The sequence below is a fragment of the Chaetodon trifascialis genome, chromosome 16 (genome assembly GCF_039877785.1).
Source record: "Chaetodon trifascialis isolate fChaTrf1 chromosome 16, fChaTrf1.hap1, whole genome shotgun sequence".
In the NCBI taxonomy this organism is placed as follows: domain Eukaryota; kingdom Metazoa; phylum Chordata; class Actinopteri; order Chaetodontiformes; family Chaetodontidae; genus Chaetodon; species Chaetodon trifascialis.
This window is the reverse complement of record NC_092071.1, coordinates 9,002,516-9,146,694: the sequence shown is the minus strand read 5'-3', so window position 1 is coordinate 9,146,694 and position 144,179 is coordinate 9,002,516. Positions and strand designations below refer to the sequence as shown.

At 41.2% G+C, this 144,179-nt stretch overlaps 1 protein-coding gene across 1 annotated transcript; it reads right to left on the bottom strand.

Annotated features, from left to right (window-relative positions):
* Window positions 1–57,191: 57,191 nt before the first annotated feature.
* On the bottom strand, window positions 57,192–133,310 carry kctd16b (potassium channel tetramerization domain containing 16b). The gene is made up of 2 exons (XM_070982507.1): window positions 131,432–133,310; window positions 57,192–62,778 (listed from the first exon to the last, which is right to left on the bottom strand). Exons 1-2 carry the CDS (start codon window positions 132,267–132,269, stop codon window positions 62,318–62,320), a joined length of 1,299 nt encoding a protein of 432 aa, XP_070838608.1. The 5' UTR covers window positions 132,270–133,310; the 3' UTR covers window positions 57,192–62,317.
* Between the last annotated feature and the right edge of the window lie 10,869 nt (window positions 133,311–144,179).

Sequence of the window (144,179 nt, the reverse complement as noted above, 5' to 3'; positions counted from 1 at the left end):
TGATCCTCCTTGTAATAAGTCCCACCATTGTTTACCCGATTAGGGAGAGCACTCAGTGATTGAAAGTGTCTCCCTTTAATATCAAAGGCTCCATTATATAAGAGGGGATGGGTTCGATTTAATTGATAATATGATTCACAGTAAGACAGGTGTTAAATTATTTAGCTTCCTTGACTTGGTGAGTTTTAACTTTTAACTTTTAATTGTGTTATATATCATTCAGACCTGGCTGACGCTTAGACCTACGTCTTTGGAAACCAAAGGACATCTGCTGGAATTAATTATTAACAATCTTAAGAAGGCTTAATATTGTATAGCAATGATGCTGACCATCAACAACACTTTAATGGCACGACGGTAGAAGGTTATGAAGGCTGTTTTGTACGCCTGTATGAATAATGGTAGCCAAGCAGATGAATGATCCCTGAATGAATAAAGCAGCTGATGTCAGTCAGCTAATGCTAGCGCTCCTTTCTCTGTCCAAACGGAACCAAACTTTGAAAAGTGCATCTCACTTGAAACTAAATAAATTAATATGGTTTGCTCTCACAATCATTAAATTTTAGTTGATGGTTGTCATACAAATAATCGTGATTAATGTCTGTTATATGCCACTATTAAGCAAAAAATTATCGCATATGAGCTGAACTAAAAGAACGGCAGGAAGGTTAAACAGAAGCTCAAGAATAAAGTTTGCCTCAATCTTTCTGTTCGTTGCAGCAATTCTAATATTAACCAGGTTTCCATCCATAGTACAAATCTTATTCCTCAGTCGATGAAGTTTGCCCAGTTGTAGAATTGTACATGTTCAGATTTCCATTTTGCACTTCAAGGACTTCTTGCAAGTGCACTCACTTCAGGTCCAGGTGTGCTTTCAGGTTTAGGAAAAGAAGAGGTCAGAGGCAAAGGAAAGACTAAAGCTAGTGTATATTTATAGCTGTAAAGTAAAAAAAAAATACCAAACTTGTATTTGAGGTCAGTGGTGAACAGAAGCCTGCACAGCCAGCCTGTGCAGTCTGACGACAACTTAGGTTAAATGTGGCCTCCTGTTTTGGTCACAAACCACCAACAACCATTTTATTTATTTATTTATTTACTTTTCTGGCATGCTAAATGAGACAGTGCTACTGATTAAACCATACTCACACAAGCGGTATTTAAAACTGAACAGAACTCTACAAATGTTGACTGTTCAAGGTCAAACTGTGTGCGTGATGAGTTCACCTCACTGTGATGCCACACGGTATCCAAGAAGAAGTTCTCATCAGCTTTCAGTGATGCATAATGAACAAGTGGAAAAGAAGCTGATCTGAAATTAGACGGGGGTTCAGCCTGGTGAAATGGCAAATCTGTTAGATGAGGAGTGAGGAGCAGAGCTATGCTCCAAGTCAAAGAGCGATCAAAGTCTAACTTTCATCTGGAACATTACTGCACTTTGAGCGATGGCTCGTCGGGCTCACACCACTATGGATGAGGGGAAGGAGTGGAGGAAAGTGAGGGAAGGGAAAAAGAACTGAAATATGCAGCAGATGGATGTGATGCAGTCAGAGAGCGAGGGACACATTAGCTCATGAAACACAGGATGAACAGAATTTCATGCTCTTATGCAGCAAATGTCACGGTATTAGAGCTATGTATTTCCCTAAATGTCTTAAAATAATATCAAGATTGCCAGAAAAAGATCATATTCTCTCATTCAATTAGACCATCTTCATTCTTTCATGAGAAAAATTGAAAACTACAGACAGGAGGTCACATTGCCCCCTTCTTTCAAATATTTATAGTCTGTATAATTCGAAAAAGTTGAACATTATTGTCATTATTATGTGTTTACTGCATTTTAAAGTATGTGGTAAACACACCACTACTGATACAAGGAGAAAAAGGTAAAATTTAAACCATTATTATTTGAGTTGTAGCAAAAAGGACCGACGAGTTGAACTGGCTTTTCATTTAAGAGGTCTGATAATTATTACGTCTAGCTGTCTGAATTGCTGGCGATGCTGCCTTGTCCTGTGTGTTTTCTGTGTGTGCATGTGGTGTCAGCGTGGGATATGCTGGCACGTGCCAGTAAATGATTAGCTTCGATGTAGACGGTTCATTAAAGAACACCTAATGTGAAAGTCTCAGTTGCCCATTCCTCAGCGAGGGGTAATTTGCAGGAGATGAGTCTACCATTCTCCATGTCAACAGGAAGCTAATTGTTGTTTGTTTGCTTAGTTTTTTTTTTCTTTTTTTACAGATGTGAATACTCCCCTCCAGCAGGGCATTGGCGACAATAGTGAGATGTGAAAAAAGATACACGAGAGAGAGAGAGAGAGAGAGAGAGAGAGAGAGAGAGAGAGGATGAGCAAGATTGTGAGATTGTCATTATTGCCTACACTAATGAGAAATTAATTACACCACAGCTGGCTGCACAGACTGTATTACTGGAGGATGAACGTAGGGGGCAGCATGCAGCATCAGTAAGGCTTGGAGGCTTTTGGGGATTTGGGGCAGACAAGATGGACCAAATTCAGTAAGAATGGCAAAGAATCAACAGCTAATAGCAAAATAGATTGCAGTTTGAGATATTATAAAGCCTTTTAGTAGACAGCATGAAATCAAACACAAGCCTTGGGAAACAGGGATATGTAAAGTAAAGAGATCTGAATTGAGAGAACCTCAAGATCACAACATTTTTGTGCTGGCAAGCTCCAGCAGTGTAACAGTGCCTCTTCGTCCTTACAGCTGGGCTAAAGCGCAGTAATGCATATAGATGTGCATGTCTGACATTTAGCATGTGTGCACATTCTGGGATTGCAAATATGTCTGCATAGCTAATACAAACTGCCAATACTTCTGCAGACTGGAACGTCATTACCCAGGCACATTCGGCTGGCAGCCTGACATTTCGGATTTTCTACATCTTCCATTCCTTGTGAATCTGATATGAAATAAATGTACGTGCGCTTTGTTTCTAGACAGATAGGTAATGAGGATAGTGAAGGCTTACAATCCGAGCATTTTTATGTTCATATGTAGATTTTATGGATGATGGACTGCTGTGTCTCTGCTATCTTTACATCAAAGATCACAATGGAAATAACTCTTAGTGTCATCCTTCTCTGTAGCTGTGTGATGTGTTGTCCTCCTCCTCACAGCATCAACTAAACCAAACCCAACTGAAAGACTTTTTCTCCCATCTATTGCCAGTGCTCTTGTCAACATGCAGTGTGAGCTGGCAGCAGTGCAGCTCTCCAGCCAGAAACACCGTCCTCACTGCCCTGATTTGGCTTCAGACCCAGCAGCACACACATGATTCCCTTAAGCAAGACGCTGCGTGCTCCCTGTAAGCTGCCGTAGATAAGAGCATCAGACGGCTGACTGAAATGCATCTGCATGTTTCTGTTTGCAGTCATCTGCGTGTGCAATTATGTGCATGCAGAGGGTCAGTCAGTTATGAAGGGCCCCGGTAGACTTGATATTCAATTACATGATGGAGTATTTGTGAGGCGAGACCGATGGTGCTGTAAAACCGCTGCATGCTCTGAAGGTACGCGCCATGGTTAATTTAGCTTTCATAATGAGATGGCCGAGAGGAGGAGGAGAGCGTGGGGGCAGTGCAATATAGAGGATAAAGCAGAGTAATGTTGCAGATGTGACTTAAACACGTGGGCAATGCAGTAAGACAGTAAGCCACCTATAAAGCATGCAAAATATCTTAAGTAAACATGTTTGGATTAGAATGTTTGAGGAGGCAATAATGGAATTGCTAAGAATGAGAAACTGAGACAAACTCTATGCAGAGGAGAGAGGAGGAGAGGAAAGGTGAGCGTGGGGTCAGTTTTGATAGATGAGAAGAAAAGGCTACTTACGTCCTTCTGTTGGAGGAGGGAGGAACAGATCAGTCCCTGTGGACTATTCCGCTATTTGTAAAATATACACACATACATGCACACACACACTAACAAAACCTCTGAAGTAGCACTATTGATTCCAATAAAGCATTCATACTCACTCCAGTAATTAGGCATACAGTATGTGGTCATTGGTTTCTGAAGCAGAGAGCAGCTCGTTGCATTGCATCTTTACATCTTAACTCACTGTTTAACAGGAGGCTGAATATTTTTGGATAACTGATCTATTTGAAGTAATATTTTAATGCTATATTTCTGGCAAAATTTAAATATATCACGGACAGTCTGTACTTTACCTTGCAGCTATGGTTAGACTAAATACTCATAATACTAGAACAGGCCAGAAGCAGGGAGGATAGGCCAGTAGACTTTCTGCAGGAGCTGCAAACCTCCTCTGAATGTCAGAGAAGATTTGGAGAGCAGCCACGTTTTCACTGCCAAAATGAGGACTGTCCTTTCTGTGTGAGACGGAGAAACAAAGCCTTGTTGTTCCCGATGGCACTCATCAATCTGAATATAACAGTGACTTGTTTCATACGGGTAATCCTTCCCTGCTGTGACACTTTGTACACCGCTGCTGGCTTCAGGGCAGCAGCCTAGCTTCCTTATCTGCATAACAACAATGGCCCAATTACCTGAGTATCTGAAACACACACACACTAAACACACACACTAAATAATAGTGCACATATACACACAAGTGTATTACAAAGTCACACACATAAATGGCCACACATTTACTGTACTTATTCACAGACGCCGCAACATTTTACATTATTGCAGCCTTTGTAGTTTTACAGTGCTTCTATTTCCAGACACCTTTGACAACAAGGCTTTATGCTTTTTCTTTGTTACCCAAAGCAACCAAGTTTTTAACCCAGGAGTTTTTGTGCCTAAATGGAACCAAATCTTGACCCTTGTGGACTCGGTTGTAATGAAAAAAGTGTGTTTATGCCTGCTGTGTCTGGGCCGTAATGTGGTGGGAAAAAAACTAATAGAAACACTTCTCAATATACTACAGTTCAGTTCAGAAGCACCACAAACTGCAGCCTCAAAAAGGACCACACAGTTGCAAAATATTTCTCTACAAACAACAAAAAGTGAACATTATAACTTTCACGAAGGGGAGATTTATTGCAGGACTGTTGTATTAGACTGCATCAGTCATAGCTCGGTGTTTGTAGCTTTGGGAGGCAACGACAACTTCTATCGTCCAAAAAACACTTCTGTGTGCTGCTTTTGAAGGCAGTGACAAATGACGCGTTGTGTTATTTAATTTGGAGGAACTGGTAACCCTACCATGGCTACCATAAGGCAAGAAATTCAACTTTATCCATGCAAAGCCTCTTCCTTTTGTCTACCATGAAAGAGGAAATGTGGAGTGTTTTTGTATAACATAGTTGTGCCTCTTTTTTCAAATTCTCCAGTGGGAAATAGAACTGGAGGTTATGCAGTTGGACAACTAATAAGTGCTGCTGTTCCCATTTGGTTGTCTTCAGAGAGTAAATGTTTTTGTGATCAAAGAGAGATTTGGGTAACGCATATTAATCTCCCAAAACAACACGATGCAGATATCAAACAGAGTCTCTCTCTCTTGCGGGCCTTGCATCGGGCTACCGTATGAGAGCTTTTGGATTGACAGAATGTTGGCTGGCCCCTCAGACACGGTTATCTCATGGCTGACTGAGCCAGGTGTGTGTAATCAATGAGTCTAATTAGGAGGTTGTTTACCAAACTGCTGATATGCGCTGGCCTTTTCACATTGTTTTTCTGGGGCAGGGCAGACCCATATGGGGATACAGACTGCATAATCTCACCTCTGAAAAGAAGCATGCAGCCACAGCATCACACACTCAGTCAGTGTTGATCTCTTTGAAAAGTGTAGCCATGGTTCTCCGTTAAGGGGAGACACAAACCTAAAATTCCTAACGTTTCATCTGGCTGGTTCTGCAGAGAGGAGAGCCTGAATATATCTGTCCTGAGGTGATGAATATGACCACAAACTTCAAACACACACTCACACAGCACATTTTCCAAAATGATCTCATTTTGAAAAACGCACTCATTCTGAACAACGCACAACTCCACCTGGCACTCGCTTTAGAGTGCATGCACGCTCACAGAAAGTGATAGTAAGGAAGGCAGCGCTTGAAATAGTCTTGACCGGTGGGTTAAAAGAATGAATTGCATTAAAACCTTGCTAAAATTCCATCGTGTGTCCCAAGGTGTTTAAAGAGCTGATTTGAGAGAACGGCTTGTGTGTGTACCCGCTGTGAAAAACCAATATATAACATCCATAAAGAACTATTATTAACTGTCACATTTGTGCTGTCCCGGTGGACAGCAGTTCCGCCTCACATCAAGAGGGTCCTGGGTTCAGTCATGACCCAGCTCTCTGGGGTTTGCGTGGGCTTGCTCCACTTTATTCATGCATTGTGCGTTCAAAATCACACCCCTGGGTCCAGGTTTAGCTGAGTGTAATTATATGTTGATGTCAGTGCCCTCAGTATTCAGGTCTAAAATATGACTGAGGTTGCAAGGTTCAATGAAGGAAGCAGTGACTGACAGTGAGAAAGGAGACGCAGGAAAAAAACAACAGAGACAGAGCCAGAAATCAATGAGAAAGAATCAGAACAGATCCTGACTGCAACCACTTACCGTGGATTTATTTAACAAGGGAGAGAGAGAAGACAGAAAAAAAGGAAGAGCGAAGGAGAGGAACGCCAATTCCCCTGGGTGTGAACAAAAGCCGACAATCGTTTTCATCATGGTGGAAGCCGGAGGTAACGCAAAGTCAGGGGAGCAGCGAGGACTTTCTGTGCAAACATGTGCACCTTGTGCATGTGCGTGTGTGTCCACAGAAGAACGTTATGGTTGACCAGGCAGACATTGTGTGGGCTGACATGGCGGGCAGTCAGGGAGCCAGAGCTGGAGAACACATTTAGTCTCAGAAGGCTGCTTCTGTCTCAACCTGCTGCTCAACCACTCTGAAGATACTAGCCTTTCTTTCTTTCTTTCTTTCTTTCTTTCTTTCTTTCTTTCTTTCTTTCTTTCTTTCTTTCTTTCCCTTTTGCTTCCTTTCTTTCTGTGGCTATAGATCACACTCTCCGTACTCTGTCTTTCAACTTTCAGTCCATATCACTCTGCATACAACTGCAGTCACATTCAGCTCTTCAACGGTGGCAGTATGGTGCCAACTTAAACAAACCTATAGTATGCCACCCTTTGCATCGCTCTCAGATGGCCCAAAAAGTTCTATGAGACCAAGAATTACAGGATGATGCGAGTAATACATGAAACTAAGTGAAGTTTATCCACAGAACTTCCTTTTTCTGTCACGTTCTGTGATTAACAACATCGCCAGGCTTAAGGTAGAGTCGATATGAAAGTAACACATTATGAAAGCGACACAGTGATTATCTCTGAGCCCACACGAGTCTGCCGTGTCTGTGGCAGGACATGCAGCAAGGAAGGCTTACCAGAACCATGAAAAATGTTGTGGATATGTTGTGCTTTCACTACGCTTTACCCAAAAAGCTTTTTTGAGCCACAGCGAGTAAATTCATTCAAGCAAGTTTATTGTCTCAGGTATCTTAGTGACGATCACTTCACAGATTATTTAGTGCTTTGACAGAGAAGTTAACCTGAAGTCCATGCCATGCGTTCGCCAGTTTTTCAGTGTAGAAACTAGTCAGGTTACAGCACTTATTAAAACATTTATATCTCACATTGCAGCAACATAATAAGACAAAAGTCAGAGTGAGAAGCTTTCCTCATATAGCCTCTGCATTTGAAGAGAACAACAAACCAAACTCCATTCTAAAATTGTGATGTTTAATGACTGCTAGTGTATCTGCAGAGATGAAGAGTAGACAAGAATAACTTGGTATATAACTACATAATCCATGGAGCAACAGTTTATTTTCAGAAAACTTTAACTTGATTTTTAAATGTAAAGTATGTAGCTCATTTACATTTCTGTTGCCGTCACTATGTGTGAATTATGTTACTGAAAAGAGTTGAGGGGATAAAAGAAAAACCAATTCAAAGTTAAGATACATATGCAATAAATTATTTGTGTGTGGTGAGACATTCAGCTCATCCTTGCCTTCGGTACAGTTTCTGCACTGGTCCCAAGTGGCATGTACTGAGGGCGTTTGCCTCAGTGCCTCATGTATCAATGCGCTTTTATCTGTAAATCAGTCAAAATGAAAAAAGGTAAAGGTCTTCATGTAGCTATATGGATTGTGCTTAACTTTGGCAGAATGCTGAAGAAGTCCTTTATCGCTCCTGTTCACTGTATCATCACATCCACAGTACTATGAATTTTGAGCGTCACCCAAAGCAGACTCTTTGTATGTCTGCATGTGTCTTGGACAATCACCCAACACTGTGTTTTTAGTTTAATTTGTGTTTTTATATTTTGACCTTAACATTCAGGGCAATAAAGCGCATACAGTATAATTTGACAGGGAGAGACACAGAGACCATTTGAATGTTGAGCACCATATTTGCAGCTGAGCAAACAGAATGAGAAGCAATTGAAGAATCACTTAATTAGTATTAGTAGCAGAAGAAGTGGTCACAGAGGGGGAGAGAGATCCGCCAGTATGTTTTGGGGCTCCAGCTGAGTGTCTGTCTGTGTGTCTAATTAAAACTGCTGAATCACATTTGGGGACTTCAGTTTAATTCTAAATGCAGGAAATTCTGCTGTGGCTCAAAACGTATCATTTGTGTCACCTAGATTCTTTTTGCCGACATATTTGTATAGCCCATATTTTCAGTGTCACAGCACACTGCATATGTCCACTGTGGGAGTTTACAGTCATACAGGTAGGAAATGGTATACATGATGGGCGACGCACAAAGGGTCACCCAAATCGCAATCACATGACTTTCAAACTTTCCCATTGCACGATATTTTATAATACTCATGCAGATATTTTTGGATGTTGACTGGGATCACGTGCAATAATGTAGAGGATGCAAAAGAAGATAATAATAGTCGTGTTTGTTATACACTAATCAGTAAATTTAGACACACATGCACAGTATGCATCTCAGTATTTATGTCAGTATGTGAAATTAATATAGGTTAATGTACATTTTAATGCATGTGGCACCCACATGACTTATTTCTGTCTCTGCGAATATATTGTAGTTTTTCATGTTGGGAGAGGAAATGAACCAGCGTAGTCCAGCCTCTCCCTGTGGGTGTACTGTAGTGTTGCACCGTATGTCTTGCTGATGGGGGACCCTGGAACTTGCTGGTCCGTTTCCATGCTCTTTGGCTGTGGGAAGTAAATGCTAATGAACAGCACGGCACTAGCAAGTGCTCCTCCTCCCTCTGCAAATATGATGCGATGTTGTTTTCTGCCAGAAGAGTGGATAATGGAATTTCTCTTCCTCCCTGATCTCTTTCTGTTTTCCCGGTCACTCACTCTCTCTCTCTCTCTCTCTCTCTCTCTCTCTCTCTCTCTCTCTCTCTCTCTCTCTCTCTCTCTCTCTCTCCTCCTCCTCCTCCTCCTCCTCCTGCTTCCTGTTCCCCCTCCCTCTCTTCTTTATTTCTGTTTGTGTGCATACTGTTTTGAGGATGTTTATTGGCTATCAAGCCAAATTCATACATATTTCCTGCTTCATAACAGGCCCCGCGGACAATTCATTTGAGAATATAAATATAGGAGAATATGAAAATAAGAGATGCGGCGGAGGGAGAATAGGGTCTGTCTGTCACAGGAGGATGTTGAATTCCTTTGTTTATTGCATTGAGAGAAAATTAGTTATTTCCACCATGATTGATAGTGGGTTACAGTTTGGTTTATATATATACATATATATACACACACACACACACACACATACACATACCATGCCATGTCATGCTTTTGTTTGTTTGTTTGTTTGTTTGAGTGTTTGGAAAAAGCAAAGGATTTTATTCTGGAAAATTTGCTCTTGTTGTATGGCAACTTTACCTGATTGAGTGTCATGTTGAATCTAGCCTGACCAACAGGTGCTTTATTGTAGCCTTATAACGTCTGGAACTTCATTCCACTGAATGCAGACTAAAAGTAATAATATGCCATAGCTGGTGGTTTAAAGCCTGTTATCTATTGTATGCATATGTATGAATGAGAAATATATCTTTTGGTGGGCAACAACAGTATTAATCATTCTCTACTGACTGCAGAAACGCTTTCACTGCAATGACACATCACACATAGATTAAGTCTCCAATGCAAGAGTACAAGCAATCATTCTGCCAATCAATTAAAGTAACACTGCACCATCAATATATGAAGAATAGATTAAAGAACTTGGAATTCTGCTCTGCAGGACCTCAGTGAGGAGGAAAGTGGAAAAGCCATCAGGTAATTAGTCCATTTGAAGAGAATGATAATGAATGGGATTGTCATGTCGGCAGCTCATTTGAGTCCAGTAATGGATCATATGATTAGAATAGAAGAAGAAACACTGTCTTTTCTTTCCACTGCAATTAATCTTTTGGTTCAACAGACTATCCAGAAAGACCGTAAGCCTTGTGGACTGGAACTCAGATCTTACTTGTCAGACACGTACAAAGAGGCCTGTGGAAATACATTTATAGTAATAAACGTAATGGATTACACAGAGAGCCGCTAATCAGAAAAAATCTTCTCAGCCTGTAATTCATGAAATGAGTAATCTAGAGTCCAAAATACGTTTCTGAGAGTTCATGCTGTCTCATGTATGTTTAAGTCCTTTTTTCACTGAACTAGAAATTATATGAGGGACTTATATGATGAAGAAATTTATCCCAGCAGCTTCAGTTTCACATCTATGTCTAGTCTATGTCACACTCACATTTATGGACACATTCCAAACCTAAAGATTATATGATTGAATCATAACACAATATAGCACAAACCACCAAGATATTAGAATTCTGCCTTTTAAAAAAGAAAATGGTCGTGACCAAAATGCTGCCATGCTGTCATGTATCTGCTCCATCTCCCCGCTTTGTTGACCTCTTGCAGAAACTCTTGAACCACTCAGATTAAAATGTGGAAAAAAAAAACAAGGTAACCTTGAAAAAAAGCCAAATTACAGATACAAATCAATGCACCTTGGGCTAATATCAGATGGTTTCTTTTATGCTGAATGTAGTAGGTCAGTTGCAGAGGGATTTTTGCTGCACAGATTCCAAATGAGAGATTACAATGGGATTAAGAACACAACCCCTGCAGTCATCACAAATCGCATAAGGTCCACAGGTAATACCTTTCAAGTGCTTATACGGATACAAACACAAAATTAGCTACTACAGTACAGTAATGCAGAAACAGTTTTAGGACACTGTAGTCAAGAGTCAGAGCGTAGAGTGTAGAGCACCATGCATAACTTTAGATCTCAAGTCATTAGGGGAAGACTGCAGAGTTGCAGCAGCATGCAGACTGCAGACTGCTGCAGAAGGCTATAAGTGCTGACTGGAGAATGGTAAACAAGAGGAAGGGCACAGGAGAAGGCAGGCAGATGACTGCAGAGTGTAGGATGGACACTGAAAGATTAAGTTAGGCTACCAAAAGGCTGAAGAAACTGACATGTGGATTACACAGGCTGGGAGTCAGAATCAGAAAGTCTTTATTAAACAACATAAATTGTAGGAAAATCTTAACTTTGGGCTGCAAACACACATGGTTAGGCAATCAGAGAAGAGCGGCTGCAGAGGATGTCTTAAATACTCAGGAGCAATGAAGAGCATCTGGAGAGTAATCAGGGAGATGCGGAGCAGCTGAGGCTGAGGCAACTGCATGTAGATTGCAGAATTATTATGCGACGCAGAGGGCCGAGCCACGGCACAATTGTGATTATATCATACTCGATGAAAGTCCTCCACATTGACATTTCATTAGTTTCTTTTTCACCATGCAACTTCTTAACTCAGGAAAAGACTTGTTTGTTCTTCTTCCAACTCAGATGGTTCTCTCAATATGTACTGTACATCATCTGGATGAGCCGTCCATGTTGGAACGCCGCCTAGCCTGAGGCAGAGTCAAAGCAGATGCTGAAGCAGCAGATGATGAACATATTTAAATCTGCTGATAATGAAAAATAAAAAACAGCGCTCGGTTTTACTGAGTGGATCTCATGCACAGCACATCCAGCTTTGCTGTTTGTGTTACTGCTTTCTGCACTTGTTGCTATTTATTGCTACAACCTTCCTCTGTGGCCACTGGTCTCACATTGGTAGCCAGAGTACACTGCAGCGAAGCACCCTAAACATTGGCAAGATACAATTTCAGGAAAGCAAGGATTGAAACATTATAATAGCCATGATTTAAGATGAAGATGCATATCTACATGCACATATGCATCCTCATACACACACAGCCACACTGCACACTACAGTGTGTTTTGCAACACATGGTTGATATGGGAAAAGAGAGTATGAGACAGGTGGCCTATCTACTGTTTGAAGCTTGAAAAATGGGTCGAATTTAAGAGATTTGTGTTCACAGCATATCACACCCTTCCACAGAAAACCCTGATCCGTCATATACACAATTGCCAGACACTTCCACACACACACGCACAGTCTAACATGCCCACACAGATACGCACACATACTTTCGCACATGCATACACTCGCTTGCACATACACTGACACTGACACTGCAGCATCAGCTAGCACAGATGTACATGGTAAGCGAGGGAAAAGCACTTGTCTTTTTGCTGCTATAATGACAGCACAAGCGGTGAAAACAAACGGTTGGACTGAGCTTTGCATACATATAGAGATCATTTACATATCTAACATGTATATTTATACAGTGAAATGAAAGAGAGAGAAAGAGCACCTCCCAAACACATCCCGTCTTCTCCCTGTTTTTGATGCATTCCCTGTTTTTCATCCTGCTGCTCACAAAGGCATTTCCCAAGCCGCTATTATAGATGCATCTTTCTTTCTTTCTTTCTTTGTTTCAGAGCTGCACTCACATGATTTAAGAATTACAGCGGTGATGCTTCAGAATAAGAGAGCAAACAGAGCTGTTATCTGTGGAAGGAGAAAGGCATCCATCACACTGAGGCCAGAATAAAGGGCAGCAATGGGAGTAATTATCTGTGATAAAAGACAATGATGTGTGACTTCACAGGCGAAAACACGATGAGCTCAATGACTTCCTCATCAACTGCCTACAACTTAAATAAGTAGTGAACAAAGTTTCAAGAGAAGGTTTGGAAAGCGAAGCTGACTTTGCTTCATGTTAGCTATCTTTGAAAAAGTGCTTCAAAGATATTAATGATCATAATTGCAACGTCTTTTCACAGTAGTTCAAAAGTCCTCCTGGTTTGGACGTTAAAACTTGAATTTTATCTAAGTAAACTAAGATACAGTATCTCTGCTGAAGCGTGAAGTCTAGCTTCATTGCACACATACATATCGTCCATCACCTCTATAATTTTCACACCTTTTAACCAGAAAATACATTCAGGATATTGAGTTCTTTTTTAAGAAATCATCATTTGATCTTCTTTCAAACAATATCTACAGATAAAAGTGATGTAATTGAACCAAAAGCAATGAAAATTTTAACATTTATTTAACAAAAAACAAACAAAGATGCCAGTTTCTGCTTAGATGTTTCCTGTACTGTCCACCAGTCTGTGACATTGGCCGGGAGAAAGTTTTCTCCACTCCTCCATGCAGAAATCTTTCAGCTGTGTGATGTTTGAGGGCTTTCTTGCATGCACAGCCTGCTTCAAATCACCTCACAGCGTCTCAATAGGATTAAGAGCTGGGCTTTGACATGGGTCATTCCAAAACTTCCTTTTGAGCCATTCCTTCGTGGATTTACTGGAGTGTTTTGGGTCATTGTCACTGGTCATTGGGTCCACATCCGCTTCAGCTTCAGGTTTTAGACAGATGGTCTCACATTTTCCTCAAGCGCCCTCTGATACAATGAAGAATTCATAGTGGATTTTGCGATGGTGAGCTGGCCAGGCCCTGCTGCAGCGAAGTAGCCCCAAACCATGACATTTCCACCCCCATGCTTCACAGTTGGGATGAGGTCCTTGTGCTCAAACGCTGTCTTTAGTTTAGCCAAAGTTGTCGTCTGTTACTGTGCCCAAAAAATTCCGCTTTGTATTCATCAATCCTGAGCACATTGCTCCACAAGGCCTGGTCTATGTGTTCTCTGGCAAGCTTTAGTGTGGACCTGATCAGTTTTTGTTTTTGTTTTTATGACAGTGAGGATTTCCTCTTTGCTCACATCCCATGAAAGTCAAACTGGTGCAGTCTCTTTCTGATGGTAGGAATAAAGTAAATCAAGGAATAAAGTAGTTTTTCCTAAAATGAAAATTAAATTTCTTTTAATTAGAATTCAGAAATCATTTTCAGTTAATTTAAATTGACGAGTGTAAATACAGACTGCATGACCTTGTGGCAGTCTAATGTCTCATTGTTAAAAATACTCCCTGCCCACACTGGTTTAACCTCCTCATTCAGAAATACATTGAACTAAGAGAGCAAAACATCATAGAAATGCTCCTTCCATGCAACTTAAACTCAAAATGCTGAAAACATAAGCTACTATACTGTTTGTTGTTTTCCTGACCACCATGTTGCTGCAGTTTTTTTTTTTTTTTTTAACCTCTAAGTTTAATCAAGTGCAGCAAAACTACTTAAACAGCTGCACTGGGGGTTTCCAAGGAGCAGGTAAATATATAGGCTTGTTATTCTTCGACATGCAGCTGTGCTTTTTTCGATCGGATCAATCATGCATGTTGCAAAGAGAGAGCAGGCAGAAAATCTGGCCGAGGGGGAGAAGGGCAGAGGAGAGAGACAGATGGATAAACACTGAAGAGAGAAAACAGCAGGGGAAAAGGAATGCAGGAGGTGTGTGTGTATGTGTATTACTCATGTCATGGGGGACGTAAATGTCTTTACACAAGCATCGTGGGAACAAATGGCGAGTCCCCGTAACGTAATTGTTCAATTATAAGGCGAAGACTTGGGTTAAGGTGAGGATACTTGAAACTCCCTCCGACGAATGGGCAGTAGAAATGGGGAGTCAAAGACAACGCATGACACGCGTCATCAGCAGCTCTCCATTCCTATATTGACCCAGTAAGAAATATAAACTGAATTATATCTTACACTACCTTGAATTCTTGTCTTCAAGGCTCTCCTTCCCAGAGGTTCAGGAAATGCAGTCACCACCACCAGAGTTTAGCTCTAAAAGCAAATGCTATAAACTCACCATTAATAGATTTTTGCAGTCAGTTGGTTTTGGATTGGGGCTATAGGTGACTCCCATAGGCTTATCCATCAGGCTCGGGGTAGCATAGAAGAGAATTACCTTATGATGGTGATGATAAAAACTTGTTTATTGGTGCAGTCTCTACTGGTGGTTATTTGGATAAACAATGTGATGGTTCGGATTAGTTAAAACTGAGAAATTGGCCTAAATGGCTTGAAAATATATGCCACACTCCAAGACAGAGGTCACACTGTGGCATGATTCATGAAGATCAGGAAACCTGATCTTCTCTCCAGCCATTACTTCACCCATTGGACAGTTGGTTGCCTGTGTCATGTTCTCACTGGGGGGTTCCTGTGCTCTTCTTCCATTTAGAAGAGAATATTAAAGAAGAAGGGATTATGCTGGAGTCATTTAGAGGTCACTCAGAATATGAAGGTCGTACAGAAAATGTGAAGATCTGTGTTTTCTTCTAATCTTGGGTAGATCTTGCTTGATACATACAGTTTGTTGTTTTTTCCCAGTCATCACATGCAAGGAAGCAAGGGGACATATTTTGGACTGAGCGTCCTCCTTTAGGGAATGTTATGGTTAGCGTAAGTCTCCAGGAAATGAACATTAGTCAATGTAATGTCATCTGAATCGATGGAAACATAACTGTCTAGTCTGTCTGTGTGTGAGGGCTGTGTGCGTGTGTTCATGTGTGTGGCAGAAGTATCCCATGCAATTAGGTCATTCTGAATAATTGGCTGCCAGAAGCTCTCATTAAAACCATCTCAAGTTTGAGGCCTTTGATCAGCCTACGGACCAAGCGTAAATAGTTCAGTGAGCACATAGAAGGCAGAGTGAACTGAAGTTCACAGGAGACATCACTTCTACTTTGGGGTCCTGAGCTGCATCATTATTGACTAAACGCTTGGCTTTTTGGTCAGGTTTCCGTCGAAGAGTTCAGGAAGGAGGAGATAAGAGCAGCATTGTCAGCGCTGTCACCAGCTCTATCATGTTTATTAGCAGACCTTTTTATCCTTTTCTTAAACAAAGGAGTTCAGAGAGAATTTAAGTGGCGCATTGTGACATTTACTTCATTAAAATAAACCTCTTTGGCAGCCCTCAAACTGATAGAGAGCTACTTTCACACAGTATGCGTTGCGTGTCAAACCCTCACATCGACTGCAGTGGGTTTGTGAAGTATATGTGTCTTTTACAGCTTTTTATTATACTGAGCTACTGAAAGCAAACAGAACAGGCTTTACATTCATTGGAATGATGGCAATGTTTGCTTGATTAGGGGGAAAATTAACATACATGCTGCAAAATTAGTAATAAAGTATTTAATTGGTGATGGACACATACAAGTCAATACAAGCCACCTGTTGGCTCTCAGTGGCTCTATCTGCATCTCCATGAAGAAGCTCTTCAGTGATGGACTTTGGCTCATACAGGAAACCCACACTTTGACTCAGACAACATGTCATAAAACCCAGAGTGATCCATTGGCTCTCAAAATACAGTTGTCAACTGCAATAGCAGACTGCTTTAGCGATGCCCTCAGGCAGAGAGAGAAAAACAAAGTTGATCTCTGCCACTGACTCCCTGTAGTCTTCTCCACCCACTGACATCCGAAACCATACAGAGAACATTGACAAATATTGTCAAGCACGACAAATACACTGACATAAGTTTGGAAATAACCCATTACATTTGTTAAGTGTACTGTTGCCTTTTCTGCAATTAAAAAGAAAAGCTTGAAGGAAAACACCTGTAACCTTTTTCTCAAGAGGTCAAATTTGATTATTTGAAACGACTAATTAATAATGGGATGACTAATTAATCTTGGAATACAGATTAATGCCAACGTTGAACGTGTTATTGTAAATCCATTTCACATTTACGTGGCTTCTCAAAGTGAGAGCACAAGAATAATGGTTACCCAGTTAGCTTGCATCCTTCATATAGCTTCACTGTTGATAAACATCATCATGAGAGAGATTTGCATCCCTAATTGATTTAATATGCTTGGAAATTAGTCTCATTTACTTAGCAAAAAATGCACTCTCATCACCAATACTGTCTGTTACTGTATTTTGACATATCTCTCGCTGAGTGGAGGCGTACGGAGTTGGTAGGAGGATTCTGTTATTATATTAATAGACAAAGACTGCTGAGAAGCTTAATTAACTCACACTAAAATGAAGCGTGACTGATCGACTTTTTTACCACCTTGACCCACTCTGTCCATAAATTATTGTGTCTTCTTCTGGTCACTTAAAATTCTTGAAGTTGAATTTGCAAAACATAAAAACCTGGAGGACAAATACAAGCTTGATTTTACCACACAACAGGATCACAAACCGTTCAGGGATGCACTTCACATGGAGGAATATACTGTACATGCACACAACCTACAGCCAATACTATAGTTTTCTTAACATATTTATGGCTTATATTTATGTACCTTGTGTAATTCCTGTCTACCCCCACACTGGGCTGTTGGGTTTGCCATCAAAACCCTGGCAGTAGCCTAATTTTCAAAGAAGCTCACAGCTATTAGTTCCCTGCAAGTTCTCCTTGGGGAATCAATTCTTTGAAGACTGAACTACTAAATGAAAACTATATCTTCCACTCCTCTCGTCTGCTCTCTCACTATCTCTCCTCAGTGATATGTGCATATATTTTATGCCTTAGATTTATTGTTTTCTCACTATTTTTCATTGCTCTGACTTCATTTTCCCATTTTTTTCCCCATTGATTTAATTTAATTCAATACTTATTAAAACCATTCAATACTTGTTATTCCCTCTGTAACTCCCCCTGGTCCTGAACAGTGAAAGGTGTATGTAATCAAACATGCACACACATGTATACACAGTGCTGCAGACGATTGAAAAGACACTGCAGTGAACAGAATTACATTGTTTTTTGTTTGTTTTTTAAATAATGGAAGTTAAGATAATGTATGATTTTTCTTTGATTTATTCACATTTCTTTAATAATAACTTCATTACTAAACATTGCTTTTCTCAACTCCGAGCATAATGCACACACCAAACTGTACTGTTGACTCTCCCTTCTGTAAAAAATCATGTTGATCCAGAGAAGATATGCAGAAACACCAATTCCTATTACAATGTGGAAAATGAGCAATAAAGTGTCTGAAGCAGGCTGAAGCAGTTAACTGAGAATAGCATGAACATGGTTAGAGCCAACACCAGTGGAATATCGTGACGGGTGCTGTCCAGCTAATGCAGAACGCCATGATTTCTAACATGCTGTACAGATGGTAAAAGGCTGCCTTGCTAACACCTGCTGTGCATCATGAGTACATTTAACAGTCAGCGCCACACCTCCTCTGTAACTGTAAGGCTATCAAGGTTTAGGGAAATGCAAATGTTTGAATATTTTTCAGCCCACAATTCCAGGCACACTGTAGATTTTTTGGTTCTTTTTGATGAAGCCAAAATTAAAAAAATAAATTCCTCTTTTTGCAGTTGGCATATTTACATACAGTAATGGTTACTGCTACTTATCTGCTCAAAGACTGTGGGTGAAACGCTTGAGTGGAGTCTTCAAGCTGTGTATACTAAAAGAATCTTGTCTCTGGCAGGTAATATTACGTCCAACCACTCTCATATTTTATTTCAAGAACATCAGCTTTTGCCATCAAATATTAGACTGATAGTCCCGCAGGCTCCTCTGAATAGACTGTGGAACTCTTTTGTTCCTCAATATGTGAAGCTGTTAAATCAGAGTTTGGTTTCTAAGTAAGCCTCAGTGTTCCTGTGTGGTCAAAGCACTAAATTTTAAAGAGAGTGATAAAGACCCTCTCCAGTGAAAATCAAAATTTTAACATTGTTAACATGCCCACTTGATGTGAAATAAACAGTCAATACTGTTCTGTTTTTGGTTGCACAGGTGCAAAAGGAGAAATGGTGAGCCGTCATGTGTTACCATAGGACCTGAAACTTGGGAACGTTGGGAATGCAATATCAGAAGTAAGTACATAGTATAATATATAGTGGGAGGGGGCATATTCTTTTACGTCAAACTCTTCTTAAAACAGCGTTTAGCAGTGGACATAAATCAGGGAACACAGTCCCAAAAACAAAATGGCACCATTTGAAAACCAATTAAATGATATTGACTGGATTGATGTTTTACAAAACCAATGATCCAGACAACATTTCGATTGGAAAACAAACAGAACTGATTGAGAAATATACACCAAGTGAGCAGCAGAGGGGTTAGATCCGTACATACTACATGAAGGCAAAGATGGAGAGTCACTGTACATCTAACCCAATTTAAGGAATAAAGGAAAAAAACATGAATATGTAGTTTTGATGAAGAGAGATGAGTTTTTCAGGGTTTAATCAGTGCCTGGAGAGGAACTTTAAACTGATGCACTGCAGCCACTTATTCATAATGTCTGACATAACATATGATGCAGTGTTTGTTTTACTGTTTGGTAAAATGTTGTGTTTTGTTATTAATGTGAAACCTTGCTGATGATAAAGTGAAATCAAATCAAATTTAATGTGTTCGGCAAACATACTATGGTCATCAAATCTTAGCATGATAGAAGATTTTTATTCTGTAATATCAAATTCTTAGTGAACAGGCATTTATTTTGTATCTTCATCAATCAACATCCATGTTGGCTCGAGTGAGGCGTGACCCACTGGTGTTTTAGTTGGGAGCCAGCTGATTGGACCAAAATAATGACTAAAGAAATCTACAAAACTTTAAGTAAACATCAATAATGTGGGTAACACTGCAATATGCTCCTTGTAAAAACTGTGAACTGTGAAGGAATGAGCATTTCAGAGAGATACTATATTAATGATTCAGAAGGTAATATTAGTTCATGAGCATCTGTGAATTGGAGTAACAGCAACTTTCTGCATGCAACGCATTTTTGTTCTGTCCTTCACGCCGCTGCAAACCCTTTCAGCAGCAGAGCATTTTGCCTGCCATATTTTGTGAACTTGCTGATTTGGTCAATTTTACTTGATATTTGTGTTTCCACCATAGGTAAGCAGTCTTCATAGCTGAATGGTTTGCCTCTTTTATTACCATTTATTGTTGATGTATGATCAGGTGTTTGCACAGTGTGTTTTATTTTGAAAATTTACCAGATTCACTGCAACATTCTGGTGTTGGACTTCCTGTCTCCCTCGATCTGCTCTGTGCAGACTGACGGGTCGTCTAGAAAAGAATAAACTTGGTGCATATTCTCCAGGAAGCAGAGCAGAGGTATGCTTCTGAGGTGGAGACACTATGCGCTGGTGGAATTGCACGCATTGACTAGAATGGTAGCAATTAGCTCTGTTGTGCACTTTGCCTGTGGAACGTTATGCACACGGTGGAAGTCAGCGATTGCTCTTGTGTGATGCCTCAATTAAAGTGATAGTAGTTACTAAGTAGTTCCCCATTCCTTTATGCTTATCTGACCATTACTTACCCTTTAAAGTAAAGCTCAGTGATGACTCATTAAGAAAGTGGTTGCTATTCTGATTCACAGTCTGTTCTCTCATAACTCAAATCATTATCTAGTCCTCAAATCAATGTCATTTCAGGAAGTACTCATTAAAGAGTAGTTCCTCAATCGTGCCTTACTAACCACTCATATGTTGTGTACCGTGTTGTGTTATCATAATGTGAATGAAAAAGCACACATCAGGAAGCAGATGTTTTCAAAGCTCTGTTTCTTTGTGAGCACTTACCTTTGAGTTTCTGTGTGGCCCTGAAGGCTGCTATTCATCCTCAGGGCCACAGCGTCTCTCCAGTGGTAAAACAACTTTGTTATACTTTTCGCTGCCTCTTGATTCGTCTTCGCTGTTTAGATGAAAGGTGGCCATCTGTTGTTTTGTGTCCCTGCGAGCCCTCTTCTGTCTCTCTAGGGGACACAGAACAGGCAAAAAAAACAAACCTGAACACGACAATTACGGGTCTCAAATGACACTGTCCAGCCATCATCAACTCCCCTTTGTGCTGGGAGCTTCTTCTTCTTCTTTTGAGTCTTCAATCTGGCTGTCAGCATTGAAAATTAAAGTTAAAGTTAAAGGACTGAACCAAACACCATTTAGACTTACACAGGTCGGGCACTCAGTGTGCCGCTGTGCCCTGTTGACACCCAACAATTTGAGACGCTCTGGAGTGTTCCTCTCTGAAAGCTCACTAAAATTATTAGCTTCTAAACTTCAAAAGATGGGCATGATCTCCGGCGTTGCACTGTGCTAACCCTGCAAGCATTCACCGACCACCAAACCTCCTAAAGGGAGATATTTAGTGAAATCAGGTGGTGTAACATTTGGTTTGAATTCAACCTGAGGTAATTATGGACTCCGAGAGCGCCAAGTCAACAGAGAGAGAGCATTCCTCCTCTGTCATCTTGGGAGAAAGGGAACAGACGCATGACAAAGCATCGTCACATTGAGATGAGCTCTGTGCTCAAGATCGTGCCATTAATTAAGCTGCACAGGTGTTTCTTCCACCTGTTTTTTTTTATTTTGGGCAGGCAGAGGAATATGACCATACTGTCCAACCTCTAGGCCATTAATTTAGAGTTCTCCCTCAATAACCTCCTAATTACTGTTTATTGATAGTGAGTAAGGAGGTGGACTTAAATGAATTATGATCTTACTAACCTAACCCTTAATAACCCCCACCCCCTAACTCCCAGAATAAGGCAATAATAAGCACTTTGTAGTAACTAACAAAGAGCCAATATGCTACTAATATAAATGCTAATAAACAACTAGTTGATGGTGAATATGTGGACCTTAATATGAACTGTTGTTGCTGTTGTGTGAGAGGCGGATTTGATTGTAAAAAAAAAAAAAATGTGCTAAATTAAATTAGAACTACACTCTGGTTTCTTAAATGGACTTGACAGCTTTCCTGAAAAACTCCAAGTGCAGCCTACATAGCGACACTGGATGTCAAATTGAGGATTTCAGTGTTACTTAAAAATGAGGCAACCATATTTGTATTCAGTTCAGACACTTATTTATTATTTACTGTCAAGTTAGATACATCAGAATTTTAGCAGGAAGAGTCACCCTCTGAATAACCACTCAGACGTCAGCTGTCAAATTTGTGCTTTAGACAAGCAAGATTGCTAAACTTACCCAACCCAACAGTAATATCCCCACAGACTCTTGAGACTTTGTAACAACATTCAGCCTCTAACAAGAAGCAGAAGGATCAATCTGTTTATTGTCATGCATGCAATATAAATAAAGCGTTCTACACTCATGGCTTCCCTTTTGGGGATACATCCAACAGGAATCGATAGTTCCCTCTGAGAAACACAGTACTATGCAACAGTTTGTCTCAGAGTGTACAGAAAGAGCCTTTCTACACTGACACACATCCCACTTCGCCGGCACAAAGATCGACAAGGTTCCTCCCACGGCGGCTCTCAAATCACACTCGTAAAGGCCGAGGTTAATAAGGTGTGGGTGCACCGCAGTGACTGGCTGGACTGCTGCTGCTGCTGTCTCCATTTACCAACATTTGTCCCTTTTTCTACCCAAAAACATATTCGCATTCAGCGAGTTCCTGGAGTAACTGAACCACAGACGGGGACATTATATTGGACTGTTTTATTTGATGCCCCCTCCTTTTGATGCTGCATGCCCGCCACCATCTTGTTTTTCCCTCATCCTGTCTATCATGTCCTCACATAGTCCTCTTTCTCTGCAAGTTATCCATTATCAAAGCACCCACCTCACTCTGTGTTTATCCCCCCACAACCTCACACTCCATCCTACGCACTGGTGTGTATGTGTCAGTTGTCTCGTGTATCCAGCTCTTTCACAAGAATATTTGTAGTCCTGTTGCCATGGTGGCTTGGCTTGTTTAATTAATTTGTTAAATTTGTCACAAACAGATTTCTGATATTTTTCAATTAAACATTTTCTTAAAAACTTTTGCAGTAAATGTTCCTGCTTCTGAACTAGTCTTGCTATTTTCTTAGTTGTATTAATTGTTAAGGTCAATTAGGAGCGGGTATGTTAAATTTGAGGATAATTTGAGGTAAGCCATGTGGCGCCTTTAGAAAGGAGAACAGCTTTTGTGCAAATCCTGGCACAGCTCGTTCATCTTCACCCGTGAGAATAACTCGGCTGAGGCAGTCAAGTGTTCTTTTGCAGATAATCGGCCTTTTCAGATTTAAGCTCTCTCCAATAAGCAAAGAATTTTGTGTCCACAGCAGTGCCTGAACTACTGTGCCTCTTTCACCTGCTGATGAACCAGTCGCTTGCTTCAGAGCCAGCTGCCGTTGGCAAGTCAGAAGAATTAATCTTTTTTTTTTAAATCAGTCTTGAGGAATGATGTGCTGAAGTGTCAAGAATGGTCAATGTATAAGCACTCAGCTGTGGTTTCCTCATATGTAGCTATACATTTATATTTTACCTGCTGAAAAGCCATCCTCAAGAGGATACGGCCAGGGAATCCATAAACTGAGTTTAGTGATAGTTTGATTTATGTCTTAGGTAATATGAAATACAGTTACAAGAAATCTGATATGGTAAGAATGGACTTAGTCTAATCCATTTTGCAGACCATTTTGGTCCAGCCATGTCTGTCACTTTCAACAGTTCATCCTCTACAGAAGAATAAACAGCATACAGTCAAAAAAAAAGTGTGTTTTAGTATTCAGTATGATGCAAAGACCTATTTGATTGCAATCCTTGGCATTTGATCATGAGTTAAGAATGTATTTCTTCAGCTATCCCTCCATCTAACCATTAATCTGCCCATCCTTTCTTTCAATGGCTTCTCTGAGTGCAGAGTGATGGCAGCAAACTACACAAACTAACCCAGTCACATCCTTCAAACACAGTCTAGATTAATATGTACCAAACTCCTCCAGCAGGTCTTCCCCAGGTCTCCTCCCTGTTGTATGTGCCCAGAATGCCTCCACACGGAGGAGTTCGGGAGGCATCCTGATCAGATGTCTCTGAAACTCTGAGTTGCTCACCCTGCCAAGCCCAGACACCCTGCCAAGGAAACATTTTGATTGCTTGCATTTGCAATTCTTTTATTCCCCAAAGTACATAGGACCATAAATGAGGGTTGGAATGTAGAGGGGTTTTTTCAAGTCAACAAAGAGGTTCACCTTCTGGCTCAGTTCCCTCTTCACTGCTATAGTTATGTACAATAACTGTGGATGTTTTACCAATTTGCTTGCTGACAGGCAACAAGGGACAACCAACACTTTCTCCAAATAAGGACAGGGAATATCTCTAGTTTCAATGTCGCCTCACAATTTGAGGCGATGAACCTCAACCCAACCACTTTACACTCATCTTATCTGTGCACCAATCGGACTATGGCATCAGCAATAAGAGCAAGTGACAAAATACTAAGGCCACATTACAGCCCTTGTCTGAACCTTGATAGTCTACATGAAAATCACCAACAAATGCCAAGCATGTGGACTCAGCTTTTACCTCTACCTTAGAGATCATAAACTGCAAGATGCATCTCCATACAGAGCAGAGCAGTCAGGATCAGGAGATTCTCAAAGTCTGATTCGTCACCCTTTATGATATCAGACTGGGGCAAAGCCTTCACTTCCTCTGTCATCTGATGGTTTTGAGAGCTGAAAACCTTTTTCCATGGCCTCTCCAGAATCTTGCACACACAGGTTTTTGCTACCTGTCTGCTCTTTGCTACCTCTTTGCTCTCAACATGATGGTTTTCTCTACAGGTTTCTCCATGGGCTGCTCTCATGAAAGGCACCGATAACCTTCTGGGCACAGCTCAGAGCAGCTGTTTCACTGAAAGGGGATAAGTGGTAAGTGTTCCAGTTACATGCTTAGTTTTATTTTAGGATGCATAAGTTTCCCTAATTGGGTCATTAAGCTGTGCATAGCTACATGATATAGTTTCAGTATGATTTCTTAGCATTCTCTATCCATAACATCTTGACAATGAGTTTGTAATTAGCAGTCTTGTTTATTTTACTGGTTTTACAACCTGCCATATTGAAATATTCTCTAATCAAACAAAGCTGGAGATATGGTGGAAGTAGATCAAAGTTACTGCAAGTGAAAATTAGGAGGCTAAACTCTAAAGTAACCACAACATAATCAGCCATCTGACTCTGTCCTCAAGCCAGCAGGTGTTCCTCTCAAACAGGATCAATTTAAACCCTCCACCAGCATGACCCTTATCAGATTGGGTCTGCAGGGTGGATATCTCCCCCTTAGCAGTCCTTAATGCAGACTGATACCTGAATGACCATTACTAAGACATCAATCTCTATTCAATTGCCTCCTGGGGAGTATAGCTTGGTAATAAGTTAGGGAAATGACCGCTTTTGCCAGCTTATGGTAATTCGCTATGTATGCAAGCTGTCAAATACATGGGCTGGAGGCTTTGATCAAAGCTTATGAAGGGTTTGATGGGGTTTAGTAAAGATAAAGGGAGGAGAAGGGTAAGAGAAGCGGAGAAAGAGGAGGTGAGTTTGTTGAGTCATACATTCTAGAAACATGTGAAAACTGTTAAAGGCTGCTGTGTCTTTAATGGAGGAATGTTTCACTTTGTAGATTTTCTTTTGATTCCACCCACCTGTTTTCCTACAAATTAAAGGCCGATGTCTGAAATCTCACAGCGCATACACTTTGTTGTGTTCAGTTGGACTTTCTTGTTGTACACACACAACAAGAACACACAGACCATCTCGGTTTTGCTTGCAGTCGAATTTTTTTGACACCATGAAAACACACTTTGATCTTATATACCATGTTGTGACCAGAGGGCCACGATTGCTGGAACTGTTCTCTAATCATAGTTCACCATGTGAGCGCACAAAAAAGGAAGTTATAGATGAGGCAAAAAATGTGATCAGCAATTTTAAATATACCAGACTTACATAATTAGTAGTTTGCAAAGACCATGGATCCCCAGGGGTTCTTAGAGCATGGATAAAAGAAGCCAGTTTGAAAGGATGGTCTTCCATGGGTGTCACTCCACCCACAATAGGAAGTGTTAAATGACAAAACCAGCATTTATTTCATGTTTAAGTCCATTTACTGCAAGTCATACATACTTTGCATTACTGAATGCATCAAAGTGCAAATCCACAGAACAACAAACAAACAAACCCTCATGTTGCTCATTGTGATTTATTATCTAAGGAAACCACATTTCTCTTCAAGTTGATTCAAACTGTATTGAAATTAATAAAAAAACAGTGACTATCTGAAATACACAATGGTACAGTTTGCCTAAACGTTTACTAAAACTTGCAAAACCTTGAAGGTGTTTTAAGAAAAAAAGGATTATATTGAGTGACCACGAGCCGGCATGCACAACATCACAGGACCCTAAAGCTGAAGTATGTCTATGGGATTTTATTTATTCATTATATTATCTATACAGACGCAGTTTTGGTGGCTATAAGACTTAAATTGTTCTTCAGTTTGTTTAGATTTTTCTTTTTTTTGTAGTTATTTGCCTGGTAAAATTGTTCACTTTGTCAGTGCTTAAACCCTGACTAACACATTAATATGTGGGCTGTTGTGACCACTTTTAGAATGCATCATCATTTAGCACAATTTCAAATGTGTTGCCCTGTACTTTCCCCTAAAGAAATGCTGTTCTCGCTGTGAGGACACAATATCGTTGGTGTTAGTTGAGTTAACAGGAAAAACCGCTGGCTATCTCCTCCAAGTTTTGGACCAAACCACTGAAAAATTTCTAAATATAATCTGTCTACAGGCAATACAGCACAATTATCAGTCTGCGAAAATGGACCTGTCTGATCTCCATCATGACTCAGTCTTTCTTTTTTTAGTGATCGCATGGAGCAGTCCGTTCTCAGTCATGAAATGAGACAAACCCTCCCACTATCGCTTCTATCACAAACTGAATGAAAACCTGTAAACATATAAATAAGTCCTTTTTCACAAATACAGTACAGTACAAAGAATACACATAATGTTTAACCTCATCTACTTCACTGATTTTATAATAAGTTATATTATTATAGTTATATAAAAAAAAAAAAAAGCTGACAGGAAAGAAGAAAAGAGCCAGCTGCCTGAGTATGAACCTGTGTGGCTGCCTGTAAACAGCTCATTCTCTCTCTTTTTTCATTTCTAGATGGAACAGATGCTGTTTTACAACCTCACTGCTTATCTTCAAACACTTAAACCAGGCTTTTGCCTGTCTGTTTTTGAAGGAAATGAATTACTGATGCACCTAGAATACCGTCTCGGGTAGTCTGCATTTAAATGTGAAAGACTTCCATATTACTCAAATTGTATACAGCTGGGATATCACACATACAGTATTTGCCAACTTCTGGAGAGGGAATTGAGTCCGAGAGTACCTTATCTCTCTCCAGACATTAAGTCAGCACTCAGGCATTATACTTGTATGGAGCAATACTCAACTACCCGGCATGGCTGCATACTTACACAAATGAGACACGGGGAAATGAGACAGAGAAACAAAATGAAAGCAAGTCTTCTCTGTGATTAACTTTGGCATTTGGACTCCGGACATGAGCACATAGTCCTTAAAGAGGGCACTAGATGGAAATCTGCACAAGAAGCAGTCAGAAAATAAAGTAGAGAAAAATGTGGCTGTGGAAAGGAATCAACACAGGAGATATAAACCAAAGTGAGAAGGTCATGACCTGCACTCCAGTGGTCAAGTTAATGGCCAAAAAGAGCTGCAAGACAAACGCACCTTCAGCAAAAAGGTCAAATAAACAGCACTTGGGCATCATACATCTCCAAATGGCAATTAGGAGTCAGAGCACGAGAAGTCTTACCACCCACAACAACAATGCACGAATGCATTAACACTAAAAGTAAAATCTGTAACACGTTATATTAAGGTACACGTGTTCCCCCATTAAACAGTTTGCATATTAGCATACATAGTAGTAGCATATTTGCTTTTTATTCGTTCATCATTATAAAGCAATTATAAATGCCTTATTCTGGGGGTAAGGGTTAGGATTATGTTGTTAAGATCACAATTCATGTACAACAACTTTCTTACTCTCAGTACTGTAAACAGTAATTACAGGGATATTGAGTGAAAACTCTTACTTAGTGGTTTTGTAGTTGTAGAATATGGTCAAGAAGAACAAGGCATTATAAAGTGCATTAAAGTCAATATGCTACTAATATATGCTAATAAGTAACTAGTTTTTGGGTAATATGTGTACCTTAATATAAAGTGTAACCGTAAACTCTTCCATTTTTCTTCTAGATGTTGCCTCTTTCTTCCTTTGGCATTTTCATTGGAAGAGGAACCAATTATGGCGCTGAGGCCTGAATCTATCACATTATGAGGTCTATAATATCAGTGCGATGTCAGCGCCCAGAGGAGAATGAATCGGACACTATTAAATATTGTATTTGTTCTGCTAGTTCATGTAATCTCAGGATAAAATGTAATAACGAATAATTCAATCTCCATTTATTCTGTCCATGAAATTCCATTCTCCAGAAGAACTGAATGAACGCGCTGTCACATCCGTATAAGAAAATTAAAGACTATGTAAGGCATTGAGTTATTATGGTATCCACTGAGTCCTTATCAAGGTGGCACTTATTCTGAAATGGAGTAATCTTGTGTAAAAATAATTCATGAACTTCCCAGTCCCAACATGACTTATACTGACAAATGAGCAATTAATTTGGCTTATATGGGAACATTGAGAGAAAAGAAAACAGCTACAGTTCAGTGTATGAGTCGTATGTGCAAATGACATTGTTGATGATGGCATGATTAGTTCTAATTAGCACATGTTAGCATGCTAATGCGCTAAACTAAGAACTAAGAACACATCAGTATGTCACTGTGAAAGTGTTAGCATTACCTAAGGGCTGCCTCACGCACCCACCAGCATATATGTCGACTTAATGTGGTTTCCAAACTGCTGCAAGTTATTTTTGTCACATTTTTATTGTCTGCTTGCTTTGTGTTTGCTGAAGCCGAAGAGATTGAGCTTTGCTTGATGAATGCTAACAGTGCTTCTGGACTGATGTAAACTGCTTTACAGTGCAGGCCGCAACACAATGCAGCTCACATATAGCACAAAGCTGATGGTCTGCATTTTGAGCTTGTTCTTAGTGTACAGTTTGGACCTTTAACCCTGATGGGAATACAAACAGGCCAACAGACAGACACAGACCTCTACCCGTGGCAGTAGAGGTCTGAACCAAAGACAGAATGGCTAATGATCATTCTCCCTCAAGTACATCAGTCGTGACGCCCTTGAGCAGGGCACTAATGAGGGATATCAGGAAGGTTTTCTAATGCCCTAACCAACAGTCATCTCTCCGGTGGTGTCTCATGTTGTCGGCTCAGTGTGTACTTCATGAGCAGCTGAGATTTCTACCTTTAAAACAAAATTCTCCAGCCTGGTCTTTTATGTTTGGGGCAATAGATTCCCTACCGACTCCGATTTGAAGCCCTTCTTCTTAACTTTAACTTTTAAAACAGAAATGCATCCAGCTAAACTGCAAAACTGCTCACACAACAACGACTCAAACAACACCTACTGCGAACTGTGATGGCACTGTGAGTGCTGGCTTTGTTCAACACAAGGCGAAACAAACCTGGACATTTTTAGTATTCTGTTCATCTGTGCCTCTCTCCCAAGGGTGTGAGTATTGACTTTGGCAGATCACTTTCTCTGGAAGAGAAATTATGGGTTTATTTGAAGAGATACAAATACACAGCGAATACAAACTTTTCCTCCTCAACAGAGTGTAATATTGTAATTGATATTTCAGAGCAGTGATGGAAGTATTCAGATCCCTTTCTTAAAGGAACAGTTATGTAAGGAAAGGCCACCTGTTGAAGGCTGCTCCAAACAAATAGAGGATAGTATAACATATCACCAGAATAACCTCTAGCTTCTGCTCACTATGCTCTTTGTTGTAGCAACTGGCTGTAGCTACTAGCTGCTGCTGCTAGTTAGCAACAGCTATGCTAACTGGAGTCCAACTGAGAGCTCATGGCAGACCAGGACCAGGACACCAGAACCTTGAATCAGTTTATTCAACAGAACTATTTGGTTAGGTGTAGGAAAATATCGTGGTTTGGGTTAAAATGGTGATATTAGATTGTGCCTCTCTCATCTATTTCCGAAGTGTACTTAAAACTCGAGAGGTAGAAGTATTCACTGCACAGTTAAATGTTCCTTGTCAGTGTTTTACTATTATATATGACACTGTTGGATTAATATTACTGCTGCATTCATGTGTATGTAGCATTTTACTGCTGTAGATGTTTAAGGTTGAGCTCATTTTAACTACTTTATTTACTGTTGGGTAGTTTGATCTAGTGGGCGGCACAGTGTGACAGCAGGTAGTGGACATGCCTCACAGCAAGAAGGTCGCCGGTTCGATCCCCTGGTCGGACAGGGCCTTTCTGTGTCTTCCTGTGCATGTGTGGGTTCTCTCCGGACCCTCCGGGTTCCTCCCACAGACCAAAAAACATGATCATTAGGTTAATTGGTGACTCTAAGTTGACCTTAGGTATGAGTGTGAGCGTTGCCCTGCAATCGACTGGCGACCAGTTCAGGGTGTACCCTGCCCCTCACCCGTTGACAGCTGGGATAGGCTCCAGCCCCCCAGCAACCCCGAAAAGGGATAGTCGGTATAGAAAATGGATGGATGGATAGTTTGATCTACAGCAATGCATCATTCTCTATAATATCATCATTCTTGTATGATCCTCTGTGAGAACCACATATCACGAAAAAGTCTACTTTTCATGAGCTCAGAAAAAGAGTTCTGTTTTCAGCTTTGTGACAATACATTTTCCAGCTAATACAAGAAGTAGGCACATTTTCACAAAAGTAACAACCTTTAACCCTTTCTTTTCTTTCAGCAACATTCACATTCAAGATCTTTTGGAGATACATGGTTTTCACTGGACAGGAAAAATTGTAAAGTGAAAAGTTGTGGGGATCTGCAGTCTGCCTCCTTTATCCCCTCTGTGCTCCAGTGTTTCCCCTTCCTGGTGTCTCCTGTCTGTCTCTCCCCTATCTGTCTAGTCTGTGTCCCTGCAGGGCATGGCCAGCAGTTTGTGACCCGCCTCCTGATCTCACCTGCACGCAATCACCAATCAAGACCCACCTGCTCACTCTGTATATAAGCACCTGGATTACTACCAGTATTTGTTGTATCGCCTGCCTTGCTGTGTGGCAACGACTTACCTGAAGTTCATATTCAGCACCCAGTCAGTTTTTGCCTTGTCTGCTTTCTGTATACCTAATTATTCTCCCTGTTGTCTTTTGTTTCTGTCCTGCCAGTTAGCTGCTCAGTCAGTTTCCTCTCACACAGCTTTGTATAAGGACATTGGTTTTGCTTGAACTCTGTCATTACCTCTTTTATTCATTAAAATACCTAAACTCTTTTCCCACCTCTTGCCTCATTTGTCTGAGCCGGGCACTTTGGGTCTTGTAAATTCAGTCAATACATTACAAAAGTAACTTGTCAGACAAATGCAGTTGAATAAAAAGTACGATATTTCCCTCTATCTAATGAGTAGAGGCATAAAGTTGCATAAAATGGAAATACTCAAAGTACAAGTACTTCAAAGTACTTAAGAAATGTATGTTCCATTCTGCCCATGTCGCCGAGTAATAGAGGGTGTGAGAGACAGTGAGTGCAGTGGGAAGATGAGGTAAAGCCAGAGAGAGAGAGAGAGGGTGAGTGAAAATGGCCCAAAAAATAAAATTATCTAATATTTCATGTTAGAAGCCTATTAAGATTCAGACTGATCAAACTGTGATCCTTAGGGTTTGAAGTTTCAAAAATAATGCAGGGAGAAAGGATGAGAAAATAGATGTGATCAGTATCTACACAAGAGACAAACTGCTTATTCATGCTGGGATGGCCACATATCTCCTCAGCAATCCGGTGTGACTTTGAAAAATCTTTGCACTGTTTTTTCAGGCCAAACCAAGAGGACATTACAATCCAGGTCACACCGCTATTGCACTTTCACTCTGTTTCCAAAGTGTTTTCTAGCTCTGAGTCCCAGCTAACCTGCCTAATCAAAAGAGACATGAAAGTGTTGCCCCTTTTGAACCAGAGTCATTAGCAGCAGCAACCCCAGGGACTCCGTGCCATTGCAAACAGTGCCCTGTCTAATCGCGAGGATAACAGCTAACCATAATGCACGCAGGTCTTTCAGATGTGTGAAGTTTTACATTCAAGTTTTGGCACATAGGTTCGGTGTTCTCCCCTTGTCTGCTGCCGCTGGTTTCCAGGTGGTCATGTTATCTGAGAAGAATCAGTTTTTATTTGTCCCGTCCTTTTAAAACAGCTGATTCTACTGAAGTGGGTTTATTGAAGAGTGTCTGTGTGAAAACTCCACTGTACATGTTTGGCTAAGATCTCAGCCTCATGCTCAACATGCTGATGCTCTTTCAGTGGAAAATGCTGCCTGCGCCCTCACCCTGCTGTCTACACTGATAAGACTGTAGTAACCCCAACAGCCTGCTAGAAGTATTAACATATGACTCACAAGAGGGCATCACAAGGTATGTTTCACACACAAGTAAGGCAATTTTGTGACAGAATAAAAATGAAATGTCAGAAATGTAAAGAAAGACCAGAGACCTGAGAGACCTGAGGACCAAACCAGCTGTCATGATCATGCAGATTTCATCTCGCCAACATTTATCCAGATTCTTCCACACCCAAGATTGTTGTTCCAACCCCTCGTCCCCCATCTGGACCGACCACAGATTCTTCTCGGATAGATCCTAAAAAAAAAAAAAAAAACCTTCAACCTTTCCTTTTAACTCGAACACTTCAGCGCTGCCTGTTTTGAGCCTGAACCAATTCTCACATGTCACTCATCCTCTGCACCTTATCCACTGGGTGCTCACATCGGTTTCACACTTGTACAAGCATGTGAGGCTACAAAAGGATTTATGTCATCTCCACTTTACAGTTCTTTGCCCTCGTTTACCTGGTTATAGATTCGTAAATTGCATCTCATCTGCTCTACAATCTGATCCATGCATCTCTGTACTCTCTTCTCTTGGTCACTAAAACTGACTGTTCTGTATTATGCACGGCTGCTTTCAGAAATGTAACCGTGCTGTAAATGTGAAGAGAGAAAACAGATCCACCTGCAGAAACTGCAACATTTGTGGAAAATTCAACAAAAAACGCAGTACACAAAGAGATCATGGCAATGAAAAACCTGTACGATGTACTTCAGACTTTTTCAGTCACGTCTTTGTCAACAATTCTTCCTGGAACATAAAATACGTAGTTTTTGATCTGTCACCACTTTTAGCAGTGAGACATGATTTGTCACTGCCTACAAAAATTATTACAGGTTAAACTTACAAAAGCAAAGGGATCCCATCTGCTATGGTAAAGGTTTGGTTTCTAGGTACAAAAATAGTTTAGATTTAGGATTAGACCATTGTGATTTGGGTTAAAAGCAGTCTGTATTAAGGTTAGGGGACCTTTGTCTGTAGCGAGACAAATTACTTGGCTATGGTTGTGGCTTAAAGAAACCAATAGATTCCTCTCTGCTGACTTTGTGGCTCCTTTTTTTTCGTTTTCCCTTTATGCCTTCATAGTCTACCGAGAGACAAGAACCATTGGAACAGAGAGCAGTATGACATGCAACAAAGGTCACTTGATTCAGAGTTGAAAATGCACCTTAATCCTTCGGCTTAACAACGTCGCACTGCTTCCTTCTTGGCTCCCAATACTCAGGAGTCATTATTCCTCCAGTCACTAGATGCTTCACGTTAACATAACACCTGACACTTGCATAATCAAAAGATTTGTTGTTGTAATCTGTCAGTGCTTCCCAAGACGAACCATGTGGCCCTTCTAAAAATTAAACTTGGAGGAAGAGCTGAAGTAGTTTTGGCAACTAATGTAGAAAGTTAAGAGATAATTTTCTTCATAGTTAAAAGAAAAAACCTTAAAGAACTGCATTCAACTTTTAACCAGCAGTAGAGGTCACGGGTCACCTGTGAGGAAAATGCTTTTGATTTGTCTGTTAATTACATATTTCTCTATAAAGTGGCAATCTATGAGGTCCTTTATGGTAAGTAGTCATCATGATGGTGTTCCTGCCTTTCATTTCTGCAGAACTTTCATTTCACTCCAGAATAAATCCGTACAGACGGTTGTTTTAGCGTGACTTCTGTCCAATTAGTAACAAGGGGTTTGCCATTATTCCTCTCGCCATCCCCTATTATTGGTCTTTCAGATGGAAATCATTTCCTGACAGTGTGATGACACACCATTTTCAGCAGGTCAGCTGAGTTCCTGTAATTATGTAAATCACCATGGTTTCTTGGATTCAGAGTTCAAGCTGGTCAAGAGGTTGGAGAGAGGGATCATGGGTACTGCTGCAGTTCAAGGTACTGTCAATGTCGGACTTTCTGAGAATGCACATCAGCGTGTGTGTGTGTGTGTGTGTGTGTGTGTGTGTGTGTGTGTGTTAATATGAAAATCATATACTCATTTATGTGCCTGTAAGTGATGCAGTCTTGTCAAGTGCTGTGGAGCATAAACTTGCACAGTAATTGTCAAATTAATAAAGATCATTCATTACGGAGCGTGACACCTACTTTTCACAGTTTATACAACACCCATTTTCACTCTTACAACAAGGAGGTATTTATTTCTGCATCAGTGTCTTCAAGGACATTTTTGATTAAGAGACACTGCTGAGAACATTCAGGTCTTGTACAAACGTAGCCAAATTATTCTAGCTGAGAGACAGCTAACTTTTTTTTTCTTTTCCCAAGAAACTTACCCTGGAGATTGAACAATAGGGTAGAAGTATGTCGCAAACTCATAGTAAGAACACTTATTTCTGCAGAGGGAGACGAGTAGACATAAAGCTGCTATCTGTATCTGTTTATGTCACAGAAATATCTGTATTCAGATTTAAATATGAAGTGAGTGGAACTTGCAATGAACGTTGTTGGAAAATGTTTTTCTGTGTTAAAATGTTTTCTAATGCAGCTCACGTATATAATTTCAAACAGAGGACACAGAACAGGTCTCAACGGTGGAAAAATACAGCTTTTGCAGTGAGCCATATTGCACGATTTTTCTTTAAAAACTAGAAGTTGTGTATAACGGGAGGAGGTTAAAATAATTGAGAAAGCTATTGACAAAAATCTGAAAGCTGGCCATTTTCCATGCACTTTTATGAAGGTGTCAGGTTTCAGTATTGGATTGTGAGGTGAAAATAACACCCGTGAAACATCGGTCAAGCTTTATCTTGACCTGCACTGCAAAACAAATCTGGTGAAAAGCTTCTGAGAGGAAAACTTAAAAGTCTTTTTTTTTTAGCCTATGGCCTCTTTGTTTACAGACTGGTATTTGCTTTGGCTAACAACAGCTCACCTGGACTGCTTCTCTTTCCAGAGTGCATCATCTGCTCGTATCCAAATACTGAATTCATTTTGCATCCCTACGTTATACACAAAGAACGTAGATGGAAATAACCTTGGGAAGAAAGAACTCAAAGAAGCTCCCCAACCTTCCTGTTTTAAAACGGTCCAGGGAAAAACAGGAAGTGAACCCAAAATGCAGACCAAACAAAAGGCAGGGCGGATGCAGTTCAAATAATTTATTGGAAAATAAGGCAACCAAGGACTTACGGACAGGTGAGGCCGGTGAGAGTCAAAACCACAGCAAGATGTCTGTGAAGCAAACAAAAATCCAATGAAAAAGGAGTCCAACTATCAAAAGAAACAAAAGCAAGGTCCCAGGGAAACAACAAGGCACAGATCCAACAAGCAGGTAATCCAGGAAATACTGTACATACAAACATGAACGCCACATACAAGGGATGAGCCGACAAAGACACAGGAGAACACCTGGACTTAAATAGACGTGGAAGAAGAATGTCTAAGAATTTATGAGACTTCATTACATGTAGATATTATCATTGTCTCTTTTCAATGCTTCATTTTCAGCAACAAACAGGTACGTTTGCATAAAGCGTTCTGTTGTGGCGTCTACACTAAAAGCCTGTGAGCTGTCAGCGACCTTGACATCTCTGGCTCTGGCTTTCACACTGAAGCTGATAGGACTGTTGAAACCTCCCTCTATTTGTTTCCCAGCTTTGAATCTAAGCTTCTACCCTCAGCTAACTGACATTTGGACTTTCTCTCTCTGTCTGTGTTTTCCTCACGCTGTATTGCCATGATGGGAGCCTCCATCATCCCACACCATCAGGAAGGTAACTGAATATAATGAAAACAAGACTCCTGTGAGGACATCCTAAAAGTCGCATCCCTTTTCTCGAACATTGGCCATTCTAAAATAAATAGTTTAAACTTCACCAGCATTGATGGATTATCTGAGTGTGTCTAAAAAAAAGTGGATTTCAGCTTTCTAGTTTAAGCCAGCCTCATTAAAGAGTAGAATACAAATATCACAGTGGTTTGGGTCTTGCTCCCCTTTGGACCAACGTGTAATAATGCTGAAAGTTTCTCTGATGGAAAGTCCCCGTCTAAAGAAGATGAGGGATTCATATTCAACATATTGGACTTTGATGAGTAATGTCTATCAAATAAGTTCAGCATCCCGGTTCCCCAGACACAAGACAATATGTAGTGATTCAGAGTCAAAGTCAAAATTTAATGACCACATAAATGAAAAAATATTCAGGAAATCTCTGTTCATTATGCACCAATGAGTAACAACAAGATGACTAAATAGTTGGCTCTGTTTGGGCAGACAACTTAAGTTAAAGCACAGTTGCCGTCTCAAAGCACGGGTTGTTTTCCTTTTGTGCCAGTCATTTATCTGCAAGTGCAAGTACAAATTCTCACCGCCTCCATGCATCTTTCTCATTGGATGATTTTTCTTCCTGCTCGGTGCATGTCTGGTGCCGGCGCAAATGCCAACCTCCAGTGCGACAAATGTCAGCAAGCCTGTAAAGCTGATGGAAGATGGGCGGAAAACACACAACCAATCTGAAAAGACACCTGGGGAAACATCATCCTGCCGTGTCTGCCGAGGTAAATATCAATTTCCTATGATGACTGATTTGATAACATGTATGTATGCTAATTCCCTTTTAGGACTAAATTTAGTGATCAGTTTGCCTTGCTGAAGAAAATGCTCCTCTGCCTTAACAACACAATTTACAGACTTTTATAGCTGCTGATTTTGAGTTCTAGTGAGTAAAAAATGAGATTAAACATTATAATAAAGTGACCTTTCCTATAATTCGTCACATGGCACAGTGGCAGAGGGGCCCCTTTTGTGCAACCAATCACGCAGAGGCCATAAATGACTGTTGTAGATATATGCAGAAAATGAATACAAGCTGTGAAGGACATATGATTGTATTGGACCTTTTCCAACCCACTTTAGGCATTCATGTTTATATGATATGAAAGAATTACGGCGTGTCAGTAACACATTATCAGCCTAGATGACTAGACACACTGTCTGTGTGCTTACATTCATTCAGCAAAATCTATGACAGAATCATGAAACTTTCTGAGAAAAGCACAACCAAAACATTGATATAAAATAGACTAAAATTAAATGAAAATTTTACTGGCTAAAAGTAAAATGAAATGTGAAACACAGGGAACGACAAACAGGAGCACATTCTGTACGGTGTAAAGACAGGAGAGGCTTGTTGTATACAGTGCAAAGGAGCATCTTAAGCCACATTTGCAGCAGAACCATATAACTTCACAAATAAAAGGTTTCATCCAAAAATATACAATCTGAATGTACAAAAAGGCATCAGGGGATTTTTGACCTGAAACAAGAAACGACGAGTGCTTGCTCATGAGGGAATTGTTGGGTTTCTGTAGATAAAAGAGCTCGGCCTGTACCAGCTCTCACATGGACTCGTCTCAATTTGTCCACGATACACATGCACGCACACACATTCACAATCACAAATGCACAGCACTGTAGCATTGACCCACATGAACTCTTTGAGCTGTATTATACTCTTTATTCTAGGTTATGGATCAATGACCAATCCAGCCGTGTTCAAAATGACATTAAATTGCTGGCTTCTCCTCCTCACAGCGCAGCTCAGCCGTGTTGTTCTCATCTGAATCCTGGAAAGAGGAAATGACGGCTCTTTTTGTCTCTTTTTCCTTCTCGCATGCATGCTGTTCTGCAAATTTCTATGGGCATCATTTTTTCTGTATTTTATTCTCCTTCACAATATCAAGAAAATCATAATTATTTCTACATGCATGCACATGTATATATGTGAGAAAACCCGTGCACATGGTAATTTTCTTCCCACCTATCAACATCAGGGAGAGTAAAGCGAGGTCTTCCAACTGCTTTTGATTTCAGATATTTGAGGTGGTTTCCTGCAAAAGGGAAAAGAATATATTTGGAAAAGAAGAATTCAGCCAAGAAAGGCATGAAAATTAAAGAGAAGAAGGTAAATGAGGGAAGAGGGATGGTGAAAATAAGAAAAAAACAGAAAGAAACGGGGCGGTAAGATCTAGGGAAGGAGAACAAGTGACAGAAAGAGAGGAGCTATGATGGATGGAAGGAGTCAGATAGAGAGGGCGGGAGGTGTCCAATTGAATGTTCGTATGGATTTCTCTGTGTTAACAGAATACCTTGTCATGTCTTGCCTGTCTGAGGGCTAAAATCTATCAGATCTATAATCCATCATCAGCTGCAGGAATGGCAATCAATACTGCTGCAGCTGGTGGCTGTGGCCTCATTAATGCAGTTTGTGCGTTTGTGGGGTAAATCAAGTGATTCTGAGTGACCGAAAAGTCCACAGTGATTCTAAAAAATGATGCAGAAAAAAGGTCTTTTTGCGCTCCGTGGTTGAATGTGTGCACCTGCAAATGCTTTCATCCAGATGACATGAAAATGCAAAGCTGCTTTTCCAGTGTTTAACATCGTGGAATGAGTCACCACATCAACTCAGTCAGTAGCAGAGTGAGACGTTCACTGTAAATAAAGCAAAACAGAGCTCCTGTGTGATATTTTCCTCTCAAGTGAGTCCACAGAGTTTCTTCCTTTTTTTTTATTATTTCAGTTTCTTTCATACCTTCTCAGGAGCTGTATGCTTAGTAGGTGCACCTCCCACCTACTGCTTTCAATGCAGTGGGTCTGCCTTAAATCCTTTGTGAAGATCAATTTGTGTTGACACTGAGTCTACTGCAGTTGTTGAGGTTGCACATTGTGATGCCATTAATTGGACTTATTATGCTGAAAGGCGTCATTTTTGTGGAGACTTGCAGATCCAGTGTTCCCTATGCAGGTATGTGAGAGGGGATTCTCGCTCACTGCTCACTCAAGACCTTATTGAATAAGTGCAATGGTCCCGACAGGCCGCTGTCCTCTAAAGTTACAAAAATAACCAGAAAGTTGAATCAACACCTCACTGACATGATGTCAACAAAAACTGAACAATATTAGCTTTTCGGGAGTTATTGCTGGGCTGGTGTATTGCATCCCAGGGTCCCAAGGAATTACATTAATATTGGATGATTCCACACCTCATGATTTATGTCCACTGCCAGCAGAGGACGAGGAAGTGGTGTGCCCTTCATATAGCAGGGGGTGTGAAGATCAGGGTGGTGGATGGGCGTGTATCCTGTCAGACCTGAAATTACTGCTTTTTTATAAATCATACCCACAATATTTCCCCAACCTTAACCATATTTTATTCACAGTATTTCTCCTACCATACCTTAGACCCCGTACAGATATTGTAGCAAGCAAGTAAAAACGTCATTGCATGCAATGCAAATGTTCTTGCCTATTGATAGGGAAGAATAACCTGTCAGAGCACTGTACAGTAGAAGCAGGACACACACTTGGGTTTCAATGAGTTACATAATAAATCATGCATTTACATCCATTTAAGCAGTGTTATGAATGCCAATCACCTGCATTAACATTCTGTTTGATCAGAGAATGTCATCAGTTCCAAAACAGCTGAGATTTCTTCTTCCAAACGCCACCTGGGCTCCGCTGCGAGCCAAGGTGTGAGAGGCAGAGATGTCTGTGTCCAGAGTGGTATAACTAGCCTTGCAAGCTTCTAAAAGCGGCTAATTAGAGCTAAGATGAATGCCCATTGGGGAATGAGCCAAGGTTAGGCCCCATCTGGCCCTGTTTCACACAGATAACAACTGCAATAGGCCTTCAGTCTCAACCAAAGATAGCTTTGACCTATGCATATGTCCCTTGGATCAAGCCTTTTTTCAATCACACACAACAAAATTGCTTTATTTGGTGATGTATTGATTGCATGTGCAAATGCTATGCAGTGGGCTCTGTTACAAGGTCACTTAAGGTCAGCGAGGCGCTTAGGGTAATTGGTTTGCCGCCCGTAGTTATGCTCGGAGGAACGCAGCAACATACATTAAAGCAGTTCCAAGAAGTTTATGAAAGAAAGGTTGAATGCTTTTTTATTTGTTTGTTTGATGATGTTTTAACATCCTCCATACTCCTCATCTAAGACCTGATGAAGAGACTTAGAGTAACCACATACATAGACGGCTGTGTAATGCTAGAAAGACGACTGTAACACAATGCATTCCAACACTCTGTTCCTCGCGTTTAACAAAAAGCCTCCATTGTGAGCATTACAAAGATTTGAAAGAAGTCACCTTTTATCTGAAAATTACAGTCATGTTCTAGAAATTCTTGTCATGCCAGGAGGAGTACAACAAGCCAGGTTGGCCATTTGACTGGCAGCTGGAATAAAGGAGCCCATGAAATCACAGAGACAGCGTCCAGGTGACCGTGACAATTACACAATCTGTAAAACAAGAACAGCGGAGGTTTTTATGGTGGGTGTCTGGACAGGGAGGCTGAAAACACATTTGTGTTTCTGCCAGCTGAGACTTGAGTTCTCACACAGCCAGATGGCTGGTGCTGGTGCTGTCTTGATTTGTCTATCCGGGGCAGCTAAAATAGATAATTACACACCTTGGTGCCAGAAACTGGCTGCTACACATCAGTTGAAGTGGGTGAGTGTGACTGCTTCACATCAGTTCAAAACTAAATGAGATTTCTAGCTGAATGTGGTTAGCAACACTTAGTAAGTTAACATTTTATGTGTTGCCTGTTGCCTAATATCTCTAACTGTGATTGCATTTATTATAATCAAAATGAAATAAGGCAGTGCAAGATTGATATGAGTTTCAAATTCTTGCTAACATTTAACGTGACTAATATTTCAAGGTTAAAATCCACAATGCCCCAACAGCCAAACATACAAACTCCCCCTTTGTTATTTCTCAATATGCAAACCTACCTAAAATACCTTCAATAGAAGCATAGGGGAAAACATTTACAATGCATTGCCTCGGGCTGAAGAAAAAAGGATTGAGCTGTCAGACAGCGCATTACACCACTGCAGGAATAATCTTCAAATGAAAAACGTGTCTATTAGAGGAAAACACTGCACTACACCACAACTGCAGCATTGTTTATGCCGAGGCACTGCAAAGCGAAATCAGGCTGCAGGTCAGATGGGTGTTTCTCCACGTCTCCCTCGGTGGGAAACAATAGAGCCTAATAAATGGCCGTCTGGCTGTGCGCACCATCTTTGTTATGACTCCATGCGTCCCAGGCTCTTTTTAAGAGCGGAGCCTGTCGTGTGAAAATGAGCAGCAGGTCAGAAGGTGTGTGGTGTACTTTCCCAGTGGGTGACAATGCAGAGCTTAATAAATGACTTTTTAACCAGTGGAGAAATCTTATGAAAAGAAGAAAGAGTGAGGAACAAAGCCCAAGAGTTCTCCACACTGATGTGCAAAGGTCAGGAGGTCTGTGACTAACTTTCCTACTGTGGATAGCTAATAGATAAGCAGCCGCTGAGAAAATGAAGAGGTATAGCACAGAGGAAAGAGTATCATAGGCCTGCTGTATTTCTGTGTTTCGTTATAAGCTAGTGCACCTGAAGCTGAACGCTGGAGTAGTGAACTGAAACAAAGATGCTATAAAAATATATATACTTTATCATTCAAAATTCATCAAGAATGAGCAAAGTGTTGCTTTTAAATCTGTTCCCAACTTGCAGAAAACAGATTTCAAAACAAACCAACAGGCTTCACAGTCTTTTTTTTATTGCCAAATCTCTACAATGGTAGCACAGGGACCGCTACACCAAGACAAGCCAAAAAAAAGGAAACGCATCAGTCTTCGACTCAGCAGCACAAGAGGTTAAAGTTTAGTTTCCAATCGGCTGCTCCATCTCTGTTATGAGTGCATCTCAGAGGTGAAGTCACCAGAAGGGGACAAAAGGCTTCCAGATAGCCCCCATCCACACATCTGTCTTGCCAGGTGTGGCTCATAATGCCTCTTAATTCCTGCCTCAGAGGAAATAACACAGATACATGATAAGACCTTCGAGTTAAAACGCTTCTTACATCTCAATTGGCTCAGATCTATGAGTACAGATGCGCTTCTTACCCATTTCAGATGTGGGGAAAACACTGTGAACATGCATTTAATTCATGCCAGAGTCAGTGAATGCAAAGATGAGATATTACAGTGTAATATGTGTTGCATTTATTAATGTTTTTATACCTAGTTGCTGTTTTAACTTACCATTGAATATTTGTGCTTTATTTGATTCTCTGTTTTGATATGTTGTTGCTTGTCTTTATTATTATTATTATTATTATTATTATTATTATTATTATTAGCATTATTAGCATTATTAGCATTATTAGCATTATTAGCATTATTGCTGCTACTACTGCATATGCATGACCACAGGCTGTGGAGGTAGAGGTTGTATTTTGATTAAAAATCTTCAGAAGACATAAACTAATAATTGCAGCCTTGTGCAGCATCTGAATTGGATTTCTGTATGAACACTCGCTGTGAGCACAGCTATAAGTTGCAGAATTTATTAGATAATATAAAACATTTCACCAGTCATCCATCGCTCCCCTACACCACAGCGCTACATATGTTTGTAAGTAAATACAAAAAACGGGACACCTTTTTCAACATTATTTAAACACTGTTTATATTTTTTACGTAATTAATTAATTGTATTTAAAGCAGTAAAAATGTGCTGTGTATAAAACAATCCTAATTCAGCTCTGACAAAATATCTTTTTTCAGAGAAAATGAATTGATTAATGAACAAGATGTACAGAAAATGAATCAACTGTTTTGATAATTAATTAATCCCTTCAGTCACTTGTCCAGCAGTCACGGCAAACATTATTGATCTAAAATGTGAAGACTGGCTGTATTTCTTTTTCTGCTTTGAATCATTGTAGACTGAAAATCTTTGGGTTTTGGACTGCTGGTCCGACAACAGAACCAATCTGAGGACATCGCCTTCTGAGAAGTTATGATCGTCAGCTTTCTTGTTCCATTTTTCTATCACTATTTTCTGGCATTTCATAGAATAAAATAAAATAAATGATTATTCTAAAAAAAACAAAACAAAACAAGAAATAATGGAAATAATCATGAGCTGCAGCCCTTAATTGTGGCATATAATATGTCATTTTCTGGCTATCTATAACAATGCTCTATTTTGTGACATTTTTATTTATTCATTTTTTATACATACAGAAAAATATGTGAATATTTTGTACATATTGGCTCTTGATAGATGGTTATCCAGTTGTTCTCATTACAGCTGACAGGAGTCCACAGACTGCTATCATTTGATGTTATCTCCCTCAAGGTAAAATTTGTTTTGTGCGCGAATGAAGTGCAAACCATGCTGTAGACCTGCTCCCCTCTTCCCAAACTTATTGGTGACATTTCTAATTCATGTACCTCGCTGCAGTCTCCCTGAGGACATCTCACTTTCTCTCTTTTATTGATATTTATGGTGTGATGCTGTCTGGGTGCGGGGACTGTGACAGCTCACTCTCCAAAGCAGCACTTGGATTGTTTGCTGCTGTGTGCAAAGCAATAATGTATTTGTCACCCACTGCCAAATGCCATACACTCCACTGTTCATCTTTTTGTGTTCCATTTTCTGTACAACAAAGCAAAAATATGTCCTACTTTCCCATGGCAGGTAAGGGAATATATGGGGATCTGAAACCAGAAATCTTTGGTAAAACTGCAAGCCATTATTACAGAAACAATTGGCTCTGTGTTTTCATTCATGAATGTCCAAGCTGTGCATTGAAAATGGTCTGCAGTGATGTCGCAAAAAAGTAAGACAAATCAAACAAATGTCACATGAGAGGCCAGACGAATATTAAAGCTTCAATATTACATGAGCTGAAAACAGTGTACTTTCTGCCCACAAGTCCTCATGTGCAGGCAATGTTATTTATGCTTAGATTTCACCATGAAAAATCCAATTTTAAGGATCGTTCTGGTTTATTGCAACTTCTTATTTTTATAGTTTTGGCTGTCATTCTGATTAGCAATACTGTGATAATGATGCTGACTTAATTAGTGAGATTTAGGAACAAGGCAAGAAACACATGCAGTGAGACAATCAGACAGTTTTTAATCCCTACCTCAGGTTATTTGGAAGAGAAATGAAGGCAGACAGTGAAAATATTACCCAAAGTATTCTTTTGTAAACCAAGGATGTATAAAGAAAACTGGATAAGTTATAAGTTATCATAGGGCACATGCACATGTTCATGCTGCCCATACTGCATATAAGTATACTCATATCTGCCCTTTACTGTTTATTCTATATACAAAGAATATGTGTATGTGCATTACTCCACACTTTGCTGCTACTTTTTTTTTTTAGTTAAACTGCAGTTTGTCCATTTAGTATGCATTGGCAACATGGTTCAGGCAATAGTTTATTGTTTCAGTTCTCAACTTTTCAATTCTTATTGGCCCCAGAAGCTCAAATCATGATAATACTGAGAGTCTCTCAGAGAGTCAGTCTCAGAAAAACAAAAACAAAAAACAAAACAAAACAATACTTTTGGGCCAAATCTGACTGATGCTACCACACTAAAATCACCTCACAGCCCAGCGCTGGTCCTGAGGGATTCTTTCAAATATCCATCACTAGTAACAGACTGACTGTCTGGTTCAGCTTACCATACTTAATGTACTAGTGTGCCAACAGTTTTCCCTTTTGATTTTAGCTGCAAATATAGTAATTTGGCTGTTGGCAAATAAACAAATAATTTCCTTTGTGAGGGTAGAAATCACTTTACGAACTGAAATCATACAGGTCTTTCCCAAATTTTAAATAGGTTTTGGGCAAATAGGACTGGTGAGAGGGCTCCAGCATTTACTGCAATACAATCACTTTAAGAGTATGTGTGCACTGCCTTTCACAGCCTTTGCCACAATTCAGCTGGTTGGAAGCTCTATCTGAAATAAATCTATGAAATCTTGGATAGATTAAGTAGAAAGCTATTTATAGAGGGCCGTGTGAGAGGGGGCTATTCTCTGTGTGGCATGGTGCATTAGTCTCTAACAATAGTTGAAAGGAGTAGATTTGCTGGAGCAGAAAGATTGGAACTTCCTCTGTGATGGCTTGAAATGGAGTCGGAGCCGTGACAATGACGCAGCGGCCCAGGCATTCAGTTGGAGATCATAGGGTTGGGCCTTGTTAGAATATTTCTCCTGTAAAAATGAAGCCCTGTCAACAGAAATGCCTGTCCCATCCGTTCCTGTCTCTTTAGGGTACAGACCTAATCAGTGAATACATTAAATGTGATTGGCTGCATTTTGTGCAGATGCATCTAACCTCTAGTACATCTCATTCCTGTAATGACTGAGCCAATTTAATTGGATGGATGAAAGCGAGAGCTCTTCCACAGTATCCTAATAGCTGGAGTTATTACGTCTGATTTGTCACCCAGTGGCAGCAAGAAAGCATCACACGTTGGAGGAGCCTGGGGTTCCTTTGCTGAAATAAAAAGCTTCCTTTTTTACCCTGCCAGCTTCCTCGGTGTAATCATCGAATGGAATGAATGTAATTGGTGAATCTGAAGGCTGAACTGTGGCGGTCCAGTTTATCTATTTTCAAATCAAAACAGTGTGGTTTTTTTTTAAGTCAAGGTTCAGTTGTCACAAATGACCAAAACACAGAAAACACTGAAGCAATTTGTTTTCTTTCTCTCAATCAAGGTTAAACTTAACACAAACAATTTCACTTTTCAAACAAATCTCAATGCACCAAATCAAACTTTTTCCATTTTCACTTCCAGGTGTTCAGAGTCTGGATGGCCCTGCAATTTTATGGGGCATTTTACAGTCAGATTATTGCATGGAAAATGCCTTTTTGCTGTTGTGCAATTTCTTTTGTTGCCTAGTAATACCATCTTGGTGCTGAAAGGATTTGACTACCATCTCGAAGTAATCCTACCACAGCACTCTCTCCTTGATCTCCTGTCCATATCAGAAAACACAACAGGGTCAACATTTGCAGATATTTCTTAGTGTTTGTTTTAATGGGGCTGCAGCATTATGTATGCTGCAGCCAGCATAGTTCCTGAAGCTAAAATACATACAAGCTCATTATTTTTATTCATGTTCTTTATTTTTATGTAATCATTACTTTTTCTATTTATCTGTACATATTTCTGTCCACGTGTTACAACCCCTGAGTTTCCCTTATGGCATCAATAAAGGCTTATCGTATGTTATTATGAAGGCCTAGAGCACTGCAAGACTTTCTTTTCTATTTACTGAGTTAAGATTGACTTTCATTGAAATAAAAATCAGCACTGAACCAAAAGCAATTCCCATCTCTATTCTGTTATTATTTCTGAGGAGACGCAAACGATCCACTGTCAACTTGTAGAGAAGTTGACGGGATTTAGTGGTTGATGGATGGACGAATGGATGGATGACAGGTCCACAGCAGATAGCATATATATGCACCATATGAACAGATGACTGAGAACCATTAAAGCTGACTTAGGCCAACAGAAATTCATGATACTGTTCACCTTTAAACACATGGTTGTTGTTTCAACATCCCTACATACCATTTGAATCCTAGATAGTAAGAAAAAGTTACTTCATGTGTATTCACCATGACAGGGCCAATGCAGAAGCCACACTATGACAATTTCAGTATCAGGGTTCCATCTGATCCTACAAATCATAAAAAAAACATGAACTCAAGCTGTGAATACAATTTGTAGGGATTTGAGCTGACATTAACTCTGGATTTCATACCACTGTATTACAGTTTAGGGAACCGACTTGACTAATAAGCTTCACGCACAAAGTAGTAACTCATTTGTCTGCTTGCACCTGTCTGCCCCGAGCTGCTGACCCTGGTTCAATGCTTGGGGAGTTGAGCGTCTCTTAATCTCAACAGCACTCACCTTGCCAACCTAACAAAGGCCCCTCATGCTCTCCGCAGAGCCACACTCAGATTTCAGGCTTCATACATGATAATAACTGGACTGCACTGTTGGCAGGCTCCGGTGTGCTCTACCATTAAAATCACTAGTGGCCTCCCTGGCAGTGGTTAACAGGTATCCACGTGAAGAACGGGCTGTTTCCAGAGCTCTCTGGTCACACTCCCTGTACAGCTTCTTTGTTGCTATGACATGTTGGCTTTCAAGCTTCACACTTTGTAATCATTGGCCAGATTTAAATTTGATGTTGCTGTCACTCTGCCCAGGAAGGGTCTATTTTAGACGGGGTTTTTTTTTTGTTTTTTTGTTTTTTTTTCTTGTTTGCTTTTTTTTTTTTGCACATTTTGCATTTTCTCCAACTGGGAGCTGTGCAATCCCATCAATGGATGAGGCAATGCAAATCAGGTAGTGGAAATAAATGTAAAGATTTTTAAAGACTGGAACTTTAGAATCAAATTTTTACAAAATGTCGACATGGACATCTATAAACTACAGATGCATATTTGCCCTGCTGGCAACGTGGCCTCCCTACAGTGAGATTGGCAATGTTATTTAATCAGTCTGCTGGTCTGTCCAGCAAACCTGGTGCAGAACCAGTTGCCTTGACAACTACTGACCAGGTGACTTGGGATTTGGCCTGCAGACATTTATCTCATGTCCCCCAGAGAATGATTTCTAATAGCTTGGTGATCATCTGACCTTCTATCTAGTGCTGCTATCTGGTTGGACTTCCCAACTCTTGTGCAAGAAATATCAAAATTTAATGTGCTGTTTGTTGTGAAATTGCAGGGCCCCACGTTATAGCTGAGCTTCTAAAAACGGACACTCAGCTTTTTGTTTTTGCAACAGTTTCATATCTGGGGGAGTAATGAGCCTCTCTGGGCTGCTCCTTTTTTGCTTGCTTTTATATTCCGATTTGTTACTTCTGATCTGATCAAAAAAAGAGGCATAAATATTGTTTTCTTGCCCATCTGATCTACTTTTTAACCAGCTGTTGTTTTCTATATCTCTCCTCTGAAATACATTGTTCTGGGCATCAGTAGCCTGTGCTGTAACTCAACAATAGTGCATCCAGGTCACTCTCTCCATCTAGTGTTTATGTATGTGACCCTATTGTGTTTTCACCAGGCATTCAGAGCCCCTCGCTGTAGATCTTCTGATGTAACTTTATGAACAAAGTAAATAACATTAGAAAAGTCTGTCACACATTTGTGAGGTAGAACAATAATAATCTCTGAGTGGTTAGGAAACTGCATAATCTTGGACTTGATTTTATAAAAAATTAAGCAATCCAAACCTTTTTGGCAAGAAAGAAGCCAATGTGCTCATTTCCAAAATATCATGTTCAACCTTAATGCATGCCACAGGAATACATACTTGGACCTTTGTTGTTCTGCATATATAAATGACCGTCTAACACAGCTGACTGAGTGCATAATCCTTACGTATGCAGATGACATGGTTCTTTACTGCTCAGTGAAAATGAGAGTTGAGTCTGCAGGCTCTAACAGAGGATGTGGAAAGAGCTGCTTTATGGTTTAGAGTTAACAAGCTTTTCCTAAATCCTCCAAAATCTAAATCCATGCTGTCTGAGCTTTCTCAAAAACTTTGATGGAAACCCTTTAACTATCAAGTGTGGGGTCAAAACATATGAGCTGCTACTTTAGATTTTTTTCCGTGTGACAATGACTAAGATTAAAAATTTGCAGCTGGTTTGGGCAACCGATGTAGAGCAAACTGTCATGTAAACAGGAAGCTTCTCGCAGCTACTCTTTCTTTCTTATTGACTTTAAGGTGGAACAGTCTTGTCTCATGGATGCTGCAATGCAACAAAACACGACTGGGCCAGATTCAGCAAGTGATCAACAGATAAAACTATTGTGTCCATTGACACTCTTTGCCACAGAATAAAGTAACTATGTTGATAACTGTGTATAAGTCTGTGCATTACTCATTCTTTTTAGGTGAGGTTAATCACCAGCCCCCAGTGCTCACTCAAGGGCAGTAGCTAAACTATCAACAGGTGCAAATGACATTGCATAGAAATCATCATCAACTATGCAGACTGTTATTGGTATGTGTTTTTTTTTGTTTTTTTATGATGTTTTGTGCATATGTGTGTGTGTGTGCTGTGTGTTTTTTCTTAAACTTACTGTTACTTACCTGAAGAGCAGGACTAAAGAGATTATTTTGTTGAATGAAAATCAAATTAAAGGAAACATACAGCACAGACTGAAGATAGAATTTAAAAAACGTGCATCGACATTATACATCTAACATGATTTATTAGGCAAGACAAGACTAAATGTATCTGTGAGATACTGTATTTGTTTCGCAGCCTTGCCATGCATAGCACAATTAATTACGCTGCTTGTATTAATGAGCATCCCCTATTAATCCGACAGAGTGTTACATAAATAGTCACAGCTTTGTAGCGTAACTAACAGGACCTGATCACAATGTGTAAAACTAACACTAAATTTATCATATAATAATGCAGTTTGCACAGACATTGCTGGCTCAAGAGATTTAAAGGTGATTTTGCACCAAGTCAGTGAAGCATGTTAGATTCTGTTCCCACAGGGCACATTAATTAACACATTAAATATTACAACATGGTGCAATATTAATGTCCCTCACATGGTGCTATCCCTCCACACATCCCACCCCTCATTTTGTTTGCATAAAGCTGACTGTATGTGTGTGTGTGTGTGTGTGTGTGTGTGTGTGTGCATTTACATAGAAAATGTTTGCGTGTGCGTGTGTTTGTATACATAATCTGCTTTTGAGGAATTCTTTTATTGTTCAAACTCATGGGGTGTTGGAAACATCTCCACTCCAGTTTCCAGTCAATTGCCAAAAGCACTGCAGAAATGGCGGCTGATTTTTATTTTGTAATTTTGTTTTGGCACTTGTGAAATTTGGCCCTCTGTGTTGGGATGGAATAATAGACGCTTCTGGAGAACATTCTGTGGAATAACAATGCAGTCCAATATCCAAGGCCTTCAAACAGCGCTAATGACACGTTTTCCTGATTGAGCCGTCATGAGCTGATTGGCTTTGTTGATCCGCCATCAGCGGCAAAGATACACAAGCTGTTGACAGCAGATGCAGCCAAATATTATAAGTCAACATTTCTAAAAATACACCAAGTCAACAATGAGATAAAAATAGATTGCAGTTTGGAGCATGACTGGAGAAATGACTGCGTACTTTGACAGTGGCTTGAAATTCACCTTCATCATGCCTCTCAGGATTAAACTTATTAGATCCCATTTTTTAAACTGTAAACTCTGAAGTGTAACATCTTGGTCTGCATCCTTTCAACTTTCAAGAAAGTCATTAAACAGAAAAGTAAAACCTGAATGCCAATATCATACAGCTAACAAAGCTTTATGAAATTCTTCATTTACTCAGCAACTGGGACACAGGCTGTATTCAAAACTGCCTACAATACCAGCAGTTTGTACTGATTTGGGCAAAATGTGGCACGTAGTATGCAAACAAAAGCATTACCCATCTCTCATGCAAGTGTTCATCTTTCAACAAAATTGTGAAAATCCACATTTATAATTGATTTTTTTTTTCTTTTTCTTTTTCTTTTTTTAGCATAAGGAGATGCTGCAGAGTAGTGGTTATTTGCCATTAGCCGTGTTATCATTTACTTTAATTTCCAAAACCAGAAACCGACTAAGCCTGATCTAGCATGCTTTAAATAAAGTGATTTAACAGTTTCATACTGTATACTACTATGAAAAAACGGTATGGTGTGGAGCACATTATGCACAATACATTGATCAGGAGTATGATGTAGGTGGTTCCAAATACAGCCTTATAGAGGATCTTATAGTTCAGTATGAAACCAGTTTACTATGAACTCACTTAATTTGAATGTTGACACTAAATACATATATAATAAAAACAAAACAGTAGTCCGAGTATTGATTGATTGATTGATTGATGACGTCTAAGTCAATTCAAGACCAATAGACAGTGAGGAAAGAGGAACATCCAGCACCCCATGCAAACCTCCATCTTTCAACCCACACTCAACACAAACAAAACAGCAAATGAATCTTCCATTTACACAGCATCAACACTTCAGATGCGTTTAACACATCTCACCCTGTAATTTGCAGTCAGTCTTAACAACAGCAGGCTAATGGACTGGGGTTGTGACTCCTCTAACTGGAAATGGCTTTCCCTTCATTTGCGACAACATGCTGTACAAACGGATGCCAAAGTGCTAAATGATCCTGATGGCGTGAAGGCCAGTTATGAGGAACGTTTGCAGTATCTGCAATTCACAGGTGAATCATTTAAATCACCGCAAATTAGAAAGTCGCATTAGAAAGTACAATGTCGGCATTAATCTCATCACTCAGTTAATGTGTTGAATTATGGCTTTTAGAGATGGACAAACATTTTTTTTGAAAGTTACCCATTTTCCTATGTCCGCCTCATACATCATGCACTCTGACGGGTTCCATTGAAATAATTACAGTCTTTCCCAGTGTTGATTATTAATGAATTGCTTAATTTAAATGACGCATTAAGAACTAAATGGAAAAAAAAGTGCCCTTTCAAAAATCATTTTGCATTCAGTTTTTAAATACTGAATTATTATAACTCAAATGGAATAACAAATACATTTTAAAAGGTTTTTAAGCTTTTTTTTCCCCCATCTCATTTGTTTAATGTGCATGCCTATCCTTTATTTATGCCTCTAGGTTTCTATCCTTATAATTTGCATTTTAATGTTTTTATACTGTTTTTCTTTCTCTAATTAATGTTTTAATGCATTATGGAAAGTAAACTTGCCTTACCCATCGTAGTCAGTCTTCCAATTTATTGTGTCCTTTAACATTTCAGTTTCAATTTCAACTATAATGTATATGAAATTCGGAGATATGTGCCAAACGAAATTAAATCTCAGACCTACAGAACAGCAACAGGAGCTCTGTTTAGCAAACTGTTATGTGCTGCACTTATCTATTCTATTCTGTTCACTTTTTTTTCCTCTTTGTGTTCCTGTATGTTCCTCTGAGATATATCTATAGGACACAAGTGTTACTGAGAAAGGAGAGGAAAGCAGCAGATAAAACAACACACCTAATTCAAAAAAGCTCTTTGAAATGCTCAATGTCTTCAGCTTTAAATGTGCATAAGACAATATTTTTATTGTCAGAATTTAATCAGAATTGCAAATATCAGCATATTTACAAATATTTTCTTCTGTGGTTGTATTGGTTTATCTTAAGTCTCAAATCAATAGCAATGTCACCAATGTTGAGGCAATGTGTAAAAGCAAAGATAATGAAACAAACCATAATTAACCTAAATCTCCCAGGAGACATAAAGAGTTTGCTTGTAAAAAACAATGTATTATTTACATTCACATGGTCACCAAATGCATTGCGTGGATCATTAAGGCAGAACAAACATATTGAATGCAATTCATTTTTTAATAAAACATTTACAATTCTGATTCATTAAAAATATCTGGAAACCTGCTAATCCATGTTGTTCTTCCTTGCATTTCGCCGGTCCAGTGCTTCCAGGAGTGGTGTGAAACTGCTGGACATCATACTCTGCATTTGCATTTGCACCACAGGGATGTGTACACCATCACCAGTTTGTTTGTGCATGCATGTGTCATTTTGTGCGTGTCAATAAGACAAGAAGAACAAATAAAATGGGGCTCCATCAAAAAAAAGTGAGTAGTGCCCCAACAGAAATCACAATAAGGCTTTGTCATTCCTTTTTGCAGTCAAATATGAAGTCAAATAGGTTTTAAAATGAATTTATAATGATTCTTTATCATTAAAGGAAAGGAAATTGGTCTTGGGGCAAAGATCGAAACTGTTCCTTTGGTCTACCGGCCTCTGAAGGAGCATGTTGGTGTATGTTTCTGGAGCCAGCTGGCTGAGCCTCGGCGGTGGCGTGGAGAGACCACAACCTGTGCTGAGAGTGCTAGCAAGCAATGAGAAATGGATGTTCTGGTAGCGGGTTCAAAATGACCACACCACATTTGGCATTTTTAAAGTGTTGTAATGTGCTGCAGCTAACTCGCTAATTAGCTATCTACCCTGCAAGCTGACATTAGCAGTGCACCTTCCTCTGCAGCGTGTTTGGTGACTAAGTGGGAGAGCCAAGGAGCAACACAAGATGTATCTTTGCCTCTGACATAAGGAGACCCATATTAGCATGAAGGCTAATGTGGCTTGCTGTTCAAAGGTCTGTGGCTCTCATGTTGTTTTAGGCTGGTGTCTGGCTTCTAGTCAGTGTGACCATTAGTTTATGGTTGTTGACTGAATGATCTGGGATGCTGTTATGAACGTGGAAAATCAAAAATCTTGACAAACTGATTATGCCAGGATAAACCTTTATCGATTTATCCTGTCATTTTTACATAACTGTCTCCCTTTTGGTAGCCTATTGCAAGAAAATAACAGTGTCATTTCAGTTAGACTTTAACTTTATGAAGAGACACTCAAAAAATACAGACTGGCTGAGGAAGTGGGGAACATGTCATGTTTTCTGATGTCCAACACTGAAAAAGTGGGCAAATAGCTCAGTAGGTCCCAAGTCTCTTCCTGTGCTGTCATTGCCATTGTTAGCCCTTTGCTGACACGTCTGCTGCGGTATATTAACAGGCTTGCTATATCTATTGTGTGACTTTTATTGCACAGCATGACCTCAAATGATGTTTGGCTTGGTTCAACTCACAGAGAAAAAGAGATAACGCATTAAATGTCCTTTTACTAATCTTGTCAATGCAATAGTGGCTCCAGGACACAGCTGAAGCTGGATCAGCCCATTGTGCACACAGGCTTGTACCATTGTTTGCTCCACAATGCCTGGCAGTGTGCATCATTCAGCTGTGTTGCTGAGAAAATCATCCCGGCTAGTGGCAACAATGGCGATACACACGGCTGATCTGATTGCAGTGCAGGAGCGCTCGCTTTCATCTGTAATGCTCGAAAACAGATCATGTAGCTTGAGCTCTTATCTTGGAGATGGATGCTGACAACCAACACGGCTCCCTGCACTTGCCCCTGTTTTTTTTTTTTTTGTTTTGTTTTGTTTTGTTTTTCCTCGTAGCTCTTTATCTTTTACTTCCTTTTCTGCCCCTGTCTTGCATTGCCTTTTTTCCTTACTTTCTACCCTTAGTCCAATTGTGTCAGCACCTCTTTATGCTCCTCCTCTGCCTGCAAAGTGCCTTTTCTTATCCGTAATTTCTGTGACTTATCTTGTCTTTCTTCCCCACACCTTATAATCACTCCCTCCATCTACCCGGCCCACTTGCATCTATCTTTTCCACCCTCTAACCTCTCCCTCCCGCCGTCCGTTGCCTCTGCCTCATTTCCCTCCCTTTTCTCACCTTTCATCCTAATTCACTATCTTTCCCTCTTTCAACACTCTTCATCACCTCTCCCTTACACTTCCATCCACACCCCTCACCCACCCATTTCCTCTTTTATCAGTCTCTTCATCGCTTGCTCAGGCCAGCGCTGAGAACCACATGTAGCCCCCATCGCCTGATCTTGAGAAGATAGCTTATCCCACTGATGCTATTTTAAGCCTGTCATGCATACTCTCCCTCCTCTTCCCTTCCATGGAGGGCTGGCAGCTACAAAGAGGGACATGAAACATGCATTCTTCCCTCACAACCAGACTTTCTCTTCCTGATTGGGACTTTGAAATCAGTATAATTAACTGCATTGTCAGGGGACGAGCCAGTCTGACAGAAATAGCAGATTTCTCTCCATATGCTGTTGCTAAAAACATGATTTCACTGTCTTGAAGTTTTGTTAGAGGACTTGGAGTAGGTTGAAGACAAGTATTTCATGTTAAATGACAATTTAAATAAAAAACAGCATGTGTCTGCGTCATTCACTGATAGGAAAAATGTCATCATGATTCCTGCTCCATTTGCATCTATTACATCTGATTAGTTTCTGGCTCGGTCCCAGTGGCCGACCTGAGAACTGAACCCTCATAGACTTTAATAGACATCAGCTGCATGATCAGTGGAAGGGCCTAAAGTGGGAAAGGTCGCTTCATGAAAACTGGGACAGCAGAGCTTGATCTAATTGCCTGCTGGAGCAGAGGCCATTCATAGTGCTTGGTCTGTTTCTGAATTTAATAATGCCCTTTTTGTTATCAGTCAACATAATCACACTTTCATTGTACAAAGGACCAGACACGGTGCTCCCTCCGCCTTATATTGTATGTATCTTGCTCTTGCCAGCTCTTTCAGTATGTATATAATTTAGGATTTCTGACTCCCCTGTTACTCAAACACAGGAGGACTGAACTGGGAAACATAGATATGATCCCAGAAATTTTTAAACCTTCATACTTACCAACAGTGGGACCGGGCCCCCATTGTCAAGCATTCCTCTTCCTGCAGATCACATGATTCAATCAGTCGCCTGCACAGCTGCCTCTAATTTCCTCATTAGCCTCCCTGTACATATAGTGGGCAGTTAAGCCTTGTTTTTTGTCAGATCGTCCGGCTTTAACACTTTTAGCTGCCTGATCGCCTGCTCTTCTGGCTTTTGTATTTTTGCCTGCCACCCTTTTCTGTGTTTGTGTTTCTTATGTTCAGCTTGTTGCCTGATATATTTCATCTTGTCTGCCTGTGCGTCTAAGGCCAACGCCAAGCTCAATCAATGACAGACATGTTTAAAGAACACATTATTCTGGGCTGCGTGTTAAATTGTTCATTCATTACTCCCTATATGGTAAACACCCCCTATTTCACTTTATAGTTAGTAGTAAATTGAGATTTTAAGACTTTTAGCACATGAATCATAGTTTATGTCATCACAGATTTGTCCTGAATCATTTATAAAATGGGAAGCATTGCATCATGGGATAGAGAGCATAAAGGAGAGCACATGCCACGGACACTTTTCTGTTCCGCTGGGGGAATTTTTGAGGATGCTCTTATATCACACAATATCTGTATTTGTGTGGTCATTTCCTTAGTTTGCACATGCCCACTGTTGCTTTCTGTAATAAGTCGTCTACAATGGTGGACTACCGGTTCGTCAGCGTTTGGTTAGCATTGCTAGGCCGTGTGTCAGATAGCTGCTATTGTTTGTGTTTTCAAGTTTGTTACCACAAAAGGAAAATAAACTCTCGACAAATGCTCAGAAATGCTCTGGTATTTGATGTACTGTTGATCTAAACTTTATCACCACCTACTGGCACATATATGGATACTCAGTACTTACTTTCTTGTTAATGCACGGACCCCAGAGGATTAGTAACCTCCACAGCCAAAGCAGATAAGAACTGGGAATAAATATAAGTCTTAGTCGCTGTACAGAATGTCTTGTTTATTGGTTGTTGTCATACACTTTCAAAATTACTATATGATTCGTATCTAAAGACTCTCAGATGAATTGTACTGTCTCTAAAGGCAGACGTAGTAACACCTGGAATACAGGGCAACTCTCACCACGGATGTTTGGCTGTTGACAAATAACATGCAGTTTAATTTCTGGAACTAAATCTACGTATTTTCAGATCAGAAAAACTCGAAAGACAGGTTGTTAAATAACTCCATAGTTACCAAAAAATAGTATTTATTATGTTCTGAACGATTCATGGTGAAACAAGTGTTTCCATGAACTGCGACCCCGTGCCCCTGGTGAGAATCACTCTGTTTTGCAGGAGCTCGGTCACACTGCAGAGTTCACTTTCTATTTGATAATGTTATACACCTGTGGAGGAACAGCAGACACTATCAACACATTTTGTGCTTATCTTTTTTTTTTTTTTTTTGCAAGTTTTCTTTTTTCTGTTAAATATCAGTTTTTGACATAATCTTTTTCACAAGAACAGACTAAGTTAAATCTGTTATAAGTTTTGTATACCAACATGCTCACAATGTTTCTGAACCATTTTATCTTTTTTTTCTTTTTCGTGTCAGAACAACAACAATCAAAACAGACGCCCTTTTGTTTTTGAACAGTATGTGCCAGATCTACCATGGTGGTATCAGAATAATGTGATTTTCTTTGTGGTTCGCAGGCTCATCAAAGGCAGGAGGACAATAGAGAAGGGCCTGCAGTCATGTGCACAGGCTTCACTAGCAGGGCATGACTATAACTTCAGGAAAGAAAATCACAGACTGTAGTCGGGCACTCCAAAACAACAGAAACTGACAAACTCAACATCAGTTCACAGTCGCTCTTCCTTTTCATACATCACATTTGACTGAAAAGTCATTTATCAATAAGATTTACATGATCTTGTGTTCTTTTCAGGCCCAAAGAACTGAATGCCAAGTGCTATGAGGGTGAAAACTGGTCAGCATGATCTACAATCTTTCTCTCTCATGACAGACACATTAATTTTGGCTGTGTTGTGCATGTAAAGTGATTATTAACATATTTATTTCTTTTTCAAATACTTTCTTGCTTGTATTTCTTTGTTAGCTTTATACATTGTGCAAAAACAGCTGTAGTCTACTCTAGAAGGCCACCAGGTGTCTTGATATTCATTTTCACTCTGTGTCTGTTCAACAGCATTTGAATACGTCTTATGATAAATCTGTGCTTGAAAATGCTCTCAGATAGAGTTCTGTGACTGATCGGCATTGTTGTTGAATTATCTCAAAGTAAACAAACCCAACACATTTGTAAAATTGCAGGCAAACACGATCCCTAATATCAGCTTGCTTTCACACTTTAACCGGACTGAATATGAGCAGCGCAAGACTAACTACTGCAGATGTCAAAAATAACTTCACGAAAAAAATATACAGAAAGCGATGCAACAGTTCTCTCTCCAACAATCCCCATGAATCATGTTTGCACCAGTTTATTCAAACTGTGTTTGAATCATTTAGCCAGATAATAATTGTACTGGTGACTGAAAACGCACATTTTATGGGTAGAAGGAGAAAATTGTGATGTAGTATCAATGTCAGCATGCTGTTCATAGAAAGCTTTACAAAGCAGCAATTAACCAGAGGCAAACTATTGTCTGGCCTAATGCTCAAAAGTAGCTATTTCCTCCTGTACTTGTAAGTTGAAGGAAGACCAGTGTACATGTGACTTCACAAGCCCTTGTTGTTTGTAACCGGGCAGTGTGAACCTACTGTACTACTGCCATCCAACAACAAAAAGTGAACTTTTTCCTTTAGTTCAGACCAGGAAAACTAACAGGGAATGCAATGCCTGTACAAGGATGTATATAAAGTGCAGCCAGTTGTGTTGTTTGTTGACTCTTTACTCCAGAGATCTGAAATGAAACAGACTGTGGTATTAAAGTTCTGATTCTCAGCTTTAACTTGAGGGTGTTTACATCCACATGAGATAACAGGCTGGGAAATGCAGAAACATAGCCTCCAAACGAAGTTGTCTTATTCAATATTTGGTAGCAAATCCAGTCAATGCTGCCCACTCTGCCAGGCCTCTCCTGCAGCTGTCACTTCTTGCTGGTTTTAGGCGTTTTCTGCATTCAGTCTGGTATTCATCAGTAAAACACTTCATCAGTTGGACTGAGGTGAAGTGACTGACTTGATCAGTCAGCAACACTTTGCTGTTTAGTCATTGTCCTGCTGCATTGTCTTTTAATTGGTGGAGGGATAGCTATGAGTCTTCCATTGTTCACCCAATATGGATGTAAACACCCTCAAACACTGTTAGAGGATGAAAGTCAGGATGAAAGTCAGCACTTTCACCTCGTCGTCGTTGCTTCATTTCAAAGCTAATGTTCTGGAGTACAGAGTCCAAACAACGAAAACATATCACTGTCCAAACACTTTCTGACTGCACGATATGTTACGAAAAAAATAAATAGCTTCAGGGTTCAGTTTTGAGCCAGCTTTTTGTTTTTCTGTTGATGTTTTAAGGCCTGAATATTCATTTTCGCATCTATTGATTGCTGTCCAGCATCACTGAGACGTCACCTGACTGCCTCTGTGCCGCTGTCAGACAAACATGCTGACAGGCTGTTCATGACACTGTTGTCTTGAAAACATCATTTGTTATAGTGGTAGATATATATGTTCTAGGTGTGTATTATATTTTCCCTCATCCCCGATGGCCAAACACTCTAAGTGATAAAACAAGAATGGCTGTATTACATTAGCGTCAGTCTACTGCATAACTAAGAGCAGTGGAGCAGCCACACCTCATGGATTTGCATGTTATTTACAGAGAGTATAATACATTATTCTGGTTAGGTATGATTTATGATGTTTATTTACATATGATATGTAGTCTGGATGAACATATAGCAACTCCAACTGATAAGATAAATGACTTTAAAATGAAAATGTAATATTCCCGCAATGTAGAAAAATAAGTCATATTCATTGTATTGACATGAGGAAAATGGTTGCTTTGTATCTAGCACCTATTGCAACTGCATTTACTTTGTACTACAATGAACCACAGCAGACATGTGGGCTGAATACAATTAGAAGTTTCTTCTCTCACAGGAAATACATTTTATGGGCGACATAGGGGCATTTGATAAACCATTAATTTAAAGGTCTTTCAATAGAAAAATAAGTATAATAGAGCATATCTTTAAATTGTTCTATTCGATGAACATATCAGGGATGTTCTTCAATAAACTGATCTTTGTATAATTTATACTCTGCATATTTTTCAGTGCTTTTAAATCAACTTTATACTTTGTGCTTTGTAAAAGCTGTGATTGTTTATAAAGCCCACTCCTCTGCACTTTCTTGAGCTGCAATAACAAATAATGAGACATTTTTGTCCTGTTCCTCTGCTCTCCACTGTCTGTCTCTGCTTTTACTGTCCTTCATTCTGAACATTCATCTATACAAGTCATTTCATCAGTATTTATGACTTCCTATGCCAAACTACATGTTTCATCACAGCCGTCTGTCATACGGTTCATAAATACTTTGATTCTTACCTGAAGTTGGGATCAACAAAGCAGCTACTTCCTCTTCTGGAAACTAAATCTGATCAAATTTGCCTCACACATTGGACATAATGAGGGTTTGGAAGCTTTCTGCTACAGTACTTTGGAGAGCATGCTTTTTATTTACCCATCACAGATGGTCTAAATCACATAAAAGGTTAACGTTTGATTTTCTTGTGCCAATCGAAGATCTTAACATTGCATCTCACTGCATTGTGTATTTGTTCCTGTTTTTTTTTTTTCTTTTTTTCGGACTGTTGTGCAACCTGCTGTACAATATGTTCCATTTATATGTGCTCTCTCCTTTTATATCTCTCCTAAAACAGAGATTGTGATGTCAATAAATCTAGCTGTTTGAATAAACTATTATGACAGTGATTGAAATGCATTTATCTCATTTAAAAGTTTACCACCAAACTCTAAAAAGAAAACGTTTTATCTTTACATCGTCACTGAATGTCCGTGTACTTTTTTCAATTACTCTGGTCAATAATTCACTTTGCACCCTGAAATAATAAATCGTTCTGTCAGTAACTTTCAATCCAGTGAACGTCCAGTTAAATAAATAACAACTGGTGAAATTAAATTGTTCTTGAATTGTGCTCTTTTAAAATAGCTGTCTGCCTTGTTTCTGTAACCACATCACAATACATCCCATCGACTGTGACAGAGCCAGGAGTATATAAATGAATACATGAATAATAATAATACACAAACAGCTTGTCTTTGTCAGTAACCCAGAGGCTTCATTAGTAACTGCAAACAAGAGCCACATCTATCAACTCTATCACTGGACCCTGTCGTTAATAATTATTGATTAGCATGTCAGCAGTCAGGGTATAAAGCATCAGTCTACGAGTTGATGGGTTTAGTCTGTGTAGCAGTCCTGTCCTATTCTGTCTGTATTTACTGGTGTCATATTGAGCATGGTTTAAATGACCTCATGATTGATTGCTTTCTGTGTTTGTATGTGGAAATGAATGAGTGTTGTGCTCATTTTGTTATTGGTAAAAATACCTGTTGTAAGTGTGTGTGTACAGCTGTGTTAAATCAGGACTTTTCTTTAATGAACCTCTATATTTCCCCATGGTTTGAATATCAAATCCTTTACTCATTCACTTTACCTTCACACAGGAACCTGGGTATTGCTCCACATCTCGCCAACACGGCAAAAATCAATGCAGTGCAGGGCACTCACGTTCACTTGGGGTACGTTTGCAGTATAACCGATATTACAAGAAGAAAATTAATTGTGGTGCTGATGAAATTGTACCTCCTCCTGCCTCAGTCAAGTCCCCAAATGTTGCCTGAAAGTTAAGTAATCCACTTAGCTGTTTACGCCACCCTGGCAGCACAGAGCTTTGGGTGTATTTATAGTGAGAGCACTGTCGGGACAGCATGAATTATTAATGGTCCTGATGCAGATTTATCTGTGACCTCTAGGCCACCTGGGTGCGTATACACACACACACACACATACATAAACACACACATTCACATACTAAATCAGTGTCTTTGTGTTTTTTTGGTGAAATGATGACAGATGACAGTGTGTGCAGTCCAGTAACCCTCAGTAACCCCCAGTGTAGCCATTAGCCAGCCATCAGTTGGTTGATGGGTTCATAGAGGATGTCTTGTGCCCACCTGGGTTGGTCCTCTGGGATAAATTATTCAAAGCTCTGAAGCATTCAGCAAGGTACAGCACATACTTACAGTACATACAGTAGGCCTAAGCTACATACACACACATACGTACTACATATGTCAATAATAGAACAGTCTGGTTTTTCTGCTTCTCACTGGCTTCCATGTCGACTTTCAACCTACTGGCATCAAGGTGAAGTTTCCCAGTGAAACTGGATCGAAATGAGTTTAGTTTTATCACCCTTTTGTTGCAAAGGTCCTGATCAAAAAACATGTAAACTGATCCTTGGCCTCATGTGTCTGCTCCCTCTGTCCTGTTTCCCGGCTCAGAGGCGGTACTTTCTCAGCAGGTCGGCCTGCCACATGTACTTCCTCTCGGGGAACCTCTCCGGGATCTTGATCTTGCGGAAGTCTTCAATGCACTTTTCCAGCTCCTCCTCGACTGTCAGCTTCTCTTTCGCCGGCCTTTTCTTGGAGCTGGTGTCGCGGGCGCTCGCTGTAAGTGTGCGCAGCAAGTCACTCTTCCGCCGTTGTTCAGACTGCTGGAGCATGGCGATGGGGCCCTTTTTCAGCGGCCTGTCCAGGGTTTGGACGTTGGCGTGGGGGTGTGACTGGCGGCTGACCGGGCCGCAGATGACCGTTCCCTGGGGAGAGCTGGCTTCTGACTGGCTCTCGGAGCTTGAGGTGGAGAGCTCGTTGAAGGAGGTGCCGCTCTCACCCTCACCGTCACCTTTGTGGTTCTTGCAGCAGCAGTCACATGGAGGAGAGGACCAACGTGATGGACCACCTGGGAAGAGAGAGAACCAGAGAGGGAGCTAACATTAGAGTTTATGCAGAGCCATATTTTCCCACTTCTTCTTTCATTCAGCTCCAAGCATCATAAAGAGAACCAGACAATGACACAAAGAAAACCACAAATTAGTCAGATGGGAGAAGAAAGGCAAAGTAAGAAGTACCGAAGACAGACAAGGAAGAAAAGTCAGCTAATACCAAACGGCTATCACCTAGAATAAAGTGATATGGCGTCAGGGACAACTGGCTTGCTTCCAGTCTAATCATGGAAGTGAGCTGCCTGACTGTGTGACAAGCCTGTATTGTTCAGGGAACTACCTTCATAGATCCCTGCTGTCACTTGAGACAAGTGGAAGAGCTTTGCAAGAACAGACTGAAGGTCCAGAGTGACATGCTGTAAATGTACTTACAGTAAAACGCTGAAGGCAATGGTATTTAAACTTAATGAAAGACGAGTCGCTGCAGCCAAGTGGAAGAATTTGTGACTTTGCAAAGATTTTTAACTGCTGGAGGAGAAATTGTGGCGGTATTGGTACAGAAAAACAATGTAGCAGAGTGGAGCCTGTCAATTTTAAGGTGAATAGAGGTGAATAGAGGTGTACAAATATACTATGTGCAGCTTGATTTCTCTGTCTTCTGGTCTGTTCACCAGCCAACTTATTAATCTCAAACTGTAGATCTTAGAAAGGGCCATAAGACCCAGGGACAATGCAAGAGCTGTGTTTCTGTCTTCGCAAAATTATCGATTGAAACACAGACACGTTCATTGTTAGATCAAACACAGGAAAGCACTTTCACACCAAACGACTGGGAAGTGTGATTCACACATAAACTTAACTGGAAAGCATTGATTTAGTGATTTGCACTTGAAGAGATTATATATTATTTCAATTTAAATGGGTTCCAGCAACACGGCGTCATTTTAAGTCTTAAGTAACTAAAAACATTTCAATCTTTAGAAATCTTTTGACCTGCCAATCATCAAATCCATTATTACATGGCAAACCTCTGGAGTATTTTCCATGCGATGCCTGGAACTGAAGCGGTTCAAGTGAGAGGAGAGTTTCTATTGAACTGCTTTTCTCTCAAACATACGATCAGTAGATTTGAGTGCTACAGCGTCTTTTTTTTTTTTTTTTAAACCTGACCTGGAGCACACACTGAGCAGAGATTCATTTTGGAAATGTAGCAGAGTATCTCAGAGATGGGGTTGAGGCAGCTGCCCAGTAGTTGTGGTCTTGACCGATAACGAGTCAAAAGCAGTGATCCGCAATCATCGCTGAAAGGAATCAATTGCCCAGTCTAACCTTTGTGTGAGCATACGGTAGGCTGAAAGACTCAGAGGAACCAGAGCAGCACCACACCTCTAACTGTAGGAAGCAGCCATTTATTTTTCATGCTAACCTCCTGAATTATTAAAGAGATATCTGTTGCTGATGGACTACTCTCTGTTTAGTGAGCAGAGAGATCAAAACCCTTAAAGCAAACAACGTGCAACGCCACCCTTTCTGATTTTGAGCCCCACCCCTCACCATCAACACTACCAAACACACACACACACACACACACACAAGTGCAGGCTTCCGCATCAAGTTCAATACTACCATCGTTTCTTTTCATGTGCTGCTGAGTATTTCACTTCAAATGCGATAGTACAAGACTATAAATAACGCTGCTTAAAATAAATGCCCGCTTAGTTTTACTTCCTTTTGTCTTTAGCAGCGTGTTTGGCTTTTTTATGGAGAGACAGCAGAACAGAAATCAATTCATCCAGCCAAGATTTGTTCCTCCGAGTATTTCTCACAAACAGCTACATATCGTAACTGCGTTTATGTGAGTATAAATAGAGGAAATATTACTTTGACACTGACTCCCACTGGAAGTCTAAAGTGCAGCTGGACTAACATCCACTGCAGAACTGGAAATGCATGCACGTACACACACAAACATGGCTGCCAACTGTATGGGAAATAAACATCACTCATCAGAGGCAGTGACAGAAATGGAACGTGACACCCTTTGTCACCCATAATGATGCAGCTCTGCATCTTTAGAATTTCCAGTTGCATTTATAGCTTTCACTTACACAAACACTTCAGTGCACAAATATACTTGCTTTGGACAAAGACAGACCATGCACTACTACAGCAGCGCAATTTGCAGGTATGAATACAATAATCTAAACTTTTTTTTTTTTTTTTGGTCTCCCTCAGTAGTGTTTTTTTTGCAGCAATTCGCCCATGAAGGCCTGATTCACACAGTCTGCTCCAAACAGTTGATGTTGAGATGTGTCTGCTGTTTGAACTCTGTGAAGCATTTATGTGGACTCTGATCTGAGGTGCTGTTTTGCTGTTGATCATTCTTTCCTTGGGTGGACCTCATGAGAACCAGTTTCATCGCACCATTTGATGGTTTCTGTGATCTTGAAGATACATTCAAAGTTCTTGAAATTCGCAGACTGACCCACCTATGTGAAGTAAGGATGGACTGCCATTTCTCCTTAGTTGAGTGGTTGTTGCATTAAAAGGATTACTACAGTAGTCAAACAGGGCTGTTTGCTGTATACCAAAACTACCTGGCACATCTGTTAAAACTATTCAAAGTGAAGCTGGTTAAGATAATACCAACAGTCTGCAAAGCTGTCACCAAGCCGAATGGTGGTATTGTTAAAGAATATAATTGATGAATTAAAACCTGTTTTGCTAAAACACTTCTTTGTTTACTACATAATTAACATAATATCTATGTGTCCTTTTATAGTGTTGATGTCCTCACTATTAATCTACAATGCAGAAAATTAAGAAAAACCATCGGACGAGAAGGTACGTCCAAACTTTTGACTGGTCCACTTCATCTTTCCCTTTGTTTCGGGACACATGGGTTAATTTATGTCGCTGAGTGAATAGGTAGCCCGCTGATCGATGAGATGCAGACTTGTAATTTGTGTTTTGAAAAATGGCCCTAGACTGTGGTGAATTATTAAGTCTGCCAGTTGCCAATCTGCCTGTCCAAATAAAATTAACACGATCAGACGGGTAAAGCCGCTTTATAACAAATGTCACAAGAGCCTTGTTATGTGTGTGTGTGTGTGTGTGTGTGTGTGTGTGTGTGTGTGTGTGTGTGTGTGTGTGTGTGTGTGTGTGTGTGTGTGTGTGTGTGTGTGAGTGTGTGTGTGTGTGTGTGCGTGGCCTTGCATCTGTAACTTGATAAATGACATTCTGATTAAACTTTGGCGTTAAGTAAATATATCCACTTGCACATAGCTCTTCATACTAGTTTGTCAAGTCTTGACAGTGACATGCTGCTTTAATTTACAGGTATTGTGAATGGCTATTAGCCTCGCTAACAGTAAAGACTACCACAGAGGGCTCTGATTTATCATTCTGACCAGTTGGATTTCCTGTCAAACCTTTAGCTTCATGACAAATCGAGTGCCATATAATTCAGTTGAGGACACCACTTACAGGGACTTTAAAATCCAAGTGCTGATAACTGGGATTTGTAAAATAAGTCATTGAGCGGTGTCTCTACCCTCACCGACACAATGATACTATAATTATGTTCCCAGAAGGATGTGGTGCAGCGCTGGTGCTCCGTAGCACATCGAGGCATGTTAGTAGTAAAAATCTGTGCACCTGGGCAATAACCTGTGCAATATTTTCGGTACATTTTCTTAGGATGATGTTGTTTCTCTTTCTCTTTCTGTTATGCCTCTTTGTATATACTGTGTTAATTGCACGCACTTGTTGTCTTTTTGAATATTCTATTCACTTATTGATGCTGCTGTGAAATTTGGAATTTCCCCTCGAGGGACGAATAAAGGAATATTGAATTGAATTGAATTGAATTGAATTGAATTGAATTGAACTGAATTGAATTGAATTGAATTGAATTGAATTGAATTGAATTGAATTGAATTGAATTGAATTGAATTGAATTGAATTGAAAACCAATTTCCTCTGCTAATTGAAGTAAAAAAATATTTGTAAATGTGTAGACCTCTGTTTTTACACTGGTATTTCCACTGTATGGTGATAGCGTCTTGCTATTTGGGGATGAAAGTGACACCACTGTTTACGTTATGTTCATCTTTTCTGCTTGCCTGCTTGAACGATTTTTCTTTGTTGCTCAGTTTTTCTGCATTACATCAAAACTCCTTTCCATTATTAGACACAAAGTAAACTGTTCCATTAATTGATCCAAGTCCAACGCAAGGGCCCTAAAGTTCAGGCATAAGTTTATAAAATCTGTAATAACACCACTAACTTGATTTGCGATAAACAATCCACTGTTTTCTCCAGTTGGTCTGATGGACTATTAAGGGTCAAACTATTTGCCTCGAGCTTGATATTTGATCTAATTTTGCCCAACCATAGATGAATAATGCATTTTGGCAGTGTGCTTTGGAGCTTCCAAATTTACACTGATGGAGGTGCCATAATTAAAGGTCAAGGTTTCGCAGTCTAAAGGCTATAGCTGCCACCCAAACTGTTTGATTCTAATTACACTGGGGAGGAGTGATGCATCTTGTTGCTAAGTGGCCCAAAGGATGCCCGCATCCATCACTCAAGGTGGACATTTTTAATTGAAAGTTTTCTTGTTATTTTGCACCTGAGGCCATTTAAATGGTGATAAATCTTCCTGCTTAATGGGGCAATATCTTGTCTATGTACTGCAGTCAGCTAAGTCAGCGGTTTGACATGAGATGTTGGTGGCCTTGCTGTATAACAGGCATCATGTACATCTTGCATGTGCTCTGACACAAAGCTGAATTTGCTCATGTGCAAAAAGCATATACGATTTTTTTTTTTTTTTAAGGATGGACCAATTTCCTGTCTAGTTATTGTCATAGACGAGGCATTTTAGCTGCCTGAATGCCAGGAATTTGACAGTTCTGTGTGACAGGCAGGCGACTCTCCTGAATGATCCACTCACTCAATAAATAACCTGAGGTTCATTGTTCGTCAGGAGATGTCTTGGGGAGAGGGCGTCCCCACTTCCTGTCAATCACGCCCACGTGTATGTCAGCAGTTTTGGAAAAATGTAGCATAAATCACCAGAGGCGAGGAGGAGGTAACGTTATTGCAGCAAGCATGTGTTGGAAATTTCAACCGAATGCTAATGTTTTTTGTAAGTTACGCCACCTTTTAACATTAAAATGCTAAAATCCTGTCATCTACTGAATCCTGTTACCTACTCATTGGTTGTTCAATTAACATGAGGCTAAAGACTCAAGACTGAAATTAGGGATTATTAAAAAAAAATACTTAATGTGAATTTTTTATTTCATTTCCAATTGAGATATATGTTTTAAAAGGTGCCACTTACAAAAGAATTTGTCAGAAAAAATAAGCAAATTACAAAAAGGATTCATGGTACTGTAGGCTACACTTTCACATTTCTCTCTATAATGATTTTTTTCAACAATTAAATGGTCCAGCTGCCTCTTGATAATATAACCTGAATGAATAATATTAGTTAAGTTAATTCATTTTAAATACATTAAATCCCAACAAGCCAGAAAACAACGTATGTGCTGAATTAGACTAACAAGGAAACCATGTCTTGTGTTGACATCAAACAACCTCACAAATGAGTAATCTATTCAAGTGTGCACAGATATATACTGTGCTTTGCACCAGAGTCCAATTGATCTTCTGCATTGTTTAATGCAAAAACAGCTGCCTAAAGGTAGATAAGTGGGTTTGTGGTTAGAAGGCAGCTGGTTCAAAGTCGCACCCTCAGGAACAAATTGGGCAAGAAAGCGCTTGCCTTGAGTCTTGAGCAAGGCACTTAATCCCCAAACTGCTCCAGGGACCATCAACAAAGACTGAGCTGCTCCTGGGTGGGATGGTGTTTAACTGTGTAAATTACAGGCAGGGAAAAACATCATTTTTGCTCAGCAAACCTACAGTACCTTAGATCAACAAACATTCAGCCTTGACACATGATTTAGTCTTATATATATGGTAATCCTTCGTGACTTTGTTATAGCATATAGACTACATTTATTATGTGCTCTTGTGTTTCTATTATTATATCCCATATTCAAACTAAAGTGACCAAAGTAGTACAGAAAAAATAATAATTGTACACGTTATTTAAGTCTTTTTGTGTATTTCTGTGTGCCTTAGTTTACGTGTGTCTCTGCACATACGTCAGTACATGTGTGTAAATGCTGTGTAGGCCTTGTATACTGTGTGTCGCAGTCTGTGCTCTCATGCGACAGTAAGGTCATGCTTTCCTTCAGGGCTGAGTGCATGTTTGCGTGAATGTGTCTCTAAGTGCACATGGGAATGCATATATGCACATGGATATAACATGCATGAGATAATGCACCATGTGCCTGATGTTGGTCAGTGTGTGTGCTTCACTGCAGCCTCCCTTGCTCCACATACTGTACATCATACATTTTTTTAATGTGTGTGTGTGTGTGTGCGCGCGCGCATGTGTGAGTTATACACCAACAGCGTGTGTGTGCATGCCTGTGGTCATCCCTCAGTGTGTAAGTGACATTGGCCTTGGAACTATTATCTGTATGCCGTTGGGCAGAGAAAGGGAGGCTGATGTCAGGTGGGGTTCCCATTCATGTCATCAGAGGTGTCAGACTGTCGGCCGTGCCTCTGGCCAGCATCACTCAGCACACACACCCTCGCTTTGTGTGTGTGCATGTGTGTGTGTGTAGGCTGCACATTCAGTGTTACACTGTATGTGCAGCAGTTGATTCATGTGATCTCATGTTGTTTCTCTTCCAGGGTGGTGAGCAGGAGGTCTGACTGAAGTCTAATGACTGTCACATGCTATTACGCATGCACACACACACACACACACACACACACACACACACACACACACACACACACACACACACACACACACACAGGCACACAATGCTTCCTGACAGGTGCTTGAGGCTCTGATGTATTGATCTCAGCAGGGACCACAACTTGTGTTAGCACTGGCCAGTAAAAAGTCCGGACTGACTCACACCGCACTCACACTGCAATAGAATGAACACATTCACACACACCGCAATGAGGACATCACACACCGTGTATCATTTGAAAGGTTAATCCATATACTTGAATGAGCAGTTAAAAAACATATTATCTAATAATTTAATGTCATTTGGTCATGAAACTATAATACAGACATGTATTCAAAATCTTATCTTAACTCTGATACGATATCTATATATCTATATTTATATAGATATATATATAGATATATAGATATATAGATATATTAATTAATACATTTCACGTTATTTTGTCAACTGCCTCCACGTTGGCTGTCATCCCATTCAGTATACCAATTACCAATACTTTGTCGCTTCACTTGGTGCCTCATACACAAGATGTATATGCTACTCATCATACTATTAACCGAAACATAGCCATTTTCCTTGAGGAGCTTGTCAACATCACAACCCACTCTTGATGGAGGCATTGACTGAGAACATTAGCAAATCAATCAATGTGCATCTTTGTTTCTGTTATCTTCTTCCATCCCCATTTGAGATGAAACAACACAGACGTTCGCAAAATCAAACAGAGTAGAGATCCAAAAAGCACAACAAATTAGTTGTCTTTAGACAACTCGTGCAGCATGATTCAACTCTTTTGTTCCCAAAATATTACATGGTGATTCCAAGCAGACTCAGATATTTACCTTATTATGTAGAGTTATTCTGGGGAAAAGGAAACAGCCTAATTATGTTTCCTTCTTGAGTCAATTTTCAAAATGAGAGAAAGACAACAACTGCTGGAGTATTTGGTGGTCATGCAAACATGAAAAGACTTTTGACTGACACTTGAATGAGTAGATAAACACACGCACAGCAAAAGAGTTCCCTTCTCTCTTTTGCTCCTCTGTTGTCTTTTTATTTATTTCCTTTTCTTGTACCTTCTCTGTATTTTGACTGCTCCCTTTACCTTTCTCACCGCCTCCCCATGCATCTCTCCTGCACCATTCCTTTCCTATTGCATGTATCGATGGGTTGGCGCGTCAGTGGAAGAGTATGGACGATTGCCCTCTGATTGATTTCTGTCATGCAGCCTCTCAGCACTGGGAGGCTGTTCGCCCGAGATAAATGATGTTGGCTCAACAAAAGCAAATAAACCTCTTCTATCTATCACTTCCTCTCTGTCAGTTTTTTTTTTTTCCTGAGTCCCACATCAAGTCTGCCGTCTGCAGTTCCCTGCCACGGTGTCTCGCTCCCCTTCTCTTCCCGCCTTCCCGTCTCTTCCTCAGTCTCGTTTTTTGCTTCCTCTCTCTGCATTAGTCACTTTCCATTTTTTGTTTTTTGTCTTTTACTTTCTCTTCTTATTTGTTTAACTTTGGCTGGTCTACACCCCTGTTAGAAGGTTCTGTATGTCAAATCCCTGCGCTCCTCTCCACTGCAGCAGTTCAGTCCGCTGTTACAGTTGAATTTGAATGGACAACAGATCAGATCATTAATCGTTTCTGGAAATGATGCAGATTAGCTCGGAGATCTAACAGTGTGGCCAGAAAACACAGAGAACAGCTCTGAACGAAAAGGAAACCAGAAGTGATTTAAATAAATTCTGCATTTGTTTTGACAGTAATTATCATTCGATTTAAACAAAATAATGAAGTGGCTATATGAGATTCAACACTTACTTAGATACCATCAAAGCCCGTTTTGTGTTGCAGTTAACTCCCCTGAGCCTGCCTCTTCTCATCCACTTCTATTCAATTACTGCGTAAAACCTTTAGAAATGCTCAGAGACTTTCTGAATTTTGTTTCATGAAAGTAAATTTCACTTGAGGGAGCGTGAGTCACTCTCAATATCTCTTCTGGCTGCGTTACTTTTCTGTGATGGATGGCTCCCTGTATGACAGGTGAACACTGGTGCAAAAATGGAAGAAGCATGAAAGAATGACAAAGGCACCTGTGAGTCTCAGAGAGTGATTTCGTCACTTAAGATAAGATAAGAAAAGACTTTATTGATCCCACCCTGGGGAAATTTATTTGTTGTGACCATGTTTGAGATCATTGCAAATGTTTGCACCAGTTCTTCCACAATTAACACCTACTTTGTGTGTCCTGCACATTGAAAAATGACCCTAAAGGGGTATCCAGGGCCATAAAAAGTGACGCCAAGGGGTCCTGACCATGCTTCCATGTGTGACGAGTTGGCAGTGAGAATGAGTTGTCATTTCCATCTCTTTGACTGTGGCCTAACCTTTACCTTTATCAGGCACTTGACGATAAAACAGGAGAAAATGTTAGCCTGAATATCTGTGTCTGCCTTTCAGCTAGCCCCATTGTCTGTGTATGTGCATAAATGTTAATTGCCTGTATAAACAGTCATCCGTCCAGGGCTATTCTATCAATACACAGCAGGTAATGGCAGTGATTTCAATGCTCAAATTTTAGGATTGCAGTTTTGTTATTGACTGGCTTGGATTGTTCAACTCAATAGCGCTGTACAGTAAGTCTGTGTTGTGTCTCTTTTCAGAGACACTGTTCACTTAATGAACAGAATGGATCAGACTATTGTACAAATGGTCTTTGTAAAAGGGTGCCATAACAACATAATACCAGAAGGATAAAATATAAGCCACAAGCCTTTCCGAATAAGCCTCAGTGTCTATACTGCATAAGCCTCAAATTGTACATACGGCACAGTGTCTACTATATTTCACATCAGGAGACTGGTGGCTTTGATCGATTGCCATACTCCAACTTAAAACAGAATTACAAATGGATGCTAGGCTATCACTACAATCCCAAGGAAAGCCGAGATTATATGAGTGCTCAGTCTACCCTAACAAAAACAAAGTGAGAGACAGAAAGAAAGAGTTTGTTCCTCCCTTGAGCATCAGACCAATGTGTAGCACCATAGAGAATCAATCAGAAAAGAGGGAAAATGAGACGCTGGCTGTACCCTGTGTGATTTTCTGGGCATATGAGTCTATTTTCTGGTTCAGGGCTGATATCACTACAATAAAATTGATTTTGTTTGAGTTGAAAAGCTCAGACAAACGCTCGTTGGGTCCATAAAGTTACTCTTCTTTTCATTGCAGCTCCCAGCGCAAAGGCACAACTTCATGTCATCACAGGTTAAACATAATAAATATGTGATAATGTATTTATCCCTGTGAGGAGATCTATTTTTTTTAAATCCCCTCCGTCATTCAGAGGTCAAAAGAGCAGCAACTAAAGTTGGCAGCGATGGAGAGTCTTGCCCAAGGACACTTGAGCATGACGGATGCTCGTCAAGCCAGGAGACTCAAACCTGCAGGAGCCTGCTTTACATCTCAGCTGTCTGCTTTGTAGCTGAGGGAAGAAGCTCGGTTGGTCAGATATTGATTAAACTGTCCCTGGCCCTGGGAATGAGTTCTGGACAAAGACGTCAGCCGTCGAACAGAAATTCAGCATATTCATAATGCAAGAGGCCTGCATTCCTAAGCAGACTGTTTTGGTTGCAGCAATATTTGCAAGGTTGGCATAATAGATAACTAAAATGAAGCATTTCTCATCTCTCCCTCTTTCTTCCTCTCTCCCCCCCGTCTTTCTCTTGTTGCAGCATAATTAGTCCCTCGCCAGGCAGCGTGAAATGATGTGTTTGACTGTACAGCTTCTTAAACCGTCCACTTCTTCTATGCCAGGATTTTTTCTCCCCTGTATTCAAGGACCGTGTGCCTCGGCGAGTGTGTTTCTGCACTCGCGCTTGTTTTGTTTTGTGTGCTTGCTGAGTGAAAATGCCTCTCTTGCCTAGAAGCAGGTGTCACATTTCGCTTCAGAGAGTGACACTATGTGGTGACAGGAGTTGCCATTTCTAGCAGCATATTTCTTTCCCACTTACCCTCTTTTCTATCCCTCGTTCTTTCTGCCTATTGATCGCCTCCACTCTGACTCTTCTGGAGTCTGTAAATCTCAGTGTGACTATCGTAATAAAGCCACAGTAACGTAACAATTGGGTCTAAAAATGTATACAACACATGAAAATGCATGCATAACTCACCATATGTTACAGAAGCACACTGGCAAGCTTATTCTTCGGAGATTGCATGAGGTACTTGGGCAAATTGGCACAATATCCGAGAACAAATGTGATACCACTGGCACTCGCTTTTATTCTCATTTCAGGCATTAGAAACTATTAGTAGTAGCAGAGTAGGTGGAGAAAAGATAAAATAGATATAGAAAGAGAGCTGGTAATATTCCGAAGTGTGGTGAGAAATTCAACATCATCTGAACATGAAGGAAAATGAACGGCTGACGTGGAGTAGACCAGCAGCGCCCTGTCCGTACATGCACGGAAGCTAATTGCAACAATGGGGACTTGCTTAGTTTGAAACACTTTGAAACACGCAGCAGCTGTGCTGATGCAGGCGCCATGAAACTTTCCTCTTGAAGACCAGTCCGCCTGATTACTAATCAAGCCTCCTCTCCAAATGTTCAGAAAGTTTCGATTTTAGAGCTTTTAGAGAGGCACCAACCTCTTTTTGCATTCATTAATAATATTCATGCAAATTATGCTTTTCAAGCCACCATATCGAGACGCTTCTCTTAAACATTCATCCTGATGCAAATTAAGGATCTTCATAAACCTTCAGCTCTGGCCTGTCTCTTACAGCGCACACTGAATGCCAGGCCATCAGTGCTCCCACCCTTACTGTTATTATTTATTTATGATTATCTCTTAACTAGCCTGCTTATATCGATACACGGAAAAAGTATAAACTGCATTATACATTTCTTCCAAACATTGTTGAGATCAATCATTGCATGAACCAGTTGTATGTGAAGTATGTATGGACTCTCCACAGCTTTACTCTCACGTTGGTAATTAGGTTTTTGGCTAATTTAGGAGTCTGCTGCATTATCTTAAGGTGCATTCACAGCCATCAATCAATGCACAGAACTCGCAATCAATCCTACATCTATTATTCCTGCATAACTACTTTACCTTTGACCCCTTCCATTGATTACTCATCCATCTATCCATCTCTTCTTTCATCTTGATCTTTCTATATATACAGTGCATTTGTATGTTTGCAAATTGGGACAGCAAACGTTTGCTTAAAATGTGAACAAAAATTATAATAAATATCAACACAACATTTATGCAAATGCTTAAATGTCCTTCAGAATGAAACAATATGCCCCCAAATCCAAATAATAATAATAATAATCAGTAGTAATAACTACACCATTACCAGCAGATGGAGATTTAATGGCTACAATTTGGTCTGGTCGTTGTTTTGCACTGATTTCAGATATTCACATGTGTTCCCTGCGGGCCAACATGGGTGATTAATGGGAGCCCATGACCAGGTGATTCTTTAGAGTGAGAAAAATAGAATGGGTTTTAATCTGAAAGCAACCGAGCAGGCAGCCTGAAGCAGCAGAAAATGTTGGCACCTGGTAGCCAGCGGTGGAAGGAAATGCAGGCCGCACATACAGCAGCATAAACAATAAACACAGCAACTGATCTCAGCAGTGCAGAGTTGTGCAAGTTAGTCGGGAAAAATCATAAGAAAGCCCCCTGAAAGAAATCTGATTTCTATGATTGGGCTCACGCGCTACACACATTTGTTCAACACGTGAGGACACACAACAGTTAAATACATACAGTTTGCTTACGTTACGTTTGTGGGGATGAAAGTGCAGGGTGCATATTGCTCCTGACAAACAGAAGCACTCTGGCACGGTGTGCACTGTTGAATTATCTATGATGTCAGCACCAACAAACAGGCTGTAATCGGCAAACAATTGCACGAGCATTATCGCTGCCCAGCAGAGCGCTCGCCAGAACACTATCTCTGTCCCTCTGTCACACACGTTCACTCATTATCCTTCTGTTTCTCTCTCTCTCTCACACACACACACACACACACACACACACACACACACACACACACACAAGGTTGGGAAGGTTACTTTCAAACTGTAATTGCTTACAGATTACTGAATGTTTCCTCATGACTGTAGTAATCCTGACACTATGCTGACGCTGTGGCGGTTGCAGTTATATCTGAAATCTGAGGTTAAATGGCGCTTGGTTTCATTTTAATTCTGCTATTATCGTCATTCGCAAGAGTGATCATCCATTTTTCATCTCTTAAAAGATGGCTTTATTATTATTTTTTCCATCATTAGCAACACTGAGCCTTGCTGTCTCTCATTTTTTATTCTTTTCCTTTTCCCTCCGGCCACAATCAGTCTCATTTTCGCTCAGTTTCCATCCGCTTGTTTCATCCAGTCTCAATCACTCCACTCTTTGTCTCCCCAATCTGTCATCTGACCCCTCTTATCCCTTTTCTGCCAACAAAATGGAGTGCCTTTACAGACTTGTCTCTCTGTCTCTTTTTCTTTTAGTCTCACTTTTCAGTTCTTTTTCTGAACATCTCTCCCTCATCCCCACTCACTCGCTCTCTTTCTTTGACCACTCTAACTGTCCTTTCAAGCCCTATCCTCGATGGGTACTGATGATGGAGCTTCAATAGAAGTTTTTGCTGTGATGCTGGATGCAACAGCGAGGGATGTGACAGCCTTTTTGGGTGTCCATAATAATGAGCGTCAGCCGAGGCCTGCCCCCTAGACCCAGTATAGTCTGTGCATGTGACGCAAGACTTCAGCTACATACAGCACTAACCCACCTCGACTTATAAAACATTCATGCCTCCCTCTGTGCTCTGTGGCTCATGTATCAGTTACACCTACTTAGAAGCAGATAAGACCCTCTTTTGCCCTCCAGAATTTTTGAGAGGCTTGGAGTCAACATTGTGCAGGAGACGTCACCACTTCCACATCTCATATTTCTCATTCTTTCGATGTTTTCATCCACAGGATTGACGCTGACGGCTGATGTTTTTGTTTGTTGCCATTCTCGGGAGGCTAAAGACACTGAAAAATCCCAGCAGGCTGGCTGTTTCCAAGCGGTAATGATAATACCCTGTTCAGTTAATTAAGTCACACAACTTGTCTGGTGTAATGTAACTGAAACTCTGAACACTGGATGAATGACTGTAACTACAAGGTGGAATAAAGCATAAAAGACATACCTGAAAAGTGTGTATTATTTACATATGTATTGAAATAATGGATACCAATTAAGTATAATGGTTTGTTTATGCTTCTGTGCTGACAGTGGTATCTTTGTTGCATTTGTATACGACAAGCCTCTTGTGCATGAATATGATAAATGCACTACAGCTATTGTGCCTCTCGGTGGATACTGCCATACAGGAGTTCACAAACAGTCAACCACAGCCCCATGTGACCATTTGAATTTAACAATTCATGGGACTCGCACTGATTTCCCATGAGGAGTCCACAGCCAGACATCTCAAGTGCTTGGGCAGCAAATGTGTTGTCCATTTTGTGCCCCGGATGCCCTTGTGTGCATGACTGAGGCAACTGTGCAAAGTGCTGGACTGTCAGGAATAATCATACACTGACATCTGAAATGTAGCAGATACAGAAAATAATCAGCTCAGAGAACGAACTCCACGGACCCGTTCATCACACCTCTGAATCACAAAACTCAAAGACCAGATAAGAGTTTAAAGTGAACACGAGCAATTCTGGATTCAGACAGAGTCAATGCAGATGTCCAGGATGGATGGTTGGAGTGATGAAGGGATTGACTGAAAAGTGGAGGAATCAAAAGATTAAGAAGGGCTGTTGTTGGCTCTAAAAGGTATACAGACTGAAAGGCGTCTGATCAATACAACCTTATCATGGTGTTAAATCCTCTCGTGTCCTGGCAGGACTCTCTGTACTTGGCCTCTTTATCTCTGATTCCATCACGCTTTCTTTTTTACTCGATCTGTTCTACTCTTCTTAAGCGGGAGGCTACATGGTTCAGAATTGTTTTTCTTTATTGAGAGGAAAAAGCTGAGAGGGTAAACAGATGCGATGAGCTCTGGAGAGATTTGTTCTGAGGCCAGCAAGGATAATTTTCAATTTAGGCATTCGGGCAGGATTTTACCACTACACCATCTTCTGGTAATGTGAATCTCTCTCTTTTATGCTTCCTCTCTGTGCAGGTGGCTGTGAGAGTGCATGCTTATGAGAGTTTAACATCTCATCCCCATGAACTCTGCGAAAACAAAACACCACGTGAACTTGAGAACTGCTTTTCCCTCTTTACACTCCACTTCAAGCATCTACTCTGTGTTAAGTGCCTCAGTCTGGAGCATCATCTGTAAATGGCTCATCGCAGTTGTCCCATTTTACCTGGAGTATTCCCAGCAGGGAGGATTTAAAGAAAACAGCACAGGACAGGATGTGCAAGAAAAAGCATGTTCAGTGAACCAGAAGTAAAGAGTATTCCCTGAGGGGACGTGACATTCTTTAACGTAACCTACTGTAAAGCCCGACATGTTGATGTTCCCTCCTCTGTCTCTCTACAGCTCACACATATCGCAGCCTCTTCTCCCTCTTTTCCTCAATTATTTTGCAGCTTTTTTTTTTCTTCCTGCTTCCCCGCCAGTCATCCATGGTGTGGCCCGTTTGCAGGCATTTTGTTCAGACTAGAAGCATTATTTTACTCTCCGTGTGGTTGCTCTGTTTTAAGTCACCGCTGATTCTCCTCCAGTCTCCGCTCACGATGACAGACAAACGAGAGCGAAATGAGGGAAAAATGAAAAAGAAACAGCATGGGCAAACAAAGTCCAAATCATTCAAGTGGCTGTAAGCAGTTTGTGTGTGAGCGTCAGCTTGCTGTCTGGGCGGTTTCTCAATTTGTGCAAATTGTGAGCAAATGGACACACAACATTGTTTCAAGCATCATCAGGGTATGTAGGCCAAAACTGATGGTTTTAATGTCAGCGAGGACAATGACAAAGCTGCACTGCTGGTTACCAAACATGGCAGTTCAAAGACGTCGCAGCCTTGAAGACAACAGCTTTGAAATGGAGTTGGAACAGGGGCAATTTTGGAGAACCACAAACTCTGGACAGTTTCCCAGGAGCCTCATTAGGCACTATCTACGATGGGTAGATGGGGGAAGTTGGGCATAGTTACCAAACACACAGACTCAAAGTCACACGTTCTCACCCATTATGCACATGAATACACACTAATATATATATATATATATATGCTGTCTCTCTCTCATTCATACATGCAGACCCATAGCAGGGGGCCTTAGAGCATGACAGTCTGCAAACGTCATTGGCTGTAAATTGATGCGTCAGTGCTGCTGTGTTCACCAAGCGCCACGCAAATGCCAGAAACAAGTTTTAAAAAGAAAAAAACTGAGTGTCACTTGAAACTGCAAGAGCTAAAGGATCTAAATGAAATCCCAGTGTTGTTATTTTGTCAGTTTAGTTAATTAATTTCATGTGTTTTTGTGTGTGTTCATGGATGTACACTTGCATCTGTGTGAGTGTGTGCGTGTGTGTGTGAGAGTGTTGGGTCATTAGCTGCAACAGCTTTGGTTCATTGTGACTTTCAGAGCGTCTCTAGAGTTGATCTCATGCAAAGTGTCATTAAGCTGCTCGTCTTTTCACGCAGCTGGTGAGCACAAGTGTGTACGTCTCAAAGTGTGCATGTGTGTGTGTGTGTGTGTGCACGCTCGTGTGTGTGTGTGTGCATATACTAGGTGCAGGCTGTGTTCCGACACCCTACATTTAGCTCTTCTACAGCTCACTGACAAAGCTCCATATGGTGTTTCTCAGTTTCTACCTCATGCACCCATCACAATGTGTGATTTATGCTTTTTTAATAGGCAGGCACCCATACAAACACTGACAGACAGGATGCAGTAAAAAAAAGAAAAAGAAATTTCCCCCCTAAAGTCTTCCTTGGAAGATTTAAGCATTGGTGACTTGAAAGAAAAAGACAATTAACCACATGTATGTTGCAGGCTGGTGAGTACGTCAGCTAAGTAAGTAAATACCTGTTTTTCTTTATACTGTGAAAAAAAGTTCTCACAGTTCTTAAATATGACATGAAGTTCTTTGGCTCATCAAGCTGAAGCGTGAGCGTACAGTACGATTTGCTCACTATGTCAAAGATTAAATCCAACCCACATATTCATCTGCTCTCCTTCACATATAATCTCTGCAACTTTTCACTTTCAGATTCACCAGCCAAAAGACTAAAAGACTGACACTGTGGAAGTGATATGCGTAATGCTATTCAATGTACTGAAAATGGAAACACTCGCCATGGTTGAACTATATTTTGAAATATTTTTTGCTTATTGTATTCTTTTTATTTTGGGATATTGATTTGTCTCTACGGGGATGCATGGAATATATGTTGTTTTTGAAATGACATGTGAGACAGGAGTGTGATGTGCTATGTGTGAATAGAAGGCTCAATTATGTTAGATTTTGTCAAATAGCCCACTGTTGTTAGATATGTAAGTCACCAATGCTTTTCAAATTGTGATTAATAAATCTTTTATTTTGTATTGAAATACGCTGAAATAAATCCAATTTTAAGTGAAAACCGCCATTAAGGACTCCAAAAGGTTATGTCTCCACTGTGGCTTAACATGTCAGTTAAAAGTAGGGGTTATAGCAAAATGTAAACTGTTATTGGCAAGTTCATGGCTGGAAATCTCACAGTGTTTATCTTGATTCTATTGATTCATCCATTCAGCCTCACTCTATGCCTCCGAGCCACTTATGTAGCTTCCAGTCCCCTCAACCAATTCCCTCACCAGGGCCACGTTATGTAAAGCACCTGTTGGCCTGCGCTCCCTCTTCTGGTCCCTGTCCCCTGTGTCTGTTGTGGCTGATAGTGTTTGGTGTTACAAATTTGATCTAGTGTGTCTCCTGAGCGTATTGTGTGCTGTAACCCCATTGTTGTCTTGCCCACCCAGGTGAGTGATTCAGTATGCGAGTGCTCCACACCAGAGCCGGCTCACCTGCTGCTGTTTTACTCCTTATTATTGTGTTTGGCCTTTTGCTTTGTTTTGCTTGAGTTATCATTCTATTTTTACCCGTGTTTGTTTGTTTGTTTGGGACTCTTTTTGCATTACTTTCAATGCAAGATAGTGTCATATTATTGAAAGGCTAGGCACCCATGGTGAGGTCCCCACACTTTATGTGAATAAAAGCACCTGGGATATGAACGTAGATTGCACCATTTTTGCTGTGAGGATTGCTGTGTTGCACCTGAGGTGAGTAAGCGGTAGCACCCCTGGGTACCCCTAAGTGTTGTCAGCCTCTTTATAAATGGCCTGTTTCCACAGTTTTGGTTGGGCTATGTTTGTCTTAGGTATTTTAGGGTTCATTTATGGTTTTCTTTTGTGCCTTAAAGCATCATTTTTATTCCTCTTTTTATTTCCACTAATTTGCATTTGGCCATTAATAATCTTTCCACCCCAGCAGCTCCAGTCTTTGCCCATTTGATTATTTTGCTTATTTCAATAAAACAGCTGGATTACTATGAAATGCAGGTCTTATGTCAGTAATTGGTCTGTGTGCATTACCAATTTTGAAAACCATATTCAAGATTTGCGACAGTACTTCCAGGGGTGCAATCCTAGGTGGCATCTTTTCTCCATTCTCCCCTTATTGTCCTCACCACACATGCTAAACCACATATAGCCAGATATTTCTAGCATAATGATACAGTATGCACAGAGCCAGCTTCCCTCAGGTAAAGTGCTACTGCTCAATGAAATACAGATACTGTCCTGTAATGAGCCCAGATGGCACAGTGGGAGGGTCTGTATTCCTCTCCTCCCCACTGAGAATAAACCATTCACAGTACATCATACGACCCTTGGCAGCAGCAACATGCTCCTTAGGGGGTAGACAAGAAAAACAGCTTTTCTGTGCTGTCAAGAGGGAAATTTAGATGCATCTTTGTCCACAGACAGGTGGCATCGGCTGAAATGTAGGCCGTTCTCACAGAGGACATTTCGGCACGTCACAGTAAGAAAAAGCAGGTGTAAATAATGAATATATTCAAATATTTCTTCTTCTTCGGTGGTATTATACCATTAGTAACACTAAACATTTTCCTACTGTGACAATTCAAAATCCTTCAAAATGCTTGTTATTGCTAAAACTAGCATTTCTAACGTATGATGTAAGTAATACACAGTCAGCCTTTCAGTTATCTGGGTGGTTGTTCCACTGTAGCCATGCAATACATAAGCACGTCTTACCAGAGTAAGTTTTTGGGAGCAATAAAAAAATGTGCTCTACTGACAGTTCAGTACAGTTCTTATGTGAGGATGCCAATGTCAGTGTCTACATCCAAAATGTCTTTGTGTGCCAGTCAAGGCCTTCTGGATAATTGGTGTTTTTATCTTTACTCAATTTCAATCCATTTTAACCAATTTCTGTCCCGCTAGCCCATTTATTGATGAAAACCCCACCGCCAGTCTATATGCATATATGTTTTCTATATGTGTAAGAGAAAAAGCTGAAGCTCACTGAGGCTTGTCTGAAAAATTGCAGCGTGAATGTTGATTGCAGGAGGCAGGTGTTGGTGCTGTGTTTGCATGTGTGCTTGAAGGATTTCATGTGCCAGTTGTCAGTTCCCTTTAGCAGTACTTGTGACTCAGCAGGACAACACGAGGAATGAAAGTCTCTCTGAATCGCTCCCGTCTTTCTATTTTACTGTTATGCTCCGTTGACCGTATGTTGCTCGTCGTGTTGGATTGGATTTTGAGGACTCTTACCGGCCTCAATTCTAAATGCGACCCTCCTTCTACCCCACAGCTCTCCAGCTGTCCGTGAGAGATATACCACATCCCTAATCTTCTAATTGGTAGGTAGCCTCTGCCATTACCTGAGCCATGACAGGGTGGAATCGATAAGAGGCACAATGCTAAACGATGTGTCCTGCTGTTTCTCTCTATTTCTCTCTGCCTATTCCTCAGTCTCTGCCCATTTTGCTATCTCTATCACCCTCTCTGTTTAAATTCACGGTATCCAAGGCAACAGCCATTCAATCTCAACACGACAGTGAAATGAGCACTCCTTTTAATTTGTCTTTATTACTGCCCTGTTGTTCTATTCTTCATCTACTTTCCATATTTCATACACTCTCCATATGAAATAGCAAGCAAAGGTTTGCAAAATGTCCCTCCATCTGCGCAGAGGGTATCAATGGAAACCTGGTTCTCAATCAATGCCAACCAGCCCCCACCGGTCTCAAATTATGCATTATTCACTGTGTGTCACGGCATGACATAGTGCGGCCTGTCTGATGAACAGTCCTTTAATGGACTTTGATGACAGATGTAAATGGAGGGAACATCATGCCGGAGAAATAGAAAGAATAGGCGACTGGTGAGGAGAGAGAGGGGTCAGATAGCTCATGTCTATTAAGCAAAATGAGGGTGGTTCTATTCACTTTTCAGCCACCAGGGACAAACTGACAAAGAAAGATGCTCATCATTTCCACTCAGTGTGTATAATAAGCAAATGAGTATCATCATCACCATCATCATCATCATTATCAACATCATCATCAGACAGTTTAGCCGCATTCATTTAGACGCAAATAAAACAGCCTCTGTGTAGCACCTCGCTGCGGTTTAACGTTCGCTTTGTCTTTCTTTGCAATGCGGCACTTTACACACACCATTTGAATAAAGGCACCTTCATTCCAAGCTGTGTGAATAGACTGCACTTCTTGGACCATTGTCACGTCTGAGCTTCTTGAATATGTGCATGCATACAGAGCAGAAAATGAATAAATTCCCCGGGGAGAATTATGTAGGGTTGAAAATCTTATTTGAAGCCTGCAGTGAGCGGTCTCACCAGATTATTCTCCTAAGCGGAGGCAGAAAATGGTGACAATCAGTGATTTCTAGCGCAGGGCAGAACTTCATAAAGCTCTGTCATGGTCGACCAAATACCAGTAAACAAACAAAAAAAACTAGATGATGGATGAGAGTGAGGGAGAAATTCATAAAGTTTATAAAAATGCTTATATCCCATGGTCAGTATCTTTCAATGTCGACGGATTCAACAACTTATGACAACAGTTTTTGATCTGTAACTGCTCAGAGAAAACAAAACACACTGTTCCTTACATTTCTTTATGGTTAACCCTAAAAGCATATTTAGTTTAGTTTAGTTTTTCCCCTCCCTCTTTACTTAACATGAGATTTTGTCAGTCCATCTCCTGGCATGAAGCAGCACCAGCGCTTCGTTACAGATCGTACTCCATATGCTGAGAAAACAAACAGCCAGAGGTGAAAAAAAAAATGTGCATGGTTCCCTGCTTTCAAAACAGCAAGATAAACAGAGAGATCTTGATAGAACGCGGTGAAGACTGTAAAATGAGCACACTTATCCAGCGCTGTAGGTATTGCCCTTTTCTTACTACCAGAATCACATTTGAACCTTGTGTAACGTCTCAGCAAGCTAAGAATAGCAGCTCCTCTACAAGGAACGGGCTGCTGAAACTGCTGCTTGCATGTTGTCTTTTAATTAGGACATTTTCTGAATTTCAGCCCGGTAATCTGTGAATATTCCTGAAAAGCTCCTACTGTTCTCAAGACCAATTAAAACACAGCACACAAAACGGCCTCAAAGGGCCCCTTAGGTACTGTAGACTCGCCTTGTGCTCGACAGCCTCTCTGTCAAAACTTGTCTTGCGGAGCGAAGGATATTTACAAATTGAGCATGGAAACAGATATCCTTATCCTGAGCCAGTACTTCTGTATTAGGATGGAGGGTTAATCACTGCAAGCTGGATCAGCACGGACTCACTCTGTAGCACTTGTAACCTACAAAAGCCCTTACTCCATTTTCAAAGCAATGTCACTTTTAGACAGCGGTACACAGGGGATTTCTGCAGCTGAAGCACTTCAGATTTTTTTGTTAGCATCAGTGTTAAGAACACGCTGACAGACTGTGATGCTCAGTCATTAAAGCCTGTGTTAATTGAGCTCTAATCACCTTGTCAAAAGTTAACAGCGGATAAATGTGGAGCTGGGTGGTGAGTTGACGCGTACATTCTGCTTTAAACATTGCATTTTCTACATTATCCGTTCAAGATCTGATATTTAACTTTCTAATACCTTCTCTGATATTAATTCTAGCTTTTCGGTTGCCCACAAAGTGAGATCTAAGAGTATGTGTCATGCAATGGAGGAAGAAAGACTGTTGACACATTACATGCTTCTCTGAAAGGCTTGTCATCAGTGAGAGGTTGTCAGATTTGTGCCTGTGCAGAGGCCAAAACCAAAACCTGTGTTCAACAGCACAATCTGAACCTGCGTTACAGTTTGAGATGCTAAACAGAGATACAGGGATGGAGGTTCTTTTTTGCATAAGAAATAGCGCCAAGCTCCTACACCACTACACATTTACTTTTCTGTATGCCAAAATATGCTGATTTAGGAGTTGGGGAGAGTTTTAAATACTTTATCAGTAATAGCATCAGTAGCATGATTCCAGAAAGCCCCTAATCTAGACCAGGTATTAGAGAAGGGGATTTGAGTGTCGATGTAGAATGGGTAAACAGGCGGTGAGTGCCGTCTGCACACAGCCAGGCCTTCCAGGCTGATGGATGAAATGGCTTACAGAGGACACAAGCGCTGTGACATTGATGGACAGTCTGATATTGCCTCCCTAATCTTGCCTCCACTCAGTCTCGCACACACTCACACACATTCCTCCGCGTCCCTCTCACTCCTCCATCTCCCTCTTTCTCTTTCTCACTTTCTCAGTTCTGCTCTGACTCATACTTTTTCGTCTCTGCTCTCGCTCTCATTTCTCTTTTCTTCCTTTATTATCTCCCGCTCGCTCGTGTCTCGTCGTATCCATATGGGGTCTTGCGTTGTCTCATACCTTTGTTTTCTGACTGCTCTGGCGCTCCCTTGCTCTGCCTCTCTGTCCTTGTTTGCTCACACCAACATGCTCACAAGCACGCAAATTCCTATAATCATTTCACAAGATCAAACAACCACTACTTTGTGTGAAGGGCACAAGGGAAAGACGTTGGCAAACTAAAGATCAGAAACTATTTACACAAACACACACATACACACTTAAGTCTATGCAGAGATGCTGTGAGACATTTCTAGAAGTTTTATTCAGACACTCAAATAAGAAATTCTGTAAGACATGAATGCCGCAGTAATCAACATTTTATCCTTTGCTAATTTGGTATTAATTCACTATTTGGGTCAAATGGATACATATGATGTGAAAAGTGCTGCTGATAGTGGCCAACCCAGACCACATGGCCTCTTTCACTCATTGTTTTCATTCTTTTTCTGCCCCTCATCCACCTTTCTTGCTGCTAACAAGCTCTGATAAACCCACAGCAAGCTACCTGCCCAGCACCAAAAGACAGACAGACAGTATTAGCAACTAGCTAAACAGCTGGGTGTCTCTCTGAGGAGCTGGGAGAAAACAAAACAAAGCTAAAACGAAGAGAGTGTGTTGGTCTTATTCATCTGATGCCCAGAAACCTGACTCCAAATGAATGTTAATGTTACTCCTGGATGTGTCAGTTGGCAACTGCTTGCTAACAACTTTGCCAAAACAACTTTATAAGGCGATGATATGCCAGATGTTGTGTACGCAGCTTCTTTGCAGCCCCACTGGCAGGAAAAGCAAATACAGTTCTCAAAAGAAATAGATTTTACTTGTGGTTTATGGTGCATTTCAGCCGAAGAAGAAAACCTTTTCATAATCGTCAGAAGGATAATAGATGGAAAGTAATGCATCTAAATGTGTGTTTGCTTCAGCACTCAGAAGACGGCACCACAACATCTAACCATAAGATTGGAATACAAAATAAAAAAAGAAAAGCGCATTTCCATTAATTTCTTTGTAACTCTATATAAAGTAGATCATGGCATGTCATCGGTACTTCCCATCTGTTACCTTTATTAATTACTGCAGTTTGTTTCCTCTGTCTGTGAATAACATGGGGTTGCCATCTGCTGCTATATTTTTCTGGAGACTTCATTTTATTGACGCACCAACTCTCCCACCCCTACCAAGTGTATAAAAAACAGTTTTATCATTATCTACATGTTTTTCTGAGAACTTTCATTCGGTTTTGCATTGAGTGTTATGGACAAATTGAAAGTGTGCACATAAAAAGGTGGATGGGAAGCACACACACACACACACACACACACACACACACACACACATCATCAAGGGAGAAGAGCACAGCAACGGATGTGCGAAGTTTTGTTTACCTCTTTGTATGAGAAATGGGTTGCATCATAGATCAGGCACCAACAGCCTTCCAAAAGCATCAGCCATGAACTTGAGTCAAACCTGAACCTGAAGTTCTGTGGGCTGAATGCAGCCTTTGTCTGTCTTCTGTGAAGCACCCTGTCTGCTCTGACTTGCTATCTGCTGCCTGTCTGCCAGCCGATTAACTCGTCTCCCCTCAGGCCGCTGGGGAATATTTTGTCTCTTTCAAAGAAAGCATTATGTGGAATAAAATATATAAACATGCTAATTTCACCTGTTTCATGTGTCATTTTCTCTGCTCAACTATATCAAAACATAGATTTTAACATTTTACCACAACTGCTTCTGTGCTTTACAACAAAGAAATCACATGTAGCAAGTGCATCACATAAAAAGGACATGCATGGAAAATTTGATAGAGAATAAAACCACTTGATAATAATAGTAAAAATAAGATAAGGATGAAAATAGAAGCATCAAAGGTCTCCAAACTCTCTTTTGCATAATGGTGGTCAGCAATTTGAGACTTAATAGGCAAGACCTCGGCTCATGTGCGCAACCGACCAATCAGCGCCTCTGAAGCAAACGAGCGAGAGGGAATGGTGTTTTTCCCACTGTGATGCTCTCGTGTTTGTCTTTTGTTTCCCCTTTTACCTGTGACCTCATTCGCTCTGCGACCTGGTTGTGCAGAAAATGGGAGTGTTCCACCCAGCATGGGTCAGAGAAGTGGAAAATAGCACGGCACTCTCATACGACCTGGCTGCAGCCCACTGTTTGATTACAGCAATCAATCGAGTGAGATAGAGAGAGAGAGAAGGAGGAGAGAGTGCGTGCGTGTGTGTGTGTCCGTGTGTACTCATGGGGGATTGTGGGTCAGACAAAGCAGAACAGACAATCACAAAGGGCTCTCAAACACACTCCACTCCACACTTGTGCTCATCTGAAGAACGTGTGGGATGAATATCAAAAAGAACACCGGATTCTTCTGAAGGGAAGATAAAAAGAACAACAAGAACATATTATATCCCTGCTGGACCGCAGTTTGTTTGCCTGACGTTCCGTTCTGGCTTGCCGGGGGTCGGTCAGTGTGGGTGGTTTCCGTTTGACATTAACATGCTCCGGTGCTCTCTGCCGACGTATCATTGGTTCCCAGTGATGCATTACTGCCCCACTCCGATAACAGCTCAAATGTGGGACACAGGTCAGGCAAACCATTCGGGAATTGAAATCACATCCAGCATTGGATGTGAGCTGTGGTTGAGGACCGTGTTTGTTTTTTCAACAGAAAGCATGAATACATGAATGGCTGTTGTACACTTCAGAATGCTTTCTGAATAAAAATTTCACAAGTCACATCCGCCTCTCACATCTCTGCAGCAACCCCTGCCAAAAGGCCAGTTAACGGGGCTGCATATTAATTTGGATATTACACAACACTTTCTTCAAAGGCTGTTCTCAGAGATCCACACAACCAAACGCCATTGCAATGCACTGATTTGACCAAATGACTTTGTGAAGCGTGATGATGCAACCAAAGTTTCGGAGGTGAGATGAGTTCCACACGTCTGTTAGCAATAGTCTGTCTGGAAGCAGCACCAGAATCAGAATGACTGGATAATGATCTCAGGGACAGAGAGATTGATCCGGTCTTCCATCACTGTAATGAGAGACTATAAGACACCCAAAACACTCTGATTGGGCTCCCTGAAGAACTGGCAGCAAATGTTGGACAATTTCTACTGACTGTTACAGAGATTTTTAAGATCCCAGCTGAGATGGAAAACGGAGGGGCCGCCACATTAAACGACAAGCCCTTACATAATTTCAACACAGTCTGTCAGAAAGGTGCAGACAGTTGCTGATGAGGCAAGGGATAGGGTTCTCACATCAAACAGCTGGATCCACAGGGATTCAGACGCTGCCTCGAACCACAAATGCTATCCCGAGGTGACCGCGCATAGACGTAGATGCTGATAATTAGGCAAATTAGGACAGAGTATAATGATTGCAAAATCACAGGATCCATCATTTGGCAATAAACTTTCTTCTGCACATTGAATAAAGATGGAAAATCGTCTTAGCTTTGCACAAAGACTGGAATCAGGAGGAAACAGCTAGCTTGGCTCCACAAAATGGTTCTAAAATTCACTTTATCATCACCTCAAAAGCTACCTAAGATGTCATATTTTACTGGTTTAATCAAAGTGTAAATTTAAGTTTTACAGGGGGTAATTGCCCAAACTCTTTCTTGGCTGGGACCAGTAATGTCTGTGAACCTCCCTGGTAAAGCTTGAAACAGCTGTATAACAAATCAGTCACTGATATATTTTGTCACTTTATTAGTTACCTATCAAAAAAAAAAAATATTTTTTTTATTGCCCTCTCTGAAGTTCACCATGAACTTGCTTTTTGCATGAAATTTAAGTTTGCATAATTACTTGCGGGCTGCACGGTGGCGCAGCAGGTAGTGCGGGTGCCTCACAGCAAGAAGGTTGCCGGTTCGATCCCCGGGTCAGGCGGGGCCTTTCTGTGTGAAGTTTGCATGTTCTTCCCGTGCATGCGTGGGTTCTCTCCGGGTACTCCGGCTTCCTCCCACAGACCAAAAACATGCTCATTAGGTTAATTGATGACTCTAAAATTGTCCGTAGGTGTGAGTGTGAGTGTGAATGTTTGTCTGTCTTTGCATGTGGCCCTGCAATCGGCTGGCGACCGGTTCAGGGTGTACCCCGCCTCTCGCCCATTGTAGCTGGGATAGGCTCCAGCCCCCCGCAACCCCGAAAGGGATAGGCGGTATAGATAATGGATGGATGGATAATTACTTGCCTTCCCACACACATCCAGCTGGCCTTGATGAAAAAAAAACTTTTGCATCCTCTCCTTGCTCCAACTGAGCGACTGCAGGAATATTGTGCATCAGAGCCATGTGGTTTCCTTGATCATTCACACTCAAGTGTACCGTAGAGCTTTTTGTGTGAGGTAAGAGATTAACTTTTAAATTAAGCAATAAATAATGAATCTATTGGATGACGTGAGCACGATCTCTGAAAACATCTCTTCGTAATTTCATCTGTAAACGAGAGAGGGAGATCCTTTCTCCATTTCTTTTTAACGGAGAGAAACATGATCATGAAATTCATGAAATAAAATAATAATAGTGAGTTCAAGCACCACTCAGACTGAAAGAGTATGCCTTGCCTTCAATAAATGGTTCTGTTCAGTGCTGATGCCCACAATACTATCAACACAACACAAGACTAAGAAATTATTCCAACACTGAGGCAGTGATACCCATGAGCCTGTACAGCAATCTGCTTCTTCTCTGTGATGTGTTCGGCCATGATGACTATATGTTCCATGCACCATATCCAGCATTAAGTTGCCTTTTTTGTGATGCAAATTACTGCAGAGTTCAAGGGCTCAATTTGACATCAAAGACATGGCCAGAATGTTCACTTCAGAGTGAGATGAGGGTGCATGTGGCAGGTCTCCGTCCATCTTTCCTCTCACAATCATTACCATTTCATTAGACAGTTACCATCAGCAAAGTAAGTGGCTTTCATCTCCCTCACTTGTATTGTCCTCTGTTCACTACTGTAGCTCTGCTACCATTACCTTCACCTTACCTTTGAACTAGCCAGATGCTCACATGAGTCTCATTTGCATAAATGCTTTGCAAACACCCTCGTAACATGCATAATGGATGCACAAAGCTCAAACAACTGCAGCTCCCTAATGGAAGAGAAGCACAGTACATGCAAATACCAGAAATACTTATAATGTTTTTATGTGAAACTAAAAATATCTTGTGTACCTGTCCTCTATCTTCCTTTCTGCTTCTCATATTGCTCATATTGTTACCCTTACTTACCTGTATTGCCCTCCCATTCCCCACGCCATGTTTGCCACTGCTTCCCATCACAAATTCATGGTTGCCATCCTAACCGTGTCCATTTGTGCAGCAGGTTTTATCATATCACCTTCACATTTCATCTGCTCTGGTTAGAGTCATGAAGGACATGAGGAAATTTTGCACATCTGCATCTGCAGCAGTCTTTCTAAACTTTGACAAACATCAGTTACAGGAACAAACTCTTCTTTTTATTGAATTTGCGTATAATTAATCATTTTATGTGTTGTAGTCAGACTGGTGATCCAAACCACATCATGCAGAAGTTAAAACAGTCTCCGGCATCTTGCATATATTTTAGGAGGAACTTGTATAGTAGCATTAAAAGCTAAACAGCTACTAAAGCTGCTTCACATGAACTGCTACAGTAGCTTAAAATTAATATTTGATGGGTCGTGATGGAAAAGCAATCCAAAAGCCACTGAAAGCAATCCAGTTGTATAAGACTGGATTGCTGATATACTTGAATTTAATGCATAAGTAAAAGGCTTACAAAGTGAACAAACAACCTCATTGAGCCTCCCTCTTCTCTCCTTATCTTAACCTTCATCCCTCCTCCTCTATCTCTCCATCCCATCTTCCATACTGTCCCATTCCCACTCCTCTCCATCACTCTAGTAAGCCTTTGCATCCCCTATTACCAATTCCCCAGTACTGCAATGGATTATTTATTCAGAGAGAACTCTATAAATCATGTCAACCTGTTCAGCATGTGATGACTACTGGAGGAGAGAGAGAAATATGAACGTGTGTGTGTGTGTGTGTGTGTGTGTGTGTGTGTGTGTGTGTGTGTGTGTGTGTGTGTGTGTGTGTGTACAGGGAGACTTTGCTCCCTCTAGAACATTGTGACACCCTGGCTGTTGGCTTCAGCGCTGAGCTAACATCTTCCTCTGGAGAAAAACCTGGATGTTGAAAAGCGTGAGAAGGCCAAACATGAAAGTTTCATAGCGTGCACTGCATGCCCATGAAACTAGGCTGATGTGGAGAGCGCATGCAGTGTTATAATACGGTAATAAGTGCAGAGGTGTAATGTAATGTATGTAACTGTTTAAAATATTCAAACCGCATATGAATAATTACTGTAATGAAGAGGAAGCTGGGAAAGTTAGGGCAGGAAGGGAGAAGAGAAAAGAAGAATCAAAAATATAAACTAATGAGTCATCTTTGAGCTGAGATGACTCGACCCAGAAACTTAATTTTCATCACATAAGATGAACGTATGGCATTTCACCTAAGCTTTTCTTAAAAATGGCCGCGAGAATTTGAAAATGTTTATGTCTCCGGAGTGTGTCTTTCTTAAAGTTTAGAACAAGCGCACTAAAGACGTCAAAGAGCGGGCATGGTGACGGCTGATGACAGCGCAGCTCCATCTGATTGGTGTCACGCACTCTGGGATTTTTGTCATTGTAGCGGCAGTGTCAGTGCGGCTATAGATAGATAGGTTAGCAGAACTGAGATGACTTCTCCGTTCACCTGTCTGCACAGACACAGATGGTAAGACAGAGTAAGAGGGACACAGAGAGATGCAGAGAGGAGTGAGAAGTGGAAAGAGAGGGGAGAGGCAGATCCGGTGGCTGTCTTTCAAAGCGAGTTAAAAGGAGATAGGCAGGGGAGAGAGATGGAAAGGGTAGTGACTTTGTGAGCCAAGTGAGAACACGGCCATATATATAATTGCAGCCATTACCATCATTAGTCTTGTTCGCAGATTCACTTGGCACACACTGTGCCTGCACTCCTGCCAGCCTGCACAATGCCCCTAAAATAGCCCTGTGTTTTAAATTATGCATGGTAATAGAAATAGACAAATTGCAGGAGGACAATTCCCTTCTCTCTTACCAGCATATCGCAGCTTATAAAGTTGGAAAACAATGAAAATGAACAGCCTCTTTCTTGGGAACAATTATTTCATCAAAACATGTTTGAGTGGATACACTCCATCTACAGTACCTGCTCTTGATTTATTACAGGTAGAGGAGGTCAGAGCTTCCTTCCTGGTTGGATGGACTCTGGGAAATGGAGTGAAAAATGAATTTGTGCAGGAGAGTGCTTAAATTTGTCCAAATGATATGATGTAGGACTGTTTGATAAGACCACATCTGGCTGGTATTATGTACATGTTTGAAGGCTGTGTTTCCCCACAGAACTCTCAGCAGTCTCATTATCACAGAGGATTATACATCTACACGTAATGTGCCGTCTTTCGCCTTCTAAACAACATCAATTCCAGGCTGTTTCAATGTTTTGTGAGAGGAGATTCAGTGTTCCACTGAGTGTGCACATTCAGAAACCCTCAACACAGACTGAATGAGAAAAGCTGTGTCATCACAACAGTATTAGATTTAAAAAGACATTTCCTGCAATGATTCAATACGGCATTAACAAAATTTTTGCCCACTTGAGGGAAGTGGAAACAACTTGCACACACAACTGTGACTATGGTCTTATAAAGCTGGTGTGGCAAACTACACATCCAGCAGATACAGAGCAACATCAGTATTCATTTAGAGTTGTGTTTATGGACGCTCAAGGCACGGATTCAATCTCCTTTTGGCTAACATCTTGTATTATTTGGTGCCTGTTATGTCTGGGAACAACGCTGATGATAGCATTGAGAGGGACCTTAGAAAATTAAGCTGTGGGCCATAAGAGCTAAACAATGACTACAGGGATGCAATAAAGCTCTGTACAGCTGACTATATATTATATTCTATATACTAGAAATTCAATACAATTCTCAATGTGTTCATCAGTAGAAGGGACACATTCTACATACACAGAGACAATTTAATCATTATTAACATAAAGGTGTTGAGCAGAGGGCTTTGTAATAAACTATTCTTCATGATTTGTCTCCCCTACACCTGAAGTAGTTCAAGAAGCTAGGTAACATTTCCAACTAAAGAACAAGAGAAAAATGGGTTCTCAAGTCATCTCTGGAAAGAAAATGAGATAACATCTATTAACGTCATGCAGCTCGCTGACATAATCATGTCTCAAGGCCTTTACGGGGCGCTTTTTAAGGTCAGACAAATCAATAATAAATCACACTGCCATGTAGTTAAGTTCCTGTAAAATGTATTAGAATATGGTGCTAAGCAAGCAGGTCTGATGCTCTGACATGTACAGTAGATCCAAACGTCAGTTAATAGGATTTTGTAGTTAAGCCTGCCTTTAACCGCTGCCCCGATTTTTTTAAAATAATTTAAATAAAATGTAGGACATCTATAAAATCATCCTAGCTAGAGTTTAGCAGAAAATTTACAGGAATTTCATGAAGGAGACAGGGCTTAGCATTCACCATGTCTGGAATAATCCTGTAAAATAAGCTTAGCAGGGAGCTGGCATTACTAAACTGAAATCTTAGAATGTTGTTTACCTCTCAGCGTGGTGTATGTTGTCTACTGTTGCCTATGACTCACAGTGTTTCCTTTGCTAGACTTGAGAACTGAGTTCCCCTGGGACAATGTGAACAGTTTGCATCTCACATCTTGTAAGCTCGTCGTACCATTCTTCAGGCCTCTGCAGCTCTGTTTGTCACAGAGGATTTTGATGTAAATGAGGAGTTTGGAGGCTGTAAGTTAGGCAGCATGAAGGGACAAGATTATACTCTATGCACTTATTTTATAAATTATTGGAATGATTAATTGGGAAAGAGCATCTTGGCGCTGCCCCTCCCCCCAGTGACTCATTACTTTTCGAAAAAGAGCACGCTATGTATGTTTTGTTTATATTGTATTATTTTATTGCACCAGGCTGTGCCGTTACAGCAGAGTGCCTTTCAAAGAGCGCTCATTAAGAATGCAAATAATGTTAGGTTCACTTCAGCAGCTACACTGGGGCCTGAAAGGAAGAGGGAGGGAGGAAGTTTTCATATTCATTCAAAACCAAATGCATGAGCCAGAGAAAGAAGGGGCGTGGATGAGAGAAAATGGAGAAGCAGAGGTAGAAAAAAGAGGCCAGAAAATGAGAGGGAAAAAATGAAAAGAGGGAAGTGAGGAAAAAAGAAAGAATGGGGCAGAGCTCCCTACACAGACTTCAACACACCATTGTGATTGTTCATTTACAGAGGAAGTGGCCTGCAGGCAGAGTGCAGATATTATGTTTGTGGAGAAGCAGTGGAACTAGTTTAAATTGCTCTGGGTTTTTTTTTTTTTTTTCCCATTTAGAGTACTGTGTATTTGCATGCTTTGCCCAGTTGTCAGTTCTGTGATGCGAGCCGCGGTTCACTCTACTCTGTGGTGCAGCATTTTCACTACAGGAGCAGTTATGCACACACACACACACACACACACACACACACACACACACACACACACACACACACACACACACACACACACACACACACTTTGATGATAATTATAGTGTTTATTAGTGTTGCTGCAAATGCATATTCAGTCCTCGGATCCAGACGTCCATCACACATCTTCTTCACCCACAGAAGCATTAGCTGATGTTTGAGGTCATCTGATTTTCCATGCTTGTCAGGGCTGTTTACAGTTCTTTATTTTACCTTTTAGTGCTGTTGTTTTTCTGCATATTGCTTAATGTCTTTCCACAGAAACTTATTGCCAACAAATTTATATCATCTAATGCAATTTTTGATTTCTACTGACAAATTTTTAATCATCCTCAACTGGCCCGAGTCTCCTATGAAATGATCCTCTTGGCATGTTACATTCATTTCCATCCTTACATCCATTTTCTATACCCACTTATCCGCTTCGGGTTCGCTTTAGCTAACAACAAATGCGTGCCAGATGGTTTGTTACATGGAACCATCTGGAAAGTTGTCCTATGGAAACTGAAAAAGGGCAGGCACTTCATAAAAACACTTGGCAGGTGATTGGATGCACCATCTGTCTGTCACCATCTATCATGGGCTAACTTCAACCAATCACATTAACGAACCATATGATGTAGTAGGAGAGTGAAACCCTTGCCGAGACCAGTCCGGAGGAGAGGAAAACATCTTTTCCATCGAGAAAAGCCTTTAGTGCAGCTCCTTGCTCTTCTCTCAATGAAGACATACTCCACACTTCTGACTGATGCTATAGTAGCATCTACGCTAACCTCTTTTGTTGTTTTGATGTTGCCACCAGTGCTTCCTGTTCATTGGTCTGAATGAATGCAGTATGGCCATAAGTGTGGTTCCTTGAATTAAGCTGCCTCGCAAGGTAAGTTTTTTTTTTTGTTGTTTTTTTTTACAATTTCTGATACAAGCGGGCAAATATGTGAAACTCCATTTGCAGTTTGCAAAAAATAAAAAATAAATAAAGATTCTAGCTGCAGGTGGCTTTTAACAAACTAAAGAAATGTTGGCAAATGATCTCATCAACACAAGTTGGACGATTTTTTAAACAAAATGACAACATACTGTATCCATGAGAGTTGAAAAGCCAAGTAAGTCAGCATTGAATTTTTATTTATTTATTCATTCATTGTGTCAGACGTCTGAATGTTCTACCTTTCTATGTCATTTTCCTCTACAGGTGAGGACATGGCTGGTCCTTAAATTCTGAAAACTGGATGTACTAGCACTAATTGTGGGAATGAGGCGTTTAATGCAAATTCAAGCCGGAAAGGAATTAACAGCCTAATTTTCTCATCACACTGCTCTCCACCTCCCAATTACTATGTATTGAACTAACTGAGTAATGTGCACAGTGAGTTTTCTGCGAATTACTAACCAATCTAGTGAAATGGTATTTAAACTACTTTACGTCTCTTGGCTGCCATTGCGGCAACGCAGTACTTTGCAGCAGAGTGTTATAGAGAGATTGCCAGTCTTTATCAAAACCTCCACTCCACATTTTTACAGTGCCACTGGGTTTGACAGGAAATCTGCTGGATTGATTTACAGAACAGGACATTTCAGAGTTTCTCACAAAGAGAGATAGCAGAATGAGTAAAAGGTTAATGAAGGACCACTTCCAGCAAGCTTAACTTTGATAGCAAAACAGAAAACCTATGAGCAAAAACAGTCACAGCAGGTTTAATGGGAAATCATCCTACAGTCATTTCAGGAAACACTAACTCTGCTGTTGCACCACAAGTGCTGACTATGTAAAGTACTGAAAAAATGTGGCAAATAGTACCTCAATCTGTGTGTATGTATATGACTGTGTGTGTGTGTGTGTGTGTGTGTGTGTGTGTGTGTGTGTGTGTGTGTGTGTGTGTGTGTGTGTGTGTGTGTGTGCATGCGTGCGTGTGTGCGCGCAGGCTTGGGCCATTCATCAGAAAGTAGTCAAAACCTGGATCAATGATGAGAACATTTAGGAAACAGAATGAGCTATTCCTTCACCGGGCTTCAATGTGAAAATTGATTCCTGTGAGGCAACTACTGCTGGTTATAATGATGGTTTCACTGCAGTAAAGAAGTACAGTGTGTGTGTGTGTGTGTGTGTGTGTGTGTGTGTGTGTGTGTGTGTGTGTGTGTGTGTGTGTGTGTGTGTGTGTGTGTGTGTGTGTGTGTGTGTGTGTGTGTGCGTGCGTGCGTGCGTGCGTGTGTGTGTGTGTGTGTGTGTGGATAGATCAGTTTGAGCGAGGTCATCGACTGGCTGCATAAGACTGAGCAAACCTGCCACTGTGATCCTGTGTCCCCTGAGTCATCTTCTTGCTTCCCTCTCCACAGCCCTGCCGAGAGCCAGGCCCTGAGCTCATCTCTAGCCCGACACACCTGGGGTATGGCCACAGACGCAGCCAGGGACGTAGAACTGGGAGGAAACATGTGGGGAGGGCCCACAAAGATACTGGGATGAATAGCTGTGGAGGGGCCCATAGAGGAATGCCTGTGTACAGGGTCCAGACTCTTGTGCTGTGCCCCTGGACAAAACCTCCACTGCCACTGTACAACATCCTCCTTGACCCCAATATGTTGCCCCCAAGAAGATATCAGTGGACGTAGGGCAGTGAGGTTGCAGTGATAATAGTAAGTATCCAGATGTCAAACCTGCAGGTTTGCTAGGGGCGACTTGATGAGCGACGGAGCTCTTTTTTTTTTCCTGTTTGCGTCTCCCACTTTTTGCAGCTGGTTTTAGCTAGTCTGTTTTCCTCCCATGCTTCTTCTTACCTTCCCGGCTACCTCCCTTCTTGTTCCTCATATTTGTTACCTTCACTTTGATCCTTCCTTCTCTCCTAGCCTTGATGCTTTTTACTGCTTACATTGAGAGAGGCAGAACGTTAGGGGTTATTTTAGGAGGCACTTGACCTTCTTAACTTCCTGTTTTCTGGGGATGCAATTAGTGAGGAGAGGAATGAAACAACAGCTAAGAATAACAAGAACATCATTCAACCAGCTGCTACTGCAAAGCTAGATATCAGTGTTTATGTAATTAGAACAGTGCTCCTTTGTAATTGGCTTGCCTTTCTCAGAATATTACAGGGAAATTGGAAAACTGACTAAAATACAAAGAGAAAGTAATAGGACTGTTCATAGTAATTATCTTTGTGCGTAATGCACTGGCACAGAAAGAGATGCATTCAAATGCTTCTGCGTGTATTTTTATGCGCACACAAAAACACAGTCGTTTTATTTGGGTGCTCATAACCTACAAACATGAAATTATGAGCGTTTGAAAGGCTTAGCTATTACTTACAGGGTATCAGCAGACATGAATGGGTCAAAGAGTAGTTGAAATGTGTGTATAAATAAACAACACCACCTGAAGTTCTTGCCCTGTGTTGTACCAGATGCCTCAGCTCACCTCCTGTGCTTCATCCCTGCTCTCCATAGATGAAAGGAGCTGCTGACTCCTTTGGCATGCATTAGCATTCAGACGCCCACCTTCCACCTTATCTGCTGTCAAAACAGCCACCTCTACCTTCCACAGAGAACACTTTGACCACACATCAATGACAAGCCTCCTTATCAATGGCTTAAACAAGCTTGGTGCATGTCAAAACCATGGACAGCGGGAGACTGGGAGCTGGGAAAAAAAATGGGGAGAGGGGAATGTGCCTCTGCAGAGAGAGAAGGACGAACACACAGAGAAAGAAAGAGAGAGCAGCGAGTGTGTCTGACATTTCTAGCGCTGGTAATTTGCTATATGAGGAGGCCTCGAGGGAATGGAATTGAAGAAGCCTCCTTTCCTCCTCTCACCCACACATCCCTCTTTAACATTTGTTTGGGGCATCTTCACAGCCACTTGCCTGGACCAATAAAGCACGTGGAAGTGGGGGGGTGAGGACTTGTCATAGAGTGGCTCAGAAACACGGAGCAAGTAAGCGAGACAGAGAAACAGAGCGAGACAGAGAGGAGAGAGAGTGAGAGATGGGATAAGACAAAGAGACAGCTCAAGTGATGGCAGAACAATTGTAAGGGTCTAAGGGCTTGTCATGATGAAGCACACATCTTGTGTCGCTGCAGGGGGCAGTGCCAGGGCTGTAAAATCTGCATGCCTGCTATTGGTAGACACTACATGGTGTGCAGGGAAAAACCTGAGAAATACTTGTGTTACTACAGCATGTCCAATAGTGGAACACAGAGCTTCTGTGTAAGGGTAAGTGGTCCTGTCTTTTCGATACCCACTGTGTTACCACTGCAGCTTCTCAGTCTTGTACCTAAATGTATTTTGGAAGGTGTGCTTTAGTCTTTTGCAAGATGCTGCACAAAGACAAAATCTAGCTACACTCAATAAGTTTGCACCCACTGTGTTAGTACAACGTGTCACATTAACTTTCAGATTGACTGAAGACTGTTTCAAATATCTATTTAATAGTATTGCAGCAGGAAGTGTAATACCTCCATGAACTTGAGGGAGCTCTGAGAGACAGATTAAAACAGAGCGGTTGATACAGCAGAGGTCTCTAGAGTGGATCAAGATCCAAAAACACTGGATGCTATACTTTCCATAATGCAACTAACTCAAAGGCGTTTTTGTTAAAGATAGTTAAAGGGTACATCTTAGAACTACACACCCCAGTTTGTGATACACACTTTATGTCATTAAGGTGTAGACCCAATCAAGACAACCCAGGTGATGTTATATCAGACTCGATAAATCTGCCCCCAGAGTCATAAAAACATTTTACAAAGTGTTCCCGAGCCCATGTAGTAATAACCTTTATGCAACCTTATGTGTCACAAAGTGGTGAACCTCGCTCCATCCTTGCTTGTGAACGACTGAGCCTTTCATACCCAATCACAATGCCATCACCTGTTATGTTATGGCTGTGCTGTGTTTGTCCCTTTCCTCTCCTCTCTAGCTCTGCCCAGGTGTGCTACATCTGATTGCTGAATGAGGTGCACCTGACCTGGGACTGAAGTGCTTAAAAGCTCCTGTGCCTGCATCAGAAGAGAGGTTTCTGGCATGGGGACTGCTGGTGTGGCTGCCTCTCAGACTGAGATTCTGTGTTACATTTTGACCTTATGTCTTTTGTTAGCTGTGATTTATTGTATTATATGTAAATAAATCCAGTGAATTTGGTCGTTTTAAAAGTCTTTTTAGGGCCGCCTAAAGGTGGGAAGTTACCAATGCACTTGTTTACCTGTGGAATGTTCCAAACAGGTGTTTTTTGAGCATTCTACAACTTTCCCATACTTTTGGAATCGGGGTCATACTAACCATGAGTGAACAAATTCTGATGTGTAAATCAGTGGAGATAACTCTGTAGGAAATGTAAGCACGGCCCATCCATTAATAACTCCACAAGTGTAAGCTGCTGATTCTGCATCAACAGTCAGCTGGTTAGAGAGCAGATGCTCAGAAAACATCTTTTGTGCCTCCCCAAGACCATTCATCACAGCACATGCAGGGAGAGCACCAGGACTGGGTGGGTTGTGTTTTATATACGACCGCAGTCCTCAAAGATTTCAGCTTATGGTCCAAATCGAATGAATATGTAATTGCCTTGGATGGCAGACTCATGAAGATGAAATAGAGCTCATTAACTGACATCAACAACTAAATATAAAGCAAATTATGAAGATCTCATGAATGCAGAATTTATGCTGATGCCGGTCGACTTGTTTTATTTATTTTAGCTGATGCTTAGCTGTCTGATTCTATCAGCTCAGCAAACTGCTGACAGTGATCAATGGCTACGGCATGAGCTTGCCCTGGCTTATAAACCCTTACCTCCCAGGTCACCACCCTCTCTTTTCTTCATTTCTACCCTCCATTCCTCTCCACCTATATATGTGTTTGTATCAGCAGAGTAAATATGCCGGTGGTGATTGAGAGTTTAAAGGTCAGCTACAGTCCTTCCACAGTCGGGACTGGGGTGGGGGGCAGAGGGCTAAATGTCAGTCACACTCTGTGCAGTGTAGCCAGTGCATGGCCAGAGGGGAGGTCAGAAGGTCTGATGAAAACAAATCCATCATTTTGCTGCTCGGGTAACAGGCCAGAGAGCTGAAGGGCTACAGAGGTGCAGAAGAGCTTTGGGTTACAGAGGCAGAGGGATGGACAGGGATGAAAGGAAGTTCGGCGTGTGTGTGTGTCTGTGTGGTGGTGGGATGATGGGATAATGCTAAGCAAGGCTGAGCTGGCCGGAAAAGGCAGCAGGCTGAGGATGTTTAAAGTCAGGGATGAAGAGGGATGGAGATTATCACAGCCAGGCCTCCTCTTCTGTCTGTGATCAGAGTTTTCTATGATCCACAATCTGGGATGAGGAGAAAATACATTTCCAGAAACACCATTCAAGCACACATTGTCACAGCCGCGTGGAAAGTGTGCGGCGCGCATTCACACAAGAATTGCTTTTACACATTAATGCTCAATGTCTCAGCCCTGGATCTTTTTAAAGACCCATTGCATAGCTAGGATCTGTCTCCTGCACCAAAATCTGAGTGGTTTACAACACACTGTTCAACACTGCCAAGAGGTTTGGCGACAAACAAAGTGACTCCTCAAGTGATTATGTGTAGAACAGGACTGTTTCGACGTTCTTGAGCAGGACACCAAATACTGGTACTTGTGATACATAAACAAAGAGGATTCAAACAACAATGTAAACAATGCAACCTGCATCTCTTCAGCTTGAGCTCTGACCTTGCTGGAGGGTGACTGGCGAAGAGAGAACTTCCCACTGGTGATCACTAAGGTATCATATTATCATTGTTAAAGGAATATGACTCATTCATCTTACATGACTTTGACCAGTCTACATCCTCTGCATATTGCTTAATGAAGCAGAATTGCTTTGCCATTCATATTCATGAAATGTTTTAGAAAAGAGCCTGCATTTCAGGACTGGATACTGGCTTACATTCTCACTTTAAAACACGGTAATGCCCACCACCAAATGCTGACTCACTCCGGGGAGAAAACAGCGTCATTCTCATATCTGATTGGACAAGCATGCTGACTCCATCCAGGCCCAAGAAGTTTGGCCAGACAGTGTAATTGCTAATCGTTCAAGCTTGAGACACACCTAACAAGGCGTGCCGGACCCCTCGCCTTGACTACACGCCATTCTCTATGGTTCTCTGCCTGTAGTGAAAGCGATAGGCTGTCCCCTGACACCAGTATAATGTACATCTTGCTGCAGCTTCTAATGGGCTAATGGGGCGAGTGTGAAAAAGAATGGAGAACTGGAGCCTCCACTCTGACTGGTGTGGATAAGGAAAAACCAAGAGAGACTGAGGTGGTGGTGGTGAGAAAAAAAAAGATGAAAGTGAGGGGAAGAAAGAAAGAAATAGAGTGAGAGAGAAAGGCGATGCGAGGGGGAGGAGACGAAGTGACAAGAGTAAGAAATTGAAAGATTCAGAGGGGAAAGGAAGTGAGATGCGCAGCAGTATTAGAGACAGTATGGTAGTAAGAGAGTGAGAAGGATAAGGAAATAAAGGGAGAGAGATAGAAAGGCGAACAGTAATTATAAAGATAGAAGGCAACTGAGGGAAAAAAGAGAGACAGTGAAAGGGACTGAGATAGGGTGTTGGGGGAGAGAGAAACTGTGAAAGCGCTAAGAGGTTGAGCGGAAAAGCCATTTAGAGCTCTAATCAGATTGCTATTGAACGTGCAGGAATTAGACTCTGGCCCCGAAGCCGTCTTGGCTACAGTACGACCAGACACACTCAGCATCCAGCACCCAAGTACAGTTGGATCTGTGTCAGCCAGACAACGCGGTGGTGAAGAACACCCCAGAAGTCAGTCTTGCGTGTGTGTGCGCGCGCGTGTGTGTGTGCGTGCAAATGTATGAATTTAGGAATACATGTGGGATTGTCAGGTGAATCTATGCCATTTCTGTGTGTGTGTCTGTGTGCATGTGTGTGATGCTTGTGAGCCTGTGTGTTTTGTCTCTGCGTGCATGTGTGTGTTGTGAGATGAGAACGCTGCTGGTGAGATTAGCGGATTATATAAATTAGTTTAGCGTATTTGTAATGCTTGTGTTGAAAAAGAGATAAGATGCTAGTTGCGGAGCACATTGTTCTTAAATGTGCAGGAAATAGCTACAGTGACATGAAATTCAATTTATTCATTGCTCAGTGTTATTAATTATTACAAAAGGGAGTCCTGTACACTATGTATTTTATGAAAAGAATCAATGCAAGTAATAGAAATGAATGCAAAGCAGACATCTATTCATTATGCATTTTGTGGTTCTTTTTAATAAGTAAATATATCTCTTTCAAGCATGCTATACACCATTTTCTGATTCCATGCTGTCTTTTTTTATGTACTGTACCAGTAGCTGGTGGTGTAATTATTTTTGCTTTGTCCTGCGCTGGCTCTGTGTTTTCCCTGGCAGCACAGTTTCTCGGCTGACGGCCCTTCCCATCATGTCCTATCTGTCTGAACCCCAGCCCAGAACAGGCCGCTCAGCAACGGGAATTATTTTCGACACAATTCACTGTCAGGGCAAATTGGTGCAGTGGGCTGAACTTGAGCATCATGGGTGATGGAGAAGGAGACAGGCTAATGAGGAGACAGACGCGGTGGGAAAGACAGGCAAAGAAAGATAGACAGAGGAGGTGATGGGGTATTACAGAGCCGGGGAAGGGCTGGTCCAACAGAGACGTCGATAAGGAAGGAAAACAAGTTGAGAAACATGAAGAGAAATGTGGAACAAAAGATGGGAGTGGCAGTGGAGAGGAGGACAGGGAGATGGATACAGATAGATGACAAGAAGCAGAGAAAAGTTAACAGAAGTGGGAAATCAAAGGACAAATAACCACAAGTGATTTTGCAGCTTTGTTGATTGTTGGTAGCAAGATCAACTAAATCACTGCAGACAGTTGGACATGTTTTCTCTCACTACTGATGGAGTGACATTCTTTTGTGCTACTATCCAGCTACATTTTGGTATAAGTTTTGTGTGTGTGCGTGCGTGTGCATGGCGTGCGTGTGCTCATGTGTTTAACAGCGGAGGAGAAGATGGTGTGGAATGAAGAGGCGGTGTGCCGTTCCTCAGCATGAGAGCGAATGTGGAAACAGAAATACATCCAACTGATGAGATCTGCAGCACATTCTCTCTCTTCATCTCCTCCTCTGTGCTCTCTCTCTTCTTCTATCTGTGTGTAACCTGACTGCTTTGATGTGCGTGAGACTCCGAGGAAAAAACTTCAGCTCCCTCCAAAGGCCCCAAACAGGGGAAGAAACGTTTGAAGGGTGAAGGCAAACTTGCCTAATGGTGTGTGGGTGAGTGGGAAGCACAGATCCTGGCTATAAAAGTGAAATGATTCTGTAATATAAATGCGGCGAATTCCATGATATAATTGTAATGCTCATCTGAAACATGTTATTTAACATCATGCATGAACTTTAGCATGTTTAAATGCAACAATGAATGCCTTATAATGCATGCGTGCGCTCATACACCTCCCCCACATACACACTGTGGCACACCGAGACGCAGGAAGAAAGACCAGGTTTGAATGTTTAGACACGATAGAGAAAGAGAGCATTTGAATGTTTCAGAACCACATAGAGAGACTGTTTGAATATTTCAGCACCATGGAGAGAGGCAGAGATTTAAAGTAGCTGTGCCCCAATTCCAAACTATAAAGTCGTTTCAAATGGGGTTTTGAATGCGCACAAATGCTGTGAATTCACACTGGTAAACAACAATAATGTGATGTCATCAATAACATAACCAGTTTGCAGGTGACTCTAATCAGCCGCTTTACAAAGTCTGAAAACGTGTGAAAAGAAAATAAAACCTCAGCTGATTTCTAAAAAAAGGTGGCAACATTTTTAAGCAATAGTACAACAACACAAGAGCAGGGTTTTAGCCTAACTGGCATCCCATCATTCAGTGTGGGGACAGCCTGTCCCAAATTTTGTGAAAACTGTATAATAAATTGCCACCATAGCAGTAAAAGGAGTAGCACGTGAGAAAAATGTAAATGAAAAGATGGAAAATTAATTACACCGTAAAATCATATCAAGTACACTCAAGTTAATAGCCACTAAGAATTGGAAAATAGTGCCCCTGTTCTTCCATCCACTGTAGTGTTTGGACAGTGATGTATAAAAAAGGCTATCACTCTGATGCACTAACAGAATCAAACGGTCTAGAGCACAAGGCCAACACAACAATAACTGTGTCACTATGCAAAAAACATAAATCTTTCATGTCACTGACTAAAAACAGCATTAGAAAAGTCTGCACTCCCAGACGCGTGTTATTATTAGTAACAGTCAAGCATCTCATGCGCCTATGAAGCATGGTGGTCTTTATGGGAACTCCACTCTGATTCAGAAATGAATGATGAAGGAAGATAGTAAGGATCAGTCTTTCTGGATGCATCCTCTCCTCTTGACTGGTTGTTAAATCTTTTCTTTCCACTGAATGAATGCAGTCTTTGGATCTGTCCCTCTGAAGTACATGAGCCAGTGGTAACTTCAAGTTTCATGTTTTGCCAGGTCACATATGTCTAAGTTCATTATGCCTTCGTGCCATACAGGGAACAAGTTAAGGTGCTTGTCCCTCTGGGGAAAGAGGGCACTCTCCTCCTGTTTGGGTCAGCTTAGTGTTGCATGTCATCATCCTGTCCCTTTTGCCTTACAGGATATCTGCTTGGAGGCAGCATCCCAGAGAGCACTGAACTGTCAGTGAAGAATGCTCGGAATAATCTGCATCCCTGTCGATCAAAATGGGACTCTGGGCCCTTGCAACCCACCCTGGTAATTCACCTTGGCAACTCACCACACTAACTTACCCCACAAAAACTAACTTGCCTAAAAAAGGTTGAAATTTGTTGGTATCACAGCGACCAAAGATCCATAAACATTACATGAAGAGGATTACAGAAAATTCAGAAGGTGCTTTCTCTATCAATGTCTGTAGAGGATGCTCCTTTGGCCCAACTTTGCCATCATCTATTTGTCTGTATTTGAGACCAGAAGTAGAGAGGAAGCACATTCATTTAGTAAAGCACAGGGCTTAAAGTACTGGTAGTTCATTGTGTTTGCATTACTTTGACATAACTGCATTTCAGAAGGATGATGTTGTACTTTTTATCCCACTACCTTTATCTGACTGCTTTAATTAATGGTGCAGGTGCATTTTATGTGAGATAAAAGCATAGAGCTGTCATTGTAACCAAATACACTCATCTTCACACAAGTAGTTGAATCCACTCTATTGTTAATCCATTTACTTTAATATTCTTTGCCTTATTTTAATGCTACTTCATTGTTCAGTGCACAGTGTGTGATTTCTGCTGCTAGGGGTCTCTCGAAGTTGCTGTCTTTATTGGTAAACAACCACTATTACTCATGAAAATCTATCGACGTGATCTATCGGCAGAAAATTTGAAGGTTTAAGGTCTCCTTCACGTTACGTTCGGTCACATTTACTTCATTCCTCACTCTCTGATGTGTCATCTTGTGTTTCCTGTGTTGCCATTGATAGATGACTAAATGAAATGCATGTTCCCCTAAATAAAAATACAGATTTCTTCAGGTGGAAGATTGTTGTAAATATTTGAGATAATGTAAGTGCACAGCTCTATAAAATATATAGTATAGGTCTCGTTAATTTTAGACATTTTAATGTGGAAATGTGAAATATTGTGGGTTTAAGTCATTAGCACCTCTGACCACTGTGCTAATGCTACTTGTATAAAAGATTTCCATTATTTTATCCATCACTTATTAAAACATACACTGTTGATTACCAGTAAGACAGGCAGGACATCAGTTCCACTGTCTGCAATGCATGCAAAGAAAGGCACAGCGAGGGAAAGCTTTATAAGCTCATTGATCTACATTCTAATATGGCAAACACTGAATTTCAGAAGTTCCCTCTGTGCATTAAGAGCGAAGCAAACAATTTCCAAGACACGCAATATATCAAATTAAGCCTCAAAGCCTAAAACTGTCTTTCAAGTCCAAGTCTTTGAAGTTTCATAATTCTGTGTTTCATAAATATGAGTTAAAAACAAAAAAGCTTTGCAGTTGTCTGAGTGAAAGTGGAGGTGACTGGTCCTGGACTGCAGGACATAATCTTAGTCGTGTGTGGCAGTGACAGGAACACAGTGACCGGTTTCAATTCATATGGTGTTTCTGATCTGCTCTTTTTCCAGAGCAAAAAGGTTAAATGTTCCATTTAACCATTTCCTTCATCACAATAACAGCCATCCAGTTGAGTTAATTTATGGGTGGTTGTACCTGGAGGTGTAGCTCAGAGGTTAGATGGGTGTTTACACTCTAAGTGCCCTTGAGCAAGGCACAGAGCCTCCAATTGCTCCAGTGGAGCTGCTCAGTAACGAGCTGTTGTTCTGGAAAACTCCCCAAGGTGAGGATATGAATGCAAAGTGTGTTGCTGTAAAGAGCATGCTTGGGGAGGAAAATTAAGATTAATTTCCTGGATAAATGACGTTCGCTGAAAATAAAGGGACAGCAGCTTCGCTCACTCCTCATTGTCACAGAGAGGATTCACCCCGCAGTCAAAAAAGCTATCAGTGGCACTTTGCTTAAAATAAATGTCTCCCTCTGTCTTTGTGTGTCTCACTCTCCTTCTTGTTGAGAGCAGTCTTTAATTAATTAATAGCATGCGACTGTAAAATAGCTTCCATCCAGAGTTCTCCATTGTGTGTAATGCCAAGTCTCTGTAGCAATTATATTTTCCCCGGCATTGTCAGAGAAATGATTGAGAATTAGCTACATAGTTATTACATTAACTACTTTCTTTTGTGCATTCTAATTCATCTTCAGAGCTTTCGTATTGTCTATTATGCTAAGTGCTTGTTTGTGTATGCACATGTGTATATGCAAATGTGAGTTTGTGCGGTGAAGGAACAATTAATCCACCAATAATTGATTTTGGCCATATAGGGTCAGTGCAACAAGCAGCACAACACTGGCTTATTATCACCTCATGAAGGCGATACGGCGAACATGCAATTTAAGCAGACATGGAGTGGCATTAGCACTTATTTGGAGGGATGATGTTGCACTATATTCAACAGTTTGTCACTAAGTTTGTTGCTGGTGTTTGGTGCAGAGCAGGTAGCTCATGGTTGGTTAATCAGAGCGGTGGTGAGAGCCATGAGGGTCAATCATAACACTAAAGTTGTAGGCCGTAAAAGCAAAATCAATGAGCTGAAAGACACTTAAAGGCTTTGTATAGCTGAGGTTAACTGCAGAGTCGGACGATTATTCTTTGTGGCTTCTTCACTGTGAGTGACGCCTTCAAATGACATACTAATTTTACATTGTCAATATAAAAAGTATTTTGCTTGATCATGTGTGAAAACAGTTGGGCCCTCACACTGAAATCTGTGCCGCACAATATTGTGACTATCTCATCTTCACTAAACCTGCTCCTCATTCACCACTTTCTGCTCTTAATGACACAGGCATTGCATGTTTCCTTTGTGATGGCCTGAAGATGATGCATACAGTACCTACAAGGACACCAGACTTGATGATATCCTGTGCTGACAAAAATATAATGTTGACATACAGTCAGCGGATTTAGACGGCTGACTCAGGAAAGCCAAATCTTGTCACACACTTCTCTGAAGGTCCAATAAGTTAAGTATTAAGATACCACATTGATTAGTATCAATGTATCCTATCATACTAGGAAACATATACACTTACATACTGTACATGTATGTACGGTGGTCCTTACCATACAACACACTCATTCATCCTTTAATTCCACATCTCCTCTCGGTCCAGATGTACTCTTGAATTCATTTAACAGTCAATGAGTATTCATCCTTGACCAAAGTGCACTGTTTAAAACTAGGAAAATAAAAATCAAATGACCTCTCCTGCCTGAACAATCAACTCAACCCATAAAACAGATCAAAAATTGGAGGTAAAAAAGTCCAAAATAGCCTATAACACCCTTAAAAGTGAAATGTTAATGTATCAGAAAGCAGTTAAGGATGTGAGCTCGGGTTTCTTTTCTGAGCTGATATGTAGAAATAACCATGATCCCAAAGCTCTCTTTCAGGTAATTGATTCTGTCATCAGAGGTCCTTGCACTTCTTCTCCTGAACCTGATCTTGAGCTGTCTGAACATTTTTTGATCATTTTGTAAATAAGGTGGAGAATATCAGGTCCCAAATCCAGCCTGACCCTTGTATTCGCTACATTTAACACGTTAATGCTCCCTCTTTTACCCAGTTTCAACTCATTACAATTTCAGTGGTCACATCATCCCCACTAGGTGCTCAAAGAGGTATTCCCCACTGTTAGTCCTCTTATTTTGCAAATGCTTAACAACTCTCTGGCCTCTGGTTCTTTCCCAGACAGTTTTAAGGATGCCATTATTCACCCTCTGCTAAAAAAAAAACCTAATTTGTACCCCCTGTCCTTAAGTAAGTACAGACCAATCTCAAAACTGTCTTTTTATCTAAGGTTCGGGTGAAAGTAATTTCATCCCAACTGATATCTTTTATGAATAATAATAGTGTTTTTAACAGTGTTCAGTCTGGTTTTAGAACACTTCATAGTACCAAGAGAGCACTTGTTAAGGTTACTAATGATCTACTGCTTACTGAAGACAGACGCAACTACTTGATTTTAGTTCTTTCAGTTAATCACCTCATACATTGTTTGGAGACTTGGGTAGGCATCAAGGGCTCGACATTTAGCTTATCGTGCACGTATGTCTCAAACAGAACTTTTTTCTTTGTCGCTGTGGATAACTCTTCTTCCTTGATGGCTCAGTTGAATTGCGTTGTCCCTCAAGGCTCAGTTCTTGGCACCCTTCTGTTTTCTATTTATATGCGGCCTCTTGGCCAAATCATGATGTGTTTTGCATTTTTATGCTGACGACACTCATGCCGTTGCGTGCATGCAGCTCAGCTAATCTCTCAACATGCCTCTCTGATATTAAATCCTGGATGTCCCAGAATGTCCTTAAATTTGTTGATGATGAGTATGAAGTCATCCTGTTCAGTTCCCCAAATTCCACCAGCTCCTTTGATGCTAATCTCAGTGGTCTCTCAAAAAACATAATGCAGGCTGCTACAAATCAAGTTGTAATATTTGATGCTTGCCTCATCTTTAAATACATCTTTTGTTGTACATCATTTTGTTGTTTTACCTGCCTGTTTTTGTCAGTGCACTCCCTGCCCGCACAGCAATGCACCTCAGCTCCTTCACAGAGGGAGATGCAATTTTTCGGGAAAATTAGATTGACCTTTGCCAAGGCTAAATTAGGCACTAAATATTTATTAAAAGTTCTGTGATGAGGTGGAAGTAGTCATATTCATTTCAAATGCTCAAAATTAAATAATGTCAGATTGATGTTTATATGATCATTGGTTTATGTAACAGGCCTTACAGCCTCAAGGGGCCACTGTCTGAGCTTTTACAATTACTCAATTTGGTTTGGTAAAAGGAAAGGAAAGGAAAGGAAAGGAAAGGAAAGGAAAGGAAAGGAAAGGAAAGGAAAGGAAAGGAAAGGAAAGGAAAGGAAAAAGGAGCAAAGCAGAAAAGAGCAGACAGTGTGGTTAAGTATTCCTCAGGTAAATACTTACATTGAGCTGCAATAAACATGCAACAAAGTCAACGTTAAACAGGGAAGATATGAAACACAAACCTGCAAATTCCATGCAAAGTCCGACAGAATACACCTTCAACAGAGCTTGAGCTGCTGTGAGATATTTTCCATTTTATCCTTAAATTGTGGTGACAGTGTGACAACATGGCTGGACTGCCCTTGAAGAGGCAGCTTCGTGTTCTGTCTAACGACCCTTCATCAAGTGACGCTAAAAGGTAGACTATCTCGTAAGAGAGCACTCTGTATAACATGGTCAGGTAATTGCACAAAATGTCTCAATCATGTCTTTCTTGGCACTATAGACTTACACTGTGGGTTGACATTCTCAAATGCGGTCACCCAGTCACTCATTGATGTCAAGAAGAGAGTCAGTGCTTATCCAATCATGTACTTACATGCAAATTAATTTGTCCATTGGCAGCAGCGGCTTTTATGCAAATCACGTTCACATGAAATTCATAAGTTGAACCAAACTCTTAGTTCAGCAGACATCGCATAATCACCAGATACAGAGGTAAGGACACATACAGTAATTACAGCTTACAGCCAGCTTTTTCTTGATGACATAGAATGCAAGTGGCAAAAGGCTAACAGCGTACATTAGGTTTACTATGGCACCAACTCTTTAATTCATGAGACAAGCAGTGAATTTAATGGCCTACTTAATCACTTGTAAATTCCTTGTGCAGAAATGTGTCAGAAAATGGAAATATATGAGAGCAGAGTGCATAATAACATTTCATTTTACCTCAACAATTTACTGATTACAGCTGTATGTTTAGGATGAATTATTGCACTTCTTCCACAGGACTATCCAATCAAATACCCATTCTCAATCCAATATCTGTCTCTTTCCCTGAATCTCTCTTTCCTTCAGAGTACTTTGCAATTGATTATACAAAACCGCAGGTCAAAACAGTTCACTGAATTAATGAGAGCAGAACAGGCCTCACTGTTCAAATAAATAATAAAGGACCTGGCACTATTAGCATGGCAGTTATAGAATGTTTGCTGATTCTTGTGGTTTTATTGCAATAAATCTGCATTTTGTGAAATTATACATCTATTATGACAAGAAAACTTTTCAAAGCTCTTGACTTCTTTCGCAAATCAAGAAAGCATTGTCAGAGAGGCAAAGAGCGAATAAGCTTGAGATTTGAAAAAAGATCTCAACACATGTAGGGAGTGCTAGGAGGCATTCTATTGACAGTTTTGATGTTTCAAAGGCATCTGCAGCTCTTATGACACTTGATTTATCAACTGTCAGCTTGAATTCCTGCTGTTAGCCCGCTGCAGCAGATGTTCACGTTGGGCTCAGGAATTTGTTAGCTTTGAAAGGATCGCACATGCATGTATGACTGGGACTTAATTTCCCACATCTTTCGTGTTGGCGTGCTTTCCTCACATTATCAGATGTCGTCTATTTTAATTCAGTTTTCAGTATTCTGAAGCTAAATATTATGAGGCACTGCTAGTAACTGTGTAATAAAGGAATGAACACAACGCAAAGCTTTAATAGAGATATCTATAACTGTGATGCATTCATGTGAAAATCATCACAATTAACATTCAGGGGATAAAAAATAAGCAAAAAACTGAAACAAACACAACTCTTTCCAATAGCGTGCTTACTTGCTCACCAGGCGATCTCCTGTTTGTTGCAATTTCGGGCCCCGAGCTGGGAGCTGCAAAATCCGCCCCATATATATCTCTTTCACTGTATGCTATGGAGCTAGAGGTCCCCAGAGTGCGCTGAGACACACATAAATTGAATTCAACGGAGAATTCCATTTGGGACCAGACATTTCCTGGAGCCATCGGCTCTAGTATCATAATGTACAAAAGACACCCTGTACGTTCCAGCCAGAACAATCACGACTTCAAAGGCCCCCACCCTGAAAGCAACGGTGAAAAATCATTTTGAGGCAAACCTCAAGGTCATGTCTCTCTGTGTGAGGTTCTGTACTGGAGAGTTTCTACTGCCTTAAAATGAACTCTGGTGAAAACAAGACTCATTATTTGCTGTTTTCATTTTCTCTTTTCACAATAAGAAGAAGAGGAGAAACACTTCAAATGTCAAGGTGGTCTTTGAGGACAGTGCATTGATTGTTGTAATTTTCGACCTTGGTGACCGTCTAAGCTGTGAATCTAGCAGTTTCAGATGATGTCACAAATGTAAAAATTATGTCTTTCTGGTCACCTGACAGTCGCCACTTGCCAACAAACGGGTGATATAAAATCCCACACTGGACTTCACCGTCTTCATATCTATATGTGTAATGCAGTGTATAAAAAGCTTTTTCAAGCTTTAGCACAACCTGTATTTCACGAGCTAAACATGCATTTATGTTACGACGGTCACATTTTAAAGGAATGACTTCTTTTTTTTGCACATCCTCGTAAATGTGATAAATAGACTGCGCTTTACTTTTACACATACTGATGGCAGGGAGCTACTGTGCAAGGAGCAACCATCGGAAGCAATTTGGGGTTCAGTTCAAGGACACGCCAGGGATCGATCCACAAAGCATGTGATTAATGTACGACTCGCTCCACCTCCTGAGCCACAGACTCCACTCTTATATGTGAATTACAAAGATAATTTTTAAAAACAGACGACATGTTGGACTGGGATTATCACATCACATTGCATGTCTGTCTTTCTGTGTCTGTCACTTTGCGCTTGTACATGTGAATTCTTATGTATCTGCACATCTTTGGGTGTGCATGTGTGTGTGCATGCATGCATACAGTAAGTGTGTCATCTCTGCTGCCAGTGTGAGCAGAGTGGCAGAGTCTCCAGAGGCACAAGTGCTGCCTTATCTGATGATCCATGAGCGTTTGAAGCAGCTGCGAAAGCCAGTCCAAAGAGTGGAAATATCATCTGATAATACCAAATCAGATCCCCTTTTTCATAACACATGACCTTGCAATTTAAGAGTCATATAATGCTGTGATGCATGTGCAGAAACTTCCACATGAGACCGAGATTATATAGGTTGCCTTAGACAGATGTTTGTGTGAAGCGGAAAAAAAAACTAAGGAGTGGAAGTAAATAAGTAATTTTCTCCCCCTCTGCTGCTCCTTTGAGAAATGCTTGAAACTTATAACTGCCCCTGTGGAGTGCCTTAGATGCAAATGGCAGACGACTGTTTGCACCCAGCAGCTAATAAATCAAGGCAATCTGGAGAAATTGTTATTTTCTCTATCCCTTTTTTTGGTATATTCCTTAAAAACAACACACACGGAACACCATGTTCTCAAGACTTAATCACGCTGCTGCTTTGCTGTTAAGTATTAAAAATATATTGAACTGAAACTGTGCACAGCATTCTGTCTAATAGCCACTTGGCAGCATTCAAAAGTCTCATGCACCTCTAGCTAAAAAGCAAATATCCCATCGTGCATTTTGAGTGGCGTTGCTAGGTGACAGTGGTAAAACGTTACTGGCCAAGAGGCTGACACAGTGTCCTGTGGTCACTTAAAATGCAGAAGGACAGCAAGTCAAATGGCCGGCACAGCTAAGAAATTGCAGCCAATTCCAAAGCATAAAAAAATCCATTTAGAAAATTAAAATGACCTGAAATTTATTTGGACAGTAATTTTGATTCAAAACTATCTTGTCATGTCTAAAAAAGATTATCATTTTGCCAACCAAATACTTATTTGTTACCAGCATTCGGCAATACTAGCCTGGCTGGGTTAGCACTTGGAAAATAAGAGAGTAAGTTCACATTCAGGTTTATTTAAAAGAAGCATTTGTTCCATAGACTCCCGTCTCATAAGTGCAAATCATTGATCTGTTGTGGACAGAGGAGGTTAAGTAAATGTGAATGGTGCAACACAGCTTTAACTGTTTTGGACTGTCTGGCTCTCGCATGTCAAAGTTCACCAAACTTGAACTCGATGCAGACCTTTTGCACAAATTTAAAGTTACACTGGTTTAAAGCTGAGGTGTCCAGGTCTTACCTGAATAGTGGGTGAGTGAACTGCACTGTGAAAAGTATTTTAGCTTTAGACTTAAAATAATGTGACACACAAATAAATCTGAAATAATGTGAAACACAAAAAGATAATAACAATAATAGACACACAGTTCAGGCAACCAGAACCAAGGTGTTAATGAAAGATATTCTTAAAATGTCTCTTTGTATGTCTCCCACTACGTGAAGTAAAATGAGAGCCTTCATCCAGCCTGTCAATTTCAAAATTGCTCTCAACTAAACTCAAAAACAAAGTCATCATTTCCTGCCGCAGAGGCTTCGAGCACCTCGTCTCCCCAAAATGAAGCTGAACTGAACCGCATTCATCACACCGTAACCAAGTTGATCACAGGAAGTCCTCCGCTCAGCGTGAATGCACAAAGCCATCACTTCAGTTGGCTGGTAACTGCATGCAGTATATGAGAGGCATCCATTCACATTAGCACCCCACCCACTCATACCACATCACTCACACTCTCTGGGCTACTCCATATTGATAATGGATTCCTGTCTTACCGTAAGCATTAGGGTGTGTGTGTGTGTGTGTGTGTGTGTGTGTGTGTGTGTGTGTGTGTGTGTGTGTGTGTGTGTGTGTGTGTGTGTGCGTGTGAACCTGGTAAAGCAGTTTGTTCCCAAATATCCTGCCTCATTTCCGGGATTTTGGATGTCATCGTAGAGTGTTTTGATGTCAATATCTGGACATCACTATGACTTTTCCTGTGGTCATGTGGCATGCAAGGACAGAAGCCAACAGAAACATAAACTAGAGATGTAGTAAATACAAGCGGACAGGTCTGACCGACACAATCTCCGGTCAGTTATTTAGTGTATTCTACAGATGGGAGCACGTAAGCACACAGGCTGACAATTTCATCCTGAGATTGAAGGTTACAGTAGGAGGCATTTCTGTCTGTGTTTGTGGGGAGACAGGATTAAATCACAGCTGCAGACACAGAATGGAAGAAACAGCCAAACAAAGTGAAAACAATCCAAAATTCTAGACAGGACCAAGGCAAACCAACAAAATGTACATGTTTACCAGGATAGAAAGGAAAAACGGAAATGACAGGATAACAAGACAGCAGTGTTCCAACTGTCATCAATGATCACTGGCGGTGGCAACCAGAGGAATGAGACACATCCAACAGCCGAAATTAAATCACATTTTTGTCCATGACTTGTTCATTTAAAGAGTACTCCACTGATTTTGCATTGCAGTCCTGTAACATTGTTGGACTTGTAATGGACAGTTTAAAAAAAGGATAAAGGGTGAAAATTGATCTAGAAACAGAGCCAGAGTCTTTTTTAATTGAAGCATACCTGCCACCTACATGGCCCATGATGCAACTCGACCACCGACAGTCCAGGCAGAGATTCTGGGAGTGTTGTGCCAGGAGTGGCTAATGCAGCCTCAATCCATTAGCCTCAGGCAGAGATAAGTAGTGGCCTGCAGAGGTCCAGTGAGCTCACTCTTTTTTAACTACACCCCCCAGAATTTTTCCATTTTTAAGCTTGTAGTCTTCAACCCCAACTAACTTTGCCTCCTCAGTCTCTTGAGGCTATTTGTCAGTCTTTCCACTGCTCCTTCTAAAACCACAAAAAGGCTTCATACAAGATTTTTTTTTTTTTTTTTTAATCTGCTGTAGTACTCTCCAAGACTTCTAAACACACATTGGTGTGCAAACTCAACACGCTTCCTGTTTTAGAAGCCACACCGTATCCTTGGAAGCTGCATGTGTAGGATATGTCTCACATTGGCGCTGTGTGTCTACGCAGATACCGCTCAGAGGCAAGAAATATTATGTCACCTTGTAATTCTTGTGTTTTCTTTTACATGTTTCAGATGACAACATCTGACAGACATATGTCATTGTCTAGCGAGGCTACAAACTGTATGTAAACACAGCGATGTTGGGGTGTGTGAAAGCAAGATATTAATCAGTGGGTGAAATCCAACACTCAACTATAAATCAATTCCTTCACCGTGACACACAAGTATAAATCAGTTTACTTCACGGTGTTGGTGCTTACTCTTCAGAACAGGGTGAGAAGCTTTGATTTGTGAAGGGAGCTTGGAGTCAAGGCGCTGCTCCTTGCATGAAAAGTAGCCAGTTAAAGTGGTTTGGCATCTGATTGGGATGCCAGTAGGAAGCTTCTCTGTGGAAATATTCTGTGCATGTCCAACTGATAGGAGACCCTAGGGCAGACCCAGAACATGCTGGAGGGATTACATATCCCATCTGACCTGAAAACTCCTCATGATCCCTCAGGAAGGGCTGGATGTGGGTGGGGAAAAGAGCATCTAGGCTGCATGCATAGTTTTCTTTAGCTGCTCTGGATGCACTCTAGTTTGCACCAGTTATTGGGTGAAGGAGACTCAGAAATCACAGTGGGGTCACGAGATAATAAAGTCAGATTTCCCTATACCAAAACAATAAATTAATGTGGTCGAAACCAAAGATGATGAAGTCGTTTTTCAGTGGAAAATGCCTTAGGGTGCAAATAAGCCAAAATACAATAAGATAAACTTTAACAGTCAGTGGAGGAACCTGAGAAATTGTTCAAACTGTGACCTTTTTCCTCCAACTTTCCTCTTTTCACACTTGGGCAGCGATGCCTCCTAATTGAGTATAGAATACACCTAACAAGGCACCCAGCCTCACTTACAAATGACTCCCAGTACCACTCATCCTTCTTGCGCTGACCTTTAGAGGTTTATTTTATGGTCTCGTGGATAACTGAAAATGTACGCTCCGTTAGGCCAAGTATTTACGTTGTATAGCTTAAATATAAGAGCAGTAAACAGTCAAGAGGTGCATCTCCTGTGCTGAGGCTAACTGTTTCCATTTCTCTTACTTGCTGTGAGTCTCTGCCTCCCTCGCCTTTGTCATCGTAACCAATGGAGGAGACACGAAGATCCAGTCAAGAAAGAAATGGAGCCAATAGAGTTGAGTGAGAGAGAAGCAGAAAATAAAATGCAGCAGAATGACAAGGACCAGTAGCACTGTTGTTTTGACTGCTGCTAGATTTTACTCCTGAGGCGCTTGGAGAGAAAAAAAAACAGAGGCACCAACCGAATAAAGAGGGACAGCAAGATAAAGACAGAGCATTGAATGCATTGAAAGCCAAATCACAGCCAACCCCAGCTCTTGCAGGACAAAAAAAAACAGAGAAGAGGCAGGTACAGAAAGAGACAAAGGCCTGGAGCAGTGAAAACCACACTGGCCAAACTCTCTACTCCATCTGTCAGAGGGGGACATACAAGGAAAGAAGGCAAGGGATGGAGGAGGGTTGATAGGAGAAAGGGCTGTAGAGTGAAACAGAAGCTCAGAGCAGTAAAAGCAGGGAAGGCAACAGCAATCAAAAACATCTGCCGGCAGGTTCAGCACTGGCAGCTGTGCCACTCTGTGCACTCCAGGAGACATGTTTGAAATCATCGAAACACCAGCCAGAGATTGTTTACGGAAGACAGAAGGCTGAGCTCTCGGCACAACACCTTGATGCTTTAAATGCTCCAGAGAAAACCGAAAAACATCTGATCTGCTCAACTGGCAGAGAATCAAATGCTCAAAGCAGCATCAGATGCGGAACAGGAAGGTGAGACCCAAGAAGAAAAACAAAAATCCTGAAAAAACATGCTTGTGGCATACGTACATACTTGACGCCCACTTGTAGATTTCAATCCAAAACGTATTTCTATGTTTCCAGCGAGTTCATTCTGAGCATCTATTTGTATTTTTGCAAGCCTGTTTGTTTTCCATGATGGATTTGTTCATACTCAGCTGTCTCCACTGCCCATAGCTTTTAAAATGGTGAGAACTGATAACTTAGCAAAGGCCAACAGGCACAGAGATACACTGATACCATCACTAGAGATTAAGCTGTGCCCCATATATCCCGTGCGTGTGCGTTTGTGTGCGTGTGTGAAATGTTCTTTTCTCCTCTGCTTGTCTTGCTCCCACCCTCTCGTCTCTCTCCTTTCACCATCATTTTCCGCTCTTCTCTAAATGTTTTCTCTCTTGCAGCACACGATGTGTCGTTTGGTGGAATTTAATATATTACATGCTATATGTTGGACACTCTGTTGACGAATACTCAGAAGGCGAGAACACAAACCACCTGATCAGTAAAACGAGTAGGGAATCAAAAAACCAAACAAGGCAAAGCCCTGTAATGCCCTTGAGGAGTTAAGGTATTAACAGATGAGCCAAAAGAACTTTGGAAAGACTTTGAGTTCCAAAACAAACTCTTGTCAACAAATACTCCCTGAATATTTATTCTGAATCTTCAGCCGCAGCTCATTGGTTGAGTAACTCAATATGCATATTCTTCTTTGACTTTGTCTGTTTTTGAGCCTATTTTTGGTTTGTTTGCCTCCACGATCCGACACATCTCTCCAACCGTACAATCTTTCGCTCTGACAAAACAAAACAAAAACAAAAAGCAAAACAAAGCATAGCTAACAGCATATTCATGAGGGGGATTTAAGTGAGTGTGTGGGGGGGGGGGGGGGGGGGGAGTGAAAGACAAGCGAAGAACAGAAGTGCTTCTCAAAAGTGTGAGTGACATCTGACAGCGGAGGGCAAAGTGGCATTATTTGTTATTGGGTGTTGGGTGCGTGAAAACAGGCGAGTGAGATCCGAAAAGGACAGTGTCCTCTATTCCACCTCACCCACCCACCCACACACACACACACACACACACACACACACACACACACACACACACACACACACACACACACACACACGAGAAAGAGCATACACATGCAACACACACAAAGTCCTAATCAAGACGAATGAGATTTGCTCCTCAACAAGGACATGTCGTTATAATATGAGACAACTACATTATTGCTCTGATCCCACCGTTTTAACAGCTTGAAGTGTGTGTGTGTGTGTGTGTGTGTGTGTGTGTGTGTGTGTGTGTGTGTGTGTGTGTGTGTGTGTGTGTGTGTGTGTGTGCGCGTGCGTGCATGCATGTGTGTGCATGCATAAAAGGGAGAACCTTAATGATTAAAGAGGATCGTTGCACCTAAATGTCAGCCTGTAACGGCTTTAATTGGCTAAATGAGTTTCTGAGGTGATGGATGTTGATAATTGTCTTGCTCCATTTGCTTGTTTCTCAGCCCAACACAGGAGTGCGCTCATGTACAAACGAGACCTACCTCTCTCCGAAGATCCAACGCAGAGTTTCAGTGCAAGGGTCGTGCACGCAGACACACACGTTGGTCTAAAGATTAGCAAACCGTTGGTTTGTGTTGGTTCATTGGTTGCGTTGCCATAGAGAGACATTCACTTCTTACTAATCCCTCTAAAGCTTTGGCCAGGTTAATACTGGAGTAAACAGTGTGTCTCGAGGCTAGACTGTGCTGTCTGATCTTATCTGCATAACGTGTGTATGTGTGAGCGTTTGTGTGTATGTGCCATCGAGTGCTTGCGCCCCGATGCGTTTGCTGTTGTCCTGCAAAACCAATTTACCAACAGACCTGTCTGTGGAGAATTATCACACAGGATCACAACCAGCAAATCATTATCTACACACAGCTAATACAGGCTTCTGTAGTTAGGAGACCATTATACAGGTAGTATGTGTACATAGGACCCCAGGTAGCAACCCATTACTTCTGCAAACAAACAGTCGGGCCCTCTGTGTGGCTGCCACAGTCTGTGCAATCCTCTGTGAACAGCACTCAATAATTTATTGCATCATGAATAGTAAACAGGAGTGCGGAAGTGGGAAGATAGCGGACACTCTGGTTTTCCATAAATCATCATCGCTGTGAGACAGAAAACACAGTCATTAACCACAAACTCTTCAGATACACTGGCTGCCTGATGTATCATGGCCAGGGGAGTTCAACCAATCTGATGCTGATGTTCCCAACTCATGTCGCAAGCGAGGAGTTGTTTTTCGTGTCATGCTTTCATTCCCACGGATTCGTTGAATTGATTGTTGTCAGTGTGCATTAAAAACTTCCGCTAAGGAGGTTTTGTTTCTGTTTCAGTTTGTCAGCAGGATTAGCTACAGTACTGGTCAGATTTTCATGAAACCTGGTGGAAGGGTGTGGCATCAGCCAAGGAGGAAAGCCTTTTGTGTCTTCAGAGGGAGCTGTCCTTCTGACTAATTGCCTCAAGTGATGTCACTAGAGGCAGCATCAGTTGAAGTTGAAGTTGATGATAAATAAAAGGTATGTAGCTTGAAAGATGTGAGCTTGCCAGGCCTCTATAGCCTGCTCCTCATCTCTGCTTGAGGCTGATGGTTTAAGGCCACATTAGTCATTACCATGTTACAATCTCTACATTGTAGCCCTGACCGATGCAGAGAAGCGTCTCTTAGGTAACGTGATATCAAGTACAACAGTGCGTACGCTTTCTAGGAAATGGGGAGGGCTGAACTCAATGGCTCTGGTGAGAACTCTGATTTCACTCTGATATATTTGCCCAGTAAATCCCCTTCAGTCTTAAAAGGAGCTGCAGATGAAAGCAAAGGAAACAGATTAAAGTGGTTCGAAGTGCAGCTCTGCGATGCCGTGGTGTTCCTAATATTTTGTACACTTTTCGTGTATCTGAATCCAGAAGAATTCAGCAGAATCCATCTTATCCATCAATGTAAAACAGGTCGTAAGCTCTCACTGTCCCTCCTCTCTCTGATTTGCTTTAATAGGCAGGAGTTGAGCACAACAGCGAGGGATATTGCGGATCTATAGACACAGTGAGTGTGTTTAAGTGAGCGGTCTGATCTATAATCTCCCCTCTAATGAGAGTCATTTTTAATCGGTTAGCTGTTTGTTTAAGTTCACCTCCAAGAACGTGCGTGTGAGAGGGGAGAGCATGTGTGTGCCTGCATGCCCCACCTATGCCTACAGTATGGCATGTGTGTGTTTTAATGGACAGGGAGCTTCACAGCCACTTAGGACTGAAATGGTGATGACAGCATGCTCTAGCAAGCAGCTGAGTATTCCGAAATGACACCGAGGGATTACTAATGAGACACAGCAGTGGAGTTTGGAATAATCCTCTGCAGTGGCATAACTTCAGGTGCTGTCTCATATCATGCTAAAGACTGTTACACACTATTTACTTATTCAATATGGTATACAGTCATTTATGATTAACAAAATTTGTTATAAAGTACCTTGACAAAATGAAACTGTAATGACTAACAATCCATTTTGTGGTTTGGTTGAGATGCATACAATGTAACTGTCTCCTCTAAATTATATTAATATACAACTAATTAGCAAAAGCACAAACATGATGGCGAGTGAATCACATTTTGTTGTAACATAATGATTAAATATTGTTAATTAATATTCCTGGCAAGCTGCAAAAATGTTAATACTGGACACATGTTTACTGAAAACATATTTCATTTGTTTGCAACCAAAAAATGTTATCTTTCAAAGCGCTATCAACTCATGCTGACTACAGCACTATTCATCTTTTTTATGATCATGTCAAGGCACTGACACAAAATCTGACTGCAAAAACGTCAGCAGCAATGATGGTCTTTCCCGACCCCTAACCAAAGTGCTTTTGTTGCCTAAACCAAACCACAGTCTGGTCACAGTGCTGCACTCTATACACCAACCGCCTACCTGGACTACCTCCCTGTGACTCCAGCAAGGTACATAAATGAAGCGCTTCACTCACTCAAACAAACGTTGGCTCTGAACATAATCCAGGCAGAGATTACCTTTTGTTAGCACAATGTAATTATGAATGCAAATTAGCTGTATATGGACGTAATTTCGAAGAGACGGGGCTGATTATTTGACAAATCCCTCCCCCTCTGCCTCCTATGTTTCCACTCTCTTTTCCTCTGTGTCTATCAAATACAGGCAAAAATAAGTAAAGTGTCTTTGTATGACCTTTACTTGCATCCCTTACTGTGTCCGTAATGAAAACAAATGCAAACTGCCCTCTCTTCTTTACTAGAAATGAGAAAAAAGAGCAGTGATATTATATTTTAATATAACATCAAGACACATTAGACTTCCCTTACTGTTGGTGGTTTCAGTAATTTCCTTGGGAGTTAATTTCCTCTGGAGTTGCTACATTAGCGCCCCTGGCTTTCTTAATGGACATAAAGACTTCATTGCCACTTACAAATGAAATGCCACTGACACTTTGCCCTAGGAAGCTATAAAGCACTGTGGAATGAAATTACAGCGGTATGACCATATGCTCCATCAAGCTGTGGACCACTGCTGCGTGAGTGACAATGTGTGATTCTAATGAGTCACAGAGGAATAGGGAATGATCCAAAACACCATCAAACTGGGAAGTTTCATCACCAAGTTTAAACACTAATAGTCTGAATATTGACCGACTGTTTCATCAGTCACACTATCTTCAGACTGAAGAGGATGAATGAAGGGGCAGGTGGAGTTAAATGAGGAGCTGAGCAAATTGAGGAGAGAACAAGAAAAAGAATTACACCAGTGAAGACTTGCCCAAAGCACCCATATAAAAAACTCTGGTGTGGTTTTGTCTTTATTGGCCTGTCATGATAGTTTTTGCTATTTTACACAGTGATGGGAGGAGTATTTAGATGTAAAAGTACCAACACCATACTACAGTCTATGCATTAAAGAGCTTACTTCAGTAAAAGTTTGCATTATCAGCAAAATTTATTTAATGTATAAAAGTAAATTATGCAAATAAACAGTGTTTTACTATTATATGGGATGTGCTTGAATTAATATTACTGCTGCTTTAATGTGTATGTTGCATTTTATTGCTGTAGATGTTTTAAGGTTGAGCTAAATTTAACTACTTCATACTGTTGGGGAGTTTAATCTGCAGTAACGCATCACATACTGTAAGACTGGCAGAACCACGCATCTCCATAAAGTCAACTTTTCATGAACTCAGAAAAACAGCCTAGTTTTCAGCTTTGTGATGATGCATTAAACAGCTAACCCAAGAGGGTTTTTAAAGAAGTGGGAGGACGTTTTTCAATCCATAAAGGAACACTTCATCCTTCAGTTTATCAAAAACATTCAAACACAAAATCACCAATATTTGTAGATGTGTGGTTTTCAGTGGACAGGAAGGATATGAAAAAAAAAAATAAATAAATAGCTAAAGCTGACAGAGAAATGTAGTAGAGTAAAAAAGTCCAATATTTGCCCCTGAGATGCTGTGGAGTATGTATTTGCATAAAATTGAAATGTTCAAGTAAATTTCAAGTGCCTTAAATTTGTAGTACTTGAATAAATGCACCAAATGTACTTAAATGAGGCAAAAGCCCCAACAAACAGTAGGTGGCCTTCTTAAGTGAATACTCCAGAATATGTTTGAATCATTCCTCAGACGGCACACAATATTTCACGCTGCAATCAGGATTAGTGGAACTATGATTTGCTGAATTTCTCAAACAGGATGTAGGTCCTCTTTGCCGTCAGATGTTTTGTTTGAGAACCTTTAACAAATGACAGCAGCCATTAATCTGCGATGTGACGCGCTGCCACAGTGGAGACCGCCATTGGTATGATTAGGTGATGCGATTGCTGATGTGATAGGAATCCTGTGCATCCCTTACATTGTGTTTCCAGCCAATCTGGACTCGCACATAGCGGGACTATTAAAGCAGTGATGCATTGCAGCAGCCAGCCGGTGGGTTGAGCGAGTGAAGAGGCTCTCCAGCTGCAGTTTCTGTCATTATGGCAACGCTCCACACCTCGTCGCACCGCAGAGCACTTATTCCAACACAACAGGGGAAGAGCATCAGCATTATATCAACTGTGCCTACCACCGCAGAGAGAATAGAGTGTCAAGAGTCACAGAGGAGGAGAAAATGGGCTGATAGACGGCGAGGAGAGGAGGGAGTCGCAGAGGGCTTAGGGGAGCTTGTTGTTGACGCTCCGGTGTTCACTCTCTTTTCATTCTCCCTCTCTCTTCTCTCTCTCTCTCTCTCTCTCCCACAGCTCTGTAGTTCCCCACATCCTCCAGAGGCCAGGGATTATGGGAATCTACACTACGTAGCTACACTAAGCTTCCAGGGGAGAAGGTCGAGGGGAGGCTAGACAAACAAGAAAGTCTATCTTTTTTTCTATATTTGACCCACTCGCCCTTTATCCATCATTTCTTATTTACTGTCCTCCCCTTACTTTCATGCAACCTCATCTGCACCCCCCAACATGAGCTTTTAACCCAAAATCAATGAAAAAAAGCATCAATTCAACCAAATATATTGTTTCAGGGTGGAATTACTCCACATTTATCTCCTTGAACAGGCTCATCATCCTCTAATTCACTTGCTTTTAATGTATTGTATACTATAGCTTATTTTCTTTCCTCTTGAAAAGGTGAGTAAACTCTATTTCAAAAGTGAAAATGGAGTTCATTTTATGTTTACCCTCAACTACATTCGGGGTTTATTTTCAATCATGCACTCCCTCACACACAGATCGTATCGCCTTTCGCTCTCTTCCTTTCTGCTCTCCATTGCGGCCTTAAATTACACTTCCTTTTTCAGACAAACAGGATTTAACAGTTACTTCATAAAATTTTGTTTCTCTTAACTGAAGAATAACCCAGTGCACAGCAGTTTTCTTATTGTTTCGGCGAGGAAGGGAATGGGTCATTTGTGCTTTCATTTCTTTACTCTCTGAATTCTTGACTCTCTGAATGTCTCTTCCTCGCCTGCAGCTTGTACCAAATGTAGCAGCTCCGACTCATACTGGAAAAGGCTCACACCAGTTTTATTTTGCTATATTAACTCTCCAAAGCAACATACAGTATACTGTATGCAATATACACAAGTATGTGCATATGTATATGTATATATATATATATATATAGAGAGAGAGAGAGAGAGAGAGAGAGAGAGAGAGAGAGAGAGAGAGAGAGAGAGAGAGAGAAAGAGAGAGAGAGAGAGAAAGAGACTGTTACATCGACGACATAACTGCAGCTAGAAGCTCTGCACTTTTAATAGCAAGTCAACAGGTTGTTTGTAGGGTCAAAATACACTTAAAGAGTCTAAATATGTCTCATCTTTTCAAATTGTCATTTATGTGAAGCCTTCCTACAACGTAAATAACTTGAAATGAATTCTAAATAACATTGCATTTATGGTTCTGGCCTTGCTTTTATACTCTTGACCTTGAGTTTATTGCAATTGCTGTTGATTTTATGTGACTTTGCTTTTTTTGTACTCCTTTATGAAGTGCTTTTAAAGTTTGTTTTGAAATAATAATAAGTACTTAGGGCAGTAGGTAGTAGTAATACCAGTGGTTGCAGGAGCAGTAAAAATGTTAATGATACTGTAGCAGTGCTTGTGTTTGTAGTTTTAGTAGTCTTAAATACAGCAGTACTTTCATTAACAAAGTACTACTGGTTTTAGTTCCATCCAGTGGAATAGCAATAATAGAATAAAAACTTTTAATATTAGTAATGGTGGTCAAAGCAGTAGCATCACCAGTAGTCATAATAACATGTATTAATAAGAGGAATAGTAGTTTTTTCTCTTCTTTCAAACATCAAACGGTGTTGTCCACCTGCTTCCGCTCTCCTTCCTTCTCGTCTCAGTTTGAATAATGCAGAGTTGAAGTGTGTGGTGGTGGACTCCCCTGTGGAGCTGAGGCCAGGGTAGCAGCTGTCCCTATCAAGACTCTCCTCAGAGCTGTCATGGCCTGTCTGCTCCTCGGCTAATCACTTCCTACAGGCCTGCAGCATGGGACCGCCGCTGCTAATGTTGTCGCCGATCGGGCCGGGAAAAGCTCGCAGGATGAGCGTGGTGTAGTTTCATATGGTGATGAGCATGTGTGTCTGCGAGTAGGTGTGTGAGGGGTTGGTGGAGTGCAGGTGTGTTTAGCCAGCGGCTCAACGGGTGTGCAAATGCCTCAGGTAGCGCAACATGGGTCACATGATTTAGACACACACACACAAACACCATAACCATGACCAAAACCCTATTTTCTTCCCACCTGCCAAAACACATTTGCTACACAAGGAGTTACTCATCTGTGTATAACAAGCTAATGGCACAGTGTGTCACACACCAGCACACATGGTCATAGGAAAACGGCCATTTGCAATGACAAGCACTTTGCTCTGGCATGTTCAGCTGAGGTAAAAATAGAGCCTGGAGGAATACATCCTGAGCCACAGAATATGATTTTCCTCTCCTCTCAACAGACTTCACATATGTTTCCTTTTATTGCCACACAGATGCAAAAAAAAAAAAAAGCAGCGTTGTCCGATGGTTCCGTTGCGGTAGGCTTTGTCAGCGCCTGCGGTGAATACCACACAACCAACTGTCAACACTGATGATTAATTATCAGTCACTCCATCCATGCAACAAATCGGTAAATACATTTGCCTTCTGGGGTTTCAGAGGCCATCCAGAATTTGAATAGCCATGAACAGAGAAAGAGATTGATAGGTACAATCAGAGGAGTGTAGAATCCAGGGAAATAGATAACAAGCAAAACGGGGATTTAAAGAGATAAAGGAGGATCAGGCTTCTAGCAAGAAAAACACGACGCTTGCAAGTGGAAGTTGGCGAAGCTGTGTCACTCAAATTGGGAACTGAAAGTGAACTTCTGCTGTAGTGCCCTTAAGCGAAGCACTTTGCACCAAACACATGTGGCTCCATTATGGAGGCCCCATGGAGAAATGTGCCAATAATGAGATACCCGTCCTGAAAAAAAGACTGTTGTGGTCAGTAGGCAGATTTATTAATGTTACACTTTAAAGAGAACCCTCTAATCAGGTCAGTTTGTTCCCAAATTTAGCTTTCTGTGACACAGTGACCTCCCTTTTCTCTGTAAAGTTTAGTCTGGACTCTTAAATGTGTCTACTCAGTTGACCTAAACAGCTTGGCCTTATTTATTGTGGTCATATTAGTTAATTAACTGTCCAGCAGGCAACTTTAACAAAGCATCCAATGGTATGGTCAATGGCAGCGTTAACTATGTTGGGATAAAGCCTGGCTCACAGCTGATGTTCCAGTTAATCTTAAAGATGGTCAGTGAGGTTAAGGTCAGGGCCGCTTTAGCTACGCAAAGCTGGGAAAGTCATTCTTTATGGACCTTTCCCAAAGCTTTGGCATGATGTTAAAAGCCCGCTAATGTCTAAAAACATGAAAACAGCTCCAATCCAGAAGCACACAGAAGAATATGGACATGCTTTTGGTAGTGTACTGCATTTAGCTTGTCAAGAATTTGACAAGATCCAAAGACCAAATGGCAGGTCAATTCATTTGCTACCGTTGCCGAGATCTTAGGACCTCCAATATGGCCAATAAAGGGCCAGTAAATAAGGAAGACTCACCAGCACCTGTATAATAAGTTGAGGCACAAACAGAAAGAGGCAGGAGAAGATGAAGGTAAATAAACAATCATGGAGATGGACAGGCAGACAGACAGAGATATGAATAAGAAGCGAGACAGGAGGCGTGACGGTGCAGTGAGGCGTGTAAAGGCAACTGGTGCCGCCGCACTGCTCCTTACCCCTGTGGCGCACAGAGCAAAATGAAGCTAGAGAAGACGCAGGGTGGGAACCAAGACGGGAGAGAAAAGCCACGTGTGATTGACTGGAGCAAAATGAGAAGACATGAAAGGAGAAGAGGGAGAGGAAAGACGGGGAAGGCGAGGAAGAGGAAGGATGAGGAGAGGGGGAAAATGAGCGTGCCAAAAATGTCAGTCATTCCCATTACGCCGGCTGGCGCGCAGGGCATGCCAAAAATGTGACAGGCAGATAAACAAGAGACTGTCAGCGACTACATTTAATCCACTGGGTGACTGCAGCATTTAACAAACTCCCTGCTCACCTGCGTGCGTGTGTGTCTGTTTGTGCGCACAACTGCCTCCGTGATCGTGCGCACGCTCCATGAGTGTGTGTTTATTTGCGTAGCTGCGCGGAGGCTTTTCGTGTGAATGTGCGTGTTGACATATAGGCCCAACACATCTGCCACCGTTCGTGCCCTCGCCTTTTGAGTGTGCGCCCTCTAACAAGCTGAACATTTGTCAACAAAGCCAGGAAGCAGTTGTTGTTTGTCAGTAAGCAAGAAGAGGCCGGCAGCGGCAGCCCACAGACGGACTGCCAGATATTGCATAAGCAAGGTGTGTGTGTGTGTGTGTGTGTGTGTGTGTGTGTGTGTGTGTGTGTGTGTGTGTGTGTGTGTGTGTGTTTGTGCTGTCTGTGTCAGCAGCCCCCACCACCACTTGATTTGGCTTGTTAGCGCTACTTCTGGGGGTTATGAGAGCCAATAGCTACCCAGTCACTGTGGCTGCTTCATGCAGGCTATTAATGCAGAGCTCATTTAGCCTGGAACGAGCCCAGCAACTCGTTCTCATGTGGGGGTTTTTGTATTCTTTTTTTTTCTTTTTCTGTGACCATGTGATCATTTGACTTATGTGATTTATGATTCTGGCAGTATTTTTCCCTAAGGTGGTGGCAGATGCACAGCTCAGTGGTTTCTAACCAGCGGCCCTGGCCCTCACCTGAATCATTACATGGAAATCTTGGAAGAAGATGAATAAAAGATATTTTGGGAATGTAAAGAATCGTACAGATCATGCTAGAACGTCATAAAACGCAACTTGAGGCTTCTGCGAGTCACATTACACAATAAGAATTTTGTCTGTTCGGGATGTTTGCACATCAGCCCATTGCTGTTCGTACTTGCCAAACATCTGGACGATTGGGCGCTGAAACGAGACGGCAAAGCCAGCAGTGGAAAGAACTGGGTTAGATGCCCTTCCTCTTGAACTGGAAAATGTTTCCTATGAATATGAAGCAGTGTCTGCCGCTTCTTTGCGATTTCCAAAAGTACCAAAATTGTCTGCTCTGTAATCACAAATTACTTGGAAATGAGGATGGAAATGAGGATGGTTTGATAAGAGGGCTTGGGACCGCAGGGAATGTTGCAAGTAAAGTCTACATACAGCCTTCAAATATCAATGAAACCCACACCCACTCAGCACTGACAAAAACTGAACTCTTACCCAAGAGATAAGTCACAACTCTGTATTGAACTGTAATCTATTTAGGGCATATAAACAATTTTTTCCACTGTGTCTATAGAAACTTTTACTCTGTTATCAGTGAAAATCAAGATGGCTGCTTTAACACATTGATCTAAGTGTGTCAAGGCAGCTGTTGCCAGCTTTTTATTTGCAGCAGTAGCCAGCACATTGTGCATTGTTGTGCTGTTTCTTACTTATATAACACGACTCAGTTTAATCCACAGACAAATTTCCACATATGTGTTAAAATGGTGTCACTGTAGTAACTATAGCAACTATATCTATGCCCAAAACAGGGTCCTGTAGTATTTACGAATATCCGTAAAACCCTGGCGTACTTGCTGCAAAAAATACATCTCGCAGGGCTCGTGTGGGCAAAAGGACATATTTAGACAGCAAAACAAACAGCAAACATTCATGGAGAGCCAGAAGGGGTATGATCTGTTACACTACACCTGCACAGTTTAGTAAGTGTCAAATAAATTATATATCACAAAAAAAGTAGAATTTACTCTGCTCTTTGTGATTCACAATCCAGAATAATTTGTCTGGCCCTTATTCACATAGCCACTGTCAATTTGAGTCAGTTTTAGAGGTGACAACAATCCCAAAATGTAACTGCACTTTCTTCACTCTAAGCATGGGAAATAAAGAGTTTTGTTTCATTTTTAGAGGCCCTTTTGTTGATTTATTTTCAGAATCTTAGCCTCTCGGGAGCTTTGTCTTGTAACATCCAAATAGTTTATACAGGCACTAAGAATTTAAACACATTCACACTATCACTTACAGTCTGTCTCGCTTCATTGTGGCAGCTATCAGAGAGTTTCTGATAAATTATACACTGTCACATCAGAGAATATGGATTATTTTGTTGCCTCATAAACTCTTATGAAAGCTAGTATAAAGAAATTATATTCTCTTCCTTGCTACCACTCTTGCCAGCCAGTGAGCAGCAAAAGAAGGAGAAACGGAAGGAAAGCAATAGGAAAGCCAGGAGGAAATGCAAGAAGTTGAAAGGATGGGACGGATGAAAGCAGAGAGGAGGTGGAGTAGAAAATTGCACCAAGATGAGAAATGGCAAGCATTGGCAAATCATTGCTCTGACGACTGCCGCGGCTGAGATGGGAGTGAAATTATAAAATCTGGTTTAATCTTGTGAAATATAAACTAGCCTGCAAGGGCGTGCTGAATGCTGCAACACGCTGTAAGAGGTTTGAACACACTCAGATTAAAACATGAACTAGCCTGTCTGTTATGTGTTTGCTGCTAAGGTTTCATCTTCCTGGGAGAGATAGCAACACCTTGGCTTAACCCCAATTACCGGGAGTGATCTCTAATTGGTTTTGTTCCACAGGGCTCACACAAAACTTCAGCCACTAACAGAGCGAGTAAGTTTGACTCTGTGCTTGCATTTCAAACCAAGGTGAGGCAGACACCAGGAGGTCGTGGACAGGTGGAACTGGTGCAAGCCCTTTTCACCCTGTCCAAGTAAAACACAGAGAGGAAATTTGAGGAGCTATGAGTCATAGAAACAGGTGGAAGCAGCTCTGATAGCCACACTAAAGCGTTCAATACACCCCATCATTCAAAGGAGGGGTGGTCCCTCGCTAGAGAGGCCCATCCCAATTACCAGATGTCTCTCTCTCACACAGGACGCATAAACCAAGTGCGCCGTCTAGCGGTGGCTCCAACTTTGTGTGTATGTGTGTGTGCTGCACATAAAAAAAAAAGTGTCACTTACGGTAGAAGACATATTCTGTGTAGCTGGACCAGATCTTGTCCTCTGTGTGCTGGTTGACAAACGAGGCTGTGACTGACGAGTTGCAGGCCACCATTTGGAAACCACACTCCGACAGCATGTCAAAAGCCCTCTCCAGGTGCTTGAACTTGAGGTAAAACCGGGAGGTGTACCGATCCGGGGTCCTGTCCGGGTCCCGGCTCTCGTTCAGGGTCTCCCCGAAAACTTCCTTGGCGAGAGCCACCCGCCCGCATATCAGTATCCGAGGTACCCTCCTGAACTTGGCGTCGGTTTGACTCTCTCGGCCCATGGTGCACGACCCCCGGTACCCCACCGTGATGAAGCCGCTCTTTCTGTCCGCGGGGACGAGGGAGGGCGGCGGGCACTGCCGGTGGTCGCTGCCCTGGGACCCGTCTTCATAGTCGCTCTGGAAGAAGTCGTCCGGGCTGTGCTTGAGATCATCAGGCGTCAGGAGCTTCACTAAGTCGGGCAGCTGGAAGTACTCCGCCTCTTTCCTGAGCCTCCCTTTCTCCGGGAAGTGGTCCGGGAGGACGACTTGTTTGTCTCGGAGGTAGTCCAACACATACCGGAATAAAAACCCGTCTCTGTCGATGAAATACCGGCCCTTGGGGTCTCTCGCCAAGTCGTTAGATGCGTCTTTTTTGGAGGAGAATATCTTACCGAGTAATGAACTCGGGGTGCTCACCAAAGTTGAGTGACGCGTGTAATAAACCTGCCCCCCCACGTTTAATTCAACCACATCTGGGAAACTGTTCTGAACTGATGCTTGATCTTTGGGGTTAGTCCTACAGTTTCCACTCAGCGCCATCGTTTCCGTCATGAACAGCTACACCCGGGCTACACACCTATTTCTACAGCAAGTCTAAAAAAAAAAAAAAAAAAGATGGATCAGTGTCAAAAGTTGCTAAAATGTGTCCTCTGATAGTCTGTGTCGACGCAGGGCCTCCAACTTCATCTCACAGTGATCTCAATGAGCATTTTTCATCGATCCATGGCAATTATCACCTACCAGTCCTTAGCAGTTGTCGAAAATAGGGGGAAGATGGCAGTGCGGGCGTCCCTCTGTGAATGTTAGAATAAAAAAATAAAGAGAAAGGACTGAGATGGGTGACTTGAGGAGGAAAGAATCAGTGCTGCGAGAGAGGAGAAATGTATCCGGGCGCATCAAAGGCTTGCATCAGTGGCTAATGCATGGGGTGGGGGGGCGAAGAAGGAAGCCTACAGCATCGAGTGGAAAAAAAAACTTCTCTTGCTTGCCTTTTTTGCTACAAGGAGTATTATCCAACAATCCAGCAAATAGAAATCCTTCTGCACGCAACCGGAAAATTACGCAGCGGGACTGAGTAAAAGAGAGGGGAAAAAAAAGTCCAACAACTTCTTTTAGGATATAGTCCAAACAGAAGAAGGTGCTGGTGCGACGTTGTCACTTTTGTTTCGCCTTCAACTTCCCCTGAACACCGGCAGATTTTCCGGGCGGTGCACACCAGCGGGAGGAGAAGACAGAATGCCTTTCAGTGGCGAGAAACTTCGTAGAGATCGCACACGCAAACCTCCTGTAATGGTTTTGTCTGGAGCCTGTCACTACAAATATGTCGCCTGCTCCGGACTGAATTAAACTAAACCCCCCCTCCTCGAAAGACCATATCTTATTTGATGTCTCCAAGAGGCGCAGTTCAGATTTTTCTCTGGATGTCTTTCCAGAGCAGCGGAGAGGACCGACCCGCTGCTGCTGGCTGCCTTTACCGGGAGCTGTCCGCGGTACTGAAACGAGCATCTCACCCTCCTCCTTCTCCTTTCCCTCCCATCCACACTCGTACCGCCTCCCCTCCCCTCAGGACCTGGGTGGTGTCTTCATGGCTGCTCCCCCGTCTTCAACACACACACACACACACACACACACACACACACACACACACACACACACACACACACACACACACACACACACAGGCTGATATGGCTAAAAGCTGAAGGGGTGATTCCAAGCTGTAAACGGTGCTCTGTGGGAAATGAAAGTCTCAAGAACCATTGAAATCACCTATATTGTCAGAAGAGCCCTATGTTCATATGAATCACACAGCAGTTTGGTATTCTTAATGTATATAATGCATAATATTACCTCCTACTACACCCAAATGTGGAAATTTCGTGTTGGCAAAGGTTAAAGAGCTGCATGTGTTTTTATAAATTAAGTTTTGGGCTTTTATTGCAATTTCAGTGCATAATGGTGGAACTGCTGCATCCATCTTTGTGCCATTATTCTAAGTTAAACGCTCACATTGCTGCAGTTTGACCCCCAGCTTGAAGCAATTTGCATGCCGTTTGCTTTGCATACATAAAAATAGGAAATATTGTGATTTGCATGGTACGACGTGTGTGTATCGTTCCCAGTTTTACATTTCGACTGTTAAATGTTGCTGATTTCATTTTTGGAACCCTTTTACAAATCAAAATCTGTTAACGAAAACGTTGTCTTCAAGACCAAGATAAATGCAACTTACTGCCTGTGACTTGGAAGATGACGGGTTTCGTCTCAGGATTTGTTAGATGCGCAACAGCGCCTCCTTCTGTTTGTATTGCGACATGTCCAGACTTCTTTCAGCACCATGGACAGATCCTCACACAGGAAAGAGACTGAAATAGTGTGCAAAAGCTGTTATGTTTACCCAAGTTACCTTTCAGTCAGCGTGCATGAATGCATATATGTGTGTTTTTATGCGAGTGTTGCTTTTCTGTGTTTTCACGTACATTTCAGATTGAACCAGAGCAATTAAAAACACTGTGTGCATTTTCCAAGGAAATTTGAATAAGATTGATTTTTTTTTTCTTTACTACAACATGCCTCACATCCACACAAAAATAAACAACAGTCACTGAGGTAATGAGTCAAAAGTAACCAGATGATGTTGACAACAAGACAGCCAGTGCTGTATAATCAGTAGTCTCACAAACACACACATTTTGCACATGTTCCAGCTGCAGGGCCAGTTCAGAGCTTGAATTACATACAAATATTGTGAGGAGGGGAAGTATAAAATATGCATTGTGTGCTGTATCTGAAAAAGTCTAGTTCATACCGAACAGTCTTCTTATTACAGCCTTCTGCATGTATGCTCCTTCTATTTTCCGTTAGCTTTCATCTGTCCACTTTTAACCAACCTTGCCTTGAGCAAAACTGCATTTTTTGGCATTCCTTTTGCTATATGTGCTCTACCTCTGAGGACACGATGCCACTGCTTTTCACTTTAAATTTCAAAATTGGAATTAGAGCGACGGAGCCACAGAGGCAGTCGCATGCACCTTGGAGGTACAGGAAACAGTAGGTAAATGTTGTTCTTGCTCAGAGGCACTTCAGCAATATTGGACATCACTTGTACTGGTAAATGAGCAAGCAGGACCTCTGCTCCTCTGTGGCCGCTCAAGCAGCACTGCCCGTATGTAGCCTGAATTCTAAATAACTCTTTCCCTCTGGGTTTGAAAGAAACACCAATGCTAACCATGTTTTAAATGGATCACACTGCATATATTTAAAAAACATTTAATTTTTCAATTTGATGTCGATGAACAGTCTGGTCCGGAAAGATTATCGAAAAGGGTGGATGCCCTTATCTGTGATGCGGTGTTTCAACTAAATCTATAAAGGCAGAGAAAACATTTCCATTCACTACTTGTGACATTTCCCACTTTGACGTTTGTGAGTTATTCTAATGTTGCAGCTCTGCGTGACACCCACCAACACACAGGTTGCATCACATCTTGCACAAAACAGAATAGCACATAATGCTCTTGCACACAAACTGACAAATTAATACACCATTGAGAATAATACACAGCATACACTTTATAGAATTAGTAATACGACGTCTGTGTCAGCCAGTATCATCATTTTGGTGGTATTTCTTGAATTAAAATGTCCGTGCCATTTGGAATACTTTTCCTGGCTGTTCACAGGAAGTCCTACCATCCATTCAGATGGAGTTGACACTACAGGAGAGAAATGAAGCGAGAGAGCGAATGATATAAAACAAAGTCGATAAGAAAGCAAGGAGGTGAGCCTGCTTGGGACCTGAGCAGTCACCCACATGTAGGCCACGCTGCTAGCTTCATCATAAATATATGTAGCCACTACACCGCTCCCTGCTGTGCGGCTATTTAAAGACCAGATGATTGACCACCTGTACAGAGTTAAAGCAGTTTGGCCCAACACAATTCATTTGAACTCAGCTTACTCTGTCCCCATAGAGCACTTGGTTTAATGCTTGCAAAACATACAGCAGCAACATCACCGAAGCAAATGGCACATTCCTGCATGGTGATGTTCCCTGAATGCATTTCAAAGTATGTCAACATAGACCGAAACACATTTTAGTTAATGGTAACTTGATAGAGGAATTCTTCAAAGTGCATTTTGGAAATTAAGTTTTCAGCCTTCCAATGCATCCAGCCAGTGAAAGATCATCGCAGCGCTAAAAGGACACATTTGCATCCAACAGGCTGTGACATCTATTTCAGTTCCTTGGTTTCTTTGCTGTTTTATATCTTTGCGAACTCACTTCACTTTCAAATTAGTCAATACAAAATATATGATGAAATATTTACTCCACAAGCACAGCGGCGACATTCATAATTTAGCGTTTTTCCAAGAGAGACACAATATCAGAAAGATTTTTAATTTTTCGCTTGCTAAAGAAACCCACCTCTTACACCCCGAGTAAAATCCAGAGCACTTCGCTTCCCTGACACACATCAACTCGCAGCGTGGAGAGAGCTTTAAAAGGGAATTTTCAGGCCAGTCACAGATGGTTGAAATAAACAGCATACTAGTTCCACTTCCATCTCTCATTACAGCCACACTGAATGATGCCAGCCTTTAGATGGGAAATCTGCAAGTACAGCAGGCAGACATTCAATGCATAATTTCAGTTGACTCAGAGTATTTACCAAAATGAGTTTCTACGTGAGCCTCAGCTATCCCTCAAACTTGGACGTTTATTATTTTTCATTTGAACTTGGTCAGCCATATCTAATTTGGTCTCAGCAGGAAGAAAAGAGTCTGTACACAGAGGAGATTTCCATTGGCAATAAGAGACACCACGATACGTAACACACGACCAATCGGGGGATTGGTCGTGTGCTACGTAGGATAATGGTGTTTGTCTGGTGGGATATTGTATTTGAGGAAAGTGATTACAGGTGACATGGAAAAGACATTGCTGATGTTTTTTTCAGAGCTGCCAATAGGGAGCCATCAAGTATAGTGAGTCACAGCGTGATTGGATGGTCTGATGGCAAGCTATAAGGCTTGTCTTTGTGTGTGTGTGCTGGTTTGCATAAGAGCTGTGAGAGTCGAGCAGAGAGAGAGCACCTGCCTATAATGAGGACCATGACATCATGCAGCAGTCATCAGTTATATCAGTATGTTGTTTATTCCATATTTGTCCACACGTTCTGCCGCGGTGTCCATATTTGACTGAACAACTTTATGATCAAAATCGAGCCAATCACACGGTAGCAATTCTGCTACAGTACTCACAGTATGTTTCACATTAAGCACCCTTTTATTTTTATTTTATTTAGAATAGACTATAGTGATTTGCTTGAAATTGGACAATAGGCCACCACACACATTTTAAAATAACAGCATACACACACACACACAGGATGTAGCACACATGGACATACATTTTTGTTTTATTCATTATCTTTTTCTTACTCATTTAAGTCCACCTTTGTGCCAAACAAAATCCATTCAAGAGAGTAAAGGTAAATATGATATAATATCTCTGAGGTTAGAGAAGGTTGTTGGTGTGATTCCCAGCCTGGCAGGATGTATCTGGGAGGGAGAAATAGAGTTAACCTTGTGCAAGACCCTTAACTCCTCCTCCCCCAGTGGACCCCAGTCAGATCAGACTGGGGTTGTACTGGGCAGCTTCCAGATGTGAATGCTTGTGAGTGCGGTCAGGGCAGTCCTGCAAAGGGAAAACTTCTCTAAAGAAAGCAGCAAAATGTATAAAAATGCATTGAAGTAAAATAAACACCAGACAAGACAAATGATAAATACATAAGGTAATCATTAATGGTGCGTGTCTACTTTCTACAAAAACCTGCAGTAAGTCGGTGCTCTGTATTTTGAAGTTCTTGTGTCAGGTTCTGTGGGGTTATACTATTAAAATGTATATTTATTCAGTTTTTGCGTGAGTACAAAAATATCCTCCTGATGCTCAGCGTCTCATGAGATCGTCTTAGTCGGCCGGTGACCAGACTGAACTCCTACCGTCCTCCTGAGCGGGTACACCCCAACACCTCCGGCTACTAATGCAATGACTCATCAATCTCAAAATGTGTCTTCAAAGACTGCATGACAAGGTTTTCATCTTAAGTCTGCTGATGAACTCACAGTCATTAAGAAGCTTCACGTCTCTGCAATATTGATCTTCAAACATAAACTCATCGAATTCCTCGGGGGGATAAGCAACAAGTCCCAATGCCCCAGATTTGGTGTCAAAACAAGATATTTTTAGCTGATCCCGGCAAACGTACAGCTTCTCACCACTTTCACTCAGATCTGCTACAGGAGTGAGTTGAGGAAGTGGATCTAATTGCCTCACTGTATAATCATCATATCTCAATGACGGCATCAATATTATGATCTACAAACAGTTTCTGCTAGAAAGTAATTTCCTCACTGACTAAATGCCAGCAGAATGACAAATTGGGGCCATATTTCTTGTGAATTTTACAGTGTGATATTCTCTTGACTACTGAGCAATAAGATCCTGGGCTTCTGCCTATTTCTGCAGGTCAAAAAATTAGGTTCTTTCTGTTTTGTGTCACTTTGCTGCTCTGGCCCACAATCCCTGCTTCATCCACTCTCTGCACAGGCCGAGACAGCTTTCCCTCCGAAACTAGGTCCACTGCTCTCCCTGGAGACATAGCTGTTTAACAGGAAGCCCACTAAACATTAAGGGCTTTGGCAGCCGGAGGAGAGCAGGGTGGTGAGGGACAGACGTGCGGATCCTGGAGCCAGGATAAGTTCAACCCTGCAAGACACCACAGAGAGCCAGGAAGCTGAACATCTCAGCTTGTCTTCTGGCCAGAAACACAGCAGCAGAGCTGTCATCCCACTCACTAACACTGACTCTGCAGGTGTCTCTGTGTGTGTGTATTGTACTGTGTACTGGTGAAGGCATCAAGAAAGAGGCTGTATCCTTGGAGCCAAGTCTAAACAGAGCAGGGAAATATGGATCCAAAGCTATTTTGGATGCAGCCAGATGAGCCAGGAGTTACTTTTGTTTTTATAATTCGGGGATCTGACAACAGGGATGATGCATGATGATGATACACAATGAAGCTCAGACCATTTCTATACTACTGTAGTGAAACAGCTCTGCCTTTTTTACATGAATGCACGTCACAGATTCTCAGTTTGGTAAATAAACTTTTAAGATGATTATTATGTTCAGTGTGTCAAACGTGTACTTATATTCTTCTGCAGACTTATTGCTTGATGTGAATGTAAGCATCCAGATGTTTCTCTTCTCAGTTATTTTTATCATTGTTTAACTTCTCCATCTTGCATTTGCTGTGGACTTCATGCTGGAGGAGCTATGAATGACATCTCTGTGGACTCAGATCATTAAATCACCTGTCTTATACACTATGGCTTATATCATGACGAGCCAAAATGCTGATCCAGAAAGTTAAAAGATTGCATCAGAGTTACAACTGCAATCTTTTCTCCTTACTGCAAGCCATTCATTTACTAGGACATGTCTACGTTTTCCTTCAGTTCTTAACGAGGTTGACGTCATAGCATTGCATAATCTAGTAGACAGCAGGTTATCTGTAGGCTGATGAAGTGGTAATTTATCCATCCATCAATTTGCCTAACATTTTATCATTTCACGGGTTGCAGGGCTGCTGCAGCCTATCCCAGCATGCATTAGATCAGAGGCGGGGTATCTCCAGGTCACCGCTCTATCACAGGCACAGCTGATAAAGCAGAGGAATTACCAAGGATTACCGTTTAAAGTCCATTCACTGCATACTTTTTATTTCTCAGGCAGATAGTTGTGATATCAGCCTTGTGTGTGGGCACACACTGCTTGAGTCATGATGAGGAAGAAACTAGTCAAATCATTATCTTCTTTACAAATCTTTTCATGACAACCCACATGCATATAAATTTCCAGCTGCGGGTTAGAAAACGATCTGGGACTGTTAATGAGTAGATAGACATAACGGAACGTGACTGCGTGAAATAATTTTGCCCTGAGGTTTGGCTTCCAAGGGTTTAAAATATCAGCAATCAGCCAAATGCTATGACAACGGATGGTAGAGGAATCAGTTGTACAGATTTACTCTGCCTCTCTGCAGCTTGAGTTTTAAGTAAAAAGATAATTGTGGGTTTTAGACGCACAGCAGAACTGATTAACCAGCATTTTTATTTCCACATGGAGACAAACAATAATGTTGCTGAAAGTGATTATTGCAGCCAGACCTCTCTCTTAATGTTCTTTTCCACTCATAGCCCATTTGCACTCAGAGAGACAATCAAATGCGTACACGCTGTTGAAACCAGGAGGTTTTTAGTGTATCTTACAGTAGCTGGCGTTTGATTCAATTTGCACCATGTGGGACTCAGAAAGCAGTTGGCCAAGATCAAGTTGTGGGTGTAGTGAAAGGATGGGAGGGGGCGGACGATCTGACAGCTCCATGGAAAAAAAAAATCTCTGTTCATTTGTTTAAAGAAAAAAAACATCAATTGAGTCAGAGTGTGTGTAAGTGTATACTGACTCATCTTTCTGTCCGGATTGCATCAGGCGCAGATGAGCCGGGATGAGCATGGAGTAACCATTCAGTCAGATCCTCAGACCATATATGTTCACTGGACATGAAACACTCGCCAAAAGGTGAAATGATGTCTGCGGCATTTCATGGTTTCCAGTTCAGTCACGGATTGAAACAAACACAGTGTGCATGCTTTAATTTTAATGTGCTTTAAGTGCTTTAAGATTCGTTTCACATTATGAAAACGCATTAATTATGAACATGCTGCTTCATTAGCTGGATTTAAAGTCACTCTTGTTATGTAACTCTGTTATGTATAACTCGTGCCTCATTGGCAATGACATTCTTGACGTGCAGCACATTTTTCAGTAGACCACCACATCAGCTGGAAGGATGAGAAAATATGTGTGTTTTGTACAAAAATGATGGTGGTGACTCGTTTCCACTGTCTCCCATTCATTCTTGATTTGGGGATTTAAAGTGTCAATCATCGAGATTTCAGTCCTGGTTGATTTGGCGACACCTGCAGGTACTGGTGGTAACAGCAAGTGTAGTTTAATACTACAGGTCATATAATTCTGGGGGCATCAAAACTAACTGTTGACATATTGATAAAGAAGTCAAGCAATAATTGGCCTTTTCCCATGAACTGATTTTATGCTGCACACAGACAGCAGGCTGTAAATGCATTTTTGATGAACGATAGCAGTCAGTGCTGATCTCACTGACAAACACATTACATCTCTCATGACTTCTTCATAATAAAAGTCGTCATGTTTCACCAAACACTTTTAATGTGAAGCTGCATTAGTAGGAAATGTTCAGTTTGCATTAGCAGTAATTTAATACTGTGTTTTTTCTGGGATCATTGCTACAGACACCCTGTCCGTAACACTGCAAATATAGAAATATTGCAGTACTTTCATTGATAACACTATTGTGTCACCTCATTTGGCAATAGTGACTTAAAAGACATTTGTTTCTAGTCAAATCTTTGAGATTATAATTTAACAGAAGCTATTGGGCAGCACTGACTGATCCCTTTTTGTACTTAAAGCCAGTTCTAAAATAATCCCCAAATTTAATTAACCAACCGCAAAAAACAAAGCAGTCCTTTGGTTTCGCACCTCAAGTCTTATTTTGTTGAAACAAATTAAAAAGGTTAAGTGAGTCAACCTGCTTCAAAGACATTTCACGCTATTTCAAATCTTTTGGTTTTTAAATCAGTTGGCTGAAATACGCCTTCAAAATCGCAATTGTGACGCAAATTGCTCTTGAAACGTACGGATCGTTTCACACTGGCAGCCATTTTCCTGTTCTTGTGAGAATAAATCCTGAAGGCTAAAGACTGAGAATAAGCAATTTAAGAGGGGATTCATGCCAAGTAAAGTCGGCCCATATCCATGCCTTTCTCTCCGCCTCTGAGGCCACTCCTCGGCGGGGCATGGCACAGCCGAGCTCTCGGAGCCTAAAGGGATCTTGACCCTGTTGATTTGGCAAACCATGTAGATGAGATGTTGCTAAGCACCCGCTCTCCCTCGGCCAACGTTGAGGCCATGTGGGAGCACTGTGAAGGGCTAGATAGCTGTGCTAGTTTACTGCCATAGTCAGCTCTCCTGCAGTGTGTGTTTCTGTCTCTGTGAGCATGTAGGAGTGTGCGTGAATGTGTGTGTGTGTGTTAGCTCAACATCCCCCCTCCACCCTCCAGTATTTTCCGTGCTTTACTCCCTGGCTCTTGGGATTAAAGTGTGGTTTCCACAGGTCGTCAGTGTGTGACAAATCTCTTGATGGGGCCAAATCTCTAAAAGTCCTTAGAACTGTAAAACTCTTTTTACGGTGTACTATCCAATTTTACTCCTCAGCTAATACCATCAGGAATTTACTGTAACTGCTTTGGAGGATGTTCAGTATATCGTATGCTACAAATGCGTTGCTGAACTACAGGAAAACTAAATTTTTGTAATTTTTCTCCTCATCTAATATATATATACTCATAGAATTCACATGCACAGCTTTCCAGCTCCTTCTGCTTTTGATCCTGCTATCTTCAACGGCGCTGTCAAACTGAGACACAGTATAAAGTAAGATGAATAAAGTGAGCAGTCAGGAACTTTTATGAAGCTCCCTGCACACACACAGTGAAAATGAATAATTTCTGAGAGATAGTGCGTTGAGGATGTATAATTGAGTGTGTGGTTGGGTCTCAGTTCACTCCTGTCATCAGTAATTTCATCAGAAAAGCAGAACGTCCAGCGGGGCGTCACCCCAAACAAAGAGCGAGAGTCGACATGAATTACAAGTCTTGATTTTGTTTACAGTTTGAAGGAGGACAGCTTTGCCAAATATTCTAATGATCAGAGATTTTTCATTCAAATCGCACTGAAATATAACGAGTGCAGCTGGTGTTTCGTGGCGGCAAATCTTCCAGTTTCCTCAAACAGAAGCTCTAAACTTAGGGTTTTTGTCTGTCCCACAGAGTCAGAGCAAGGGCTTCTGCCTGGACTCATCTTTTAGCAGTGACGTTCAACAGCCATTCAGGGAGAAATCCGTCATTGAAGGACAGATACTCATCCCTCCATTGACAGGAACGTTAATAATGCAACAATGCAAGGAAGCATCAAGACGGTGTGCATCCAGTCAAAGAGACACTTGCCTATCATTTACTTCTCAACCAATGTCCGGCTAAGAGAATAAAACCCAGCCGAAGCCAACGAGATCATACCTGTTCTCAAAGGACTGTCAAAATGCTTTCGAGGGAAATATAGGATGAAGCAGAAATGAAGGGGGCGGGTTGAGGGAAAGTGGGTAGGCCTACAAAATTCACAAGAGAAATTGCAACACTTCATCATAACTTCTGAAACTTCTGAAATGCGTTAAACATCATAAAGTGATGATATAAAACCATGTGAGAACATCTGAGGGAGGATTGTCTGGCACTGAGCGGCCAGTCTGACGACCACATAATGTATGTTGGCAATTTCGCCAAAGTCCCAGAAGAAATCTCTGCCTCTCAGTCTTGGACCCACTCTTACCTCTGTCGAATGATTAGCTTCAGCTGGGGGGAAAAGTACATCTGAAGAAGAGGGGAATCTCTCAGATGATGAGCTTTGCTTTTCTGTTCATGTTGATTGAATATTAATTCAGAAAATCACGTGTGCATGAAAATGTGTTATTGATATTCATATTATCATTAATAGCAATATCAGTCCTGTTGATGTATTTATGGATTTCACAGTCTTTTCTGCTATTAAAGAGAAAAATATGGGGAAGATCAAAAGCTTGTGAAAATTGCCAGTTTAAAGATATTTATCGGCACAAAATATTTCTTATTAGCAGTTCTCCTCGCAAACATATTGATCTCGGCATCAAGGCTGATGCCGAGATCAATCGCAATTGATCCTTCACAACAATTTAAGAACTTGGATGATGTGAGATTTTAATTGCAAGATGTTGATTCTGCACTCTGAAAACACTGTAAACAGCAACCCCCAAGATGCTGTCATGTGGAAAAGAAATATTGACTACATTTTTTTTCCATTTGATCTGCAATAACAAAACACTGCAGCTTTAACCCACTGGGCCAAAACTAATTTATGTCCAGCGTGACATATCTTGCAGTGAATGGAGCCAGTATGGCCAAAACCTGTGACAGAAGTTAAAGGAGCTGGGAAGTGAAACTTGGCAGAACGGCTGTTAGGGTAGGATGGAAGAGGAAGGAGAGCCAAGGCCATGCTGCTGTTTATAATGTGAGACTTATTTTAGAAGCCTCTAAATCTGTTTTGACAGGTAGAACACTCGTGGGTTGACTGGTACTGTCCCTGATGCCAACCAGAGGCAGACAAGAGTGGCAAAACTCCACTCCGTCATAAAGCATCAGTCCTGTATTAGAGCATACTTACCTTTCAGTATCAAAGACAATGACACTTAATATCACATTAGT

Excerpts from the sequence above, each read along its gene's own strand:
- kctd16b (XM_070982507.1), bottom strand. The coding sequence starts at position 132,269 with ATGACGGAAACGATGGCGCTGAGTGGAAACTGTAGGACTAACCCCAAA. Across the intron at positions 62,779-131,431 it reads CACAGAATATGTCTTCTACC|GTGGTCCATCACGTTGGTCC; the intron begins GTAAGTGACACT and ends CTCTCTTCCCAG.